General features: G+C 47.8%; 7 protein-coding genes across 17 annotated transcripts; 2 read left to right on the top strand and 5 right to left on the bottom strand.

Moving 5' to 3' along the window:
* Window positions 1-2,340: 2,340 nt before the first annotated feature.
* On the bottom strand, window positions 2,341-14,143 carry LOC310918518 (uncharacterized protein). The gene is made up of 7 exons (XM_083877398.1): window positions 13,995-14,143; window positions 12,081-12,182; window positions 11,258-11,343; window positions 9,333-11,059; window positions 6,353-6,502; window positions 5,034-5,214; window positions 2,341-3,446 (listed from the first exon to the last, which is right to left on the bottom strand). The coding sequence occupies exons 1-7, from the start codon at window positions 14,123-14,125 to the stop codon at window positions 3,193-3,195; spliced, it is 2,631 nt and encodes an 876-aa protein (XP_083733524.1). The 5' UTR covers window positions 14,126-14,143; the 3' UTR covers window positions 2,341-3,192.
* Window positions 14,144-28,924: 14,781 nt separating this feature from the next.
* Window positions 28,925-33,173, bottom strand: IBA57 (iron-sulfur cluster assembly factor IBA57). Of its 3 annotated transcripts, XM_083878872.1 has the most exons (4): window positions 33,137-33,150; window positions 32,892-32,980; window positions 31,723-32,066; window positions 28,925-30,625 (listed from the first exon to the last, which is right to left on the bottom strand). In XM_083878872.1, exons 1-4 carry the CDS (start codon window positions 33,140-33,142, stop codon window positions 30,234-30,236), a joined length of 831 nt encoding a protein of 276 aa, XP_083734998.1. In that variant the 5' UTR covers window positions 33,143-33,150; the 3' UTR covers window positions 28,925-30,233. The 3 variants fall into 3 exon arrangements, with proteins under 3 accessions (XP_083734998.1, XP_083735000.1, XP_083734999.1); XM_083878874.1 differs by having other exon boundaries at window positions 31,734-32,066; window positions 32,892-33,173; XM_083878873.1 differs by having other exon boundaries at window positions 32,892-33,165.
* Window positions 33,174-37,314: 4,141 nt separating this feature from the next.
* Window positions 37,315-70,261, bottom strand: GJC2 (gap junction protein gamma 2). Of its 2 annotated transcripts, none has more exons than XM_083872174.1 (2): window positions 69,684-70,261; window positions 37,315-43,344 (listed from the first exon to the last, which is right to left on the bottom strand). In XM_083872174.1, the coding sequence occupies exon 2, from the start codon at window positions 43,322-43,324 to the stop codon at window positions 42,077-42,079; it is 1,248 nt and encodes a 415-aa protein (XP_083728300.1). In that variant the 5' UTR covers window positions 43,325-43,344; window positions 69,684-70,261; the 3' UTR covers window positions 37,315-42,076. The 2 variants fall into 2 exon arrangements, with proteins under 2 accessions (XP_083728300.1, XP_083728301.1); XM_083872175.1 differs by lacking the exon at window positions 69,684-70,261 and adding an exon at window positions 47,015-47,501.
* An 8,869-nt stretch (window positions 70,262-79,130) lies between these two features.
* GUK1 (guanylate kinase 1) lies at window positions 79,131-90,054 on the bottom strand. The gene is made up of 8 exons (XM_083873028.1): window positions 89,988-90,054; window positions 84,755-84,868; window positions 83,947-83,988; window positions 83,122-83,218; window positions 81,875-82,013; window positions 80,098-80,182; window positions 79,720-79,805; window positions 79,131-79,298 (listed from the first exon to the last, which is right to left on the bottom strand). Exons 1-8 carry the CDS (start codon window positions 90,028-90,030, stop codon window positions 79,263-79,265), a joined length of 642 nt encoding a protein of 213 aa, XP_083729154.1. The 5' UTR covers window positions 90,031-90,054; the 3' UTR covers window positions 79,131-79,262.
* A 54-nt stretch (window positions 90,055-90,108) lies between these two features.
* Window positions 90,109-91,981, top strand: MRPL55 (mitochondrial ribosomal protein L55). Of its 8 annotated transcripts, none has more exons than XM_083875923.1 (4): window positions 90,109-90,141; window positions 90,984-91,068; window positions 91,161-91,344; window positions 91,806-91,981. In XM_083875923.1, exons 2-4 carry the CDS (start codon window positions 91,046-91,048, stop codon window positions 91,947-91,949), a joined length of 351 nt encoding a protein of 116 aa, XP_083732049.1. In that variant the 5' UTR covers window positions 90,109-90,141; window positions 90,984-91,045; the 3' UTR covers window positions 91,950-91,981. The 8 variants fall into 8 exon arrangements, with proteins under 8 accessions (XP_083732049.1, XP_083732045.1, XP_083732050.1 ...); XM_083875919.1 differs by having other exon boundaries at window positions 91,158-91,344; XM_083875924.1 differs by lacking the exon at window positions 90,109-90,141 and adding an exon at window positions 90,160-90,189 and having other exon boundaries at window positions 90,986-91,068.
* Window positions 91,982-92,114: 133 nt separating this feature from the next.
* Window positions 92,115-95,828, top strand: LOC310919622 (multiple myeloma tumor-associated protein 2 homolog). Its single transcript, XM_083879049.1, has 9 exons — window positions 92,115-92,140; window positions 93,032-93,166; window positions 93,272-93,425; window positions 93,510-93,555; window positions 93,642-93,724; window positions 93,815-93,887; window positions 94,213-94,292; window positions 94,558-94,716; window positions 94,848-95,828. Exons 2-9 carry the CDS (start codon window positions 93,073-93,075, stop codon window positions 95,116-95,118), a joined length of 960 nt encoding a protein of 319 aa, XP_083735175.1. The 5' UTR covers window positions 92,115-92,140; window positions 93,032-93,072; the 3' UTR covers window positions 95,119-95,828.
* Window positions 95,829-97,710: 1,882 nt separating this feature from the next.
* On the bottom strand, window positions 97,711-111,242 carry ARF1 (ARF GTPase 1). Its single transcript, XM_083866779.1, has 5 exons — window positions 111,110-111,242; window positions 101,695-101,874; window positions 101,004-101,114; window positions 100,311-100,435; window positions 97,711-99,333 (listed from the first exon to the last, which is right to left on the bottom strand). The coding sequence occupies exons 2-5, from the start codon at window positions 101,840-101,842 to the stop codon at window positions 99,172-99,174; spliced, it is 546 nt and encodes a 181-aa protein (XP_083722905.1). The 5' UTR covers window positions 101,843-101,874; window positions 111,110-111,242; the 3' UTR covers window positions 97,711-99,171.
* Between the last annotated feature and the right edge of the window lie 28,499 nt (window positions 111,243-139,741).

The following is a 139,741-nucleotide window of genomic DNA, read 5'->3' as shown; positions in this document are numbered from 1 at the left end:
CCAACTGAGTATTCCATTTATTTAAACTGTCACCAGGACTGGCTACAACTCTGCCACCTTCTTCATCTCACCCCCCCAAAATTTAAAAAGTAATAAAATCCAAACAGGGGAAAAAACTTCAAACAATTAAATCTCAAGAAAGCTGAGTGGAGGGGTGGAAGTGGAAAAAAAAAAGGAATAAACTGAATTTTACCTGATTGCTTCTCAAAATGTGGAGGGAAAGGGGGATTTTTTTTTTTCTCTCTCTCTCTAAAAGTCAAACCTAACTGCAAACCAAAACCACCTCTTTGGCTTAAGTGTGACCCAAAACCTCAATTGTGCATTCCCTGAAGTCAGTAAAATGTGAACACAATTAGTCCCTAAAGCCACAAGCATTATACTGGTGCTTATTCACACCAAAAAAATTCAGTGCAAGGCTTGCAGAATCTGTACCTTGGTGCCAAATTAAACACCAGGCAGCAAAAATTATGTTCTGACTGACAGGGCTGCTGCAACTCCAGGCGTTATTTTACAAAATAAAGTGGTTTTTTGGTTTTTTTTTTCCCCTTAAAAATGCAAAGGGATTTATAATAAAACAACAGAAGAGCATTCTGAAATTAAAAACTGAAGACAAAACTCATTCTAGGTCTGATGTTGTCCATAACCAACTCATTTGAAGAAAGGGGCAATAAAAAACAATAATAATTTTTTGTTTGAAGACCTGGAGTTTTTGTGAAGAAAAGCGAATGAGGCCAAGTGAAACAGGAGCGTTTTTAGGGCGTGACAAGGAGCACCTGACCCAGCACATGATCCAGGGGGACATTCCAGAGCCACTGAGCTCCTTAAAGGACCCAGACCTGGAGGATCCTGGGTGTGCAATTAACGTAATTAACACCAGGTGTTGATTGCAGTCACGTGCAGCCACGTGTTACCCTCTAAAATGCATTTTTTGAACTGAAATTGGAACCAGGAGGGAGCACACGGGATTTTTTAACACTCTGGAAAAAATGAGACTGTTAAAGGCACATTAACTATGAACTAATTAAGATCATTAATTAGCACACGATCGTTAATTAACACAATAAGAACCAATTATACCCTAAACATTCATCACTACAAAACAACCCTGGTTCTGTAAACAGAAAAAAACCAAAACAAAACAACAAGATCCAGACTTTTAAATTCTGATTTCCTGTCAACACAGCAATGGTAAATTAATTTTAATTTGGGTAATTAAACCCCCAAATCACCCACGGACTGAAATACTACAAACTCCACTTTTAAGCTGTGGAGCACAAGCAGCTTCACAAATGCAGATTGAACCTTCTTAAATTAAGTTTGTGCAAATAAATTGAATGTGCACATGGAGAAAACAGTCACAACTAAAATAACTCTGGTACCTGTTTTTAAGGCTAAAGCTGAAAAATCATCTTTTAGGGGGAATTCACTTTCTTTAAGGGAAAAAAACCCCAATAATTTTGCTATACTAAGAATCTGATTTCTATCTACTTTTGCTTTTAAACTTTACTCAGTGGATTACAACGAGGCCTGGGTAAATTTTAGCTACAAATTTCCACGCCTCAATGGAGTTAAGGATGGCACTACTGAGGCAAAAATCTGCTCTAGAAACATCCAGAACTACACAACTGCATTTGGAACAATTTTGCATGTAGAAATATATATGGGAACAGTTCTATAATTACCCACAAAAATGTCAAATTCGACACTGAACACCGTGTGACACAAAAAACTGCATTTTTGTCCTTCAAATTTTGCTTGTATCCCCAACTTAATTCACTTTTAACCCAAGAACTGCTCTCCAAAGCTGTTCATTAAATATCCTGATCCTCAAGAACTTTAATTATTAGTACATGTTAGGAGATTGTGTAAGACAGCTGTTAAAGCATTAAAATATTCCTAAGTGCCCTAAGATCACACCTTGAATTTATTATTCTTTACTAATTTTCACCCTGAACAACCACACTCTGATTGTCTAAGCCACACAATGGAGACTAATTAACAGCAATTAAATACATTAAACCTTCCACACCAAAAAAATGATCAGTGAAACAGCTTTGGTAACCTAGTACATAGTTAGCTCTGTGTAAATATTTTGCAAACATCCCTTTCCCAAAAAAAAATCCCTATATACCACGTGTATATTTATATAATAATATACAGAGTTCCTGAGTAAATCATTAAATCTGATTATTCGGAAGATTTGGCAAAATATTTAACTTCGTGTTACTAAAATAGATTTTTAAATAAACATTTAACAGAGACATTGAAATAAATATGGAATGTGTCTGAAAAATATTATAGTACCATGAACATATATTAATAACAAATAATAGTGTTGGTTTTTTTTAATTAAGTGCATACTATGTTATATTGTTACTGGTTTTAAACCCACTGAGGGATCAATAAATCTAATTTCTCATCCTGAGCGAGTTTTCTATCACCTGCTAATGTGCACTTCCATGCAGTTCACACTGCAAAGCTACAAAATCCACTTTTTCAGTGGACAATTGTATGGAAAAGCTCAGTTTACTCAGGTTTTGCTGGAAACAGAACTGGCAGCACAACTGCTGAAGCCTCTCCCACAACCAGCACTGAACACTGATTATTCCTGTCAAACTGAGAGAGAACCTGCCACAAAATAAACACCACCAACAGCAGCTCTTGACACAGTGATGGGGTGCAAACTATTCAGTGATCGCTTTGGCTCTGCAAAAAACTCGATATGGTACAGAAAATTAAAATAAAACAAACCCTGAACGATTCTTGAGTACCTTTAAATATGCTAAATTACCTCATTAACAAAAAAAAAAAAAAAAAAAAAAAAAAAAAAAAAAAAAAAAAAAAAAAAAAAGTTCTGCCACACTCTGTTTGCTCAGGTCCTGGCCTGACTCAGAGCTTTGGGTAAGCACAGGAGGAAATGCTCAGCTCCTGTTCAGCTCCTCTGAACATTAAAATTCTCAGCAGCATTCACCAGCAATATCAAAGCTGCATTAACACCACCACAAGCTGCATCTCTCCACACCAGAATCCCAGTACCAACAACTGCAGCACTGACCAGGTTAATTAATTAGCACCTTAATTAACCCTTTTTGGCTTCTCGGCATCCTATGAAAATCCACCTCTCACGGTGCTAGGCAGGACCTGAGCCCTTCCCTCCTCCTCCATCCTCAGCTTTCCTTTCATTATCCACAATTATTCTAAAATCTTTGTCGCTTCCTCAGCTTTTTCACTTCCTCTGCTTTCGTGCTCCACGCTGCGTTTCTCCTGGCTGCTTGTGCTTGAGGAACAAAGCTCTTGCAGTGCCCCTTGAAGGAGAAGTTGCTGATTTTGGGGTGCAGCAGGAGGGGATTTTGGCAGAGTCGCCTGCAGCGCGCACCAGAGCGCGGTGCGAGCCCTGCGTGTGGCACCAGCCAGGGCTCGCAGGGCAGCTGCCAGGGCCAGCACATCTGCAACAGGAAAAAAAAACACATCACTGGACAAGCCTGAAAACTTTATTTATTTTTTTCTTTTTAATTGCATTAATTTGTTTAACTCATGGCCTTGAGTGAACTGTGCTCAAGGAGCAGCTGAGCTGCAACGGTAACAACAGCGACAACAGTAACAACAGCGACAAGATCTCACATGAATTTGAGTGTAAAAAGAGTCCAAAATGCTTCAAAATGCTGCAGAAAGGGTCAAAAAATGCTGGGCAAACTGGTCTGCTGAGGCTGCAGGCAGTTTTTTAATTTTGCAGAAAGAAGGGAACACTGATTTTTGGGTGGGTGAGTAAAAGCGCAAAGATCTGGTCAAATACAGAGATGAAATCTTAAAGCAGCTCCACAGGGGATTTGTTTGCAGCTCTGACTCCTGACAGGCCAGGGATTGCAAACCTGCCCATTTCCAGCCAAAAGTGCAGATATTGCAACCTTTCAGACAGAGATTGTTGATGAAATCTGGGACTAAGGGGACCAAGCTGCTCCTACTTTTCTCTGGGAATTCAGGAATGGAGGGGGGGGTCTCACCAAAACCTGTGACTCAACAGGAAGGACCATAAGATGATGCCATAACTCATTTTAATAGATGATAGAGCTCTTATTTATAGTATTGGTATGATTTAAATGCTGTATTGGCATTAAATCTAATCATAATCATCGATTTAACCACTGTGTCCTACTTCTCCTGCCTGGCCAAGAACCTTCCTTCGACTACTTCCGACTCACATTTGGAGTTAAAACTCATATGAAAGTTTTAGGAGTAATTTTAAAAGCCACTTTGCACATAGGACTATTGCTTTAAGGGCATCAAATTTTATATTCATTTTATATTTTAATTTTTGACATCTGAACTGCAAAAGCAAAACATTTTGATTCTCTTTCCAGCTTATCTTTCCCTCTCATGAAGAACAGTTCCACACTCAAACCTCACTGTCCACTTCACTTCAGCAGTAAGGAGTGAATTCCTCTTTTGTTCTGAGACACAGTTATTTTCTGTAGAAAAATAATATGATTTTTTAACCTCAAACCATAAATTGCCACATTTACTGCAGCTCCAGGTTATTCTGGCTTTACTTCAACAGCATTTGGGAAACTGGAATGTCATTCCTGGTGGGTTTGTGATTTAGGTAAGATAGACAGAAAATTGATTTGCACAATACTGGCAATTTTTTTATTATTTTATGAGCTAAAGAGAAAAGAAAGTTCAGCCATAGCAGGAAATAATTCTACTTGCTTAAAAACAAACACATTTTTGCTTTTAGGACAACCACTTCTGGTTACATAATGTCACTGAGTTTCCAGTTGTCTTCCAGTCAAGAGGAAAAAAAAAAAATCACATTTTTTAAACTAGTAACAGGAAAACAACAAAAAACCCAATAGAACTCCAAGTAATTTAAACCCTTAAAAAGTAACAAGAGCATATTTTCAAACTTTCTTTTGCTGAGGTGACAAGAATTGCTGGGCATTGCAAATTTACATTTTCAAGTGGAACACTTTCACAATTAAATCCCTGGGAAAGCTCTGAGGGCTCCAGGAGGGCAGCTTTGAGAGCAGCATTACCTTTCTCGTTGTTATATCGTGGCACCCCATGACCCTGGGGGTTTGCAGCATTCCCAATCTCTTCCTTCCGACGTGCCTGGGTCACCTGAATGGCTTCCAGGTGGAGCTCCAAGGTCCTGGAGATATTCCTGTGCATGGGAGCACCACTGAGCCTCTCCATTCTTCCTATCAGTGCCAGAACCTGGCAGAAAATACCAAAATCACTGATTAGTTGTAGCAATGCACCCCCACAGTATTAGGTGTTCCCATATTAGGACAGAATTTGAGTTTCACCCTTTGTCTTATAAGGTAAAGAACCAGAAACTTTGATGCTCTTCTCATCATAATTGACCTGGTTCCAACATAAAGGCACTTGCTGGATGGTTTGAGCTGTACCTCAAGACCTGTAGCTATTTCTATTGGGCAGCATGCCAAAAATCCACCTTGATCATTACATATTTAAAGGAGAGCATGGGGATTTTCAGGGCATTTTCAAGGCAGTGTAGCAGGTGCAAAGATTCTCCTTGCACAGCTTATTTCTCTTTTGTTTTGTACAGTTTGTTATTTTCACTTTATTAAAACCTTTTGCTTTCCTGAACACCTCCCATCACGCCGTCAGGTTATTTTTTTAAAAGCCATTTCTGAGGCTGTGCACAGCCCTCCAAGGTGACCCTCTGTCCTGGGTTGTAGTGTAGGATGTACACAAAGTATTTATTCTATCACCATCTCCATGAGCTGTTGGAACCAGGTGGGGCAGTGTTTTCCCAGGCCCCTCCTTTGGGCTCTTCTGCTCATGGCCCATCAATGCCTTGCCCATGACTCACAGGTAACTCCCTCCAGGAGTTATCTCTGTTTAATGGGCCATCAAGGACCCACTTCACGACTCATCATCCCATTGGGAGATGCTCCGTCCAGGGGGAAGGAGCCAAGCATTCCCACCTGGATATAATCTGGGATTTGGGACAGTACAAGCAGCCTTTACCCACTGGATTCCCAGAGGACCAGAGCTCCCAGACCTTTCTATGGGATCGCTGCTTCAGGAAGAGCACCTCATCTGGACTGCTTCCACCACCCTGCTCAGGTTGTATTCTGACTCTGTCAGTGATTTTTCCTATTACTGCATTTATTTTATTTTACTTTTTTTTCCCCCCTTTCTTCTTATTAAATTGTATTTCTAACTTGGAGCCTCTCACTCGTTTTTCTTTCAAACCACGATACCCTCCACCTCCATGGAGCTAACAACACTCTGGCTCCACACAGACTCCATCAATTACCAAACAAACCAATCTCAAAAGAACTGCAGGAGCTGCAGCCTCAGCAGGACTTTTTCACTGCCCTACCCGGGCTCGTTCCCGCGCCTGGTCGACAATCAGACGATCCACACGGGATGGGTTGGAAGGGAGCCGGGACACGGGGCTGGGGCTGGAGCTGGAGATGTGCTGCTGCTGCTGCTGCTGCCCTGGGAAGTGTCTTGCAAGGTCAGCCTCGGCCTGAAAGAGAAATCATTTGTCAGTGGCAGTGTTTGATCGTTGTATAATCTCCAAAGAACTGGCCAATTCCATTCAGATGGCACCTTTTTTTCTGGAGATGGGAACAACCCTCCATTTCTGCCTTCTGTTTGTTTTGAAGGGAGGCACCATTCCTCCAAAACAGTCAGCTTCCAGCTGAATGCTGTACCACAGCAACCTGTCTTTGTGACAGGGACATTTGCTTACTTCTGGCTCTGTATCTTCAGCAAATTCTCAGGAGAATGGACCTACAGCCGTTTATCTCAGACTGATGTAAACTCCAAAGTCTAAAGCTGGAAATTTAGAACACTGGGAACACTACACTCCCTTGAGTATAAGAGGCCTGAAAACCAGTGTAATTTCTCAGTCCAGTGGGTGCAATTAGCTGTAATTAGTTCAGTGTCATCGATCCAGTTTTGGTGCTGGGTGGAATTTTCAGGTGGATCAACTTCTGAGTGTGCTGACAGAAAAATGTTCCCAATTGTCACAGAATCCCAGAATGGTCTGGGCTGGAAGAGACCTTAAAGCTCATTTTATTCCACCCTCTGCCATGGGCAGGGACACCTTCCACTATCCCAGGTTGCTCCAAGCCTCATCCAGCCTGGCCTTGGACACGTCCAGGGATCCAGGGGCAGCCACACCCTGTGCCAGAGCCTCACCACCCTCACAGCAAAACTTTCTTCCCAAATCTAATCTAACCCTGCCCTCTTTTGGTTCAAAGTCATTCCCCTTGACCTATCACTGCATGGCCTTGCCAAAAATCCCCCTCCAGCTTCCTTGCAGGAATATTTCTCTAATTCAGCTCTCTCTCAGAGTCCAATACCTCTCACTGCTTCTTTCAAATGTCACACATTATGATTGTTAAAAAACAGAACCAGGTGATAGCAGCAGCATAAATCACATCTCAAGTGCAGCAGAATGAAACCACATTTAACATAAACTGATACCAGCTCTTTAACTGAGAAAATCTTTTTCTTTGAGAGAGAAAACATTTTAACACAACAGCCAAACTTCCACTGAGAAACCATGGCTTAGCCAGTGTCTAACACAGACAGTGACTAAACATCACCAAACCTATTTTTGGATAGGAAATTCTTACACCTGGAGTAAAAAAGACACAGATTGCAGTAGATTCCTTATCTCATTCCTTCTCCAGGGTGGATGTAGGAGAGAGGGGTCAAGTGCTGCACTGCAGTTCAAGGCAAGGCTCAGTCCACATCCACACTGTGCATACTTGTACTGGAAGTATGGGAGGAAATCCTTCTCTTTTTTGCTTTACTTCCACATTATTTAGTCCCTGCCCTGGCCTAACATGGATTACAAGAGCTGACCCCACCTTTTCTCATCACCTGAGGAGCCTGAAACACATTGAGAAAAAAATAAAGGATGGAGAAAGGGTCATGGATTCATTATATGACACCAAGTAACTAAAAATTACAGCTAATGAGCAATTAACTAAACTACAAGCACATTTAACATTGCAGACAATTCCTAACTTGTGAAGGTGAGATCCCTGGAAAAGTGGGGTTTATGAAAGGAGACAGGCAAGCTGTGACCCCAAATCAGCTGCAATGAACAGGTTTCAGACAGCTGAAAGGGCTGAGTGATTAGACAAGGTAGAGAGAATGAAATCAAATCCCAGGGGGAGTTTCTCTCTCCTTGCAGTCATCCCCTCCTGAGGAATGTGGTTTGCCTGCAGGAACGGGAGCCAGGCTATGGCAGCTGGCTTGGAGGACTGAGAACAGTTTATATTCTGTAACCACAAAATGCCCTGAGAAACCCAGAGCAGCTCACTGGGATAAAACTGGATCACTTGGAATGGACCAGATCAAGGGGTCAATTAAGCCCCTTTGATTAATAAGCATGAGGAGGAACAACCCTCCTTTAAGGATGAAATAAAAAGCAGGAGACAAAAACTATGATTTGGTCTTTGCCAATCACTTAATTGTCCCAAATCCTGCCTGAGAACAGGAAACCAGCACAGGAGCAAGAATCATCCCTTTCTCACTTCCAGAGAATTCCTGGAAGGCCAGACTGGCAGAGAGGAGTCTTGTTTAAAAGCATCCACAAGAGAACAACACAGGCACTTCCATTCACAATTCCAAAAGTCCATTAGCAAGGCCCCAAGGCTGATGGTGGAAAGAAAAATATGTTTTCCAGGTCTGGTTTGCTCAGACACATTTATCCAAGGACCAGGAGGCTTCTCACACCACTCAGTGCACAATTAGAAACAGGGATTGTGGACAATTTATTTTCTGAGACCTGGCATGGAATTCAGGGATTTGACTCCTCTTGGGAAAGCTCCTCCTGCTCCTTCAGAGCACAGAGCTTTCATTCCCAAGTGCAATACCCTCATTATCAGTGTGCTCTTTCCCTGCCAACAGTTCTGGGAATGAGCCCGAGGCAGGAAAGTGACCGTAATGAGAAGAGCATAAACTGAAATTTCCTTTGGGAACAAGAAAAATACTGTAGGTTTTTTCTACAGACATAGAGAGGATGCCCAGGATTAGTTACTTCATGTTTTTGTTTTTACTAAAGCCAGAGATTTACCACAACAAGAAAAAAACAAAAGAAGAGAAAGCTGTATCACTGACAGTAAAAACCTAAAACAAACCAAAAAAACCCCTCAAAAAAACTCAATCAAAAAACCCAAAACAAAACAAAAAAACAAACAAAACAACCTGAAACATAAAGAAAAAAAAAAAAAAAAACACCAAAAAACCCCCAACAAACCAAAGAAGAAACACCACAAAACTTTCTCTCTTAAACCCAGTAAAATTTTCATCAGGAACCATCACCAACTGTGTTTTACCTTCTTCCTCTCCTTCTCCAAGGCTCTCCACTGCTCGTAGCACTCCTCCAGCCGGACGTGGAGCTCGCTAGCGGGGCCACTGCGGCTCCTGGGAGGTCTGCACTTGTTAAATGGGGTGGGAAAGGCAAAGCAGGGGCCAGGGATTTCCCCAGAGAAGAGATCACTGATGAAGGGACTCAAGGGGTTAAAGTCGTCGCAGTGAAAAAGATCAACAAGGTCCGAGAATGGAAACGGTGGCGGAGGGAAATTAAAATTGTTTGCTGATGAAAACAGTTGGTGATTAAATGGAAGGAAGTTTGGATTTGGCTTGAAATCGTTCATGAATGAGAAAGAAGGAAGCAGAGAAGGGTTGATGAAATCCGACAAGCCGCCACCGTTCCGCTCGCGCTTTTTGGGAAACGCGTTGAAGGGCTGGCGGTTTGGGGCTGTAGATCCCAAATGAGGGATCCAGTTCCTTCTGCCTCTTCTGTCATCTTTATTGCCACTTTCCTGGCTCTGCCTTTTTGGGAACCTGTGGAATTTCTCAGCAGGGTCTTCCCCTGTAGCTTTCTGCTGCACCAACCAGTCGGGTGAGAAACGAACAGGGAATTTGCGGCGTCGCCCCTCCTTGTTCACCCCAGTGTCCTCCTGGGATCTTCCAAACGGTCTCGCCTGCTTCTGGCTCTCTGAGAAGAAATGAGGAACCCCCAAATGACTGGAAACTCCATTTGATGTTTGTAACCTCCCATCTTTCCTGGGAGGGAGGGCTGGAAGGAGCTGGGAGTAGTAGGAGGGCTGTGTGAAAGGCTGGTGGGTGGGAGAGCCCCCAGACATGGTGGAAACCCCTGAAGACGACTGGGGGCTTGTTGCCATTTGTTTTCCATATGGGATTTCAGATGCAGCTGCCAGGCTTTTCCCATCCAGCCAGGCACACCTCTGGTATGAGGAATAATTCCCGTTTTGCACAGCATTTTTCACAGATAAATCGTATTCGGCTGCTTGAGGAGAGCTTTCCTTAGGGCCCATATTCACCTTACACTCATTATTATTATTATTATTATTAAAAGCATCTCCCAAAGTAAAGCCACAATGGCCATTTTGCTGATGGCTTTCCTGGGCTTTTCTGCCTGTTCCTCTAGAGAAATTATTTTCCTTAGGGGGCTGATTGAAAAAATGAAGTGATGGATGGACAGGTGACTGCAGTTTGTGAGCAGCTGTGAAGTTTTCATATCTTTTAGGGAAAAGCTGGTTGTCCTGGGGTACTTTATCCCAAGAGTTATCACCAGGCTGATTGGAAAAATCAGGGGAATACTTGGTTTGTCCTTGAGCATAATTTTTCAGAGCTTTTCCTCTTGCTCTTTCGCTTTTCCAGAACTCCTTCTGGATGCTGGAGCTTTCCTTCATCCTGCTCTGAGGTGAAAAAAGACTAAAACTGGACCCACATTTTTCGTAGCCTCCATTTAACCTCCCATGGTCATAAGTGCACAAATGCTGGTTCCAGCTCCCATTTGGGAAGGAAAACCCTTCCTGGGTTGCTGTGGTGCTGTTCTGCAAAGAGGAATTCTCAGGGTAGATGTTCTTCAGGGCATTGCCAGGGTGAGCACGAGGAGAGAGCCAAGACTCGAGGAGCTGAAGGTCTCCCAAACCTCTGTGCAGCATCTCCACGTCAGGAGGCTCCTGCAGGGGTTCCTGATGGCAGCTGGTGCCCAGCAAGTTGGGAAAATCCTTGTTTTGGACACAGTGCTGAGCTGGGAGCTCTGGGAACTCCCCGTTGCTTCCCAAGTCAGACGCCCACACAGGGGGAAATAATCTGGATAGAGAATTCCTGCAATGGAGTTGAACAAACCTCCCATCAGGATTTCAAACATTTCTTACTTTAAAACCATTCACACATAATGGTTATTCCCCCAGTGTTACATTATTGGCCAAATCCTTGGCTTGGACACAGTGCTGAGCTGGGAGCCCTGGGAACTCCCCGCTGCTTCCCAGGTCAGACGCCCACACAGGGGGAAATAATCTGGATAGAGAATTCCTGCAAAGGAGTTGAACAAACCTCCTATCAGGATTTCAAACATTTCTTACTTTAAAATAATTCACACATAATGGTTATTCCCCCAGTGTTACATTATTGGCCAAATCCTTGGCTTGGACACAGTGCTGAGCTGGGAGCCCTGAGAATTCCCCATTGCTGCCCAGGTCAGGCACCTACACAAGAAGAAATAAACTGGATAGAGAACTCCTGTAAAGGAGTTAAACAAACCTCCCATCAGGATTTCAAATGTTTCTTACTTTAAAATCATTCACACATCATGGTTATTCCCCCTGTGTTATATTACTGGGCCAACCACAGCTCTCCTCAAAAGGAGGAGGAATATTCTCACTGCAGCTGAGCAAATGCTCTGTGAAATCTCATTCACCCACACTGTTTATTCCTGCATGTTCAGAAATGCAGGGTTTATTTGGGTTTATTAAATATCTCAGATTCCACTGTATTCAGTCAACTCCCCACTGGTTAAAATTAATTATCAGCTTTTTTTTTTCCCTCCTCAAATGCTGTAAAGCTGATGGAAAAGTTAAAAAAAAAATTGCATTTTCCACAGTTTAGTTTTGTGGGGTTTTTTTTAACTGGCAAATGAAGTAACGACACTTCCACATTTTAAGAGGATTTAAAAGGTTGTCATTACTCTACTCTGAAATAATTAAAAATGTGTATCATATCTGTGTGACACACCAGCACAGAAATGAGAAGAACTCTCAGAACAAACTCACCAATCTGTAGCTGGTTCTGGCTTGTTTGGCTCCTCTAAAATGCTCGACACCATCCCAAACACATCAGGGCCATTGCCAGAGTAAGAAAGATTTATTGGTGCCCTGAAAAAAAAAAAAATCAAAACAAAACCAAAGTAAAAGTTACAAATAAGTATTTTTCTCCTGAACAAAACAGGCAAAAAAGAAGAGGATCTCCAACCTTTATTTTAGCAGCATTTTCTAGTTGTTCTGAATTCAGTGTATCCTCAGCAATCCCTCTACAGAAATGTCTTCCTGCATTTGTGAATTCTGTAGCCCAAGTGAAGTAGAATTATTTTCCTTTTTGTTTCACCAGAGACTTTCCAAGCAGCGAAAATTTTTCCTCTTTCCAAGAAACAAAACTGTTTCATGGACAAACCTTGACTGTCTTGTTTAGAACATAAATAAGATCAATATTCTCTAAGTCTGGAGCATTCTAATTTATCTATTGCCAAATAATTCAAAACCTATCATGTAAATCTCAAAAACTAGTTTATATTTAAGTTTTATATGCTTAAGTTGAATGACTTTTTAATCCTATTTTGGACATTTTGGTCAAAATTTCAGTAAATATTTCTGGTGAACACCCAAGATTATCAACAACTTTTAAACAAATCCAACTTTGACTTCAGGTGCAAGATGTGATTTTTATAGAGTTGTTTGTAATGACTCCTGATTCCTCCTCACAAGTTAATTAACACAGTGCTATTAAAGATCTCTTTCCATCCATCCTCATTGTTTTGCTCCAATAAAACTTCCCTCCCCACCTGGTTCTGAGTCCTTTCAGTGTCCCTGAAGGTCTCTGAGTTATCCCTCATGGTCTGGATAAGTTTTACCTCACCCAAACCACCTCAGCTGCCACATCATTTCTCACTGACTTTGCTGATGAGCAGAAACCATAAAATGTGGGACAAACTCTTATTAAAAAACCCATCTTTTTAATCTCTTGCCACCATGAAAATTACATCCTGCTGGCTTTTAAATTCATCAAAGTTTTACTTCTAACTCAGCCCCTGATTTACTCCACAACTGCTAATTTTCCTCTCTAAGGGATCTGGATTTAATTTAGGATGCACAGAAGTGCAAAGATTCTTGAAAATGTTTTGTGACTGCAGAGCTGATATTTGATAACCAGACCTTTTCTTTGTCTTGATCATTAGCAAAGTTTTTTGTTTTTCCTATTTTTTTAAGGAGACCTCAAGGAATTCTGAATATCTGCAGGCTCAGAATGGGTGTAGACATGGATTAACTCTTAATTCTATAATTTTTTTGTTTGTTTTTAAAGCTACTTTGCAATAATCTAAAGGCTGCTTTAAGAAAACACTGTATATTTTAATTAGCAGATTGCAACTCCTTGCTCAAAATTAAGCTGACACCAAAGCTGTGTGATCTTTTATTCAAAAATAAACATTACTCTGACACTTCCCACTGAAAACCAGCAAAATAAAAATTAAGGGGTTTTTTTGCAATCCATTTATCTTCCTTAACTGTTACCTTTCAGCACCTTGTGAGCCAGTGGACTCCACTTTCTCCCCACCACAGATTTTTTCTTTTTTATTAAGCAAATGATTTTTAAAAATGCAGTGAGGTATTAGAAATGTTCATTAAAAGAGCATCTTCTCCTCAAAAGCTGCTGTGTCAGTCTCCATCCTCCAATTTCCTCCAAAAAAAGGCAATATTCTGTCACTTGGCTTTAAGATGGAAAAAAGAAAATCCCACACAACTTTTTTTTCCACCACCTCAGTAACAATTAAAATTACAGAGCAAAGAAAATCCACCGAGTTCCCAGAGACGCCAGAAACTCTCCCCAAAAAACACCCAGAAACCCCATTTGTTCTTCACCATGAGAATTCCAGTGATGCAGAAGCCCTAAGGCCGCAGCAGGAATGTTGATACCTTTTTTTTGGGCACTCCTGGAAGGCATTTTGGGATCCAAAATCCTCAGCACATCCTGGCCAGTCGCGCTCTGGAGGCGTAGGGGGACTGCGGACTGCTCCCAGTAATGGGGAGAAAAACTGAGTGTCCATGGTTTGCTTCCTGCTATTTACCTGCATTGAACAGAGAAATGAATGTTTTTTAATATTAGTTGTTCATCTAGTGAGCAGTAAAGGCAGCAAAGCAAAACTTTGCTTTTATTTCCTGAATAAAATTAATTTTTTTCACATTTCAGGGATGTGTAACGTGGCCATGACAAAAGGATAAAGTCTAAATCATGTTCCCTCCCTCGCCTTAAATTAACCCAAATCTGTCTGCTAAAAATAAATATGCAAATAACAGAGTTGACTTACTGCACAGTAATAGGAATTCCTCCCCAGGTTTCACATTTTAGGTGCTGGTGTGGCACATTCACAGCTCAGAATCTCCTGCTCTGTGAGACTGGGAATGCACCTGTCCCAGGCAAGCACATCCCCTCTGGAAAACAAGAATCATCATGTTATAACCCCAAAAAACCACAAAATATTCCAGTGAAAAGCCCCTGGGAAGAAGGGAGGAGCATCTGGAAACTCCAAAGAGCAAAATGTGGGTAAGAAAAGTAATTCAAGTGCTGCAGAAAGGAATATTACAAATAAATTATTTATTCAGAGGTTATTTATGCCAAGGTAGACTGGAGCAGACAATATTTGAAGCCTCTTCCAACCTGGAATTCCCTGAATTTAATTTATCTTCCTTACTATTAATCCTTGGCCTAGTGGAAGTCACAGACTCAGATCTCCCTTCCTGGGCATTTTCTGAAAAAGGTGGGACAGAAATATTCTCTGGTCAGATGTGCTCCTACCAAGAGCAGGACAGAACAACCCTGCAGTGAATGTTTTTAAATTAATAATAATAATAAACGTTTATATGGAGAGTTTATCACTTGCTATAAACTGATTTTGCTCATCCAAACCAATCCCTATTAAATAACAGGTACCAGGATCCTGTAAAATTCCATGTAATTCTCTGTCAGTATTTATGTCATTAGATCAGGAGCAGCTCACACAGGTCCACCCTGACCCTGCAGAGGAGCACAGGAGGGTGTGACCCACATTTTCTGCTCCAAATGACTCCTGAGCAAACACAGGCATCACTCAGGACCCAGCAAAGCCAAAATTCCACAAGAATTCAGCAGCAAACCCTCAGCAGTGCCCAGCCCCTGGTCCTGTTTGAGCTCCCAGGAAGCAGCAGAGAGAGAGAGAAATTCCTCCTCCTGGGCCAGGGTATAAAATACTCGTGCACAGATTAAAAATAGGATCTGTAAAAAATGGATTTATGTTTTATTTTCAGAGGCATTAATCACTGCTGATGTGAGCTGTGCAGGACAATGTGTCTGAAGCCCAGGAGAAGAGGGACTTCATGTACCCTAGATAAGGCTCAGTGCTTCCAAAACACTGGAGCCTGTCCTTCCACCCAGGCAAACACAAATTCTCCTCTGGGGTTTACATAGGAACCACTGACAAATTGCAAGAAAGAAAAAAAAAAAAAAAAAAAAAAAGGAATGGAATCACTCAGAATCTCAAAGATAAAAGTCAATAAATTAAATGCTTCCTTTAAAAAAATATCGAATTATAACTCCTACAGTCTTCATAGAGCTTTTACTTTCATCTCCTGCAAATCCTGGGAAAGCCACTGGTCTTAATAAATTACCTTCAAAAACAACAATAAAAAACTACATCTAAAGCTCAGACAGATCATTTGGACTAATTTTTTTTGTCATTCAAAAAGTGAAGGAGCTATAAAAAAAATTACCAAAACCATTCACTATTTCCAAAAGCCTCAAGCAGTTCTTTTTACTTGCATTCTCTCCCAAAGTTTCTTTTAAGAAGAAATATATGAGCACAACTTCATCACTAAAATGTTAATATTTCATGTATAAATATGTATGAAATTAAATAGCATCAAAGCCATTAGACATTGATATTGTTGTGGTAGCTGTGACATGAAAGAAGGAGAGGTTTAGATCAGAAATTAAGAGAAAGGTGTTCTCTGTCAGGGTGATGAGGCCCTGGAAGAGATTCCAAGAGAAGCTGTGGCTGCCCCTGGATCTCTTGAAGTGTTCAAGGCCAGGCTGGAGCAGTCTGGGATAGTAGAAGTTGTCCCTGCCCATGGCAGGAGGTGGAATTAGATGATTTTTAAGGTCCTTTTCACACCAAACCTCTCTGGGCTTCTGTGATCTGCAGGATCAGTGAAAAAGAGACATTTTCCACACAGAGGCACGGCCTGAGATGGGAACAGAGAGCTGCATCTTGTGAAAATCCCCTCCCTGCCAGGATTCCACAGCACTGGGAACACACCAGGACACTCCCACATTATCCCTCTTTACTGGAAGGGTTTTGTTCTCAGTGTTGTCCAGCAAAGCTCTGGAAGCAGTTCAAGATTTGTGGCTGTTACTCCCAGGAGCTGCTGGCACAGCCCCAGAGGGCCCCTGGGGCAGCCTGGAAGGAGATTTAGGATTTTTCACAGAGAATCCTGAATTATGAACATCTGGGAGATTGAAACAGAATGATTTTGGGTTGGGAAAGGACCTGCAACTTCCACCAGACCAGCCCTGTCCAACCTGGCCTCAGACATTTCCAGGGATGGAGCAGCCACAGCTTCTCTGGGAATCTGTGCCAGGCTCTCAGCACTCTTTAAAAAAGATTTCTTCCTCTTTAGAGGTGAGAAGAGGTTCATGCTCATATCAGATTAAGAGCTCTCTGCAACGATATTTTATAAGCTGAAATATAACATAATCACAGCTAAATATTGCTTCATTGCACCATCAGAACGAAGTGCTTCCACTGATATTAAGTCCCACCTGACAAAAGTTCTTGATTTCCCAAAAAAACAAGCACTAAAATCAGCCAAAAGCCTTTTTTACAGCCAGTTATCCTAAAGCTGCAGGATCTCCCTGCTCCAGAGCACTGCCAGAACATCCCTGATAACAACAGCAAACAGCAGCACTGCAGAGTTATCACAGCCACACTGAGGGTATCCTGCTCTGATTTCCTGCCAGGATAAGTATTTCCTGTTTATTTCTTGGCAGGATAAAGCAAACACCAAAAAAAAAAAAAAAAAAAAAAAAAAAAAAAAAAAAAAAAAAAAAAAAAAAATCTAAATTGTTTTTTGGGTTTCCCAGGAAATGAACCAGCAGAAATAAACAGACAAGAGTAGGTAAAAATCCAAATTTAGGGGAGAAAATAAGTCAGTTATTCAGACCCCAGGGATAAAACCATTAAAAGGGCAGATTAATGAAGACTCTCTTCTAAAACATGAGCTGACATCACCAAAAAGATTTGTTGCAGCAGCAAAAGGAAAAGTTCCTTTTCAGCAGCCAAAGAATCAGGATATTATTTTTTTTTCTGGGGAAAAGGACCCAAGTATTCCAGACCCCTCTTAGCTGGGTCAAAAGCACTTTTAAAAAGCACCTTTTAAGGTGGGCTGTGTGTGGGAATAAATAAAAGAATAAAAAGAAATAATAATAATAATGTTGAAAATAGTAACAACAATAAAAAGAAAGAAAAATTTTAAAATATAATTAAAACTAATTTAAAAATTAAAAAGTAGAAAACAATTTAAAAATAAAATAAATAAAACTCAAAAATATATTAGATGATAAAATTTAAAATAATCGTTAATAAAGGTAAGAAGAAATAAAAATTAAAAATAAATAAAAATAAAAATAAATTTAAAATTAAAAATAAATATAAATTTAAAATAAAGAATTAATAAATTATAAGTAGAAAAATTAATAATTAAAAAATAAATAAACACATTTTTGAGGTGCTTGTTCACTATATGAGTTCTGCCCCCCAATTACAATTAAGATTATTCACAGGCTCACAGAGCCATTTGTTTATTTTTTTTAACACAAACATCCAAATACTCATTTCATACTAACAAAGATTTTTTGGGGGATTTTTTTGGGGTCCACAGTAACTTCCAGCAGTTGTTCTTCAAGACTCTGTGATGAGTCTCACAAAGACAAGAAGGGAATGGGATTTCCATGACCAGAGGATCTCTCCTGCCCTGACACAAACAGGGAAAGCTGCTCCATCTATAACATTCCCTCCAGGTGCTGAGCTTCTTTATTCACTATAAAACAAACACCTCACACAAGTTTTTATTTCTGCCTCCCCACAAAAACTCACTTTTGGACTCACCTGTGGCTGGCAATGCCCAGGGGTGGCACTGGGACCATGTCCCTGTTATCAGCACCCAGGTTCTGTCCTCTGGAGTGTGCAGCATCATGTGTAGGCAGGAATCAGACTCCTAAGGACCAACTTCTCCTGTTTAAAAGCAATTTAAAAAACAGTTACCAGGTTTGTCAGAGTTGTATTGATACATAAAACTCATTTCCAGGTCCCCCTCATTGCTGTTCCCACATTCAGCCCAAGGGCTCCTCCAGTCCAGCCATCCCTATCCCAAGGCAAGATGGGGAAGTCTGTCCTGAAAGGGAAGGGAACAGAGACGGGGAAAGGGCTGGAGAATTCCTGAGGGAGCTGAGAAAGGGGCTCAGCCTGGAGAAAAGGAGGCTCAGGGGGGACCTTGTGGCTCTGCACAACTCCCTGACAGGAGGGGACAGCCAGGGGGATTTGGGATCTGCTCCCAGGGAACAGGACAGGAGGAAAGGGAACAGCCTCAAGTTGTGCCAGGAGAGGTTTAGGTTGGGTATTAGTGAAAAATTCTCCCCTGAAAGGGGGTCAGGCATTGGAACAGCCTGCCCAGGACAGTGGTGGAACCCACCACCACCATCACTGGTGGAATCACCAGTGTTTAAAAGGCATCTGAGGGTGACACTTGGGGACATGGATGAACTTGACCACCTGAGAGGTCTTTTCCAACCTGAGCAACTCCATGTTCTCAAGAGCACTCCAGGTGGGATGTTCTGATTCCAAAATCCTTCCCTGTGCTACTTTGACCCGTTACAGCACAACCTCCCTGGTACAAGGAGTGTCCAGCTGTGCCTGTCCCCTGCCACACTGTGACACTTCTCAGGGCACAGCAGAACAACATCCCAGGTGAGCAAACCAATGCCCTGCACACACCTAAGGCTTCATCTTCACTGCCACAAAGCTTTGGCTGAGTGAAGTTCAGTGCAGCTTTTATGATTAAAATAAATGAAGATAAATTCTGCAGCAGTCATTTTATGATAAATTCTCCAAACCCAACAAAGCAGCTGCTCCTCTCCTAAAGGAAGGAGATGATGTCAGGCCATACCCACATCCCACTGTGGCTGATCTCCCCCAGCCTGCAGCACTCAGGATTTGGCTGATCTGATGTCCAGCCTGGGTTTTGCTCCCACAAATGGGATCCTGCCACACCAACCTTTTATCAGCTGTTTTTCTGTCAAGGCACCCCCTAACCATACACATTATTGATCTGGTTAATCATTACCTCTGTGACACAACCCATCTATCTGCAACTTTAAGAGTGGAATTCACCAAGGACTCCTGGATATCCTGAAGCCCAAACAACAATCTCTTGATCTCTCTAAACAGGAACTACCTGAAATCATGGGGAACTCCCAAACTCTTGCAGCTGCTGCATTTGGGCTTCACAACCCATGCAAGAGTCCAAGTGAAGCTTAACATTCATACACAGGTGCTCCAAACAGGTCTGAGCTCCAGCCCTCTTCAGAAAAGTGGATTTTCTGTGCTCACTTTCTGTGGTTGCTACAAACAGATGCTTCTTGCACTGCTGGTAAATAAAAAGGGGATTTCAAACATTACCTCAGGGTTTCAGGGAGATAACAGGGAAGGCCTGAAAATTTCCTCCTACATTGCAAGTTGCAGAATCAGGTGGCAAGTTTGAAGAGCCACATTTCTCTCTAACTTTATTTACTTATTTATTTTATATTTAGGCCTATTAGCTTTACAAAGCTATGTGGCAGAAAGTTTCTGGGGCTAAGAGATTCCAACCCACTGCTCAATTCCATCCTTGACACAAGGCAGTGTTACCTTTGTCCTGAGCCAAAAAAACTCCACCCAAACACACAGAACATTTCTGCAGCCTTTAGATTAAAGCTTCTAATTCATAACCTCTCCACTGACTGAAATTCTTGCTCTAAAAAAAAATAATAATTTGCCAGCAGATAGTTGAGAAGCAAAGCCCAGCTCTGCCATTCATTTAAACTATTTCAATAAACTACTAACAGTGTTTTTAATGACAGATTTTATAGCTCTACACGCTCCTCATTGTTGTCCAAAGCTACAAGTGCTCTGAATACTCCAGTCACACTATTCCTATATCCATAAATTAAGTATTTTGTGTGCAAAAATGTCTGAAGTTTTAGGTTTTATTTTTTTATCCAGGCTTCCATGAAACTCTAAGGGAATGTAATTCATCTTCTCTTACAATTCCTATCACATCCCACTCCATTATCTGCTGGTAGTCCCAGGAAACACAAGGGAATATTAAACAAACAGGTAACGAGTTTTTACTGGACTTTCACTCACTTTAAAGTCAAATAATCCAAAGGCACCTTAAGTGCCTGATTTGTAGATAATTCCCTGTGCTGGAAAACAGGATTACGGGTGCTAATACAAACCTTTTTTTTTCAGGAATATAAAATTCCAGCTGGAGTTACAAAATATTTCTCCCAATTCATTCTGACCCATCCAGTACAGTTTAAATTCCACCAAATCAAACTCTTTCCAAAATTATATACTTTATATGTACATACATACCTTATCTGTATATATAAAGTATATCTCTATATATACTCTTCCCAAATATATCTTAAAACACACAAAAATGTTGAAATTATCCACTGCTGAATGGGGAAAACCCACACTCACTGAAGGTACAAACTGATGTAAAAATATGGAGAAATAACAGAACTTTTTAAATCAGCTGCACAAGGATCAGGAGCCACTAAATATTATATAAAAGTCTGTGTCTTAATTTCATTAGACTACTCAGATTAGATATAAAGCCACTTTTCCCACTTGACTTCCTCCTCACTTTGTGAAATTAAAGTACTAATTAAGTGTCCTCAGGATTATAGATTCAAACAAAACACTGTCACAATGTCCTTTCAAACACCTAAACTGTTTCTAAAGAGAAACAGATGAGTTTTAATGTTTTGATTACCTGGTTGTGAAGTGACTACACTTCTCAGGGAAGAGATGACAGCAAACATCCCCAAATTTCCAATTCACTTTGAGAAAGACTTTTAAAGTCTCCTGCTTGGAGACTCTGATGCTCAGCACCACAAGATACTTGATTGGAGAAATACAGAAATTTTGTCAGGCCCTCAAATCAAAGAATCACTTAAAAGTGCTGAGAAACCACCAGGAAAGTAACTCAGCACAATTTGCTTTGAACTACAATAACCTTACAGCGCAGAAATCACTGTCCTGAGTGGTTTTCCAGCTGTTCAAATCACCAGCATCCCTCTGGACAACATCCAGAGTTATCCTTCGGGCATCCCGAGCATCTCCCTGGGCAGACCGAGTTATCCCACCGAGCATCCCTAAGGACACTCCAAGTTATTCTCCAGGGCACCCCGAGCATCCCTAGGGACAGACCGAGTTATCCCCCAGGGCAGACCAAGTTATCTCCCAGGGCATCCCTGAGGACACCCCGAGTTATCCCCCCGGGCACCCCGAGCATCCCTCCGGACAGACTGAGTTATCCCCCCGGGTATCCCTAAGGACACCCCGAGTTATCCCCCTGGGCATCCCGAGCATCCCTCTGGACAACATCCAGAGTTATCCCTCCGAGCATCCCTAAGGACACTCCGAGTTATCCCCCCGGGTATCCCTGAGGACACCCCGAGTCATCCCCCCGGGCACCCCGAGCATCCCTAGGGACAGACAGAGTTATCCCCCAGGGCAGACCAAGTTATCCCCCAGGGCATCCCTGAGGACACCCCGAGTTATCTCCCTGGGCACCCCGAGCATCCCTCCGGACAGACCGAGTTATTTCCCCCGAGCATCCCTGAGGACAACCCGAGTTATCCCCCCGGGCATCCCTAAGGACACCCCAAGTTACACCCCCGAGCATCCCTAAGGACATCCCGAGTTATCCCCCTGGGTATCCCTGAGGACACTCCGAGTTATCCCCCTGGGCATCCCTGAGGACACCCCGAGTTATCCCCCTGGGCATCCCGAGCATCCCCCCGAGCATCCCTGAGGACACCCCGAGTTATCCCCCGGGGCAGACCGAGCATCCCTAGGGACAGACCGAGTTATCCCCCATGGCATCCCTGAGGACACCCCGAGTTATCCCCCCGGGCACCCCGAGCATCCCTCCCGGAGGCTCAGAAACCTCATCCCGCAGCCAGAGCCGACTTCCACCGAGACCAACCTCTGCATTTATCGCTTTCCCACAGCCATTCATCCCCCGGCTGCTTTTCCAGCCCCCGGCAGAGCCCAGCGGGGAAGGAGAGGCTGGAGCAGCCGGAGCTGTCCCTGTCCCCGTCCCTGGGCGGGGGATCCCCGCTCACCCCCGGTTACTACACGCACTCTGTTGCCAGGCTATGGATAAAGCGTCTCCTCCACCCCTCCGGAACCGCGGGACAAAGGGAAAAACCAGCGGGAAACGCTCGGGAAAGCGGCGGATCGGGGGCTGCGGGCAGGGAACGGCCCCGCCAAGGGGAAGCGCAACCCGCGGGTCCCGAACCGGCCGGGAAAGGGCGGCGGTCCCTTGTCCCCGAGCTGTCACCTCCCGTCTGTGGGGCCACACGCCCTCCCAGAGCGCTGGGCGGTGCGGGAACGGTGTGCCCGGGATGCAGCGGGGATGGGGCTGCGGGAGGGAGGGAGGGAGAAAAGCCGAGCTCACATTTCGCTGCTGTCGCTGCCCAGCCGGTGCCGGCCATGGGATTCTGATGTCACCGCAGGGCCAGGATGCGCGAGGACTCTGGGAATTGCAGTCTTTTCCCTTTTTCCCCAGCTTTGGGATCCCCCTTCCCAGCGAGTCCTGCGGGCACCGCCGGGAAGAGCCGAGCCTTGAACCGGGAAACGCTGCCCGGGTGGGGAAACAGCGCCCGGAGTTCGGGAAAAGCGGCTTCTCCTCCTCAATTAGCAGAGGGAATTATCCAGTAATTGTGCTCAGGTGATCACTGTTCTATATTTATGTATAAATGTGTATTTGTACTAAAAATTATATATATTAAACTGTATATGTAAGTATGTATATGTATATGTATATGTATATGTATAGGTACAGGTATATGTGTATGTGTATGTGTATGTGTATGTGTATGTATATGTATATGTATATGTATATGTATATGTATATGTGAAAGTACATATATAAAAGTATGTAAGTATAAATATCTATATAAAAGTATGCCTGCGTATATATATTTAAAGTATATATATGTGTAAGAGTGCATATATAAATTTTTTTATAACTATGGAAGCAGAGGTATCAAAGTGTCCATATATCTCTATATATTTAAGCTAAAGTACATATATGTAAGTGGATATATTCGTGTATATATACACTATATTTATATGCTTATATATATTTAAATAATAAATAAATAAGTGCATATCATAAAAGTATATATAAGTGTGTATATGTGTATGTGTATGTATATGTGAAAGTACATCTATAAAAGTATAAGCATGCATATATTAAAAAGTATGTGTGTATACATATATTTAAAGTATATGTTTTAAAGTATATATATCTAATTATGTAACTATAAAAGTATATCTATCAAAGCATGTGTATATATATGTATATGTTTTTGTCTCTATATATGTGTGAAAGTGTGTATATATATAAATATCAGTATAAACCGCTATATATAAAGTACCTAAATAAAGTACATATATAAGTGGATATATTCATGTATATATACTATATATACTTACATATATATATATTTAAAATAAATAAATAAGTACATATCATAAAAGTATATATAAGTATGTCTAAGTATATGTGAAACTACACATATAAAATAATATAAGTATAAATATCTGTATAAAAGTGTGTGTGTATATATATTTAAAGTATATATATGTATAAAAGTGCATATATATAAAATTATATAACTGTGGAAGCACAGATATCAAAGTGTGTGCATATATGTGTATATATTTAAGCTAAAGTGCATATATGTAAGTGGATATATTTGTGTATATATACACTATATCTATATACTTACATATATATTTTTATAATAAACAAATAAGTGCATATCATAAAAGTATATATATGTGTATGTGTATGTATATGTGAAAGTACATATATAAAAGTATAAGCATAAATATATAAAAAAGTATGTGTGTATACATATATTTAAAGTATATATACCTAATTATATAACAATAAAAGTATATCTATCAAAGCCTGTGTATATATATGTATATGTTTTTAGCTCTGCATATGTGTGAAAGTGTGTATATATAAAAATATCAGTATGAAACAATATATATAAAGTAAATAAATAAATAAATAAAGTACATATATAAGTGGATATATTCATGTACTTACATATATATATATTTAAAAAATAAATAAGTACATATCATAAAAGTATATATAAGTATGTATATGTGAAAGTACACATATGAAAGTAAATAAGTATAAATATCTATATAAAAGTATGTGTGTATATGTGTATATATATTTAAAGTATATATGTGTGTAAAAGTGCATATATAAAAAATTTGTATAACTGTGGAAGCACAAATATCAAAGTGTGTGTATATATGTGTATATATTTAAGATAAAGTACATATATGTAAGTGGATATATTTGTGTATATATACACTATATTTGTATACTTACATATATATTTTAATAGTAAAAAATAAGTGCATATCATAAAAGTATATATATGTGCAAAAGTGCATATATAAAAGACTGTATAACTGTGGAAGCATAGTTATAGTATATATAGTATACTATATATACTATATATATACTATAGCATAGTATATATACATACATATCAGTGTGTATATATATGTATATATATTTAAGCTATATATGTGTGAAAGTGTATACATGTAAAACAAAGAATATCACTATAAAACTATATATAAAGTACATAAAGTATATATCTATAAATTGATATATTATTGTATATATACACTATATTTATATACTTGTATACATATATATTTAAATAATATAATAAATAAATATATACATATACACACATATATATGTGTATATGTATATGTGAAGGTACATATATAAAAGTATGTAAGTATAAATATATATAAAAGTATGTGTGTATATATGTTTAAAGTATATATATCTATAAAAGTACATAAAGTTATACAACTATAAAAGTATATATATCAAAGTGTGTGTATATATGTATATACTTAAACAATATATATGTGTGAAAGTGTATGTATATAAAATAGAATATCAGTTAAAAAGTATATATAGAAAGTATATAAACTAAAGTACATCTATATGAGTGGATATATTAATTTATAAATAGTATATCTATATATATAAGTATATATATTACTATTTATATTAGTATCCATTCATATATATACTATATAAATATTAAATAATTTAATATATATATAAATATAATAAAAGTATATGTATTAGTATATATATTAGTGTATATATATACTATACTTATACAGTAATAAACTATATCTTTTAATATTCCAAAATCATTTAAACTGTAATCAGGAAGCACAACCCAGTAAGGAAATTTTAATTGTTTTAATAGACATATAAATACCCAATTATATAGTTTTTCACACTAAAAGGATTGTACACCTCTTATATCTCTGAGGGTTTGGCACCTCAAATAATTCACTGGAATTAATGTTTTTTTGATTCTGTTCCTCTGTCCCCACTGAAAGTAGCCCTTGGCTCACCTCAGCTGTGTAACCATGAAGAAGAAACCAAGCCCTGTAAAGAGAATTAAAAATTAAGTTTATTTTAAGTAAAGACTCTCTTCCATGCTAAGCTGACTTGCCTTTTCCTCTTTTTCAGGTATCTCGATGACAGTCGCATTTTATCACCTTTTAAACTTTTTTTTTTCCTTAATAAAGTCATGATTTTCCCACATTTTTTTTGCCTGAGATTATAAATCTTGATCATCCCCACATCCACTCTATTTTTCGCCCTACAAAAAGAAAAAGAAGAGCAAATGTAATTTCAGTAAATAAATATGTCCAGAGCCAATGGAAATGGCAAATGGATCCATCTCCATCTTTCTGAAGAAAATGACACAAAACCCAGTTAAAATGAAGTTTAGTTGGGTTGCTGGGAAGTGGAGTCCATCATCACTCAGGAATTATTGATCTTGAGACTGGAAAAAAAGAGAAAGTGCTAATTCTCACTCAATTTAAAAACAAAAACCACAAAAAAAAATCAATAAAAATTACAAAAGCAACCTCCAATATACACTTATTTAAGTTAAACTCCAAAATATTAATGAAACATAATGTAAGTGGCACACAGCACACAACTTTCCCCAAATATTTTCGTTCCCTGCAGCTTTTCTGACACAGCAATAAGTAGGAAAAGAGGTCAGCTCTCCCTAAAACCCCAGACTTTGTTTGCTGTGCTGCTCTTCCCCCTCTGGTTTCTGTCCTAAAACCTCCAATGACATTCCCAGACACTCTCCAGCTCCCTGAAGCACAGCTGGAGAATAAAATAATAAATAATAAATAAAAAATAATAAAATAATAAATAAAACCAAAACAAGAACCTTTTATATTTATTTCCACTTTTTTTTTTTTTCCTTAAAACCCTGAAAGATCAAAAAAAACCTCAAGCAGAGATGAAGGAAAACAGAGTAAGTCCAGACATTTCCAGAGATTTTAATAGTAGGAGGAGGGAGCAGAATTTCACACTCATCTGGCCTGGATGGACAGAGGGAAAGAGAGGAAATCCAGACACAAATCCACAAAAACGGTTTAGGCAGAAATTATTTCCATTGGTTTAAGAACAGCAAGTTAGAGCAAAACAACCCCAAGACTTTTCCTTGAAGGGTTCACAGTCTAAAAAAGCAAAATACCACACAGGGAAAGGGTTGGAAAAAAAATAATAAAGGATTTAAAGCCAAAATGTAGCATTTGTCTTTGGTTCTATCCAGCAGAAACTGTGCTCCCAAAAATATTAATTAATTAGAAGTAGTAGGAGCTACACCCTCCTCTCAAAATAACACTCAACATGCCGCAATGCCCATGCAGAGAGTGTTTTCAGCAGGAATTGTTGGGAAAAGGGGATGAAAGCTGCCCAATTTTCCAGCCCTGAAAAACCTGAAGAAATTGAGTCTCTTGGAAAAGCACTAAGGCAGCCTGTGAGCAATAAATCCTATTTGTGGGCAGTATTTGGGCACTCCCTGAAGGGCTGAAAAGGTTCAGCACTGGCAGAGCAGCAAAAAAATCCACTCAAAATACTGATATTTAGCTAAAAATATTGGTGAGGGCTTTTTAAAGTGATCCAGAGTGAAGATGCTCACAAAAAACCTGGTCAAAGCAGTGTGAATCCCTATGAGGAATTGTGTATTTAATAGGGAATAGCAGTGATTTTAATAACCTGCAGTAGAATATATATATGTGTCATATTATATATGTAATATTATTTATATTTATATATTTATATATATATTTATGTAAAATAGAGTAGGCTGAAGTCTAAGCAGTCATTTTTCTGGACTCCTCACCACACCAAGGTAATTTTTTTTTTTTTGCATTTTACTATGACAGGGAAGGTAAAAAATGTAACAACGAAGACAGGCACTGCTCCTAGAAAATGAAAAAAATAATAAAATAAAAGAAAGTAAAATAAAATAAAAACAGGAAAAAAAAAAGAGAACTTCTTTTTCCTGAAAGCAACCATTTCAATTCCCCTCTGCCAGTGACTCCTGTCTTATCCCATTTGGATTTCAGGTTATTCCAAGTGTTTGCTCCACTCTTTTCCCCCAGAAAGCATCACTGAGGCAGAGGAAGGGGGAACACACAGAAAAAGGGGATCAGGGAGGGTCCCCACATTTTGCAGCTGTTTGGATTGAGTCTGGAATTTGAGCAGGTTCCCCTTGGGGACTGTGCTGGTGCTCAGGAAAGATTTCCTCAGTGGAAAAGTCAAGCCCTGAACAGGCTGCCAAGGGAAGTGGTGGAGTCACCATCCCTGGAAAGTCCAAAAATGGGTGGACGTGGCACCTGGGGACATGGATTAGGAAGTGCTGTTAAGGATTGCAGTTGATGATCCAAGAGGTCTTTTCCAGCCTTCATCATTCCATGGCTCTCAGAGAGGCAAAATCTCTGCAAAATCAGCTCTTGCAACCTCCAGCCCCAAATTCACCTGGCTAAAATCATTAATGGCTGGGAAGGAGAATAAAAACAATTAAGGATAACATGGATTTGGGCTGCTCCCCTCCATTTTTTTTTTGCCCAGGAGGCATCAAACACCTCTTCATTCCATCATCACCTTCTTCAGTCTAACCTGGTGTCACCTGCAGCTGCTGGCAGCAACAAAAGCCTTTCAAACACTGTGAAGAAGACAAAAGAAATGTGTGTCCAAGGAAGAAAAGATTCAGGGTTCTCCCCAAATAGAATTTATTCAGTGTTTGTTCGGGCTCTGCTCACCCCAGGACAATAAAACCATTCTGAGTAGGCTTTGCACAATGGGTGGCAGAGAGGAAAAGCTGCTTTAAGCGCAGCCTCGCCTTTGTGGCCTCTGGAGGATCTAATTTAATTTATTTTCCCAGCAGAAAGAATCTGTTAGCAATCCCACACCTGACCAACAGTCTAAGCCATGGCTCTTATCAACAACCCACCTGAAAACACATTTATTCTCTTGTATGTCTTCACTCTAATTAAAAAAAAAAAAAAAAAAAAAAAAAAAAAAAAAAAGCATCTTCTCTATCAGAGGAGTGACATTAAAATCAGAGGCAACAATTAATGAGGTTTTCCACAGAATCATTTTACAGCAACCATAGAGTTTTAATCAATATAAGCATTTTTTTACAGACAAATTCTTTTCACAGTAACACTGAAACAGAGGCAGAATGTGGATTTTGGACGGGTTTTGTTACAAATATTCATGCAAAGGATCTTTTTTTGGGCAAAATGTGATCTCACCTGGGCAGCTCTCTCATTGTGTAATGGATTTATTGCAATACAAAAATACATCACTGCAGGTCGACAGGGTCAGGAGGCACAGAGCTGGTTGGCTTTGGAAGAACAGAGGAATATGTTGCAGCAAGAAGAAAAAATTGGGGAAGCAGAGCAGTGTTGGCAGCCACAAAAAAAAAAAAAAAGGGAAGCAAAGAAATGCCAAAGCATTGGGCTGCTCTGAAAACCCTTGGGGTGGTGGATGGAGAAAACCTCAGCAGGGACAGGGTGTGAGAGGTACAGAGAGTGTGGAGGTGCAGAGCCAGAACAGCAGAACAGGGTGAAAATCCTCCCTTGGGAAGGCCAGGCTATTGAAAATATCCCTTTCCTCTCCCAAAAAATGGTTTGAGTGAAGGGAGCCAGAGGAACTGGCTGTGCCCCCTCCACTGGCACCAAAGCAGGAGACAGGATCAGGTTTGAGACCTTTCTTTCCCAGCTGGGATGAAGTTAAAATCAAGGTCTGACACATGAAGCATGAGGTGTTCTTCTTCCTGAACACAATTCCAGTGGTGGGAAGAAATGCCAGCCCCATCAGCAAAGTTTAAGAAGCTCAATGCAAGGAGAAATTTGCAGCAAAAAAAAAAAAAAACTTCAGCCTGAGAATACATCTTAATGAGAGCAGCATGATCTCCACTCAAAAAACAAACAAACAAACAAACAAAAAAATTAATAAAATTATAATACCTCAGAATGGTTATTCTGAACTGAAAAAAAAAAAATAAAATCAGTGCATGGAACAGGGAAACTCCTGCTCCCACTGCTTCAGCTGGAACACACAGGGAGGGAGCACAGACTGAGGGAGTGAGTGTCAGCCTGGAGATCCATCCAGAGTCCATCCCAAAAACACGGGACATCCCCTAAACACACAGGGACCAATCCAACAACTCACAGCACCCTTAAAAAAGCGGGGATTACTCTCAGGAAAAGCTGCAGTTCCCTGGATTTGTCTCTCCAGGGCGCTCAGTGAAGATCCAACCCAGCCACAGCTTTGGGTTCCTGCTGTTAACTCCAGATTTGAGGAATCCTGCAAGATCCCCCCTTCCCACCAAGCACATCCCCAAATTCCTCAACCAACCCAGTTTTTCCCTAAGGCAAACGGTGCTCCCTCCATCCTCTATTTAGCAGCAGCTTTGGGCCACCACTGGGGTGTGGTGGCTTTGAGCTTCACTCTGTCCTCTCCCAGGTTGATGCAGAGCGGCTCGTTGGCATGAGCCAACCTCAGCAGGGCTATGCCCAGCTCTCCTCCTCCAGCACGGAACTTGCCGGCCGGTTTTCCCGACTCGGTGAGGATGTCGGCTCCCTCGGGGATGCCGGCGGCGGGCAGAGGCTCCGGGAAGGCGACGGGTAGCAGCCGCTTGCGGATGACGCCCATGTGGTGTGTCCTGGCCGTCAGCTCCTGCCCGATGTAACAGCCTTTGGTGAAGCTGATGCCGTTCATGAAGGCCAGGTTGGATTCCAGAGGGAGGGCGATGCCAGGGGGTAGATCTTTGACCCCTTCGGGAATTCCTAGGGTGAGAATAAAGCCGGCAGGGAAAGGCTCCTCGTTAGGTTTGTGCTCTTGAGTTGTTTGACTCATTCTCAGTTTGATTTTTTTTTCCATCCCAGTTTCAGCACAGGACCATCACCTCTCCCTCTTAATTTAACTGATTCTAATATTTATTAATTAATTTAATTAAGTCATTAAAATCATTATTATTTAATATATATTTATATTTCTATATTTAATATATTATATATTAAATATATATTTTAATATATATAATTACATATATATTGGTCAACGATATATCATATATTACATATTATATTATATATTATTATATAATATATAATATATTATAATTATATATTATATTATATTATATATGCTATATACAATATAATATATAGTATATGTTATTATATATTATATAATATTATAATATAAAAATATATTTATTAATAAATTATATATAATATAATTACATATATGTACATAATTACATTATATATAATTTATATATAATATACATTATATATAATTAATTATATATGTATATAATATATACATATATATACACATATACATACATATATATACACACACACACACATATATATATATATATATATAAAAAAAATATTATTTATTATAATCCTTTATGAGCACAGACACACTAAAGTCAAAGGCACTGGGGCTCCCAGAATTGAGATCCCTGTTCAAGTCTCTTTGGCCTCGGAGTTAACTCAGCAAATCCAGCCACAAAATTTTTAGGAAACCAAGTCTGGGTGTTTCCTTTCCTCCCTCAGCAACAAGCAAAGCACCCGGGCTGTGCGTCATCCCAAAATAAGCAAAATTACTCAAAGCACAGAAGCTTCTCTCTAGGAAAATGGATAATCCTGGCTTTCTTTTAGCATTCCTGGCCAATCCCCATAATCTGAGTAATAGACAATTATAACCCCAGACAGAATTATAACCACCAGGTCACTTTAACACTCAAAACAGCAATTAATACATGTATTAATTAACAAATTAAATGCATTAAAACATAAGAATGAAGAGTTTATAACCTGTTCCTGCCTTATATCCCAAAATCCATAGTGAAAACAGGGCTTGGCTTTACCTTGTTTATACCTGTGCCTGTGGTAATCCTGGACATCTCCAACTTGACTCCCAGGGATAATCTCAGACAGGTTTGCTCCTTTCTTTGCAATCAGTCTCCAGCCCATGACTTCTGCCCTGGGGTCAGGGGTTAAGATCAGAGCCGGGTCTGCACATTTTGGGAGGGAACTGGAGTCCCCAGGCTGTTCCCCAGGGATGACAGCCCACAGGGAGAGCTCAGGGCAGGGGGCAATGGTGACTTTCCTGCGGATCTTGTAGAGTTTCAGGTGTTTCTGGATGGAATCCAGCACGCTGCTGTCGCACTCCAGCAGGAGGTGAGGCTCCTCTGCAGGGCTTCTGTGGAGTCTGAAAAGTCACACACACCGCCCAAGGTCAGCGTTATAAATGAAAATAAACAGTCATAGCAGCAGGAGCCAAAGTTGGGTTTTTATTTGGTGCAAATCCAGAAATCTGGGGAGTTTTTGTGGCACACAGGGAGCAGCACCCATGTCCCCACAGTGAAACACCTGAACTGTTTCAGATACACACCTGCTGTGCTCTGTCCTAGCAAACACTGCCCTCACTTCTCCCAGGGGCAGAAACAGGTCTGGATATATGGAATTCTCTATCCTAAACTGCAGTGAAGGGAATTTCAGCTTTGTTCAGCTGTGCCTTCCACTGTCACAGAATCCCAGAATGGATTTGGGTGGGAAGGGACCTTAAATCCCATCCAGTGTCACCCCCTGCCATGGGCAGAGACACCTTCCATGGGCAGGCTGCTCCAAGCCTTGTCCAGACTGGCCTTGGACACTTCCAGGGATGCAAAGGAAGCCACAGCCTCTCTGGGAGCCTGTGCCAGACCTTTTTCACGCTCACAGGAAAATATTTTCCCAATATCAGTCCCCTTGGAAGGGGCTCTGAGGTGTACCCTGGATCCTTCTCCAGGTGAGCAGCCCCAGCTCTCCCAGCCTGGCTCCAGAGCAGAGTCAATATCCACATCTGCTGCGATGACCCGCAGAGGCTGCACCAAGTGACGGCAAACACACACGGAGGAAGCGCTTTTTAAAGCACATTAATGTAGAAATTGAAGCCGGAAATGTCACACGGCGGTGACAGGAACCACCCCCCACCACCCCCTGCAATGGTTTCTCCCAGCTGCCCCCCCCGCCCAGCCGCGCCGCTTGGTCTCACCTGTACAGGATGACGTCATAGAGGCAGCGGCCCTGCACGTTCAGCGCGTGCGCGTAGAGCCCGGGGGGCGCGTCGCCCGGCGCCACCAGCTGCGTGACGTCATTGGTGAGCAGCCCTTGCAGGAACACGGCGGCGTCGGCGCCCCGCACTCCCAACAGCGCCCGGCCCAGCGGGAAACAGGCGGCGGCCGCGCCTCGCCGGCCCCGGCACCACCGGCGCAGCCCGGGCGCCGTTATTGCCCTCACCAACATGGCGGCGCCGTCAGAGACTCCCCCCGCCGCCGCCGCCGCCCGCCGCTGCCGCCGCCATCTTGTGTGTGTCCGCCAGGAGGGCGACACCTGCTGGCGGGGCCGGGGCGCCGCGGGGACCGCCCCCTTCTGGCAGGCCACGCCCCTGTGTAGTGATCACGCCCCCTCCGGTGACCAGTCAGCTCAATGGCCACGCCCCCTATGTTTGGCCACGCCCCTCGGAGCCGGGTGTTCCCCGCGATCCCGAAGGAGGAATTTGGGGCTTCTCCAGCCTTTCCCGGCCTTTCTCGGGTTTCCCGCCATGGAGCGAGCAAGGGGAATAGCCCAAAGCGCCGTCGGGGGCTGCCCAGCCCAGTTCTCGCTGTCCCGCCTGCTCCCCGTTTAATTAGAGAATCAGTCAGGCTGGAAAGGACCTCCGAGGTCATCGAGTCCAACCATGTCAACTAGACCTTTACATCCAGTCATTCCCTAAGCACCTCATTTCCTGCCCCTGCCGAGCCTAAAATCCACTGGACGCTGCAAACAGAGAGGGTACAGAGCCATTCTCCCCCTCCAGGTGCATTTTGATTATCAGGGTGGAAAAGAGACTCCAAAGGTTCCTGTTTTCCACTGGTTTGTTTCCACAGGACTCAGCAGCTGCCCTTCATTCTCTTCTGACACCCTTAGAGAAACTGTCAGCACTGCCGTATTGGAGTAAATGATAATGTTTGGCAGTGGGAATTTGTGCTGAGCATTGCATGGGAATAAAATCATGGAATTGTGGCATGGCTTTAAAGGTCATTTAGTCCAACACCGTGCAAGGAGCAGGGATGTGTTCAGTCCATCAGAGCTCAGAGCTTCAGCACAAACTGATCTTGAATATTTCCAGGGATGGGGAATCCCAGTTAAAATCCTGGAGCTGAAGTGCTCTTTCCCTCCCTGTGGAATGTTCACCGGCGCTCTGGGAAGTGGGATCTGAAGGAGCCGGACAGCCCCGGCTCTGGCTGCGGCTCGTTCCGCTGGAATTCATCCCACAGTCCGAGGAATGGCCGTGAGTCACCGCTGACATCTGCGATTCCCCTTCTCCAGTGGCTCTTATAGGGTTTGAGGCCATCCCGCCCCTTCCCGCTGCCAACCCCGGCACAGGAACATCCCTCTGGGCAGGGAGGACCCGCCTGGCCCCGAATGACCCCCCCAAAACCTCCAGGACAGGCACAAACCCACCGACCCCAAAACCCTGAGTGAAGGGAGATTCATTTTCCAGGAGCTGAAAATGAGCTGTGAGTTGATCCAGCTGGCCCAGGGCAGGGCTGGGCTCTCTCCCCTTGTGCCCCGGCAGTGATAACCTTATCACACATCCCCGTGTCCCAGCAGTGCTGAGAGATGTGGGGCTGTTCACCCTGGAGTTGGGGGCTGGTCCTGCAGGTGGAGAAATAAAGATGCGGACAGAGGTGACTCGAGGTGACCTTGGCTCTGCCCACACCCTGGCATGAGCTGTGCATCCTAAAAAACGGGGCTTGAGAGAACCTGCCTGGCTGTGGGGCAGCTGAAGGAGCAGAGAGATCATGCCCAGAGTGGTTCTTTTCTCTCCCTGGAAGTGGGAATGTGCCCAGAGCAGGAGCTGGGTTTGCTTTTTGAAGAAGGGGAGAAGTCACAAATCTGGGGTGGAACTCCAGAGTCCAACAGGCACCATGAACCCACATCTGGATCCAACTTTGTGGCTTCTTTTGCCTGTTCCACATCCCTCCTTCACCCTCTGAGCTGTGGGGATCATCAGTGGCCATCCCACAGGCTGCATTCCCAATTCCCTGCATTCCCAACCACCAGAGGGATTTGTTTGTTGTATCAACCTCCGCGGAGATATTTGAAAGGGCAGCAAGGGAAATAAAAGTGAAAATGGGAAACAATCAGGCAGCCAGTTTGAGCCTTTATTTGTTTTACCACTTCCTACTGCTTTTATTCCCTTTCCTCTGGGTTTGATTTTCTTTTCTCGTGGAGCTTTGCAGCCAGTAAAATCATATCAAAATATTCCAGTGTCAGAAACTACAACTCTGCCAGCTATAATGCATTAAATCAGCCCAGGGGATGGTTTGAGACAACCCATAGTGTGACACTGAGAGCCCTGGGAAGGTTTGTGCCAGCCCTCAGTGAGTGTGTGCCTGTCTTCACTAAAAAATGGGGGACCTGAAGCCTGGTGGGAGGGACAACACAATTCTCAGAGCTTCCATGACATTCATTTCTAGTGGAATTCTAGTGGGAGCTGTCCCTGCCTGTGGCAGAGGGTTGGAATGAGGTGATCTTTAAGGTCTCTTCCAACCCAAACCCTTCTGGGATCCTGATGTTGCCCCTGATGGATCATCCCCCACCAGCTTTGTAATTTCTGGAGGTGTTTTTGGAAGGAGAGGTGGTGGCAAAGAGTGACAAGACACAAATTCCCTCTCACTCAGTGAGGTGTGTGAGGGTGGCTCAGGATCTCTTCCCCCAGCTTCCTTTGGTGACAAAGGGCAGAGATTCCCTCCCTGTCCCTCAGCAGCCCCTGGGTGGTTGCACAAGCTGCCAGCAGCCTCCTGCTCCATCAGCTTTCCTCTCTCTGCTCTCCCACTGCCCAAAACCCTGGACAGCCCCAGGCTCCCACTTGTGAGGGCTCATCCTTGGCATTTATTTGTCAATAACTCATCCTCACCAGGGATAACCTCTGCAGCCAGCCCTGCAGGTTAATGCTGGCAGAATAAACTCCTTTTCTCCAGCTTTTTTTTTTTTTTTTTTTTTTTTTTTTTTTTTTTTTTTTTTTTTTTTTTTTGGTGTTTTAAGTACAAATCCTCATCCACAAATCCACTTGAGCTGCAATTATTCCTCCTTAACCCTCTGCATGAAATACTCCCTGAGCTGTGCCCTGGGAGGTCAGCCACAGGCAGCTGGGACACGAGGCTGTGGTAAAGCATAGCAGCACTTCTGGGACAATATCTCACAATTTTGGAGAGGAAAACAAGGATTGTGGCAGGCCTGGGCAATGCAAAATCAGTGGTGACAGAGGGAAATTGCCAGTACAACAGGCAGGATGCAGGGATAGAGCAAAGTGGAAGCTGAGCTTGGAGGGAGTGAGTTTGTGCATCAAAAAAAGCTGTTCTGAAAGGAAGGTGGGCATCAGTCTTTTCTGCCAGGGAACAAGTGACAGAGGAAACACCCTGAAGTCACACTGGATGAGGTTTAGCTTGGATATTGGGGAAAATTTCTTCACTGAAAGAGTGGTCAGACATTAGAACAGGCTGCCCAGGGAGTGGTGGGATCACCATCCCTGGAAATGGTTAAAAACCCTGTGGATGTGGCCCCTGGGGACAGGGTTTAGTGGTTGTGGAAGGAACCAAACCATGCCCTGAGCTGTTTTTGCATTTCCCTGGGAGGAGGGATTAGGAGCCAGTGGGATGCTGTGACTGGAATTCTGTGTGCAGAGAGGAGCAGACAGTGAAAACGATGGGTGTTGTGATCCCACAGAGAACTGGAGAGTCACTGGCAGTTTTAGTCTGGCTGTCCAAATAAATAGGAGGGGTTTCCATTGCTCTGCCTGTTCCCAAAATACTGCTGGATGGGGGCTTTTTTTGCCATTTTCCCTTCTGTGAGTCGGGATCAAGCCCCAGGGCAGGGACACCTCCCACCAGCCCCATCCAACCTGGCCTTGGCTCTTTTGTGTCTCATGGTGGGACCACATCCTGCCCTTGCCAGAGAAGTTGTCAACTTAGCTCAACTTCCAGAGAAACAGAAAAAAAAAAAAAAAAGCATGTTTGAGCTCAGATTTTTTTTTTTTTTTTTCCCCTGAGGACATTTGGAGAGGGATTATGAGTGAACCGTATCCATGGTTTAATGGGAGGAGCGGAGATTGAAGTTTTGGAAAGCCAGGCTCTCTCACAGAGTGCTTTCCCATCCTTTGCTCAGCCTGAATCATCAGTTTCTCCCAAAGTTTTCTGGCTTTTCAAAGCCCAGGCTTCCCTCAGTGGTTTGTGCCTAGGGATCTGCAGGCAGTGATTCATCAGGGAGACAACGCATCCCAAACAACGCGAAGGTCAAACGCTTCTTAAGGCAAAACTATTTTGTGATGATTTGTGGCCATATCAGGGAAAATGGAGCTCCTGCGTGGCTAAAACAGCCCAATCAGAGATGGAGAAGGATTTTTGCTTATTGCTCAGAGCCCTTCTCAAGCAAGCACCACACGCTTCACATACTGTAACAAAATGTAAGTTTTATTCCATATTATTAGTAATGGATGTGGAATAGCCACAGTCGAGTTGGGCTGATGTCCCTTTCCCTTTTAACCAGTGTTTAATATCCTAACTACAGCCCAGATGTGACATTTACACTGAAAAATACTTACAGATTCAACCTCAGACTCCAAAAATCTCTAGTACAAATACAGTTAGTACATTAAAAAAAAAATAACAACCCCCCAAAAAAACCCAAAAAACCCACCAACAAAATAAAACCCAAAAAAAACCCCCACCAATCCCAAATACTTTGTAACAGCACAGACTGGTTATGGCCTTGAGTTAAGTTCAAGTATTTCCCAGTGGAATGCAATGCAAGCGAGAAGGTAATCTGGCTTTTGTGGGACATTCCTGGCCCTGAATAGTAAGAAGAGAAATCTAAGTGTGGGCACTTTATCTGACCAAGTTTAGCGAGAGAGAGTCAACGCTTATGATTAGTTCAGCCACAAAGCTAAACCTGTCTTGTGTGTGGCCAAAACTGCTACCTGGAGAAAACACAAAAAAATAAAAGCAAAGCATTAATTATACCATTGGCATTTCTTCCGTGGCTGATGCTCCACCCTCTAAATGAATTTCCTCGAGCTGCTGGTTGAGTTAGGAACAATTGTGGTGAGGATTTTGCTTGTGGCTGTGAATATTTTGCTGCTCTATCCTTTTCCTGCCCCAGCTGGCAGGATAAAAAGAAGTGACTGTTGCTCCTGGCCCGAAAGGAGTCATTCCTGCAGAGTCATCATTGCATTTGGTCACCTTTGTGGCAGTGATTCAGTGGGAAAACCCAACTTCCTAAAGGGTTTCTATGTCACAGAGTGGAGGAGGAAGGGAGGAAGTGAGTAAATCAATGTATATATAGCAATAATAATAATAATTATAATAATACTGATCTTTTGTTCCTAGGGTTGTCTGACCAGTGCTGGCTCCTGTGTGTGGCCCAAATGGGATCTGGGAGAAGTGGAATCCCTCCTCCCCAGGCTCAGAGCATCAGCAGTGTCCTCCAGGCTGGCTGGGATCTCACAGGCAACTTTGCATCCCTCCCTGACACCAGAGTATTCCTGCTGGGAATGCACCCCTGTGCTTGAGTCCCTCTCAAAATTCTTGGAAAACATGGAAAAAGCAGGATCAGCTCCCATTGGGAAGGAATGTTACACAGGGAAATACTCCAGGCCTGAGGGGTGAGCAGGGCTGGGAGTGGTTACCCCTTGTCCCTGCTCAACGAGGGGGTTATTGATCCCCCAAGAGTCTGCCCTGGGTCTGGTACTCATCAATATTGCAGTTATTGACTCTCCCTGCGGAAAACAGCCTGTGCCCATGAGATGTGAGGGTGACACCAGCTGGGAGGAGGCTACAAAGCCTCTGCAAGACCCACGGGTCACTCAGAGGGACAATAAAAAAGGGGCTTTGCAGGAGGGCAGGAAGATCCTGACACATTTGGAGAGGGGAGCAATCCCCAGGCCTGCAGGAGAAGGGGTTTTGGGGAGGACCAGAGTGCAGGAAGAGGAGAAGGGAGGGGAGGTGGAACGAGGACCAGCAGTGAGGTGGCTGCTGTTGGTGCAAAGACACCAGGGGAAACCACGCTAGAAAAGCAGCCCTTGGAGAAAGGTTGATGAGACCAGATGTGTTCAGATTAAAGCAGATTTGGGGGTGAAAACAGTCTCCAAACAGCCAAAATGTGCAGAAGTTAAAGGCATGAAACTTCTCCACATCTCTATGGGGTTGCAGAGAGGGGGTTCATGTCACCCTTTAGGGAGTCATTTGATGGTGGCAGGTTGGCAAGAAGATCCGTGGTCTTTTCCCACCCTCCTGCCCTGAACCTGGACTCTCCTCCCATGGGCCCTGCTGGGGTATTGCTGGGGCAGCAGGTGCAGCCCTGCTGTACAGACTGGGTTTAATGAGTTGATCAGGTCTCTGTGACCAGGTTTGAGGAGTTTTGGCTTAAAATCTGTGCCCCACCTTCCTCATGTCAAGACATTTGCCAAGATTTTTTTTTTTCCCTGGAGTGATTGGAAGGGAGTCACATTCCTGTCCTGGTGTGGTGACTCACAGGGGGGGATCTGCAGGTCAGCAGGAGCTGAGGGGCAGCTCTGAGTCACCAGGAAGTGCTCAGGCCATGAATGGTGCTGAGGGAGGTGTCCCTGGTAGGGGCAGGAGAAATCCAAGATCCCAACTCCTGCACGGGGCGGTGCCTTCCAGTGTCCTGTGGGAAGCACAAGTTTATCTGGGGCTGTGCTATTGTTGCTCATGGAAAAGGAATCAGAAGAAGCCAGGCAGCATCCAGCCATGGTAACCCTCAGAGCTCCCACCCTTCCCTTGGGATCAAGACTTTAAACACACACAGTTTCCCATGGGACACAGGGCTGGGAATTAAAGAGAAGTCCCACTGATGTAAAGGACAAGCTCGTGTCCTGGACCAGAGAACAAATTTCTATCCAGGATCACCCCTCTCTCCTCCCAAGCAGCCGGGGCTGTGGCCCTGAAGGGATTTTTTCCCAGGTGACAGCAGCCCTGTGAGCACCCAGCCTGTCCTGCTCTGCCCAGCACATCCCCAGCCAGCAGAGAGCACATTCCCACACATGGGACAAGGACAAACAGAGCACTTGGATATGTTTGTCTCCCCACCACTGTGGTGTGACCTTTCTGAGCCCTTCCTGCACAATTCCCAGCAGAAGGAGATGGATGGGTGTCACTGCAGGCTGCTGCTGTGCTGATCCTCCTCCTGGATCCCATTTGTGAGGGGAAGATCTCAAGCTGCAAGAGCAAACAGCATTCCAGGCATTTCACCAATGCCTTCAGCAGGACTAGGAACAAGCCTGGAAGCATTCCCCAGACAGCAACAGAAAGCCACAAAGCTGAATATTTGCTGCTGGATACCTCGTAGGATGTTTCTCTGATTTCCTTTCAATTCTACTTTTTTTTGCTGCCAGGACTGTTCTCTAATGCATTGCACAGCTCAGCTGAAGTTCCTAGGAGATAAAAGGCATATCCAAATTCTCTGCCTCCTCCCAAGAATGGCCAGAGGGCTGGAGCCTTGGGGAACAGGCATCCTCAGGGCTTTTAGGGACTGATCTCAGGGACATGAGGGTGATGTCCAGGGAGAAGTCAGGGATATCCCATGGATAAAAAATCCTGGCACAGCCCGAGGGAACAGCTTAGAACAGGGACAGTGCACAGTGCAGTGTTCAGGGAGATTTCCCTTCTTTTGCACCAGGTTTGAAGGCTCTGCCTATCTGGGTTCCCTGTGGTGATGATGAAACCACCCTCTGACAAAGCACAGTAGGAGCCTTGGAGCTCAGCAGCTTGATTTTAACATGCACCCAAAGTACTGTAAGTGCATGAAAACCACCCTGAAGTCCAGCCCAGCTGAAAAAAAATTCCTCATAAACTCAGGAAAAACTTCCTCCTATTGTCCTGGTCCTGTCCCCACTGAAGCCAGACCTTCTGCAAAGCCCCCCCAGCAAATGTGAGAACCCTCCCAGTCCCCCATGAGGAGGCTAAAAGGCCCAGGATGAGATCAGCCTCAGTCCTGGAGCAGCTGGGTTTTCTCAGGGGAGGTGGAAGGCTGTAGAAGGAGCAGAGGGGTTGATATTACATTTACACCTATCTCTCTATGTCTACGTTCACACACACGTGTTCACACGTGTCTGTATCTACACATGGACACACACACACACACACCAGAGACACACTATGCATAGATCTGCCACCTGCCACTATTTATAAGGGTCTGATTAATCAGAAAAACAAATTTGCCAACGGTGCTTTTCCTCAGTTAATCAGAAAAAACAAATTTGCTGACACCGATCATCTAAAATTCAGCAAGTAAAGGAGCCTAAACCCTTTACTCTTTTGTTTTCCTGGTTGCATAAAGGCACTTTCTGATGATGTGAAGCAGCAGTTTGTTAAAAACTCTGTAACTGCAACAATTCCCATCACATCTGTAGCAAGTGCTACACAGGCACCAGTAGGATGCAATGTCACTGCTCGCTCCTGCTCCAGAGGGTTTGGAGCAGATTTGCTTTTTGCTTCGAGGAAGAGGAAGAAAAGATGAAACCTTCAGCCCTGTGCTGATTTTTAGGTCTCCCTGTGTGAGGCAGTCTCTGTTCCTGCCCCAGACCTGACATGGGTGCCAGCTCTGGCTCACAGCATCCAACGAGGCCTTCATTGGCATCTGCCAGCCCAGGCAGGCCATCAGCTGTGAGCCTGCCACAAAAGTCTGTGCAATATGTCAGTGGTTTTCTTACCAAAGGATCAGAAATTAATTTGATTAAGGGTATTTAGTAATTAAACACTGCCTGGCCTGCAGTACTCAAGCCTTGCCGTGCAGGAGGGTGGCTGATCCCTGTCAGCCTTACTTCCCTCCTGAGCCACCAGCAGCTCCTCTTCCCACCACAGCTCTTTGTCCAGTCTCTGCTGGGGGCTCCGGCGGTGACCCAGGGGCTGGGAGGTGTGGAGGGGTTTGCTGTTACTCACTGGAGGTTCCTGTCACTCACCGGAGGTTCCCAGCTGGAGAACACGTTGGAAACGGGGAAGAAATGTCTTTTGTTAACGCACTGGAAGACAGCACTAAATTGGTCCGAAACACCTTTCACTCTCTTGACTCCCACACAAAAACCATGCCCTGCGAAACAAAGGCGAGACAACACCGAAAACCAGAGACAAACCCAAATTAAAACCCCGCTCGCTCCACCCTCTCTCCTTCTTGACAGAGTTATATCCACACGGACGTCTTCCCATCTTTACTGCTGGAGCTGCCTTTCTCCAGGGAGGCCTTGGGTTTAGCACCTTGTTTCTCCTGGGCGGTGTTGGCCCTGTTCTGCTCCACCACGGTGCCCCCTGAGGCAGGGCTGCTGGTCCGAGAGGGCTGAGTGTTGGCCTGGGTGCTGCTGTAGCTCTGGAAGGCGATGTCCAGCTGCTCCTGGGCCACCCGCAGGTGCTTGTGCAGCGTGGACAGATCCGCCGGCAGGTTCTCATCTGGGCTGGTGCACTGCTGCTCCTGAGCCACGTTGGCCAAGTTCTGCTCGTGAGCCATCAGGCTGTTGGGGATCTTGGTGGACTTCTCGGATTTGACGACCAGGTTGTACTCGGGAGGGCAGGAGATGTTCTTGGGGTAGGCGTAGTTGTAGGGGGGCTGCCGGAAGCTGTTGATTTTCCGGTTGCGGATGGCGTCGCGGATGGTGCCGAAGCCCAGGTGGAACATCTCGCACATGTTCAGCAGCAGGCACAGGCAGCTCACCACATACATCACCAGCAGGAAGATGGTCTTCTCTGTGGGCCGGGACACGAAGCAGTCCACGGTGTGGGGACAGGGAACCCTGTTGCAGACGTAATAAGCTTCCACCTCGAAACCATAGAGCAGGTACTGCCCTATCAAAAAGCAAACCTCGAAGGAAGCGCGGGTGAGGAGCTGGAAGACGTAGATTTTCATCAGTCCCTCCTCCTGGATGCGCCTCCTCCCGTCGTGCTTCTGCTGCTCCTTGCACTTGGGCTTGGCCTTGGCCTTCTCGTGCTCGGCCGCGTCATCGGAGATCATGGGCTCCTCCTCGTCGGCCTCCATGGCGTCCTCCATGTTGCGCACGGCCTGCCAGTTCAGGGCGAACTGCTTCTTCTTCTTGAACCCCTTGAACTTCTTCTCCTCCTCGGCCGAGCGGGCGATCCTGTGGATGGCGTAGCCCAGGTACATGACGGAGGGCGTGGAGATCATGATGATCTGGAAGACCCAGAAGCGGACGTGCGAGAGCGGCGCGAAGGCGTCGTAGCAGACGTTGTCGCAGCCCGGCTGCTTGGTGTTGCAGGTGAACTTGCTCTGCTCATCCGAGTAGATGGACTCGCCCCCCACCGCCGTCAGGACGATGCGGAAGACGATGAGCACGGTGAGCCAGACCTTCCCCACGAAGGTGGAGTGATTGTGAATCTCTTCTAGCAGGCGGGTGAGGAAGCTCCAGCTCATGTTGGTCATAAGGGCTGCTCAGTTATAACCTGAGGGGAGAAAGGGGAAATAAAAATTACGGTTGTGAGGTCAGCTGGAGGAGCAGAGCAGTGACTGTCCCCTTGTGCTGGGCACTGGTGATGTCACATCTCCAATCCTGGTGTCAGTTTGGGGCTCCTCATGAGAAGAAGGACATTGAGGGGGTAGAGCATGTCCAAGGAAGGGAACGGAGCTGGGAAGGGTCTGGAGCACCAGGAGCAGCTGAGGGAGCTGGGAAAGGGGCTGGAGAATTCCTGAGAGAGCTGGGAAAGGGGCTCAGCCTGGAGAAAAGGAGGCTCAGGGGGGACCTTGTGGCTCTGCACAACTCCCTGACAGGAGGGGACACCCAGGGGGATCAGGCTCTGCTCCCAGGGACAGGAGAGGGAACAGCCTTAGTTGGCACCAGGTGAGGTTTAGGTTGGATATTAGGGAAAATTTCTCCCCTTAAAGAGTGGTCAGGCTGGAGCAGTGGAGGATGCTCCCACATCACAGAGCCTTGCTGTGCTGAAACATCTTTCATTAGCAAACACAGAAGAATGCAAAGAATCGGGGAAAGAATGAGAATATTTATGTTTACAGGCTGATGGCCCTTTTAAGTTCCTCTTGAAACAAAGCAAAACAAAACAAAACTTTAATCAAATACAGACTGTTTCAAAAATAAACCTTGAGAAGCTTTCAAGAGAAAACCGTGCATTTATTAGGAGACCTGGAACAGCTGGGGGGAGGAAGAGCTTGTAACAAGTATTTTGTGTTTAGCTTAACTTGCAGTGGGGCCTCAGCCCGAGCTCCTTGGGTGACCTCAGGCAGCACTAAAGACAGGAGGCAATTTCACTGCTTGGCTGGCACAGATACTGAGAGATGAGAGCAGTAGGGAAAGCACCTGCACCCAAAGAACAGTGGAGGAAGAGAAAAGAGAAGAGAAAGGAGCTGTTTTCCTGTGTGGAAGGAGTAGAGACATCAATCCTAACTCTCCATGCTGGGCAAGCAGGGCTCAGTGGGGGTGAAAGACCCAGGGGAAAAATTATCATAAAATCCCGGAATCCTATAATTTTTGGGGGGTTGGAGGGAAAGACCTTAAAGATCATTTTGTTCCATGGGCAGGGACACCTTCCACTAGACCAGGTTGCTCCAGATCCCATCCAACTTCATTTACAGACACGAACCTGGCCCTAACTTGGCTTTGCACCACTGGAGACACAAAATTGTGCTGTGGGATTTCCATGGTGGACACAGCCCCACACAGGAGCAGGAAGGGAAACGTGCCCCACTTTGTCCTCCCCATCCAGCTGTCCTGGAATGTGGTTTTGATCCCACTGCTTCCCAGGACAGGAGCCAAGCTGGGCTGGTTTGCTCGGCGCGGGTTTGCTCCGTGCTCTGCCCCTGTCGAGGGCTCTCGAGAGCAGGCAGATGGAATTTTCTAACCCTGCTATTTCCAGATCAAACAAATCCCCTGTGAACACAACCCCCTAAGTCTTCACACGCCGGGCTAAGCCTGTGGGAGCGCTCTGCAGATGGTGCTATTCTTGTCCTGGGGAAACTGAGGCAGGGAGGGGAGAAACAGCTGGATCAGGAACCCGGAGGAGAGGTGGGGAAATTCTCCTTTCTGCCCTCAACCATCAAAGCTGCTGGGAGCAGAATCCTCCTCTCCTGCCCCAAAAGTGATGCCTTGGTCAGTACAACTGTGCAGCTGGGACAGTTCAGGCACTGCAGGACATGGAAAGTGATGCCCACTCAGATATTCTCTATTTATTGAGGAAATTTGACTTATTCAAGAGTGAGATGGGCAGGTTCTCTCTTTGAGTGCCTTTTTTTGCTTCCTTACAATGGCTACACCCTAAGGACCCTTTATCTCTTCTTCCTCTGCTGTGTTCTCATTCAGATATGGGCAAACTGGGGTGTTAAATGATTTGCAAAATTAATCCAGGCACTCGGCCAAGCTCCAGCTGAGGGGAGGCTGGGAAGGGAAGACCCTGCTGGGTGTGGGGGCATGGTGCATCTGTCTGTGGAGCATCCGGGTCTGGATGAGGCAGGGCTGGATGCAGCCCCACCTTGGCTGGCCCCATGCAGTTGTCCAGCCCCCCAGCAGCTCCCATCTGCACCCCAAATTAGCTGCAAGCCCCAAATTGTTCTTAAAAATGCACTTTGAATCTGTCCTGTAGAGCAGTTCATCCAAAATTCAGTGCTCCTCTAAAGAGTTTCTGAAGCCTATACCAAGGATAATTAATCATTTTGCAAATGTTACTCATGGGCACAATTCCCGAGTCTTCCAGGAGCAGTTTGCTGTGGCAGGGAGGGTCTGACCAAGGTTGTGACAGCTTTTGGAGTAAACATTCAAGTTTTGAACTGGTGTTTGTCAGGGCTGTTAGCAAAGCACCCCCTGTCGCCTTCAGGAGACACATTTTAGAAAGGAGAACCCAATTAAGTGCTCCCAAATCTCTTGAGCCAAGGAAAAGGAAGGAATTTGTAAAACACCAGAAGTGACGAGTTGTTGCTTTAGAAGACCATCCCTGGCTACCAGCCACCACCCTGAGCTGCAGGTCCTGCCTCTGCCCCTGCAGCTCAGCCCTCTGTGCACATCTGGATCTGTAGGAACATCTGCAGGAAACAGCCCCAAGCTGTTCCTGTGCCCCTGTGTGGGGTCACACCTTGGGATTGCACCCCTGTGCATCCACCTGCCCTCCTGGCATCGTATTTGAGAGCAGGAGCTGAAGGAAATGAGGTAAAAACCCCTCCCTGCAAATCAGCTTGGTTAAACCTCTAGTGGGTTTTAAGACTCACTGGCTACAAAGACTGAACTGTAGGGTTTCAATGCTTTTAATTGCTTGGGTGAGGGTTTAGTGCACCATGGTGTTTTGGAATCAATTAAAAATACAACAAGCTTCCAAGGAAAGACTTGTTCACAATGCTGAGGAATAGATTTTGTGCTAGGAAAAGCTGTGTCTCTTCTCCTCACACAATCCCAACCATCAAAGTACAGAACGTGGATTTTTGCATCTTTCCACCTGCTACAGATTCCTCTATTCCAATTCCTCTGTGCAGTGTAAAGTTATGCAGTCTGGGTTAAAACAAAACAAAACAAAACAAACAAAAACCCCAAACAAACAAACAAAACCCACCAAAAAACCCCTAAACAAACATCTGGGTGGATCTGCAGTAGGTAGAAGGATCAGATGAGGTGGTTCATGCTGCTCAATTATCTCCCCAAGAAAGAACTCCCCATCCCTGTGGCTTTAAAATCCATTCATTCACTCATCCATCATCACACGCCACCTCCAGAGGTGACACAGGATGTATGAAACACACAGAGGGTACAAACTTCACTTCAAAACAGCTGCAAAGGAGGGGTTGGACTGCTCAAACCACCAGCAGCTCCTAAAGCAGTGAGAACCCTGTGCAGCCAGCACAGGAATGAGCTGTTGGCTCCAGGTTCTCAACACAGTGACTTCCCAAAACCCGCTGACCCTTCCACACAATCACAGGCACAGCTGTAGGGACTGGGAAAACTTTAAGAATTGAGTCTAAAATACCCAAAGAATGAAAAAAAGAGAAATATATATATATATAAATCAGTGCTAGCTGGATATCCTTCCCTTCTGCGCTCTTCTCGCTCCGCTGCCTGAACCGCAGGCAAAACAACGAGGTGAGTGGGGCATTAAAAAAAAAAAATAAAAATCTACTTACAGAGACATGATGCTCTCGGTGGCTTTCCCTCCTCCACCGACATTCCTGTGCCTCCAAGCCCTAGATAAAGCCCCGCCGGCTCGGTCCAGCCGCGCTCCAGCGCTTGGGAAGCGAAGCTCCAGGGGAGTATTTAAGGCTCTGCCAGACCCCGCCTTTGCCGGCAGCCCCTGCCCCGATCCCACCGCCCGTCCCGACCCTCCTGCCCCTCGGGAAAAGCCGGGAAGGTGCTCTACAAACACCAGGCAAAGAGAAGGGCATTTGGTTTTTAAATCCAAACAAGCCGCCGGGGCTGGTTTTTTAGGAACGCTGCCTGGAATTTTGCTTGCCGAGTAAATTAATAGCACCGGCTTGTGGCGCTGGTAAGAGATTTGGAAGGCTGGGAGTGTGACTAATAGGGAACATGTGGAAAACATATTCTGGCAAAAAAAAAGTTGCTTGGCTGTTGGGGGTGAAAAAATATTTTTTAAAAATAATAAAATAAAATAAAGGAGGGAAAGCTAGTGGGAAAAACTGCCCTGAAGCTCCTGTTTTGTAGCACTCCCAGGAAAAGCTGTCCCTGAAGGAGGTGGTTTCCCTCTCTCCAAGCTGGAGGAGGGAACAGAGAGCAGGTGAAGGATGGGAAAGGAGTTTTGAGTACCAACAGAGACTTCTCTGGCTTCTTTGCAGCTTCAGGAAGGGATAGCTGGGATGGGGATGCACAGGAAGCCCGAGGAAAGAAGAAAACTCCACCCTGGTGGTCCAAGGATCACCTGCTCCATCCATGAGGAGCTTTGGCATTGCCATTCCAGCAGCATTTCCATTCAGGGCTCGGGGTGTCTGCTGAGCTGGAAATGGAGAGTCAAGGGAGAAAATCCACCCAAAGGCCAGTGAGGAGGAGGAGGAGGAAGCAACAGCAGCCAGGTCATGGAAAGGATCAGATCTCTGAGGGCAGAAAGATTGTGAAGATCTGCACTGGGATGAAGGGAGGTGTTGGAAACCATATGGTTTATCAGGAGCTGGTGCTGACAAAGCAGGATATTCAGACCTCTGGTTTCCCAAAAAGCCTGAATGGACCTGGAAGGGCAATTCCTGCTCGTTGGAACTGGTTGTCTGTGTGCTCTGGCAAGGAGCAGCATCTGCACTGCATTTTATTGCAGTAACATTCCTCGAGGTCTTCTGTTATAAACTAATTACTCACTTATCATCACTGATAAGTTAATTCTCTGTTTGGAATTAGTCACCTGAGATGGGCAGGAAAAGCCCCATCAGCTGAGTGAGATGTAAGGATGGACACACCTTTGTGGGAATATGCCACACCAGGAAAACCAGGGTTTGGGAGGCATTTTGGGGGAATAAACCTCTAAAAAAGTTAAACTACCACAACCCTGGCTTCATGTTTCAACTTCAGCCCATGGCAGCTTGGACACAGGACTCTGGGAGGTTCCAGAGGAGAGCACCAGGGCTGGAGATCTCCAAACTCACCTCAGACTCCCTGGAGATCTCCCACTGAGAGAGTGAGAGCATCCAGCAGGCTGAGACCACATTATCCCTGCTCATTCCTGGGGCAGGGATTGGCCTCCAGCACCCTGGGGCAGTGACCTCCTTCCCCTCAAGGTCCTTCAGCTCTGGAGACACCAGTGGGTCACCTCGTGGTCACTCCACAGGAGGCACTGAATATTCTTTGGGTGCATCCCCCAAAGCAAGAAGGGTCCCTGCAGCACAAGCCACACCCTGTGACACCCCCCAGAGCTGAGGGATGGCCACCAAGAGCTCCTTCCCACCAAAGATCTGTGATGAAAGTCCCACCTGCTGCCCCTGGTGCAGGACAGAGCTGCAGGGAAGTGTTTTTTGCTTATTGCTTATTTAAAAATAACCAGCTGAGAGCAACTCCCAGGCTCTGCAGCAGCTCAGAGATAAAAGGCAGCTCAGTGTGGGCCCAGTCCCGTGGGTCAGGCAGATTTTCCAGGCTCTTTGCTTTCTAACCAGGAGGGTTATTTATACACACAGCACTCGTGCCTGGGTGAAGTTTTTTGGGGGCATCCGTGGTTCAGGCAGCCCAGGCAACATCTGCTCCTGCCCCAGCCATCACACTGGCAGAGACTGAGGGCTTCCCATCCCCAAACCATCACCCAGGGAAGGAGGCAGAGCCATAAATGAGTGTACAGGGAAAACCCACCCCTGCAGCATCCCATGTCCTCAGTTTGATGCCTGGCCGTGGAAAAATGGGAATAAAAGAGAGGAGACAGAGGAGGAAAGGATGTGATGGAGCTTTGCATAATTCTGGCTGCTGCTGGGAGTCACCTCTCCAAGCCACCTCTCCCTCAGGCACCATTTCAGAGTGGTGATCTATACATATTTATTTTAAATGTCCTATTGAAATAAATAAGTGCTGTCACCAATGATAATAAGACCTGGTGTAACATCTCCCTGCTACATCAGGGATGAGGACTGACCATAATTACCCACTCTGAGCACAAACCTACAAAGCTCTGTGCTGGATTGTGCTGACAGGTCATTTTCATCTCTAATTTTCCCTTTTTTGGATGTTCATTGGTTCAGTTTTTAAATTAAATGCAATGGAGGTATGCACTTTGTACATACCTTTGTGCATATTTTTGTGCAGATGAGAAGCCTGGTTTTAAAACAAGGCCCACTGTGTTGAAATAAATGTGACAAAATTGGGATAAAATAAAAACACCATCTTTTTGCCTTACTGATTATTGTTGGATTTGGGCTTTTGAGATGATGGAATTTCCCATCTGAGGAGCAAAAATGTTTGAACACCACAAGCGAGAGCAGAATTTGAAACAGCAGTTTTAGTTTTTTATCTTTTTCCTCTTGGATTAACTTCACTAAACCTTTTTCCCTGATTTTTGGACTCATCCTCACCTTTGGTGGCTGTGGGTGCCGTCCACTTTGAAAGGGATTTGTGATGGAAAGCATGGCAAAGGCACTGCTAAAAAGGAAAATTGGGACTTGGAAAATATTCTTTCCCCTTTTGCACAGACTAAAAACCCACAGAACTGTGTCATTATTCTTATCTGTCAGTAATTTGGTGCCAGTTATGGATAAAAAAGGGATCTGGAGTTTCCAGCTTGGTCAGTGAGTGACAGAGTGACAAGGGAGGCACACTGAGGTTTTATCCCCTTCAAGATGGGCTTCAGGGATTGACACCCCCTCCCTCCATGTGTCCTCCTTTCCTCCAGCCCCTCTTCTGCTTTCAGAGCTGCTGTCCCATGAGCACACAGCTGTGGGGGGGGAGGGGGGGGGTGTCTGTGGATTTGGAAGAAGATTTGGGTTCATTTTCAACCAGTTTGGTTCAAGGCAGAGCTGCAAATTTGACATTTCCAGTGGCACGTGCCTGGCTGGCAGGACGAGGTGAATGGAGACCTGTGGGGAATCCCAGAATGGTTTGGGTTGGGAGGGACCTTAAAGATCCCCCAGTTCCACTCCCTGGCCATGGGTGGGGACACCTTCCACTGGACCAGGTTCATTCCAGTGTGTCCCACTGGGACATCTCCATTTGCATTTCCTGGTGGGAAAAAGGCTTCCACCCCCTTCTTCATGCCTGGAGTGTCCAAAGCCACCTCCAGCTGATTCCTTCAGCAAGCCCAGGACCCAAGTTGTGTCCCCGAGGTGTGTCATTGCCTCGGTGACATGGCTGGGCTGGGCCACATCTCTCATGTCCTTTGGGACAGGCCAGCCCCTCTCAGCCAGGATGGAAGCACCACACTGGGATAGAACTTGGGTGGAAGGGCAGAACCAGCCCCTTTCCTCATGAAACACAAACCCAACCAACAGTTTCACGGGTGGTGGGATCAAGGACAAGCGTGGCTGTCCCAGGGAGCTGTTTGGGGTCTGGGAAAGCAGAGGCAGGAGGGAGCAGGTGGGAATGGCCCCTGCTTGACTCAGCCCTGCCAGCCCAAGGCCTCCAGGCTCCCTTTCAGTCCCACACACTCCCTGAATTAACACCAAAACCATCCCAGTTGTGCAAACTTCTTCCCTCCTTCACACAGAGCTTTGGGTGCTCTCCAAAGATTTGGGGCTAGTCAGGGCTCACATCCTAAGAATTCAACCAGAACCTTAAAAAACAAAATAACTATTTACAAGCAGCAGAAAAAGCTGTGCCAGGCTCTGTTGCTAAAATCTGCTTCATCACAAAACTCTGTGTGGACGTTTCAGGGCAGTGAAGGTGACGACAGCCCTGATGCAAATGTGTCATTTGAAGGACAGAAAGGCAAAACCTCTAATTATTCATCATCTGGTTGATTTTTATCCTGCACCCAGCTCTGCTTGTTGGATGAACCCGAGAAGGTTTTGATCTGGAAAAGAATTATGTGGTTGGTCTCTGGCTCTTTGCAAGGATGGAACAGAGGAAATCTGGTCTTACACATTTTTCCAAAGCCCTGTGGGGATTTTGGCTGAATAATGCAAGACTGTTTGAAAGCGAGGTGAGGGATGTTTTCCTTCATGCACTCTGAAAATGTAAATTCTGGCTCTGAGCTGCCATGACATTTGGACCATAGCTATGCCTCAGTTAGCACAAAGATAGGTCAGAAAATGGAATTTCTGTGAAGTTTGCATTGGTTTGTGCCTGGAGCCAAAAGCCAATGCTGTTAGCAGAATAAATAACATTTCTGCTGAAAAACAGGGGAAAGTTTCCTTCAGATATCATTGGCTGATTACTGTGGAAAGGTAAAAGCACTACACTTTGAGAATGACCTAAAAACTCATCTGATATGGTTAAATAACAATAAAATTTAAATTCTAAAGTGCAAAAGCCCAGAGGAAATGTTTAAACCCAGGCTGGAGAGCAGAAGCGATTTATTCCAGCCCTTCCCTGTTGAAAATTTCACTGCATTCTTGAGATAAATTTCAGTGTTGAGAAAAAAAACACATTAATTTTTCTGAGGGAAGCCTTTCTGCTGAGGTGTCTGAGGTGGTGAGATGACACAGGGGATGGATGTACTGGGAGGTGGCAAGAAGAGCTCAGGTGGAGCCCCAGGACGTGGCTCAGCAAAACCCTTTATAGCTTTTTTTTCCCTGAGCATCTATTCCTGCTCCAAAGAAAACATCTCCCTCGATAGCCAGAGGTCAAACCGAGCCATTATTCCCTCCTCTATTTGCTTCCCTTTCCTGAAGTAGCTGGAGGAGCAATGGGAATGATGAAAGACCATCCCCAACCCCACCCATCAGGGTCATCCCTGGATTTGGAGCTGCCCCTGTGCTCCTCCTGAAATCCCATCGTGGCTCCCTGAGCTCTCATAACAGGAAGCAATAAAATTTCCACTCGGTGTTGCCAGCCCTGTGAAGCCAAGCCAGGCTTGACTTGCTCTAGACCTTCCTGAACTTGTACAAAAGAGTGAAAAAAAAAAAAATTTAAAACAATTAAATTAAAATCAGAGGAAATCCATCCCCTGGGCCGTGCAGAAGTTCAGAGCTCATCTCCTCCTCCTCCTGCTGTTGTCCATGTGGAAGTTCCTCCATCCACAGTTCACCCCACAGCAGTGCCTTAATGCAGGTGGGGGCAGAGGAAAAGGGTCAGGGTGTATGGGAAAGGTGTGGGAATGCTGGAAAAAATAAAAAAAGGGAAACGGACACATTTTTGGCTGCTCCAGAAAGGGTTTGGTGCGTTTTTTTTTTTTTTCCCTAACACCTGTGAATGGGCAGAGATGGAGTGTTAGGAGGGGGCTTGGAAGAGCTCCAGGAAAAGGGGTCAGGAGAGGTTGGAAGCTCAGCCAAGCTCAGGCTTCTGAGCTGCATTCAAGAGCTGCTGGGTGAGGTCCTTGAGTGGTGCCAAGTGGATGAAAGGAACATTTTCCCTGATCTTTCAGTTGCACGAAAACCACATTCCCGGTGTCAGTGAGGGAGGAGGGAAAGGGATGGGAGCAGCAACACCTTCAGGACAGCTTGAGCATAAAGACAGCAACCCCCAGAGTGGAGGGGGAGCAGTTCTGTCCTTGGGACCCACACAAGAAAGCACAAGAAAGGCATGGAAGTGTTGTGGAGCTGTTGGAGCAACTCCAGAGGAGACCCCAGAGATGCTCCCAGGGCTGGAGCTCCTCTGCTCTGGAGCCAGGCTGGGAGAGCTGGGAATGTTCCCCTGGAGAGGAGAAGGCTCCAGGGAGAGCTCAGAGCCCCTGCTAGGGCCTGAAGGGGCTCCAGGAGAGCTGGAGAGGGACTGGGGACAAGGGATGGAGGGACAGGACACAGGGAATGGCTTCCCACTGCCAGAGGGCAGGAATGGATGGGAGATTGGGAAGGAATTCCTGGATGTGAGGATGGTGAGGCCCTGGCACAGGGTGCCCAGAGAAGCTGTAGCTGCCCCTGGATCCCTGGAAGTGCCCAAGGCCAGGTTGGACAGGGCTTGGAACACCCTGGGATAGTGGAAGGGGGTCCCTGCCCACGTCAGTGTTTGGAATTGGATGGGCTTTAAGGTCCCTTCCAACCCAAACCATTCCATGATCCCACAGTCCTTTGAAAGCAGGACATGCTCAACACCTCCCCCAGCTTTCCTCCCCATTCTCCTCTTTCAAACACCTGCAATAATCACAGGTCTGGGGTGCTTTCGTGTGTGGAAAATGCTTTGCAATGTCACAGTCAGGCTGCTGACCCTGAGAGTTTGACTCTTTATTTTTCCCCCAGAAGTTCCAGTGGAAAAGATGATGGTGTCATTTCTGTCATCACACACCTCATCCATGTCAGACACAGGGACAGCCACCACAGCAGATGGCACGAGCTGCTCACACCCAGCCAGGAAAAGCCATGAGAAATGGTTCAAAGTTATTTAATGTTCTTATCTTCTCTCAGATAACAATTGACAGGACTAGGATAAATGGCCTCAAGTTGTACCAGGGAAGGTTTAGATTGGATATTAAGGAAAAATTCTTCACAGAGAGAGTTGTGAAATACTAGAACAGATTGCCTAGGGCAGTGGTGGAGTCACCATCACTGGAAGTGTTCCAAAACTGTGGATGTGGTACCTGGGACATGGTTTAGGGGTGGTTATGATGGTGCTGGATTGACTGGTGGTGATCTTAAACAATTCTATGTTTATAATTTTCTACAAAAGCAAAAGTAACTGTAATTTGCCAACCAAAGTTGGTGTTAAAGAAACCTCTCAATTCTAACAGGGCCAGGAGCTTGCAGTGAGCAAGTGCTCCATAAATTTGTCCAGGAACAGGACCCACAGGAGCCAGCCCAGATATTTGCATCAGGTCCATGCTCTGCTTGGTTCTCAGGATGTTCCTTTGCACTGCCCTGGCCAGACCTGGGAGCACTGAGGACTGTCCTGTCCTGCACCATCCTTGGGGCAGAGCTCATGTCTTGCTGCTCTAAATGACCTTAAACAGCTCTAAGGTGGTTAAAGACCATCTGGGGGTCATTTGGAGCAGCTGCTGTGCTTGAGAGCAGCTTCAAGATCCTGCTGTGGTGTGTCACCTTCTCAGGGTGCTGAGCTACACTCTCAGTCTGCTCTGCCAGGAATGGAATCACAGAATACCAGCAGGGTTTGGGATGGAAGGGATCTTAAGGGACTTGTTCCAACCCCCTGCCATGGGCAGGGACAATTCCCACTATCCCAGGATGCTCCAAGCCCTGTCCAACCTGGCCTTGGACACTTCCAGGGATCCAGGGGCAGCCACAGCTTCTCTGGGAACCTTTGCCACGCCCTCCCCACCCTCACAGGGAAGAATTTATTCCCAATATCTCATCTAAAGCTACTCTCTGTCAATTTAAAGCCATTCCCCCTTGTCCTGTCCCTTCATCCCTTCCCCAAAATCCCCCTCCAGCTCTCTTGGAGCCCCTTTAGCCACAAGGGAGGGCTCCAAGGTCACCTTGAAGCCTTCTCTTCTCCAGAAGATAATCCCAATTCTCCCAGCCTTTCCCCACAGGAGAGGTTTTTTCTCATCCCTCTGGTCTCTCAAACCCATCACCCACCCCAAGGGTTCTGCTTGCAGGAGCTGAGGTGAAGCTCAGGCAGCAGGACTTGCGAGAAAAGACAAAATCTCACCCAAACCATAACATCTGAAATATCAAACCTTTCTGCAGATTCCAACAATCGTTCCTGGGATATCTATTTTATCTATTTCCCAATCTTTTGGCTTTGGAGAAGCCTCTGACTTGCCAGGTCAGACAGAGCTGTAACAGTCAGGCTGCTCCATGATCCAAGTGTTGTGCAAACAGGGAAAAGGGCTGGGAACAGCTGTCAAACCCTTCTCTCCAGCATATAAACCCATCCCTGTGCCCTCCCCAAATAAATCTGCTGCACACTTGCCACCCCAAATCATCAAAATGTCCTCCTGAGTTCAGCCTGGGACACCTGGACACCAGATTTTCTTTATGGTAAAGAATTTTTATGGTAAAGAAATTCAAAACCAACTTTAAAATTGTATTGAAGAAAACAAGAAGTTTCCCAGAGAGGCTGTGTCCTCCCCATCCATCCCTGGAGCTGTTCCAGACCAAGCTGGATGGGGCTTGGAGCAGCCTGGGGGAGTGGAAGGGGGTTGGAATGAGATGATCTTTAAGGTCTCTTCCAACCCAGACCATTCTGGGATTCTATGGAGACAAGAAGGAAAATGCCAAAGCAATAGTCCAAGACACTCAGGTGTAACTTTGTGGCCCATTTTCCCATTACTAATTAAGACCAAACAGAGTTAAAAGGGAAGACAGAGAATCAAGGATGAAAAATAAAGCAGCAAATGGGTTGGACGTGCTCTTGCCAACTGTTCTAAGATAACGGACAAAACAGAAAATTAGAGGGAAAAAAAAGGAAATATTATTTCCACAAGTGCTTTCCTACCCTTCAGGGCAGGTTTCCTTCCCAGCACGACCAGGGCAGGTTCCTACTCTGCTCACCCAGATACCTCATTACACCAATATCACCAGCAAATATTTAATTACTCCTTAGGTAATTATCCATAGACTCAATTATACAGCCAGGTTTACATGCAGAGAGGAAGATGAGAGAGAAAAGCCCAGAGGAGAGCCCAGGGCTGGGCCAGCAGCACAGTACCTTCCCAGGCTCCAGGATGGAGCATCAGCAAGGGCTGCAGGTCCTGATCTGATGAGGGTCTGATCCAGAGGAGAGCAGGGGGTGGAACAGGGACAGGGACATTCCTGGATGTGTTTACATAGGTGGTCCCCACCCGCTGACGCTGCCGAGGTCAGTGGCTCCTGCCTCACATCTGGACAGCCCCGGGTGCCCCGTGCCAAGAAGGGACACCACGTGTCTGTCCATCCCCAGAGCTCCGTCCCCGTGGAGGGGTGTTGGATCAGGGTCCCTCTGTCCCCTCAGGAGTGGGACAGTGGCCTGGGGAAGGTGCCTCCAGGCTGGCAGCCAGGTGGGAATGGAGCCAGTGCCAGCTGGCCCTGGGCCACACTGCTGCTCAGAGCAAAGGCTGACCCTGAGATCTGCAGGGCTGGAGGCTTTTGGGCATCCAGAGGGGCTCCAGCAGCACCTTCTCCACCCCTTCCACCACAATGGGCATGAGCCCACACCTGGCTGCTGGCCAAACCCCACAGCACAGCACTAAACCCTGCACCAGCAGCACCCAACCCTATAGCACAGCACCAAACCTACACTGGTGCCCCCAGACCCTACACCACAGCACCAAACCTACACTGGCACCCCCAAACCCTGCAGCAGCAGCACCAAGCCCTATACCACAACATCAAACCTACACTGGCACCCCCAAACCCTACACCACAGCACCAAACCTACACCAGCACCACAGAAATGTACACCACACCACCAAACCTATACCAAACTGGTACCACTAAACCTATACCAGCACCACCAACCCTACACCAGCATCACAAAAATCTACCCTATACCACCAAACCTATAGCACTGCCCCCAAACCCTGCACCAAACTCTATACCACAGCATCAAACCCTACACCAGCACCACAAAAACCTACACCACACCACCAAACCCACACTGGCACCCCCAAACCTACACCAGGAGCACCAAACCTACATCAGCACCACAAAAATCTACACCACACCACCAAACCTACATTAGCACCACTAAACCTATACTAGCACCACCAACCCTACACCAGCAGCACCAAACCCACACCACACCACCAAACCTATACCAACACCCCCAAATTCTACAACAGCACCACCAAGCCCACACCAGCACCATCAAAAAGTACCCAACACCCCCAAACCTACACCAACACCACCAAACCCTACACCATACCATCCATGCCCCACCTTCACCAAACCGTAGAGCATTCCCCAAACTTGTGGTGCCCAGGTTGGGTCCATGATCCCAAGGGTTTGAAGTGATCCCATCACTTCCAGGCCAAGGCAGATGTTCCCAACCTTGATCCCTGCCCTGTCCTACCAAAGGATGGACCAAGCTGGTTTCTGTTGCCCAGTTGCCTTCACCCCACACTATGTCAGGATAAAAGGAGCCAGGAGATCAGGGCTGCAGCCAGGTGTCCTCAGGGGACCATTATGGGATGGCACCTTCCTCCCTCCCCAAAAAGGATCCATTGCATGGCCCCACTGCAGGAGCACATAATCCCTTCCAGCTTCAATCCTTAATGAACACATGGGGTTGTACAGGTCATGGAATCACAGAATCTCAGAATCGTTGTGGTTGGAAGGGACCTGTGAAGATCCTCCAGTCCAACACCCCTGCCAAGGCAGGGTCACCTGGAGCTCAGGAGGACACAGGAACCCATCCAGGTGGGTTTGGGATGTCTCCAGAGAAGGGAGACTCCACATCCTCCCTGGGCAGCTGCTCCAGAGCTCTACCACCCTCTATGGGAAGAAGTTTTTCCTCATGTTGAGGTGGAACTCGTGTTTTTGGCTCCTCATCCTGTCCTGGGCACTCCTGGGGGGTCACCAGTCCTGGTGGGGACAGCATCACTCGCCACCCCTCGGGCAGCCACAGCAGGTTGTGCTCCACAGGAGCACAGACACTCTGCTTTCCAACAGGTTGCTCCAGGGAATGAGCAGCAAATAAAAGGCTGGAGAGAGGAAAGGATAACATGGAACCCAGCTGCAAAAACAAAGATTAAATCCCTCTGAGCCCTCGACCTCCCTTGGCCAGCACACGGGATGAAACGCGCCAACATCAATTCCTCTCCCCACGTCCATCCAACTGGGAATTTTTTATGAATGAGCATGGTGAGGAGGAAGGGGAAGGCAGGAAGATGGAGGAGGAGGTGAACAGCCCTCCCATGCCTGTTACACAGGGGAAACTGCAGTTTGTAGCTGAGGGCCTGAGCCAGCAACACTCCTGTGCTCAGGGCTGATTTAGGAAGGATGTTGAGATGCTTGAGGACATCCAGAGGAGGCCACGAGGCTGGTGAAAGGCTTGGAGCACAAACCCTGTGAGGAATGACTGAGGGAGCTGAGGTTGTTTATCCTGGAGAAAAGGAGACTCAGGGGTGACCTTATCACTCTCTACAACTCCCTGAAAGGTGACTGTGCTCAGGTGGGGGTTGGTCTCTTTCTCCAGGCAGCAACTGACAGAAGGAGAGGACACAGGCTCAAGCTGCACCAAGGGAAATACAGGTTGGATATCAGGAAAAAGTTTTTTTACAGAAAGAGTGATACAATACTGGAATTGTCTGCCCAGGGAGGTGGTGGATTCACCATCCCTGGATGTGTTTAAGCAAAGACTGGATGTGGCACTGGGTGCCAGGGTTTAGTTGAGGTGTCAGGGCTGGGTTGGACCCGATGATCTTGAAGATGTCTTCCAACTTGGTCATTCTGTGATTCTGTGATCCACAGCCTGAGACAAGGGTGAGATGAGGGTTCTGTCTTTGTTTTCAGGTTGGTCCTGAATGCAAAGATCTTCCCAAGTGAGCACCAGGCCCGTGGGTGCAGGTTTTGCCAGAGAAATGAACAGCTCAGGTGAGCCCTGCCCTGCTCACACCAAACCCTCCATCACCCCTGGGTGGAATGGGAGCTCCTGCTGCCAGAGCAGGTATCCCTGGTGAATTTGTCTGGTTCCCAGGCATGGATGCCTGAAGCTCCACTGTGAGGCTGGGGATGGGCCACAGAAGATGTTGCAGTCATGGTTTAATTCACAATAATACCAAAATCCCTCCATGACGTGCAGTGAGCCCCCTCCCAGGCTCCCAGGCTGGTGCTCACATTTCTTCCACACTTTCTTCCAGCCCAGGGCAAGCTCAGCCTCCTCTGCTAAGTTTAAAGAGGCAAACAGCACAAAAAATTCTGTGAAAGAGGGTATTTAAGGAAAAAAACCCTAATTCTCCTTCACTTAGTGATAAATAGACCTTAAAAATGCCAAGCCAGAGTCTCTGACCTCCAGGCAGCTTTTGGGACATGTCTCAGTTTGTTGCTGCTCAGCTCAGGTCCATCCTCTTTGCTGTGGTGGTCACCCAGCCCATCACATTTCAATATTCCAGGAAACCACCTGAGAATTTTCTGGAGTGAAAAGTTGCAATCACTGACCCTGGTCTTTACCAGAAGCTGAGGAAAGAAGATGAAGTGGTGGGAGGCTCTCCTTGAAAATTCACTCTTTCCATCTCTGGTTCTTTCCCTCCCTTCCTCTCCGAGTCATCCTCCCTTCAGCCTCCAGACAGAAATAATTAAGAAACCACACCACCATCTGTGTTTCTGAGAAACTTGAAGAAACAACATGAACCAAACCCCCAAATCATGTCCTGCTGGGGGGCCCTGGAGGCAGAGGAGCAGTCCCACACCTCACTGGTGCCACCTGACTCACTGAGCTGTGATAAATACAGAGCCTCTGAGCATCCCTGTGTCATTTAAAAGCAGATCTGCATCCATTGTCATCTTTTTTCCTGGCTGTTTTTTGGTCCCTACTGACCTCAAAGCCTTGGAGCCTCCACTGGAACCTTTTGGAGCTCATGTCAGTGCTGCTTGGGCTGCTCTGTGCTGCCTCGAGGGTGACTCCAGGCAGAAATGAGCAGGAGATCCCTATTTCATCCCCTTTATTCCCTATCCCACCCCTGTGTCACACAGGGGATTAGCTCTGGTGATGGAGTGCTCACTCAGCCTGTGCCCAGTAATGGGATTGGTGTCTGCATTCTCCTTTTGGGAACCAGATGATCTTTAATGTCCCTTCCAGCCCACACCATGGGATTCTGTGATTTCCCCCTCTCCCAAAGAGAACAAGGGAAATATTGTTTTTGTCTTCTCTTGAGCTGTGAGTGTCCTGCAAAGGGGGATTGTCAGCACCAGACACAGCCCTGGGCTGAGATATGATGAGGGAAGGGACTTGCCTGGTGGGGGACAATATCCAAACCAAGCCCAGGATGTCCCACAGAAGGTTTCTCACCCTGTCCCATGTGGGACCTGATCCCAACCAGCTGGATCATTACCCCCTGCATGGATGTGCCTGTTCTGCCCTGACAGAATTCCACATCACCACCCCAGACCTCTCTTTGTGTCCATCCCCACTGTTTTTTCCTTGTGCTGCTGGCCACAAAAGCGAGCAGGAGCACCTGGCACCACATCCCAGCAACCTCAGCAGAGCATACCCAGCCCTTGTCCTGCTGCTGCCCACTCAGAGCTCCTCATCCCACCCTTCCCAAAAATCCCGCTGACCAAGTGGGATTCCTCCTTTGGCCGGAGCCCTTTTCTTTTCTCTGCTCTCCATTCCATTGCCAAGAATTTCCAAAATCCTGGCTGGAAATGAGAGAACCAGCAAAACCCTGCCCTGCCTTGGAGCTCGTTTCCTGCCAGCCATCCTCTGTCAGGCACTGGGAGCAAAATATTTCGGGCCTCTGCAGGCACTAAATCACCCTGTTGGACTCGTAATGGGGGCAGCTGAACTACACCTAGTTCCACCTATTGAAATGAGGGCAGCAGCCTCCATCCCACAGGAACTGACCCCTCTGCTGCTGCTGGAAGTGCTGCTGACATCCATTTCCAGAGGTGTTTGTGAAGCCAGGGGTGGGAGGGCTGCAAGCTCAAGGCACTGGAGATGGGATTTGGGATGTTCAACCCAAGGGACAAGCTAAAAGCTTCATGTGAAGGGGTGGCATTGCTGAATTAGCCTTGCCAGACTGATCATTAAGGGTTGTTAAGGTTGGGAAATGAGCTCTAAGGTCATCAAGTTCAAGCATTAACCCAGCACTGCTGTGTTCACCTCAAACCATGTCCCCAGGTGTCACATCAACCTGTGTTTGAACACTTCCAGGGATGGTGGCTCCACCACTGCTCTGGGCCACCCCTTCCAGTGCCTGACCAGCCTTTCAGGGGAGAATTTTTCCCTAATATCCAATCTACACCTCACCTGGTACAGCTTGAGCTCTTTTCCTCTCCTCCTGTCCCTGTTCCCTGGGAGCAGAGCGTGACCCCCCTGGCTGTCCCCTCCTGTCAGGGAGTTCTGCAGAGCCACAAGGCCCCCCCGTGAACCTCCTTTTCTCCAGGCTGAGCCCCTTTACCAGCTCCATCAGGAATTCTCCAGCCCCTTTCCCAGCTCCCTCAGCTTCTTCTGAGGCTCCAGACTCTCAATGGTTTTCTTGTCATGAGGAGCCCAAACAAGGACACAGAATTCAAGGTGTCCCAGCAGTGCCAGCACAGGGGGACAGTCCCTGCTCTGGATCCTGCCAGGTGTCAGCAGGTTGGTCAGAATGATTTACACATCAGCATCTGTTCCAGCCACAATTAGAACCAGAGAACATCCAGATTGGAAAGGATCTACAAGGACCATCAAGCCAAACACTCTCCTGTCACCACTGAAGTTCTACATTCCAAAACACCTGATGTGTGGTCACTGGGCTTCATTGGACTGAGAAATGGGGTCACCATGAAGGTCACCATGGAGGTCACCATGGAGGTCACCACGGAGGTCACCATGGGCTCCTCCTGCAGCTCTCAGCAAAGTCTGCCCAGCCCAGAGGTCCCCCCACACCCCCAGCCCATCACCTGCCCCATCCTGGCCAGCCCCAAAAAGTCATTGCTGCCCCACCAGCTCTCCCTTCCCAGATTTCTGTCCAGCTCCCACTTCTGGAATTTTGAGTTCTTTCACTGGCAGTTTGGGGGATGACCAGTTTTATCCAGCCTGTCCATACAATGTCCCTGTTAAGCTGGGACAAGAAGGGGATTTCGGAACATTCAGCCTTTCTGCCGTGCAATGGAAGGGGCTGGGTGAAATCTGCTTCCCTGGGCAGGTCTGTTTTTGAAAAGCAATTACCGGCAGGGAAGACCAAATCCTGCATTCCTTAGTGAAGGAATCTGGATGATGTCACCTCCTGCCCGGTGGCAGGAGCATTCCTGCCTGAGTCCTCCCTCCAGGCAGCCCCTGCCTTTCCTCCAAATATTTGTTTTGGCTGGGTTTTTTATCCCATTACAAGGAATAACAGCAGGATGGACTCTCCTACTGTAAGGTTTGTCCCTGAGCAGCACGTTCACAGGGCCATGGGTTAATAGAGGCTCATATGTGTCAGCCAAAATTTTACTGCCAGTAGCAGAACTGGGGGATTTGTTGGTTTTGTGTCTTTTTTTTTTTTTTTTTTTCTCTTTTAGAATCTGTGTGGTTCAGTGCAGGCTGAGAGATATCAGAAATCTCTTAAAATAGAAGGTTCTCTGCTTCACTAAAACACTTTGGACCAAATTCCTTAAATTTTCTTGTCTGTGTGACTTAGGCCAGAGGCATGTAGATGTGCTTGTAATGCTGTTTTTCTTGTCCTCTCTTCTTATTAGGATCCATCCAGCAGGACACATCTACTGAGGTGCCTCCTGCCAGCCAGGACCTTCCCTAAGCAACTGGCCTGGAGTAAAGTGCCCTTTTGCCTGGCAGGGGAGTCCCAGTAGATGTTTCTGGGAAAAGGGTTGCAGGGGTATGGAGCAACTGTGGGGTGATGTGGAGGCAGGACCATGTGCCCTGGTCTCCTCAAGAGGATAAAATCCCTGTGGCATCCTCCCAGACTGGTTTTAGGGCACTTGAGTGGGATTTCATTGTCTAAACTTGGGTGGTCACCTCTCCTTGGAGCTGAGCACAGGGTGCCCAGAGGAGCTGTGGCTGCTCCATCCCTGGAAGTGTCCAGGGCCAGGTTGGACAGGGCTTGGAGCAGCCTGGGATAGTGGAAAGTGTCCCTGTCCATGGCAGAGGGTTGGAACAACAAGGGCCCTTCCAACCCAAACCATTCTGGGATTCCTGACATCCAAGGGCTGGTCTGGAACTCATCTCAGTTTCCAGCTCTTCTCTCCACTCCTCTAGGTTTCACCACCTGCCCTCAGGAACCAGGAGACCCAAAGCACATCCTGCCCAAGATGTGACATCCCCCTGTGACTCTTTCCTGCTATTCTTCATTTTAAACTGCCCTAAAGGGTTCCTCATCCCACACCAAGGTGCTGCTCACACCCCATGGGGATCACCCACTTCTCCTCAGCACCTGTGATGCTGGGGAAGGGAGGGTTGACACAACTGGAGGGATCAGGAGTTGATCTTAAAGTAGGTTTCTTAAGGCAGGTGGATAAATTTCTTCCCTATGCTCCAAGGTGACCCATTGCTGGCACCTGAAAAAGTTTCCTCCTCTCAGATTAATTCTGCAGGACTAATTGGGAGAGGGATAATCCAGTGGAAAATGAAGAGCAGGAGGTTGTTCCTTGTGAGGGGCTCATGAGGTTCAATCACTCCAAACCCCACAGGTGATGATGGGATCTCACCAAGACACTGATTTCACCAAAACCTGAGCTGGGACACTGGGATCCTACAAAGAGATGGTGAGAGGAGCAATGGGATGGAAACGAGCTGCATTTCCAACACCAGCACAAGGTGCTGCCCCACATCTGAGTGTGCTCTGGGTTGTAAAAAAAACCCCCACATTTAACCAACTGGTTTTTGGTTGGTTGTTTTTTTTGTTTGTTTGTTTTTGTTTGTTTTTTGGGTTGTTTGGTTTTGTGTGGTTTTTTTTTTTTTTTTTTTTTTTTTTTTTGTTTTTGTTTTTGTTTTTTTTTTTTTTTTTTTCCCCTAAGCTGAAGCCTCTTACATCTGCTCATCACCTTGTTCTGTCTGTGAGCAGGGACAGGAGCCCGAGGCACCACGTTCTGTCCCTCTCAGTGCCAGATGTGACCTCCACTGGCAAAACGGCTCAACCTGGAGGGATCCCACCCCGCTGATGGATGAAATCCTCTCTCCTCCCCTACAGGGACTGCAGGCAGCAGCAGCAGCCCCCCCTGGGAGCCAAGCAGGAGCCGGGCTTTTTGCATCCCCAGCCCTAAATCAGCCCCTCTCCAATTAGCACCGGGTTTTTCATCAGCGCTCTGTTGTTTTTCAGCCCCGGCGATAAAAGGCTGCAGCGAACATTTCAAACCGAACATAAACTCCGGCCTGCCAACATAAACACCATAAAAACACTCCCTATAAATCAGAGCTCGCCCTCGCTGGGGCTGTTCAAATTCTCTGGAATGGCTAAAAAAAAAAAAAAAAAAATAATAAAAGTGCCGTGGGGCTGCCAGGAGGCTCTGGAACAACGAGATCCGGGAGACAAGAAGGGTGAAAGCTTTGCAAGAAAGCAGCTCCCTGGAGCTGAGCTTCCTCCTCATCCTCCCAACCTCTGCAGCTCCGCTGATGGAGGAATAAATAAAGGAGCTCCACGCCCACACTTGTCCCGGCCAGCGCACAGAAACTCGCATGTGTTTGCCCTTGTAAACAGAATTTCTTGCTGCTCCTCTGAGCTGGCCACATCCCTCTCTGTTTTCCAGGGTGTCCCTGTGTGCTGTAACAACCAGGAGTTGAGGTTATCCTTCAGCTCACCCTGACCTTGAGGATGGGCACAGGAGCTCAAACCCTGCATTTGCCACCAGTTTTCCCTGATCCTTGGCCAAACCCTGTGGCAGCCCCAGGAGCCGAGAAGGGGCAGGTTTGGAGCTGGGACCAGCCCCAGCCCTGCTCATTTTGCCCTGTGGGTCCCACTCACAGAAAGCTCAGCCCCAGCTCATCCCCCAGGTTGGGACCGAAGGAGAGGGCACAGAAATCCTCCTTTCTCCCAAAATCCCGGTCCATCCCCCGGGCCCGGGGATTCCCGGCAGAGCTTTGCTCCCTCTCCTCACCTCTCCATCCACCCCGGGGTGCCGGGCAGGTCTCCATGCCCTGGGCAGGGATGTCTCATCCTCCACCAGGCCGGCGCTGCCCAACCTCCATCCTCCGCTCCAAACTCCGGCTCCATCCAGGCAGGCGCTGAAGCTCCGCCTGATCTCACCCGCTCTCCCTGCGGCCCCGCGGCTCGGAAAATGCTTTGTCCGGGCATTCTGCGAGCCCGAGAAGCGACCACCTCCCACCAAGCCAAGCCGAGCATGCAACAAAGCCCTGAGAGGGAGAGGCGGCTTTACTCTGGATGCCCTCGGAGGAGCTCCGGCAGCTGGAGCATCCTGGAGAATCCCTGCAGAACTAACGGCTTGTGGCATCTGGGATGACCCTAAACACCTCCCCAAAGCAGCTCAGAGTGTCCCCATCACACCCCGTGGGCTCTGAGGTCAGCACAGGCTCCTGGCCCTGGTGCTCTCCCCTTTCCTGGGGGATCCAACCACAATTCCCAGGAGAAGCCGCGCTGTCAACCCATGTTGTGTCTACGGGAGGGATTGCTTTGCTATGCCTGTGGCATCATCTTTTCCCTCTCTCTATCCTCTTCTCCAGCCCCGCTTTTTTTTTCCTTTTTTTTTTTTTTTTTTTTTTTTTTTTTTTTTTTTTTTTTAAATTATTATTATCAGCTTGATGTGTTTTGACTGGGAGCCGCAGAGCCGGCGCTGCCTCCCACATCTCCCCCATCTCCCCCATCTCCCCCATCTCCCCCCGGAGCCGCGAGGTGCTGCCAGCACCGATCGCAAAGCGCTGCACAAAAAGCCCCCGGGGCACCTTGGCAGGGCTGGCACAGGCCACCAGGTCATAGTGACATCGTCTGGCCTCGCATCAGAGCCCCAGAGAGCTCCGAGGGGAGATACGGGGCAAGGGGGAGCCGCCTGGCCGGGAAAAGGAAACGAGGACATTCATATTTCTTTAGCGGACCTGGTTAACTATTTCTGTCTGGCAGAGCAGAGGAAAAGGGCTGGGCAGAGCCCTGAGCAGATCCATTGTCACCGGCAGGAAAAAAAAAAAAAAAAAAAAAAAAGAACCACACACAGAGACAAAAGAAAAGAAAAAAAAAAAAAAAAAAAAAAAAAGGATGATAAAAACGTGCCTGGAGGAATTTGGCTCGGGTTCAGGTTTGAAATGGCTTCAGGTTTCCGAAGCAGAGGCTGCCGGATGCGCGGCGGGTGTTCTGTGGGGCTGCCGGGGATAGGGAACAGTATTTGGGGTCCTGGGGTGGATTAACTCTGCCTTGATCCAGAGGGGGACACGGAGAAGGGATGGAAGTACCCAGAGATGCTCGGGGCTGGACTGGGAGCGATGCCTCGCCCCATTTCTGGGCCGTTTTCCCCTGATTTTGCCCATTTCCATCCCTGGTGGTGCCATCAGGGGCTCACTGGCCCCTGCCCTGTGTTTAAAAGGCTCTTCACACCAAGCAGACACTTGCACAGCTCCGGGGCAGTTGATGAGGGTGTTAAAAAGGGTCAGAAATAACAAAGCCAAGCAGAAACAGCCTCGGGAGGTGCTGAGCTCCCTCAATCCTCACGAAACAGACCTGACCTCTGGGGAAAGGGGGATGCTGGGTGTGAACCCCTCAGAAAACAGAGCCTGGTGACCTCACCAGTGTCCTGGCCCCTGTGGAGCAGCTGGTGCCACCCTGTCACCTGCCTGGTGCCACCCTGTCACCCCCCCCGGTGTCACCCTGTCACCCCCCTGGCGCTGACAGGTCCCAGCTGCTGGCGGCATCTCCCAGGGATGACGAGTGGGGACGAGGCTGTGGAATGTCATTAATGATCAGGGTGATGGGATCTGACAGGTTTTTTTGGAGGGAGCAGTGCTGCTCTGTCAGAGGTCCTCACAGACACCCCAAAAATGCACCATGGAAGGATAAGATGCAGCCAGAAGGATTTCAGCTGGAGAGGAAATAAAAGTCTCCCTGACAAACACTGGCATGAGGAGCTGGTGGCATCAGCACCTTCTGAGAGACCTTCAGCCTCTGCTGTCCTGGGATTGCATCACTCACCCTCAGATCCCCACCTTGTTCAGCATTTCCCACACCTCCACACCCACTGGGAGCCAGGAAGAGTTGGCATCTTCCCCAGAGGATGGAGAAGGAGCAAGAAGTCAAACTGCAGAAGAAGAGTGAGCAGCTCTTAGAGGAGCAATTCTGACCTGCTCAAGGGCTTGGCTTGTCTTTAAAAAGGTCACTTCATTCCTTGGGGACAGCTCAGGACACCTGAGGGTGGGATATGGGATCCTCACCTTCTGAGGATGCAGCCAGAGGAACAGTGGGACAACCCACAGCCCCAAAAAATGGGGGAGGAAGGGAGATAAATTGCTCCAGCAAAGTTTATTTTTACGTACCTTAATTAATTTATAGGATGGGGCTCCTCCTTTTGTAACAATTTCCCTGCCTTCTGCTGCTACAGCCCCAGGTTGTGACAGTGACATGCAAAAATCCCACAAAACCTCCTTTATTTTCCCCTCTGCTGGCAGCGAGCAGCAAAAACCACGTGGATTTTCATGGCTGGTCACCACAATCTCCAAGGGACAGAGCAGGTCAAAGGGAGCTGTGCAGCCTTAAAACAGAGCCTTGGGATTGCTGGGATGAATATTGGATGGAAGAACTCCAACCAGGCCATGAATTACAGGAGAAGAGGCTTCTCCCTAGCACTGGGATCATTCAGGAATATGGTGCACACCATCTCAGATTGCTGGGGAAGGACAGCAATAACTGTCTTTATGACACAAACACACACAAAAAAAACCCTCCTGGTGTTTTGGTCTTGGACAAAACCCAAGGATTGTCTCGGAAATGGCTCTCACAGCTTGCAGGAGGAGCACGAGGTGCAGATTCCTCATGGCCCTTCTTCCGTTCCCATTGTCTGGAGCTGGGTTATGTTGGGATTTCCTCCCTCTGACTTTCTAAGGAAGCTTTGGGCACATTGCAAAGGGCCCTCCTGTGGCATTCCAAGGAAATTTGGGTGAGAGGAGAAGGTGCCTGTGGCTTCCCAGGATTTAAGGGACTCTGTTTCTCTTTGGGGGGGATGGGAATGTTTGCTCAGCTCCTATCAGGAGAGGACACAGCTCTCTGCCATCAAGCAGAGCTTAATTAAATTCATTAAACCAAGCTGCTGTGCTTGGGATAGATGGGAAAGGCTTTTTGGGATGGAGAGAGGAATTCCCTCCCAGGCCACCTCATGAACAAGGAGGGGTCAGGAGCTCCTTCCAGCCCCTCTCCAGGAAATCCTTTGGACAAACACTGGTTCCAACTAAATCTGCAGATCTGGAGGTAAAAGGGACATAACTCACAGTCACCCATCAGCTATGGGGAAGATCTTTAGGATTTTAAAGAATGGGACAATTAAAAGCCGTGGAAATGCAGCAGCATCTCCACCTGAGGCTCATCTGAGGACCCCAAGGTGGGGATGAGGGATCCAAGTTGGAGATCCCACCCCAGAGCAGAACCCTGGGTGTTTGGTAGCCAAAGGAGAGTTTCTCTCAAGGAAGGTTGGCCAAGAAGATGAGGCCACCAAGGAGCAGTTTCAGCTCCCAGTGCTGGTGGTGCTGCCAAGCCAGGGACTCCCCCTGCCTCAGTTTCCCCAGCTGCACAGGAGGGAACACAACCTTTGCAAGGTGTTTGGGATGCAAAGATGAAAAGTGTGCCAAGAGCCTTGGATCTTATTTTAAAATCAAGCCAAAACAAGCCAAAAACAGGCCAAGAGTAGCTTCTCTTCTTACAGAGAAGATAAACTTCTCATGGATCAGAGGCACCAGCTGCAAATCCACACCTGCTGCTGCTGCTGGGATGAGCCCCAGTGGGTGCTGCTCTCCAGCTGTGCCCAGTTCAGGATGCAGCAGCAGCAGGGGGATCTAAGCTGATGATCCCAAAGGCAGGAGGATGCAGATCCCCAAATTTGCAGAAACCTCAGGGATGTAACACAGGCTCAGCAGGAAAATCAGAATCTGGTGTTCCTCCCCCCAGCTCTGAGGGTGGTCTGAGGTAAGAGGAGGTTTGGGATAGGGACTGGCCAGGAGGTCCCAGAGCACGGAGGGGTTTCAGAGAATCCCAGAATGATTTGGGTTGGAAGAGACTTAAGGATCATCCCATCCCACCCCTGCCATGGGCAGGGACACTTTCCACTATCCCAGGCTGCTCCAAGCCCTGTCCAACCTTTGGACACTCCAGGGATCCAGGGGCAGCCACAGCTTCTCTGGGCACCCTGTGCCAGGGCTTCCCCACCTTCCCAGGGAAGAATTCCTTCCTTTTTCCATGAGGAAAAAGCTAAACCACCGCTGGTTTAATCCCCAAACTCCCTGGACACAGATTTGCAGTGCCCCAGGCGCTGGGGGATGATTCACGCCAGCCAAGTGTGCACAAATTGATGCCAAATAGGGATGTCGTGTCTCTCACCCCACCACAAGAACGTTCAGCCTCAGAAAAAAACGCATTTCCCACCCAAATAATTGAGAAAGGATAGAAAACGAGGAGCAGGGAAGAGCAGGATGGGAGCAGAGGGGGGATTGCAGCACAGGCAGGGGATCTGTGAAGTGCTGGGAGTCAGCCAAGCTAAAAATCACCGGCAAAAACATTGACACGAGGAGGAGGGAGAACAAAAAAAATAAAAAACAAAACCCAAAACAAACACAAAAGTAACATACGGAGAAGCGCTGGGCTCAGTCCTTCCCAAAAACTGTCCCATCCTGGCCAGCTGTGGATCCCTGGATTCCTGGATCTGTGTCCGGCCGCTCCCAACTCCCTCCCACCCCGCCAAAAAAAAACCCAGGCTCTGACGTGGAGACGGGAAAGCTCCTCTGAATCTGCAGCCCTGGTGTTGCCTGGGACTGCAAGGATTCCTTTTGGCTTCCTTTTTTTTTTTTTTTTTTTTTTTTTTTTTTTTTTTTTTTTTTTTTTTTTTTTTTTTTTTGGATTTTCCTTCTCAGCACGCATAAGAATTGCCGTAAAAAAGAGAGTGAAATTAGTAACTCCGGAACCAAGAGTGGTGCTTATAGGAACAAAAAAAAAAAAATCGAATTATTCAAATAGTCAAAGGGTTAAGGGCTAAAAATAGCAAAAAGAGCTCCTTGGAGCAGGAGAGGGAGGCAGGAAGCGGAGGTGCTGCAGCAGGATAAGAAATGTTTCCTTTTTGTTTGGGATTTCTTTTCGTTTCTGCTCCAAACCTGGTGGAAACTTGGCTACAAATGGTCTCTGTCCTTACACCTACAGTGAAACACTGCAGCACCGCCAAAAAACTTCATTTCCCCCCCAGTTTTTGTTCCCAAAGCAGTGCCTGTTGCCTAAATGTTGTATTTTAATGTTTTATATTGACCAGATGCTCCTATCCAGTCCTTCTTCATCCCCGTTTTCCCTTCCCAACCCCGTTTTGCAGGGCAGGGGGAACAGCTGGAAGCATCTCCCTGCTCTGTGCAGAACAGCTGGAAGGGAAAACAGCTGGAAGGGGACAGAGGGACATTTTCCTCCTCCCCCAGCCCCTCCTGCTCTCTGCCAGAGGGATTTTTCCCCCCTGCTGCAGAGGAAGGGGGGGGATGTTGCCCCTGACTCAAACCCACAAACAGAGATTCAATAATTGCCCCACGCAGAGGCCACAACCTTTGGCACGTCCTCATCTGTTCCTTCCCATTGCCAGCTCGCATGATTGTATGGCTGACCTCACAAAAATTGATGTTTTCCTTAAAGGCCCCGTGTTGTGAGGGGAGATTTGGCTTCCAGGAGTCCAAATCAGTGAGGTTTTACTTGCTGAAATTAAAAAAAAAATCCCCAAACTGAACAAATATGGCATGAAGAAGGCCCTAAACCTTTAAAATCTCGTGGCTCTTCATCTCTTAAGACATACATGACCCTCAGCATGTGTTAAGCAGCTCCCACCATGTGAAACTCCTCAAAATAATTTGCTTTCCCTGGTTTGAAGGAAATTTTAAGTGCTGTCCTTGCTCCTCCGAACAGCTGGGATGGGGGAGCCAAGTTTTCATCCTCTTAATTTAATTTCTCAAGTGTGTTTCTGCTCTCCAGCTGCTTTAGGGGGAGGAACAAGCTGGGAACAGCCTGGCTGACTGTGCAGGGGGTAATGTGTTCCCAGAAGGAGTTTTCCAGAGGAAATCAGCTCCTGGGATGCTCCAGGGATGGAGGAGGAGAGACAAGTGAAGCACGGCACTTGCTCCTGCAGCTGCTGCTGCCCTTGACACAGTCACGAGCCCACGGTTCAGCCCAAATCCAAGGATTTCAAGGAATTTTGGGCAAGGAAAGCACCTTCATGTGTAGGGAAATCCTTTTTGCAATCACATAAACAACCTTAGGTGTGCTCCTAAAAAAATCTCTGTATCAGTCTCAGAGCAAACTCTCATTCAGCCTTGTAGAAAACAGTTCTGAGCAAAATCCTGCATCCAAATTTTAAGGAATTGCCCAGACCCCAGGTGGAGTTGGATTTCTGTATCTTATGCAACTATTTAATGCAAAACATTTTGCAGGCATAGGAAGAAATTATAATTTTCATGGCTCTCAGCACTGCCTTTATATTTGTAATATATAAAATATGATAAGTATACAATATTTAACAAGGGTTAATGAAATAGTGACACGATCTCCTGGGGTGAGGAACATCCTTTTTTTGCTCCCAAACCCACAATCCCTCCCCTCCCCATACAAAGAACCCCCATCTTGTACCTTTCACAGCCAGGAAAAAAAAAGGTGCCCGTGGAGCTGCGGATCTTCACCGCATAACCGGAGCCCTGGGTGGGGAGAAGTCCTGCAGCAACCCCAGCACAGCCCTGCAACAAAGCCAAGGAGGAGCTGATTATTCCCGGGCATCTCTCTGCCAGGCACAATACGGCAGCGTGTCACTGTCCCCTCTCAATGGCCCCATTGTCCCCTCCCGAGGCACGGCTCCTGCGGGTGGTGGCACGGGGAGAAGCTTCTGCTCCTCAGAGTCTAGGGAGTCCAGGGCATCCCCTTGGATGAGTTGGGACCTGAGGAAGGGAGTTTGAGCCCTGGACAGGGGGTTGTGGAGCTGGTCCAGGGGGTTTGGAGACCTTGGCACAGAGCCCAGGAAGACACTGGGTTTGATTTTAGACCATGGGAGAGGCTTCTAACGCTGAGAGAGGAATTACAAACCACCAAGATGTGAAAACAGTAGTTTAGCACAGCACAAGATGAAAAATTTAGTAGTTTTGGGGTTCATAGAATAGAAGTAAGTGGGGGGACGAAATGGGGGAATTAGGGTGGTGCCTTGAGTTCCTTTCCTTCTTCCATCTCCTGAGGTGGTGATGACACAAGGTAGTTTGAGTGGATTGGGTTAAAGTAGAAATGACCCTTTTAGTGTGGGCACCAGGCATTGGTATGAAATTTTAAATAACAGACACATAGTTATCTGTATAAAAGTAAGACAACACCCCATCAGTGGGCAGTCTCCTCCTGTCCCAGCTGCTGTTCAGACCTCGGCTGGGAGAGGAGAAAATTCTAAAATATCAAATAATAAACAACACAAGAAACCTGAAAACAGAACCTTGAAGACTCCACCTTTTTCTTCTGACACAACTCGGGGCTTTTAGAGGACCAAGGACTTGTAACAACCTGAATCTCAGGTGAGAAACCCAACCCAAAAAGAGAGCTCCTAAAAGGTTTGGTGCCAGCACCTGGAGAAGAGCAGGAGGCTTTGGTTTGGATGCCAGTTTTGCCTTGGCAGCAGCACTTGGGGTGAAGTTTCTCCAGGAGAGGAAGGGAATGGGTGGCAATCCAGGATCTTGGGTGAAATAAATCAGGGGATGGGAGGATGGGGTTGAGAATGGGAGGTCACAGATCACTGATGAAACAGAGGGATGGTACTAGGGGAATTTTGGTGGGATCCTTGCAGGAGTTTGTATCTGGATGGTGCTTCCAGGGGAAGAGCACACTGAGGAGCTGGAGAAATCTTAGAATCTCAGGATGGTCTGGCTTGGAAGTGACCTTAAAGCTCATCCAGCTGCACCCCCTGCCACAGGCAGGGACAGCTTCCACCATCCCAGGGTGCTCCAAGCCCCATCCAGCCTGGCCTTGGGCACTTCCAGGGATCCAGGGGCAGCCACAGCTTCTCTGGGAAATGCAGGGAGCAGGGTCAGGGCTGGAGGATGGAGTGCTCAGCAGGGAGACTTCACTGATAAATACAACTCTGAAATGGGAAAGTGGTGAGAAAACAGACACAAGAAATTCTCAGAGCACCCAAGGCCCAGAGAGGCAGCACAGCTGTGGCAGCCACAGTGGTGAGAATGCACAAGGGATGATCCTGCCTGCTTTTGGAAACACCAGGAGCTGCTGCAAGAATACCAGTGAAATGTCTTCCCCATAGAACAAAGAGGATCAGACTGGATTTCAGAAAATAAAAAACCAGTAAAGATCCCACAGATGCCACCACAGCAGCCCTGAGGGGTGAAGCTGCAGTGGGATGACCCCAAAGAGCAGCAGCATCTATGCTTGGGGAAGGCAGATGGGGTGAATAAAATTTTATGTATTAAAAATATATATATGAAAAGGCAAATTAAATGTAGAAACGCTGTTGTGATGGAGCCAGGCTGCTCCTGGGGATGCTGGCAGGGGCAGGGAGTGCAGCAGCCCTTGGAGGAGGGAGCAGAGGGATGTTCCCAGCTCAGAGGAGGGATAGCCATGGGCTGCAGTGGGAAGGAGCAGTGGGAGCCAACATGGATGGAATATTTGAGATCCCCCTCCCTGCTCAGGGAACAGCCTGACAGATACTCACCCCATGCCAGGGAGGGAGATTATCCCTCTGCTGTGGGCTGTGGCACCAGTTTCCCCTCTCCACCCAAAGTGGGGTGCTGTTTTCTCCCTCCAGCCCTCGCTCCCACATCCAGGAGGCATCACAGGATTTCAACCATGTTCAAAGCAAGGGATGCAGCTCACGTATCCTGCACTTCCAACTGGGAAAAATAATAAATCTCCTCTATTTTCTCATGCTATATCAAGGTCAGCACATTGGTGGTGACTGGAGCATTGCTCTTGGCTTTTTGAGTTTTTTCCATCACCCCCATGCTGACTCCACATTAGTGAGCCAGGCCATCCCTGAAGTTCAGTACCCACCACACAGACACTTTGTTTTCCATCAAGACTTGATGCAAACAGGAGCAGCAACCCCTGATCCTACAGGGAATATCTGCAACTTAATGCTGGGCTGATGACTTGGGTCTCTGTGCCCATTGGACCCAGCTCCCAGGGGTCTTATTCCCATATGACTTCAATAAAATAAACCCCTCTATGTGGAAACTGAGGAATATATATGGAATTTTAGCCTGCTTAGCAGCTGCTAACATTTTTTAAAGAAAAGTTTCTCAAGAAAGCTTTTTCTTAAAACAATCTTGGTAAACAACTATTAAAAAAAAAAAAAAGCAAAACCAATTTTTGTTCAGCTGATGTTTTCTGCTTTTGTAGTTTAACTAATGGTATTTACGAAGTGTCATTCCTATTCACCAACCATGTTAAGTCTGTATAGGAACACCTTATCAAAGGGTAGTAAGAATTACTATAAATTAATAATAAACAATAAAGACAATAAAGAGCCTTCTTTTTCTATACCTTTTGCCTTCTGGATTACTTGGAGTCTTTTGTGTCCAACAGCAAAATATATATAGATTTTTTTTCCCCAGCAGCTTCACCTGGACACTGGAATTTTGCCTTTTCTGCCTCCTTCTTTTTATCCCCTCCTCGCATCTCCGGAGATGGGGAAAAAACAAAATCCAGAGAAAAACATCCTGTTCTCCCTCCTTTTCATGGCAGGACAGAGAGGAATCAGGATCAGGAGGGGGGATGCATCCCTGATTCCACAAGCATCCGGTTGTTCCGGTGGCCGTACCAGCAGCCACGGCACAATGGGAATTGCAGATGCCTTCTGGTTATTTCCAGGGCTGGAGTCATGTCAGGGACAAGCAGAGTCACAGCTGCTGCTGTTGGAAAAAGTGGAGGCTGTGCTGGATTGGTGAGTTTTGGGCTGAGCAGGGTGAGGATGCCGGGGCTGTTCGTGCCATCCCGGCCGGAGCCGGCCGCGCTTATGGATCGGCGTCCCGCGCTCTCCAGGGATGACACAGTTGCACGTCCAAGTCGATGTGGCTGACCCAAATAACAGCTCCCAGCAAGGCAGGCACAGCCCGAGCCCTGAGCCAGCTGCCAGGGCCACTCTCAGCATCGTGGAGCTGATGGGCATGGCAGGACTCCTACGAGCATCCCTGGAGAAAATTCCATCCTCCCACTCAACTTCCTTTCCAGCAGCAGCACAGGCAGAGAAAAGCCCTGGAGGAGCAATGCTTTGGCCAAGGGATGCTGGCATTTGAGTCCCACCTGGATGAGTTATCCCAGGGAGGGTTATTGGCTGGTGTGGGAGAATGGGACCTACCTGCGGTCAGTGTTGGTGGTGCTGGTCGGAGCCTCAGCGTGAGGTGGCAGCAGCTGGAGCGTGGTGGTCACCTCCCTGCCCTGTGGGACAGCACAAGGGACATCAGGATACCCTGGCATGGATCACACCACCCAGCCCAGCTGCAACTCCCTGAAAAAAAGCCCAGGACCCACATGGCTGGGGAAATCCATCCCAAACCCAGTTCCCTCTGTCCCACTTTGTCCATTTTGGAGCAGCTGGGAGCTGCCAGAGGTTTTTGCGCCCTCTGGCAGGTGGCTCCACTCTGGAGGGATGAGGATGAGACCCCCAATTTCCTGCTCTCCTGTTTGCAGCCATGCAGGCTGCTGGAGGATTTCCTAGAAGATATTTCCATCATGGATAGAGCAGGAAAGCTGTCTTTGCCAAATAAAAAGGTGGGAATTAGCGGCCTCCCCTCTCCAGAAGATCCCAGGAGTTTTCCCTCCCAGGATAACTTCTGACAGCACTCAGGACACCCATGACACACCCTCCCCAAGCCTCGATTACCAGCAAATCCCCTCCCACTTCCATACCTGAGATGCTCAATCCCAGCGCCGCCGAGGGAGACGCGAGCCGGACCCTGACGGACAAGCGGGAAAATCAGGGTTATTCCTGCTCCTTCTTCCCCTCGTTGCTCATTTTCTACGCCGGCTGCCCAATTATTTCCCAGGCCAGCTCTGCCCCGCGGTGCCTTTCTGCAGTGGCATGGAAGGAAGCCTGAAAATCAGAGCTGCCTCCAAAGGCACTGAGATGCCAAGGAAAAGCACGGCAAGGACGAGTCTCTGGACCGTGGACTCATCAGGATGGAGGAAAATGAGCTTTGGGGTAATGTTGGCTGCTTTGAGGTGTCCTGGAGTGTGGCTCCAGCTTTTCTTGGATGATTTGGGCTTTGGGGACTGCACAACATCCTTCCCAGGCAGGGTCTGGGTGCTGCTGGGTCAGAGCAGAGGTGACCTCAGAGTCCAAACCCCATATTCACTCCTTGAAGGAGTATTTTATTGCTTTGGGCAGGCAAGAAAATGGAAAAATGGGGGAAAAATAATCAGCTCCTGCCCCAAAAGCAGCGTGTCAGTCTGGATTCAGCAAAAAAAACAATGCAATGACTGCAAAGCAACAGCTTTGAAGCAAAAGTGCTACAGGGGGTTGTTTTTTTTTGGTTTTTTTTGTTTTTTTTGGCACTGGCTCCAGAATATCCTCAGCCTCAGACAAGAGAGCTCCCAGGGCAGGTTTTATCCCAGCTTTTACTATCCCCTGCACTCCTCTTCCTCCCTCAGCATCCTCCTCCTGCAGGGATGTAGGTGCTGCCACGTTTCCCAAAGCATCTCAGCTGAATAAAGCTGAAGTCTGTCCAAATTTATCTCAGTCTGACGGAACAGGGAATATATAGTTATATAAAATCCCTAATTCTGACATTTCTGGAAGGAACCCCAGAGCAGGCCTGTTCTTTACCTGGGTGTACCCTGAGATGGGAACACCACCTTCCTGCCTGGAAGACTGAGGTGGGAAAATGGTCCTTCAGGAGGAACATCTTTAATCACAGATGACCCCTGGGCTGGAATCCTCCTGTACCTCACTTTCCCAGTCTGATCCCTCAATCCCAGCCCCACATGGAGCACTGGGAACAGATGTTTGCAGCTGTGAAAAACCCAACATTTGACACCTGCCATGCTCAGCGTGGTCCTTGCCTTCCCCAGGGATGTGGGAATGGGATACCCCAATGAGCCAGTACTAAACCCACGGATCCAGAAAGGGATTTATGGCTGCAAACACAATTAACAAAACAGACATCCCATTTTTGAGGGTGCAGGAATTAAACTTCAACAAGTGCCTCCACCCACCCAGTTTTGGGATTCGATGCACGGCATTGCCCCTCTAAAATACAAACCTGGAGAGGGGCACTGCTGACAACACCCAAAATGACACCCTAGAGATGCTCAAGAGCCTGGGGACCAGCCTGGCTCCAGCACCCACTCCTGCTCCCTGTGCTTCCCATCCCCATCCCGATGGCAAATCTGTCACCTCAAGTCAGTGTTCCAGGCATTCCCCATCTGCTCTGTCACACCCGGCAGCTCCAGCAGAGCATCCCACCATCCTGGGACATTTGGGATTCCCCTCTCCCTCCCCTTCACCAGGGAAAAGGGGATACGAACGATCCAAAGGATTTGTTTTTTCCCCCCGTTTTCCAAGAGCTGCCGTTCCCCGGGGCACTCACCTGTCCCGCAGGGCTGAGCCGAGGCCGGGCCGGTGGCAGGAGGGATCCGCAGGGAGCAGCGGGGCATTTCCATCTGGTGCCAGCCCCGCAGGTGCCACGCGGTGGCCGCAGAGCCGCGGGCCGAGGCGAGCGCCGTGTCCTGCACCTCCCGCTCCGCCGCTGCTCCTCCGGCGCCTTCCCGCTGCCGTTCCTGCCATCTAGAGGAGACCTTTCCCCATTGCAAACGCGTCTGTCAGATTGTAACAAAATCCCACGATTCGGAAGAAAAAAACTATCAGAGCCCATCACTTGATGGCGCAGGAAGAGCCTGGACACAGTGGTTCACACCACGAATCCACACAGAATTTTTTTCTGCTTGTTTAGCCAATTCCAGAACCAAGCAATGGACAGGAAGCAATATTTTCTAGGAAATCTGGGAAAGATGCATCAAACCAGTCCAAGAAAGATCAAAATAATCATCAAATCGTGGCTGTGAATGCAAGGTACTAAAAAGGCAGCTCAAAGGGAGGGTTTCTGCTTGTTGTCTCCATAAAGTGGAGTATGGAAATTTGGAGATGACCTGGACCAAGAGGTACTGCAGAGCAGCTGGATGAACTGCAGGGATGGGATGTGAAGAGGATGAAACGCAAAAATGGGAGTTGTTTAGGTACAAACTTGCTCTGGTAAGATGTGGTTTGGGTGAGGAAATATCCTAGCCTGGCTCAGGGGCTGTGTGGTTTGGAGGGAAAGCAGCTGGAGTCATCACCTGTAGGATGGGAGCTCAGACAGATGGGACATTCCATGGAATGGAATCCCAGAGGAGTTTGGGTTGGAAGGGATCTTAAAGCCCATTTGTTCCAATTCCCTGCCATGAGCAGGGACATTTCCCACTGTCCCAGGCTGCTCCAAGATCTGTCCAACCTGGCCTTGGACACTTCCAGGGATCCAGAGGCAGCCACAGCTTCTCTGGGGCCTCACCACCCTCACAGCCAGGAATTCCTTCCCACTATCCCATCCAGCCCTGCCCTCTGGCAGTGGGAAGCCATTCCCTGTGTCCTGTCCCTCCAGGCCTTGTCCCCAGTCCCTCTCCAGCTCTCCTGGAGCCCCTTCAGGAGCTCTGAGCTCTCCCTGGAGCCTTCTCCTCTCCAGGTGAACATTCCCAGCTCTCCCAGCTCATTCCCACAGTTTTCACAGTGTGAGAAACCAGCCCAAGGACACTCAGGACACGTCCTGCTGGAGGGACCAAAGGGCTTGGAAGTTTCATGGAAACATCAATGCTAAGGCTAAAGAAAACTTGGGAAATGAAGTGCAAAGCTCTCCAGCTCTCAGAACAGAGACCTGAACAAGCAACCAGTTCCTGGCTGCAGTGGATTCCCCCTAGAAAAAGGGGAAAAGGGATTTATTGATGCCTTCAAAGAAGCTCCCGAAGAATCCAAAAGTACAAACCTGGGGGAGCACCTGCTGAGTGTGCAGCGAACAGAAACACAAGCATGACCAGGTTTCCTTTTCTTTCCTTTTAATATAAACGTTCTAGAGTAAGTTGGGGGTAGGAGCAGCCTACAGGGAATGTCTTGTGGAATAAAACAGTATGACGTGCTTCGGGAATGATGTGCAAAATTGAAACGCCCAAGCAGGGTCAGCTCAGGACTTCCTGGATTCTTCGGTCTTCTTGATTTCCTGCAAGGAGATCAGGGAAGAGACTGAGAATCTACCACTCCTATTGGGAAATAACTCTTGGTTTCACAGATTAGGAGAGCAGCAGTGACCAACAGCTCAGACCAGTTCCACGACATCACAGGACGAAGCCCTGAGTTCACCTTTAGGGACCAAGGCAAGGTTTGACTTGGAAGCTCCAGAAATAGGAATCCCCTTTTCTGCTATCCAGAGATCAAAGTTTATTTTGCCCCAACTCAGGATTGTGTTGGATTCATTTCCCATTCTTAGGCCACTGATCCATCATCACTTGCACTCCATCTGTCCCTCAGCAGCTCAAAGCAGACCAAGTGTGAGATGAGGTGACATTTCTGTGGCTGCCTGAGAACAGACCCTCACCTGGCCTGGCCCAGGAATGAGGCAGAAAAAATCCCCAAGGACTCACCTCCAGCAGCACCTCCTTCAATTCGGAATAGGCCTTTTCTAAATCATCATTAATGATGACCAGATCAAACAGCCCAGGCTCTTTACCTGAGGAAGGAGATGAGGACAGAGTTAGAGGAGAATTTTTCTTTCCTGTGTCAGCTCTCGTGCACAAAGTCCTGTGGCATTTTAACATTATTTTTTAGCATTATTATTATTTCAGCTGCTGCTAATGAACTGCTCTGCCAACCACCCCCCAAGGATCTGCAGTGGGAAATGCAGCAGTGATCCAACTCAGCTCATGGCAAGCCCTGCCAGCACTGCTGGAGAGCACAAATCAGATGTTCCCATAAAAAGCAGCTCCCAAATCCCCCAGGCATCCCCTGTCCCAGGCACTCACTGAGCTCCAGGTCCACACGGGCTGCAGTCAGACGCTTCTGTAAACTCTCCTCTGTCTCAGTCTTTCGGTCCCGTAGTCGTTTCTCCTAAACCCAGGGACAAAGATATGAAATAAATGAGTGTTCCGGAAGCTGCAGGCAGAATCCACCCCCACCCTCAGGCTGGTGTTGTCTGTAACCACGGGCAGGTGAGAACACTCTGCAAAGAGTGAGTGGCCTCACTCACAGCCCAGTGCAAACCAGTGGCCAAACTGGGCTTGGGATCTCCTACCTAGAGTTCAGGGTCCCAGGTTTCTTTCACCTCCCTCTCATTTATTTATTTTTCCAGGTACTGCTGGAAATGAGATCTCTCTGCTGGGCTCTGGCATCTGGTGCTGCTGGCTTCCTCCTCCACAAACTCAACGAGAAACAGAGCCTGCCTGATGTACTGAGAGCAAGAGGGGAGAGTCAGGAGTTGTCCTCATGTGTCCTCATCCCTCTCTGAACCATGACACTGATTCCACTTTTGCAAGAGTCTCACTGCAATCACTTCGGGTAAGACCAGAGGGGCATGGAATTTAAGCTGCTGCACAGAACCAGCCTCCCTGGGTTTAATTCTAACTGTGGAGGCAAATCTCAGCACAGCATGAAGCACAATTAATGCATTTAAAGACTGGCCATGCTGCAGTGGAGTCCATAACCAAGGTGTGGGAAACAACAAAACACAGGAAGATTTATCCCTGAGAGCCAGAGGCTGGGGAGCTGGGCTGGGCAGAGATCCACACACAGAATGACCAGGTTGGAAGAGACCTTCAAGATCATTGAGTCCAACCCAGCCCTAACACCTCAACTAAACCTCAAATGGCACTGAGTGCCACATCTAGTCTTTGTTTAAACACATTCAGAGATGGCGAATCCATCACCTTCCCAGGTAGACCATTTCAGTACTTTATTATCTTTCTGTAAAAAACCTTTTCCTTACCAAAAAGTGGTGAATGTCTAACTCCCAACAGAACAGGGTCATTTAATCTCATTTTGTGTCTCTGTGAGCAACCCCCTGACAAGTTCATTCCCTATGAATCATCACCAACCATGTTAAGTCTGTATCGGAACACCTTATAAAAGGTAGTAAGAATTAGCCAAAAAAGTCCTTTTTCTATGTTCTTTGCCTTCTGAAATATTTGGAGTCTCTCATCTTTCTTTCATGCCGTACAGCAAAAGGCTGCCAGTGGATTACAGAACTCACAGAATTCATGGAATACAGAATCACCAGGTTGGAAGAGACGTCCAAGATCATCGAGTCCAACCCAGCCCGGACACCTCAACTAAACCCTGGCACCGAGTGCCACATCCAGTCTTTGTTTAAACACATCCAGGGATGGTGACTCCACCACCTCCCTGGGTAGACAATTCCAGTACTTTATTACCCTTTCTGTAAAAAATCCTTTTTCCTAATATCCAACCTATATTTCCCTTGGTGTAGCTTGAGACTGTGTCCTCTTCTTCTGCCAGTTGCTGCCTGGAGAAAGAGACCAACCCCACCTGAGCACAGTCACCTTTCAGGGAGTTGTAAAGAGTGATAAGGTCACCCCTGAGTCTCCTTTTCTCCAGGCTGAACAACCCCAGCTCCCTCTTCCTCACAGGGCTTGTGTTCCAAGCCTCTCACCATCCTTGTGAGACATGGTTTTGTCCTTCCCCAGCCAGTGCAGGGCCCTGAGGAACCCCGAGGGAAGGGGGAGCCCCGTGGCTGCAGAGCTGATTACCTCTAAGTGCTACGGGCAAAGCAAGGCGGGCGCTCACCAGGATCTCAATGGACGGCGGCTGCACCGAGATGTAGATGGGGTTCAGCTCCGTCTTCTTGATGTTCTTCACGCCCTGGATGTCGATGTCGAGGACACAGATCTGGTTCTGGGCCTGCACAGCCTGCACAGCTCCTTTACTGGGGACACAGCACACAGGGAAGGGGTCAGAGAGGCCCAGGGGGGTTTGGGGGGTCCCCCTCTGTCGCGAGAGGACACGAAAAGAAACACTCACTTGTCAAGTTGAGAGTGAGAAAAAAAAATCATCACTTTCCATCAGTTTATTTTTAGATTCAGGGTTTAAATAATTTGGACTTTGACCAGAGATTGGGGGGAATGAGGTTGACATCCCTCACACCCCACTGGCCAAACCAGCAGTCCATCAATTTGTCCTTCCCCCTGGAAGGAATGTATTTACAAAAGATCAGTCTTTGTTTTTGTTACAAGGCATGAGAACTCTCCAGTCCAAGAATGAAAACATCAGAAGGCTGAAAAATAAGGGTGACACCCCTCCAGCAGTGAGGGAACCTCACAGGGCTGCCCTGTGCCCAGACTGTGGCAGGAGTGGACAGAGCCTGCTCTGCTTGTGATAAAAAGTTTCTCCAAGTGTCACTGCTCTGGGTAGAGCAAGGAGCTGCTGTCTGCTCCTAGAGAGGCTGCAAAAGCCATGCTGGAAAGGTGTGGGAATGGATCATGTGTGACTATCCCACTTCACCACCTAGAGAGAGTTCCCTGCTCATGGCAGGAGGTTGAACTCGATGATCTTTTTGACCCTTCCAACCCAAACCATCCTGGGATTCTGTGACAAACATGGAAACAACCTCCACCAAAGAGGAAAACCACTGAGAACTGCATTTGTCCAGAGATCCACTGACTCCACACGTTTTCCTGAAGGATGCTGGATGGTCATGGATGCTCCATCTGGGTCACTTAATCCTCCACTTAATTTTTCAAGTGGTGGCTTTTATATGCTGTAAAAACAATTTCTCTTCCCCAACATGGGGAACTGCCTCAAACTTTTTAATCATTTATTATTATTCACTGAAGAGATTAAGGGAGCAGAAAGGATTGGTGAGAACTCCATCTCTTCTGCTAAACATGAGGGACTCTCCATTTTATCCCACATCTCAGGGGCTTGCAGACATTCTGTATTTATTTTTTAGAATCCCAGAACAGTTTGGATTGGAAAGGATCTTCAAGACCATCTAATTCCAGCCCCTGTGGCACAGGCAGGGACACCTGACCTACCTTGTCCCGTACATGTTCCCGGAGAACTCCGCGTGCTCAATAAATTCACCAGCATCAATTTCCTTCTGCATTTCCTCTCTGGTCACAAAGTGATAATCTGGAGAAGGGAAAATGGACAGAAATTTAACATTTTGAAGGTAAAGTTCATGGTGAAAATGATACCTGTGGGTTTTTGGGGGAGAAGACACTTAAAATCTGCTTTAGACAATGCTGGCAGAATGCAGAGATTTATTTCCTACTTCCACACCAGTTGTCCAAACACCTGCTCAAAACATTTTGGAGTTTTCTGTGTGGTCAAAAATGCTGCTCTACCTCATTTTTCACATCCTTTCCCATTACTGATGCAATGAGAACTTCTCCTCTCTTGCTCACAGGTGTGGGAGACATTATTTCATTTGAAAGGGTTTCTAATTAAAGACCAGAATGGGATGAGAGAGAGGGAGATAAAAGGGAACATCAAAACCAAACCAACTAAAAAGGAATATTTCTCTATCATCTGTTGAAATTCCTTCCTTTCACTTCAGAGGGAAAACTGCCATTGGAAATTAGAAACAAACCTCATTTGATTGTTTCTTAAATATGCAAATACATGAGAAAACAGCTGGGCACAAGCTATTAATACAGCTAAAACCATTTCATTAAGCAGCTGCACTTCCCAAAGCAGGGGCCATTGGAGATATCTCCCCAGAACTACCTGGAATTCTGGAAAATCAAATCACTCAACACCCAAACTCAGAGCACAGTACCCTAAAATGAGAGCCCAGCTTTGAAAACCTGAATTATTTGGAGAGTCCAGTGAGACAGACCCGACTGCAACAGGCTCACCTTTGCCATTCACTTCTCCAGGTCTTGGCTGCCTTGTGGTATCTGCAGGGGAAAAAGAAAAAAGAAAATAAAAAAGAAAAGAAAAGAAAAAGCAGCCTTTTAAATTCTGTACATCACCCACAGGTGTTACAGGATCAAAGAAATGCCAAGGTCTAACTGGCACATGGATCTCTAGGAAAAAAATCTCTACCAAGAGGCAGTTTTGGAAAAATAAAGTTTAGTTTAGAATAAGATGAGAGATTCAGTTGAATCAAGAGCATAGGATGATGCACACTCACACAATAGATAATTTTAAGGTTTTTTTCTCCTCTCATAGCATTAAATTTTTAAACATCCAGTATTTGTTCTTTCATGGTGGAGTGAATCCAGATCTCAAAGCACAGATTTTACTTGCAGTATGCAAAGTAAAGTCCCAAAGTTGGGACATTAAAACATATTTTGGTAACAGACCTAAAAACACCTTACAAAGCTCCAAGGAAAAATCAATTGGCTTTTGAAGCAGAAATGTGTGTGGGGGGGTGGATTTTGTTACTTTCAGAGTCAAGAATCACTCAGAAGGTTCTTGTTTCCTCTCTGAGTTGTGTTTAGAGATGTGGGGAGTCACCAGACCTGGAAAGGTGCTACTCCAGACCAATCCTAGACTTGCCACTCAATACCAGGAGTAAAAGATGTCCTGAACAATTTAAACATCCCCAAGACAGAGTGGGAAACAGACAAAGCATGAAAAAACACAGTTTGGGGTATAAATAGAGGTGAGCTCTGAGCTGGCAGCCCTGAGCTCCTCCCCAGCCCAGCCCTGGATACTCACGGGAGACGCTGAAGCCGAAGACATTTTCATAATCTTTGAACAGTTTCTTTAACAAGGTGCTTTTCCCTGCACCTGAGGGGCCACTCAGAACCACTGGCCTTGGTCCCTGCATGACTGGGGAGAGACAGGAAAATGGGTCTGTTCAGAAACACCCATGGAAATTCTCAGGAGTCCTCAGCCCCTCCAAACAGCATCAATCCTTTACCCTCAAGCGCAAATTTCTGCAGGAAAATCTGAAATTATGCAAAATTCCAAGTCTAGAGCTGATAAAAAATACTGGGAGTGCAGAAATACTTCTCAATAGACTGAGGTGAAACTCACAGGATGTACCCCAAAGGAGGAGGAAACTGGGATTTAGCTGCCACTAAACTGGGATGAGTCAAGGCAGCTGTTTTCCATCACAGCTGGGTCTCACTGGGGCCAAAATCCTAAAGAAAACTCTCTCTAAAAGGAACAAAATCCTGGTGGCATTTGGGATCATGGGACAGAGGTACAGTCCCAGCCCGCTCCCTCTCACAGGGACAAAGGAGCTTCAAGGAGAGTTTGCAGATCTGATTTTGCATCACCAGCCCCCAAACCCTTGCAAGAGCGTCTGAACTCAGGTGCAGTCACTGCCATGAACGTGCTCAGGGGTTTATTGCTCTATTTCCTGAAGCACCAACTCCATCTGCAGGTGTTTCATGGCAAGAAAGAAAGAGATCCCAGAGATCAGTTCATGCCACAGTTGGAAAAAAGGCAGCCTGGGGCCACACAGAAATTGCTGCAGATGTTTCTTCAGCCAGAAAGAAAGAAAAAAAAAAATGTTTTCATGTTCTTGTGTCTCTGGAGAGGAAGAAAGGTTAATTATCCTCATGGGGAAAAGAAGAAATGCTCTGTGAAGGTTCAGGGGGTACCACTGAGGACCCTCATCCATCAGCAGCGTCCAAACCAGAAGTGACGGTGAGAGTGGGACAAATCAAACAAATTCTTCCAATTTAAGAACAGGCACTTTCACAGCAAGCAGTAAAACCCACGGAAAAGCATTTTTTATCCTCCTGGGCTGGGTGTGACCTGGGGATCCACCAGCCGGGAGGCAGATAACGCCTTTCCATTTTAAATTAGCTCATAGCAATGTCACCCTGACCTCAGACATCACTTTTCAAACAGCCTTAAGCCAAATGCTGTCTCACCAGAGCGGCCGCGGGCTAATCCCGCCGGGCTCCCTCTCCCTGACCCCGCCTCAGCCCTAAATCCCTCCTCCCTCCTTCCCTCGGGCCGCACGGCAGCCGGGAATTAATTACACAACTTTTCCCTCTGCTCCCTGAGGATCTCACTTGTCTGTCTGACCGCGGTTCATCCCAGGGATGTTAAAACACAAAAGGATAAAGGAGGTGCCAAGTGAAGACACCCATGGTCAATAATCGTCCGTAAGGAAATTCTTTTATTCCTTCTTTTTTCCTGCTTAGTGCCCTCAGATGAAATCTTAGGGGGACCAAGCTCATCATCACCTTGGTGGATTAGGCTCCATCATCCCAAAAACAGAAAGCTGAACAAATTCTAGGCAGTCCTTTGGGGACCTTCCCAGCATTCCCTTAGTCCTTAACTTCTGTAATTTCCGAAAAACACAGGTTTTGCCTAAATGTTCAATACTGGAAGGAAGTACCAGGGAAATGCTGCTCGGTGTTTGCAGCAAGGGAGCAGAGCAGTCCCTGAGGAGTTATCCAAAGCATTTCCCTCAGTTCTTTTTTCCCACGTAATTCCATCAGGCGAGCCCTAAACGTTCATTGGAAAACTCTCCACACAAACTCATCCCCTTCAGCCATCCCGATGTGCTTCACAACACGTCTGCCCCCCAAACATCTCCTCCATCACACACCAGCTCCCACAGGCACCCCAAAACCCCCACAAGTGACACTGGGATGCCAGCAGGGACTTCCAGACGTTCCAGATTCCATTCCTGGAACTGTGTTGGATGTACAAATCCCAGTCCCACATCCCGGCCAGAAGGAAAAGAACTCCCTGAAAATTTCACCTGCCCCTCAGTAGAAATTTAAAGCTGCCCAAATCCCTTCCAATGGTTTCATTCAAGCCCAGACAAACTGGGGAGGGGGGCAGAGCAGGGTTGGGAGCAGGCTCCAACACATCCTTACCTTCTCCCTGTGCTCCCTCCCAGCCAAGGAAAGCAGAGCAGCCCCCGGCAGCAGCGCGGGCTCCCGGGGACAGAGCCGGGCTATTTGTGAGCTCCTAAAGCCTTAATTAATGAGCCGCCAATGAGAACAATCCCGCTGAGCTTTAATCTCCCCTCCAGGTTCCTCCTCCGCTCCCTGGATGCTGCCAAAGCTGCATCCAAACACCCCCAAAAAGGGTGAGGGGCTCCAGCCCCTGCTGGTCTGGGATATGGGAAACAGCAAAGCTGTCCCTGTGTCTGCAGTCACCAAAGGGACAAGGATTTTGTCCGTGTAGAATCCTGGAGTGGTTTGTGTTGGGAGGGACCTCCCAGACCATCTAATTCTAAACCCCTGCCATAAGCAAGGACAATTTCCACTAGATCAGGGTGCTCCAAGCTCCATCCAAGCTGGAACACTTCCAGGCACTTTCCTTCTGCAGGAACATTCCTCTTCCTTTGCACCAAACCCACACAGCTTCACCTCAGGTCCACGACCACAAACAAGAAAACTCCTTCTTCCTGCTCCAAGACCCAAACCACTTCCACAGCAGGACCCTCTCCTGCACTTTACTCCCTTTCCTTTCCCCAGAATAATCATAACTGAGAGAAAAGACACCTGGGCTGTGATCACGTCTCACTTCTTTCAAAAGGGCTAAAAATAAACCTGAAGACTTGCAGGTGTTTCCTCTTGCCTCCCTCGTGAGTCCCTTCTCTTCTGCAGGGGAAAACTGACAGGGAACAAAAGCCATTTCCACTCCCAGATCATGGGGCTGGGCCCTCACAGAGGGAATCTCTGGAAATAAACTGGGAATTTCACAGAATTCCAGAAAGGTTTGGTTGGAAGTGACCTTAAAGCTCATCTTGCTGCACCCCTGCCATGGCAGGGACACCTCCCACTGTCCCAGGCTGCTCCAAGCCCCAATGTCAAATTTGCCTTTGGACATTTCCAGGGATGGAGCATCCCAAACTTCCCAGGGCAATCCCTGCCCTCATTCCCTGCTCCCCCATCCCTGCCAAACAGCTCCTCCCCCCACATCCCTCAAAACCCACAGGTAAAGCAAGAAACAAACCCCCCAAACCCCAGATCTGGTGGATATGGGGCTTTTTTTTTCCTCTTTCCTCTTTGGTTCCAGGAATACATGACATTTCCAAACTGGCTGCAGCAGCAATGTCACAAAGATGGATTTATTTTAGGCAGAAGCTCAAATTTTTTTCTTCCCCCCTTTTTGTCAATTTTTGGCATTTTCAGAGCAGCCAATCTGCAAATAGCCAGCACAGAAAGTTTCCTAAAAATGGGTTGAGATCCAGCCTAACCCACCAAAACCACTGCAAAGTTCATCAGCAAGAGAACAGCCCAACTAATTGACAATATTAATTATCTCCCACACCTGGGATTGAGGACAAACAGCCACATAAACCCCCCTGGGCTGCAAAAAGACAAGGTGGTCACAGGAGGATGCAAGGAATGGTTCCTAGTCTGCTCCTGCTGCTAAATTCACCCTGGATTTTACCTCGTAGGTGGCAACATAACCAGGGAAGCAAAGGACAGACATCACCAGAGTTAAACAAATTAAAACTGATTAGCAGAGAGGCTTTACAGGGAAGGCAAAGCCCCTTTATGAAGGAGGAAAGAAGATTAAAGCAGTTTCCCTGGAGCCTTGAGAAAGGTCTCCTGGATTAGGATTATAATCCCAGCCCCTATTTTTAGCAGGTTTGTTATAAAGGTGCCACCCCCACCTTTCTAAGATTTGGGACAGGTTCCAAAGAGAGAGAGAGAGAGAGAGCTCCTGCTGTGACAGGCAGGGAATTATCTGCAGCACAGGGAAGTTCCAACCTTCCAACTTCACCCATCCTGTGATTCTGTGAGGAGCAGAGCATCCCACAGCAGCACAGAGCTGGAACTCAGCCACTTTTTTCCTGGAAATAATTACCTAAAAAGCACTAATTACCCTCCCCACTGGCTCCACTCCTGGCTGGCAGGGAGCAGTGATGCTGCAGACAGAACACAAACCACTTGCTCAAGGTCACTGCAGAAATTAAGGAGCTCCAAACCAGTCATTCCCAGACCATGTCCTCCTGTCAACCAGACCAGTTTAACCCACCAGTAGGATGAAACCAGTTTACCCACCTGGGAAAACCTCTGCAGAGGTGAAGCTCACTCACACAGGTGTGGTTTTGCCACCCACTTCCCCACAGGTGTTTGTTTTAGGATACCTGAGGGATGCTTATCCCTAAAACCCTTCTTACCTCACCACACCCCACAAACCCCAGCTGATTCCACAAGCACATCCCTGTCTGGCTTATCTAACCAGGGAGCCACCCTGGAGCAGCTCAGTGATGGGGACACGGTGTGGATGTTGGGAAGGGCACAAAGCCAGCCCAGGGACAGCCCTGTGGGGCTGTGACCTGTCCCACCCCCCTCAGCCATCCCACAGGGATAACACAGGACACGGAGAATGCAGCAGAGCCAGGGGGAGCTCAGCCTTCCCGGGGCTGGGATCAGCACCCTCAGGTCAGTACCTCAGTGACCTGGGACCCCCCATCCGAGGGACAGAGGACTCTGCCCCAGACTCAGCAGCCTGGGACCAGCTCAGGGCTCCCATGAGGGGCTCAGGGCCCTCAGTCCAGGGCCCTGTGACCAGCTGAGCATCCTGGGGCCTGCTGGACCCCCCAGCCCAAGGCCTTTGTGAGGGGCTGAGCACCCCAAGGCCAGCCAGGACTCCTCAGCCCAGGGCCCTCAGGAGGGGCTGAGCACCCCAAGGCCAGTCCAGGACCCTCAAGAGGGGCTGAGCACCCCGGGACCTCTCAGCAGAGGAACCCCATGAGGAGCTCGGCACTCCAGGGCAGGTTGGACCCCTTCAGCCAAGAGCCCTTGTGAGGGGCTCAGAACCCCGGAGCCGGCCAGGACCCCTCATTCCAGGCCTCCCCATGAGGGGCTGAACGTGCCGAGGCCACTCAGCCAAGGACCCCTATGAGTCACCGAGCTGCTCGGGCTGGTTGCACCCCCTCCGTCCACGGCCTTTGAGAGGGTCTCGGCACCCCGTGGCCGGCTGTGCCCCTCACTCCGCGGGCCCCATCCCCGCTCACCCGCCCGGGCGATGCCCGCCCCGCGCATCCGCCCGAGGATCATCAGGGGACGGGGGGGACGGGGCGGTCCCGGCAGCCCCCGCGAGCGCCCGCCGCCACCGCCGCGCGCCCTGACGTCACTGAGGGGGCGGGGCCTTGGGGAGAGGGCGGTGACGTGAGTGCGGGGCGGAGGGACGGACCACGCGCCGCGCCGGGCGGGGGGGGTGAGCGTGGCTGGGGGACGTGTGGGGATGAACCATTATTGTGGGGGGGGGAAAGCACCGGTAGAGTTGTGATTGAGGGAGGGGATTTGGGGGAGAGCGGAGGGAGGGCGGTTTTGGGGCCGAACCACGCTGGAACGACGGGAGCCATAGTGGGGTTGAATCATGGTTGGAGAGAGGTGGGAGGGCTGAACCAAGGTGGGTGTGAGGGGAGGCATTATGGGAACTGAACCGTGGCGGGGCGGTGGTGGGCTGAACCATGACGGGGAGAGGGGGGAGCTATCATGGAAGTGACACATGGCTGGCGGACACATGGCATTGCGGGAATGGGGGGATCCATTAGTGGGGCTGAACCATTGTGGGAATGGGGGAATCCATTAGTGGGGCTGAACCGTTGTGGGAATGGGGGAAACCATTCTTGAGGCTGAACCATTGCGGGAATGGGGAAAACCACCAGTGGGGCTGAACCATTGCGGGAATGGGGGAAACCACTAGTGAGGCTGAACCATTGCGGGAATGGTGAGAACCATTGCAGGAATGGGGGAAACCATTAGTGAGGCTGAACCATTGCGGGAATGGGGGAAACCATTAGTGGGGCTGAACCATTGCGGGAATGGGGGAAACCACTAGTGGGCCTGAACCATTGCGGTAATGGGGGGAGCCATCATGGAGCCAACCCATTGCAGGAGCTGTGGTGGGGCTGCTCCGTCCTGCTGAGGGGCTGTGGAAGCTCCACAGTGATGGGGACACAGTGGGGTCACCCTACAGCCACACCAGGACCTTTCCTTGCCCTCAGGGTGTCCCCAGGCCGTGTCGTCCGCTCCATTTGCTGGACCCGTCTGTGCCAGCTGGGCTGAGATGGCGGCGAGCCGGGCGCTGAGGTGAGCACAGCGGGACAGCACCGGGAGTGACCTGGCGGAGCTCCTGTCACCCCCAGGGTGACACTGCCCCTCTCCCTGCCTTGTCCCAGCAGTGCCCTGCGCCTCCAGGCCGTGTCCCAGCCGCCGCTCGTGGCCTGTGTCCGCGGCAACTCCAACCGCGCCGCCATCTCCCACCTGCACCGGCAGCTCTACGGCCGCCTGTACCCCATGCTGCTGGTCAGCACCGACGGCTCCACCATCCGCCTGCGCTACAGCGAGCCCAAGAGGATCCTCATGGTATGGGGATGACTAGAGGACTGGGGGCCTCACGCCCCTGTGTCCCCTGGGGTCTCACAGCCTGTCCTGGGGTGTGATGATGTGTGTTGGAGGGCTCACACCATGTCCTAGGGCTTCATCTTGTGTCCTGGGAGCTCGTACCTGTCCCTGGGGGTCTTACACCATGTCCCAGGGGTCTCCTGCTGTGCCCTGGGAGCTCATGCCTGTCCCTGGGGGTCTCACACCTTGTCCCAGGGCTTCATGCTGTGTCCTGGGAGCTCATACCTGTCCCTATGGGTCTCACACCATGTTCCAGAGGTCTCACACCATGTCCTAGGGCTTCACCTTGTGTCCTGGGAGCTTGTACCTGTCCCTGGGGGTCTCACACCATGTCCCAGGGCTTCATGTCATGTCCTGGGAGCTGATGCCGTGTCCTAGGGTAGTCACGCTGTGTCCCCGCGGTGTCACCCCCGTGTCCCCAGATGCCCTTGGACAGCAGCACGCTGCCCGAAGCCGAGCGCAAGGCTCGTCTGCGCCGCCACTTCCCCAGCAAGCCCAAGGCCAAGGCGGAGGAAACCTTCGAAGGCATCGACCTGGACACCTACAAGAAGTTCTGGAAGAAGTGAAGCGCTGAAACCAGAAATGTATAATTCTATAAATAAATATATATCTATAGAAATAAAGCGGTGTGTCGGCGGTGCGGCTCTGCGGGGCTCCCCCCGCGCTGGGCGGCGCGATGGTACCGCCCGTCTCGTCCCCCCCTCCGGCGCTGCCCGCGGTGGTAGCGGCGGGGCGGGCGCGCGCTCGGCGGCCGGAGGTGCGTGAGGGGCGCGGGGGCGGGTTTGGGATTTGGGATTTGGGGGGCTCTGGGTGTGATTCCCGCGGATTAGACCCGCCCGGTCCTTGCACACCTCAGCCTGGAGGGCCCCGGGGTGCAGGGAGCAGCCCCGAGCTGCTTTTACACGCTTTGGGGACGGGCAAACTCAGACCTCAGGCCTTGCAGCGTCCCGGTGCTGCAGCGTCTCCCGGCCCTGACCCCCTTCCCAGAGCCTAAACTCTGCCTCAGGTAATGTCCCATCCCCGGCCGTGCAGCCTCTTCTTGGGCTATATAACCTCCTCTCCAGGCCGTGTAATGCCCTCCCTACCCAGCCCGCCCCCAGGGCCCACTCCTTCCTCCAGCTCTCATCCCATCCAGGCTGTGATCCCTCTCCTAGACCCTGAAACCCCAGACCATGAACCCTTCCCCTTGAAACCCAGAGCCGCCATGCAGGCATTAAACCTGTAATCTCCTCCCAGACCCAGAACTTTCCCACTTCTAGTCCTGAATTCTTCCCCCCACAGGCTGTGAATCCCCCTTTGCTCTACAACCCCTTCCCAGGCCCTAAAACCCCCAAGCTGTGACAGCCCCACTGCTGGCCACAAACCCTGCCTGAGGCTCTGAACTCCCCAAGGCCATAAACCCCCTCTAGGCTGCCCTAAGTCCCCCTCCTCACCCAGCAACCTCCCCCCAGGCTGGGACCCTCCCCAAGCCATGCACCCCCTCCAACCTCTGGGTTATAAACCCCCCCTTCCAGCCTGTAACACCCCCACAAAAGCCTTTAGTTACTCCTCTGACCCCTGGGTGGGAGGGGCAAATTTGCTTTCAGGAGCCCCTCAGAGCTGTATGGAGGATCTGAAGTGGGTAAAGCCAGGGCTGATCTCTTTGCAGGTCACCAGAATCCCCCCAAATCTGCTGCAGGGTGGGGCACCATGTTCGGCTCCTCCCGGGGCGGGGTCCGGGGGGGCCAGGACCAGTTCAGCTGGGAGGATGTCAAGACAGACAAACAGCGTGAGAATTACCTGGGTAAGGGCTGATCCTGCTCAAATCCCCTCTGTCCCACCCTCCCTTGTCCCCTCTCCCACGGTTTTGGGGTGAAGTGATGTTGAGGAGGGGTCGTTGTTCCTACAGGGAACTCCCTGATGGCGCCAGTGGGGCGGTGGCAGAAGGGAAAGGACCTGACCTGGTATGCCAAGGGCAAGAAGGACACAGGTCCCCCGTTATCCAGGGAGGAAGAGCTGGCTGCTGTTCGCCTGGCTGAGCAGGAGGCCATGATGGCAGCACTGTGAGTCCACACCCCACAAAAAACCCCAAAAAATGGGGGAGATGTGTGTGTCCCCGCACTTATCACCTGCTCTTGTTTTTATAGGGGCTACAAGAACTTGAAGAGGCAGCCCACGGGTCTCAGCAAAGAGGTAACAAGGGCACCACATGTCCCCCCAGTGTCCCCATGGCTCTGATTTTGGGGACACACACAGGACACTGTCCCCTCTCCCCACAGGACCTGGCTGAGGTGTGCAAGAGGGACGGCGCCGAGCGGGACGAGAAGGACGTGGATCGGGTGGTGGGTTTGGGCAGCTCCAGGTGAGGAGAGGGGAAGGATCTTGTACCAATTTCAGAACCATTTGTTTGATTTTAGTGTTTTTATGCTGTTCTGTGTGGTCTCTCTCGCAGTGGCAGCGCTGGCAGGGTGATGCTCTCCAAGGAGGACAAAGAGGCAGCCAAGATGGGGCTCTCGGTCTTCACGGTATGGTGAAGTCACATTGTCCTTGGAAGGTTCAAAAATAAATAGAAAAAAGGCAAAAAGCAGTGCCCCACACTTGGAATATTTTATTTAAAAACCCATCTGGGTATTGTAGCACTGAGACCTGGAGGAGTTTCCTGTGTCCTGTTAGCACTGAGTTAATTTGTGGAGCTTTAATTTGGAAGCAGCTCTTAAGGGTATTCTAATTTTTCCCCAAATGTAATTTAATTTTTTTTTTTAAGTTTAATGTTTAAAGGGAGAAAAACCCTTTTTCTTGTCATTACAAGCTGTGGGTTCACTCTGTATTTTTCCCCCTCTCCAACTCTAGCACCAGAAAGTCTCCAGCAGCCCAGAGATACCTGTCTCCAAGAAGAAGCAGGAAAAGGAGGAGAAGGTGGAGGAGAAACGGTGAGGATTTTTCCCACTTCGGTGGGAAACCACCAGAAATACCCTGGCTTTTGTGGGAAATATTTTACAAAATGTTTCCACAGCTCTTCTTGGCACTGGGCTTGTTTTGCATGTCTCTGAATCATCCCCAAAAGCTTCTGTGGGCTTCTCTTTGGCAAAGGAGGGATGTGGTGGGATGTGCCTGGAAAAAGGGATGGGGATGAATTCTTGGAGCCAGAGGGATGCACAATGCAGGGATTCTCATTGCTTGACCTCTTCCCTGCAGACCTGAGAGCAGTAAAAAATCCAAAAAGGAGAAAAAGAAGGACAAAAAGAACAAGAAAAAGAAGAAGCACAAGAAGGAGAAGAAGAAGGACAAGGACAAGCATTCCAAGAAAGATGCAGCCCCATCATCCTCCGATTCTTCCCCAGATCGGGATAAGAGGTAGCTGGCTTGGGATGAGACATCATCAGTGGAAAACAGGAGGAAGGATTCAGGAGAGCCACGACTGGCATCTCCTGGCTTTCCAAACCCCGCTTTTCACCTCCAGAATCTCCTCGTTGTCTTCCCTGCAGGCACCACCGCAGGAAAACGCAGCAGCAGCAGCACTCGGAGGCATCGCGGCACAGCAGCCGCCGGCGGCACGACACGGAATCCTCGGGCAGCAGCAGCAGCAGCAGCGGCGGCGACTCCCGCCCCAGCCCCGCCCGCCGCCGCAGGAGCCGGAGCAGGGACGGCCGCGGCCGCCACCCCTCCCCGCGGAGAAAGGGCAGGAAAAGGAGCAGGTCCCGCTCCCCGCCGGCCCGCGGGGTCCGGCAGCGCCACGACACCGACTCGGAGGACTGAGAAAGGAGCCTGGGGGGTTGTTTCAGGGAGATCTTCCAAGAGATTTATATTTTTTAAGGTGGTTAAATTAAAGACGTCGGAGCCCCGCGGGTGCCGGGGCGGAGTCTGGCGAAGGGCGTTGAGGTTGTGGTGACGGGCAGAGCCCCTTCCCTGCCTGCCCAGGGGCAGCAGCAGCGGGTGTGGGGGGCAGCAGGGCCTGGGCACCCTTCTCCTCCCTCCCTAAAATCCATCCAGGCAGGATTGAGCACGGAGGATGCTGTGGGTGGGGGCTGGTGCTGAGGCGGTTCTGGCTGTGGTGCTGAAAATGCTGTGGATACCTCGTGTTTATGTATAGAGACTTTGGAAGAGATTATTATTATTATTATTGTTATTGTTATTATTACGGGGTTTTGTCTTCTTTCCCTGCCCTTGAGAGCTCGCCAGTACAAGAAGAGTTTATTTCTTTAAAAATTCCTTAAGTTCATCAGCTGCAGGGATAGAAGCTTAAAGCTCATCTAGTTCCAATGGGCAGGGACACCTTTCTCTGGGCCAGGTTGCTCCTGGCCTTGGACACCTAAATAATTCTTCAATTTACGGAGAGAAAGTGGATAGGACCAGGTGTCTTCCATGGGCTTTTGCCCTGGCCACATACACCACCCCAGGGAGCAGCAAACCCCATTCCCCTCCAGAATTTAAACCCTCAGCACATGATTATTTACGTTCTTGGCATACTGAAAGAGGGGAATTTTACAGCAATAAATAGAAATATTGATCCGGATGGAAAGGGGGTGTCCCGAGCAGCTCCGGAGCGTAGCCGGCCGTGCCAAGCACAAGGGCCTCATTTGTGTAATTAATGATGCAGCTGAGGACAGGGAGGGTTTGTGTGTCCCTGGTGGACAAAAGCCCAGTGGGGCCGTGCTCAGGAGCTGACAAAGCCCTTCTGTCCCAAGGTGCTCGGCCCCAGCAGTGGGAGAGGCTGTGGAGCCTTGGGTGATCCCCACCCCAGGAGGGGTTTTGGGGCTGGCAGCCTCTTGGCACCGGCGCTGCTCCTCGTGCTCTGAGCAGCTGCAGCTCCAGATCCAGCCAGGGATCCCCAGCTGGAGGGCCCTGAGCCCTGCAGTCTTTGGCCAGGGGCTCTGCCCCTGCTGGTGCTCACCAGGCTGAGCTCAGGGTCACCTCCAGGGGATTTTGGGATCTAAATTATGGCTGGAGCCTGCTGGGAACATCCCAGAGCAGGACTGTGCCTAATGGGAACTGGGCAACAGGTTGAAAAGGGAGCCTTGAGAGAGTGCAAAGAGCACAGCAAGCAGAGAAAAAATACCACAAATCCCAGTGTCCTGCTCCCTCCGTGGGCTCCCCATCTCCCATGTTCAGCTCCCAGGCTTTGGGATGGATGCTGTGGCAGGGCTGGGCTCTGCCAGGATGATCTGCACCCACAGCTCCTCAGCAAAGGGAGGGTGTTGATTTGCCCAGCACTGTGCCAGGGGGGCCAGGGCACTGCTGGCCCAGCTCAGTTCAGCCCTGCAGGGCTTTCTCCTGCTCTCCCCCTTTCCTGTTTCACTCTCAAAACTAAGATCTGAGGAAATTGTTCTGAGAAATGTGGGAAGGCAAAACTGAGGGGGGTAAAGGAGCCCAGCCCCATCCCTGTCCCAGGGCTGCTCACCCCCAAACCTCCCTGTCCAGCTGCTGCAGTTCCTTTGTCCTGGGCTTGAGCCACCTCCTGCCCAGCTGCTGGATGGCCAAAACTCCAGGCTGAGAGCCTGGAACAGAGCAAAGCCTGTGCTGCCCAGAGCAGAGGGCACAGCTCCTCCAGCTCTGATAACATCACCACATTCCCTGTTTTCCACAGCCAATTCTGTATGCAGAGGAGCAGCATCCTAACCCAGCTGGCCCTCCAATTCCCTCCCAGAACAGGAATAAAGAGCTGTCCTGCTCTATTAGAGAGGCAAAGATCCTGATGCAGAGCTTGACGTTCCAAGGTGGATTTCTGACTGGCAGGAGGTTTGTGATCCCAATTTCCCCAGTGCTATTTACCCTTTGCTACAGTTCCTGTTACCCACCCAGAGTCCCAGGTTTCCCCACAGGGAATTTGCTCTCTAACCTGCAGGACAGATCTTTTATCCTGCAGCTTTCCAGCCTGTCTAAGGGGGAATCTGCTGCAGCTCCAGCCAGGAATGTGAGCACTGGGGAGGAAAAAGCTGCACCTGACAGGGAAAGGCAGGAGGATCATCCAGAAGAGAAGCTCTGTCCCAGATCCAGAGGGGACTGCAGAAAGGAAACATGCAAAACAAAGCGCTGAGGAAGGAGGAATTCCTATTTTTTTTCCCCATAAAACTGGTAATTCACAGATCCTGTAATTAACTGGGATCAGCAGGAGGAACAACCTGTTGGGGCTACTCAAGAAGCTCAAGCTATGTTGTTGCCCCAGAGGCAACCCAGTGACACCAGTAGAATCTACAAACATCAACCACCATTTCACCTGCAGGAATGACACATTTCTTGGAAAATACAGGAGATATCCTCAAATTTTTGTACAAATTGTGATGTGGCAAAACGTTGCCTTGGATTTGGATCCCCTGCACAAAGATGATACAAACCAACACGATACCAGTGCAAGTTTCATGAAACTTTTTATTCAACAAGTATTTAATTATGATTCTGCCAAGATGATCGAATGAACAGCAAGGCATAAAAAACATGAAATAGTTAAGAGATTTTTATTCTAATAGCTTTAATTACAGTGCTTGTTTGTCGAAATGAAAACTGAAAACAAGTATACAAAACAGTTGATTACTAGTTGTGTATTGAAAGCAATAAAGGTTTCCACAACACTAAATAAACCAGTTCTGATAGTTCCTCGAGTTAAAGTTTAACAGCTCCAGCTTCTTCAGTGTTTATCAAAATACAAAAGAAAAGTAAAGAGGTCTTTTTTTTGTTTTTCTGATGGCAAATCTGAACCTTGCAGTATGAGGGATGCCAAGGGTTTTCACACATATACAGATATGGGATTGTTCCAAAATGGGATTGAATACTTGTAGAGTGGAATGACTCTCCAAACTCTCATGCTTTTTGTTTTTTGTATTTTTTTTTTCCTAGACACTATACATAGATGTTTGGTGTTTTTCATGGCAATTCTTACGTTAAGTACAGTACTTTCTGCCTATAGAGCTCAGGACTAGGACAGGCTGTGCTTCCTGTGGAAAGGTTTTGCCTTCTGGAGTGGTTTACACACAAGAAAAGTACAAAACACTTTTTTGACAAATATGACAGGCTAAAAATGTCGACTTCTGGAAATGATTCAAGTCCAATGGAAACAAGAAATCTCACCTGAACCAAAAGTCAGATGTTTAGCATGAGTCTGCAGAGCTCATCTAAACCAGGCCCAGCAAATCTTTTAACGGTTGTGAACGGAGATGAGCACAGACTACGAGCTACAGAAAGAGCCAGAGATCTACTACTTATGATCTGTTCGTTAAGCAGATGAAGCTAATTGGGTGTCAGTCATTGCTTCATCCTTTCAAAAGAATCAAGAGTCACCACACGTTTGAGCTGGAGCAGCAGAAGCGATGTCAAACGTTTGTGTGTTTTTTAAGTGTTTTTACTTTTCCTTGTCTATTTAAAAAAATACAGAATTCAGGTTAAAAACCAACCACCAAAAATGGATCTCACAGATCTCACAACCCAACCAAGATCGAATCCAGCTCTACTGCACAAGGACCACTGGCAACCCTTACGTTATTAACCCACTTAATTCCCTTCCAGGTACTAAACAGTGACTCGATTCTTTACAATAAAAAAGCTGAGTAATATTGCATAGGAGTACCAGAAACTGCCTCATTGGAAACAAAAACTATTTACATTAAATAAGAAACCTAACTGTTTTCAGGCTTGTATTTGCCACATTTACAGCATGATGCAATATATACTGTGACAAAAAAGAAATGAAAACAGCTTCCGGCACTCAATACCACAAAGTAGCACAGTTTGCCACATTAGAGTAAAGCGAAGGGCGAATAGGAGGAGGAAATAAGAGGGAGGGGTGGAAAAAGAGGGAAGAGGAAGGTTTTTATGGTTTCATTTCTGGTTTCGGAGCTGATTGGACAACCAGTCCAGTCCTTCATAGAGACCGTCTCCACTAGTGGCACAGGTTGCCTGGATGTACCAGTTCCTGTGACGAAGAGAATGCAGTCCAAGTTTGTCTGTGATTTCTGCTGCATTCATGGCGTTCGGCAGGTCCTGAGGGAAGCAACAACAGTCATTCCCCACTCTTTGCATCACCAGCTTGAAAAGCATTACAAGAAACTTAGAGCCCTCAAAACTTCTCTTTCAGAAAACCCCAGTGATATTCAACCCCTTTGATATTCAAGCTATTTCCCCAACACTAACCAAAGTCTCAAAGGTTTAACAGCCCAATCTAAATCAACATTATGGAATGTTTCATAGGGAAGCTGATGCCTGGATCCAGTCATTCCCCCAGTGCTGATACTGCTCACAATTCCCAGCCTGTTTCCACTCAGGAGTATCCTTTCTGTAACTGCAGTTATGATTTAAGATCAACTTTGATCACCCAGTACTACTCTGCTGAGCAGAGCTTCTTTAGAGCCCACCTTTCCTACTCCTGGACATGACTTATGGAATGCTCACCCCTCCCAGCTGAGGCTGTGCTATCAGTGGAGCAGGATGTTATTCCCTCTTTACATTTCCTGGTCACATTTCAGGCCCTTGACATTTGGGGTTAAGCTGCCAAGACCTTTACAAGCAATAAAAGGCAGAACTCTCAGCTGACTCTGAGGCCTGGGAGAGCCCAGCTCACAGCTCAACACAAGCACATTGAAACTCCAGTGCTTCCACCAGCACCAGCAGAGCCCTCAAACACCCTAAATGAGGAATTCAGGGAGGTTCTGGCATTCCAGCATTCCTCTCTGGATGAAGTTTGGGCAGGTGCTGTAATTGAGCCATGTCAACCTTAAAAATCAAACTGCTTTTCACTAAAACTGAAAAATCTCTCTGCCAAAACTGTTTAGAATGATGCTCCCTTCAGATGAGAGTTTAATCCATAATTTTCTCCCTTCAACATACCTGAATGGCCATTTACTCTGAGTTTACTTATCATTACACTGAAAATATGAAAATCAAGGTCAAGATCTGGCACTCATAAAGGATGTTGGAAGTTTTCAAGGGTTCAGACAGAGAGACACCTTTCTTGGGCATACCTGTTTGTTAGCAAACACTAATAAAACAGCATCTCTGAGCTCATCTTCTGCCAACATTCTCATAAGCTCTTCTCTGGCCTCATTCACACGTTCTCTGTCATTGCTGTCAACCACAAAAATCAGACCTAGAAATAAACAAACAAGAATAAACATAAACTTGAAGTCTCACATCTGAGAGAAAGTCTGTTCTTGCTGAGAGTTGGTGAAAACTGGTTTTGGTTCACATTTGCTTTTGCAGTTTGGGTACTCTTTCTTCACAACCACCTGGCATTTTCCAGGGAGCAGCAGCTCCTGAAATGCTGTGACAGGACTCAAAGACACTCACATGAAAAAGGCCCAGCAGTGACACAAGTGACAAACTCTCAGTCCATGGGGCTGCCGAGCTTTCAGAGAAGACTCTGCTTTGAAGTGAGGGCAGAGCTGTGATGCTGACAGAAGAAAAACAAACTCCTGAACTCGCTCTGAGTCAGAAGGACAAGGAAGACTGGTTTCTGGAATTCTTCCCATCCCTCTTTGAACCCGCAGTGGCTTAAGAGAAAAGCCAGAGCAGCACACAAACACACCCTTCTATAACAATAAATATTTCCACTCCCCTCCAAGAAACTTGCAAAATTAGCTTAGTGAAGGGAGTAAAAAAAAAACTCTCTTAGATTCTGGAAAGGTGGGGATCAGGTGTGTGGAGAACACACTCACCTTGTGTGTTCTGGAAGTAGTGGCGCCAGAGGGGTCTGATCTTGTCCTGACCGCCCACGTCCCACACTGTGAAGCTGATGTTCTTGTATTCTACTGTTTCCACATTGAAACCTAAAAAAAGAGATTGTGGCACAAATCTCACTCAAATATAACTGGCCTGTTGTATTTAGCGAGTCACACTCAGATTGGCATCATTTAAAAAGTTCAGTTAAAATTGCAACTGCTTTAAACCAGCAGAATCCTGTGCTGGAGCTCTTGAAGGAGACAAACAGGGGTTGTCCTGCTCCCATCATCACCCCAATGAAAAAAAATCTAATTGCTACCTGAAAAGCTACAAAAACAAACTATGTTGCCTAAAAAAAACCCCTCAAAAAACCACCAACCTCCCTTGGGTTTTAAAAACTGCAAATCTTAACCCTTTCCAATAAAAAAAGGAAAAAAAGATGAACCCTCTGCTATTCAGTCTGATTGACAAATTGCCCTTCTGTGGCCCACAGAGGCTCATCCCACAAATGACTGATGAGAGGGAGTGGAGTGAGAAAAGTCACAATTCCCTCCCATGGCAGAACATTTGGCTGTTCCACCTTCACACCGTGGCTTTAGCAAGTGTTTGTTCTGACAGACAAGTCACTTAAATCAGCTGAGACCCAAATCTCAAAGCCACCAGTTAGAGAAACAGAAAAACTCTTACCTATAGTAGGAATAGTAGTTACTATTTCACCAAGTTTAAGTTTGTACAAAATAGTTGTCTTTCCTGCAGCATCCAGGCCAACCATTAGAATACGCATTTCTTTTTTGCCAAAAAGGCCTTTGAAGAGGTTAGCAAAAATATTTCCCATGGTTGAGATATGTTCTCACTGGCCAGTAAAGTCTGGAGGGAAAAAAAAAGATCAGAGTATCACTCATGAGTTACTGACAGTTAATGTCCCGACCATGACACAAAAACCACGAAAAACAAACCAAAGTGAGAGATAATGTGATTCATTTATAGACACCCCAGACAGCACTGAACGTTTTCCCCTCACTGAAGCAACACAAAGATGAACAGATGTGCCAAAACTCGGTGCTCATGAAATAACTTTAATAGCTTGAAGTGCTTGAAATGCTTCAAATATTCTTTGAGAGATTTTAGCATTAATTGCTGTTGTCAAACTTTTGCTATAAAATTCATGCAGCTGACCACTTCAGGTACTTTACTCCCCACTGATACAGGATAATTTATCTACAGAAAAGTTTCACCATTTTACAAACTTTTCCCAATTGACCCGCAGATAACGAGTTTTTGCTCAGCACAGCAATAGCTGCTCCTTCTTTAGGGAAGGAAACTCTGAATACAGCTGGGATTTTCTCCTCCTCATAAGAGTTTCCTTCCTCTCCATCCCCGAGGAAATGGGCTGTGAACAGCACATAAACACAGAGCAGTTACTTTCATTAACAGCGGAGGGAGACCTTCTGTAGGAAACAAACCCACATTTAATCAAACTTAACTATGGAGAATTAAAAGAGCAGGTTCAGAGATGAGCACTTCCTTCACAGCCAAGGCTCCTGCCTGGGTGATTAAAGTGATTAACAATGTCAGCAGGAGCTTCCTGTTTAGGAACTGCAGAAGCTGCTTTTGCACTCCAGCCTCAGACACTTCCCTGTGCCCTTGGGACCTGACCCATCCCATCACAAATTCCCCCCACTCTCCAAACTGAGTCCTGCACAGTTTACAGCAGGATTGAAACCCCCATGAGAACTATGGCTGTGCTAATACAAGGCAGGAGAAAACAGCCTGGAAGCCTCACAGACGCCTCACAGGCTGATAGGGACAATTCACACCCTCCCTGCTGCTGCCTCTAGAAGCTCTCAGATGTCACGTTAAGAAGAGATAAAACCCAACTGAAAATTCACGTTTCTGACGAGATGCACAAACAGCCAATAGATTCAAAGCACGAGTTTCCTGTAAATCAAATTTAAAGCATAACATGAAGTTTGAATCATGTCTGGAAATATTCTGTATTTCAGCATAAATTGTACTCAAAGCAAAACTCTCCCTAGAAAGAGACTTCACAGAACATCTATTTAAGAACAATAAAGCAAGATTTGGATAGAAAAACACACCACAGCACAAAAGCCTTTTCCCATTCTGTTTAGTCATGTCTGAAGTCTGACTTCCCCACTCTGCACTAGGAAGGGGCCGAGCAGTTCTGTCCTCTCCGGGAAGTTTTGCTGGATCCCATTTTTAACCCAAAAGTTAAAAGGGTGTAACATTAACCCAGTCACGTGTCCGAGCACACACAGCTCACGGGGAAGGTCAGAGTCCACTCCACAGCTCCTCCCACTCGATGAAGCAACTCCAGTCAAAGATTCATTCATTTGATATTCATTTCATATGGCTGAAGTTTTAAAACTGATCTCCTCTACAAACCAGCTTGGGGATTAAAACCAAAGGGGAGGTTTTAAAAGTTCTATTATTCCACCATTTCCTTTTGTGTTTCTGCAGCACGACCATGGACATTCCCCCTCCCACTGGAATATATGAAGGCTGTATAAACAGGAAGGTTAATTAGGAAGCAGAGAAAACAGTTTTGCTGCAGTGTCCATTTCTCCACAGCAGGAAATCTCCCATCCCAGCCCGCAGCACAGCTCTCCCCGGGCTGTAAAGCTCTCCTTTGTCTGGCTGCTCATGCCACCTCTATCTCCTGCTTCATCTGGAAAGCAGCAGCCAGGGCTGAACTGTGACCTTTTACCAGAGCTCACTGAAAGGGGCTGCAGGAACTTTTGCAGCAGGAGAACCTCAGAAGCCTGAACAAAGGATGCCTTTCTTTGGTTTGCACAAGTTTAAAAGTGTAATAGGTTATCAAATGCTTGGACTGATCACAGTCATTAGGTAAAAGAGGAAAATCCTATCGTTTACATCCACAACATCTTTCCACACACCAGGAAAGTCCCAGGCTGCTGAACGAGTTGCTGCACTTGGCACTAACAGCAGTGAATCCCGTTAGATCCTTGTTTTCCTGGCAGCTATTTCCAGGTCAAGCCTGCCCTTCACCACTGAAGCTGTTTTTATGGCAGGCAACCCAGCCTCCTTATTTTTATTTTTTGTGAAGAATAAGAGGTTAAGATCCATTTAAGCACTTGGCTTCCATTTTCCTCTTGTTCTCTTCCACATCCCTCCTATCCAAAGCGACTCTGTAACTTTATTTGGTACTTCAGGGTAGGTGGCATTACGAAAAGTCACATTTATTTTTATAGGCAGCACAGTATAGTTTACAGCCCACTCCTGCAAGAAGAAGAGTGTGTTTACAAGTTAACTGAAAAGTAGCTGAATCCTTGCTGTCCAAAAGAAAAAAGAGGAATTAATCTGCAGAACTCCCCCAAACTGCTTTGGTTCCCATCAGGGTTTTGTTGGATGAGGCTGGGGCAGTGTCCCTGCCTTCCCCATGGGTGGGACAGTCCCCTGAGCAGAAGTTCCTCACCCTCAGTGTGGTTTGTCCTCCACTGCCACAGGAACTGCCCGGATGGGCCCGAGCTGTTTCCCAGCCTTGGCTGCCTCAGTTAATGCAGCTCAGCTGAGAGATCACGGGGCTGCTCCCTCTGCACTCCAGGACTGAGCTTTAATTCCCATCCGTGCACACTTTGAAAAGTCTGCAATTTCCTCATATATTAAGTTAAGCAAAAATCCCTGTTACTTTTCACCCCTTGCAATGTGTATCCTGACTCACCAATATCTGATCTGAATTCCTCACTGAAGTTTAACTTCCTCCTTCCCTCCACCCGAATGTTGGCAGTAATTGCTACACTGATCGTTTTAGGAGCACAAGGTGTGGATAAAATCCCTGAAAACATAAAAGACTTCGGCTTGTGAGCTGCTTGTAGTGCTTGAGCACATCTTCAAAAGAGGGATCCATCAGGCTAAGTGGGAAGATTTGAGTATGAAAGGGAACGATTTGAATAAACAGCACCGACTATTTTCACAGAGTGTGTATTTTCCATCAGCACAACTCCAGCTTCTGGAAAAGGCAACTCAGCGCCCCTGAGCAGACCCAGCTCGGCCCAGCACTGAAGTGTCTGTCTGTCTGTCTGTCCCTGCCCGGGGAAGCCCTAGAGCACTTTTAACACTGAGCAGCGCTGAGAACCCGTCAGGCAGGTTCGGCTGAGGTACAATGTGCCATTGGTAAACAGCAGCGCTGACGTTCAATGGGGAAGTTGCAGTTTCGTTTCGTGAAACAAAAGCATTTTCAGCCTCCTGTTTTCTAGTAAGTGATACACTGAGATAAGCCATTAGGAGAACAGGCGGCCCCTTTTGCAGAGAGGCTCCGAGTGAGGAGTTAAAAATGAATGAGTGTCTGCAATAGCAGCGGCCTCGGCGGTTGTTAAAGTGATACGGCCCATGAGGAAGAAGCAGAATCTCCTTTTATTAATTGTAGGTGGTTAGAAAAAGAGCTCTGAGGAATATCTCAAGGCCAAAGAGCATTAAACACTTAATCATCGTGCAGCGTTTCATATTCAAAGGTGCATTAATGCATTTGAACGTCATTTCATTCAGGCTGCTTATCGTGAGGAGTCCAATCTGCTGCTTGACCCCAAACTCCTCGGGTGAGTTTGGGTAACAACCCCACGGATCTATGACCAGAAGGATGTGCAGGCCCATCAAATATACCTTGAAATTCCCACAGAACCTCAGCTTTACACCTCTGGAAAAGTTCTTTTTGATCACGTAGAGATTAAACTTCCCTGAGACAGGAATTGTGTTCCATTTAGGTTCACACCATTTATTTAAACATACCAGGGACAAAACGAGAGGCCAAGGCAGAGGATGACACATGCATTATTTAATCAGACTACACTGCACTACAGAAATACATTTAATTCACTTCTGTGGACCAGCACTAACCACATAAGGCTCAAAATAAGGTTCCAAGTGTTAAAATCAAGCTGGCTGGGCCCGACAATTTGACAATCTGAAAATCCCAGCGGCCATAATGTGGCAGGGGTTTGGAAGCAGAGGAGCTTTAAGGTCCCTTCCACCCCAAACCATTCTAGGATTTTATGGTTCTGTGATAAGATCAGGCAAGGAAAGTTCAAGCCTCTGTTCCTCCCCCTGCAGAGCCGGCTGGGATGGAGGTACAGAGGGCATTTGTTGTTTCCCTGGGATGTTCCTATCCTGGTTTAAAAGCCCGTTTCAAGGACAGATAAACATGGCACCACCACCAGTGACACACGGAGCTACACAGCCACAATCACACAGAATATTAAAGCACAGGTAAAACCCCCAAGAGCTGCAGGTTTATCAAAAAGCTGCTTCCTGGGAGTTTCCTGCACCTTGTTCCATTTGCTTGGGCACCTTGGCAAGTAAAAGTGGCCTGTTTACAAAGGCAGTGGATTCACCACCGAAATTCCATCCCCATTTAAAGGAAAATCTACTTGATATTGGCCTAAGCTTTAACTCCATGTCTAAAACAATTTAGAAAACCCCCAAAATCCATAATTCATAACCTGGTTTTAACATACCAGTTCTGTCAGCCACAAGGGAATAAAAATGGATCAATTTGTTATTTACCAGAAATATTGATTTGAAATTCAGCCAGTTATCACTAGTTGGCCTGGACCATTCTTTCTCATTTACAGCATTCTAGGATGTTTAAAATTGAATTATCAAGAAAAGCAAAATATTCACATGAGAGATCACCAAACCAATGTGCAAATAAGAGGTGAGAAAGCATTTTTTAAAAAACCCATTCAACTCCAGCAGCTGTTACTGGTGTAACATGCAAGAACAACTGGCAAATAATTTAAAATGCAAGTCTAACCCGACAGCTCGTTCTTAACAATATAAAGTGCGATTTAAAGGAGAATGTGAGAAGAGATCCAACGAGAATAGAACGCCGCTAAAATTCAGGATTAATCCACAGCCCCAGTGTTTCACACCCCCACCCAGCAGGGAACAGTGCTGATGTGTTCCCTTGAACTTGAAATAATTTCTTTACAGATTAAAGTGTTCTGTTACAGCAAATTTTGGAAACACCTCTTTATATATAGCCAGGGTGGCCCAATACACTATTCCAGTGCAGTTACAGTCAACTATTTTTAGAAACTGTTTACTGGCCTTCCACATGTGCTGACCTGAGAGATGACAATTTATCAGCTCAAATCCTTTCACTTTGGGGCTTTAACACTGAAAATTTAGCTCGGGTAATTTTGATTTGAGCTCCTTTAGAGAATATCAGTATCAGTGGGTGTGGATTACGTGTGAAATGTAAGAGCAGCCAACAGGCAGGCCCAGGCCTTTGTTCACCAGGTGATTCATTATCCTGCACACACAGCACTGTAAAAAAGGCCATGGCAACATCGTCATCTTCCCTGAGCTCTTCATTAATATTAAGTCCTATCTCCTTTATAGTTTTAACCATCAGAACCAGGAGTGTGGAGCTCAACACTGACCAGTGCAAACATTTCCCCCCAGTTCACACTGGGAGTGTTTCTGCCAAGCTCGGGATGGAAAAGGTGTCCTGAAGGATCATGACCTGGTTATTTGAGGGGGAAAAAGTGGGAGCATTGGAATCGAAGTTAAAGGTTCATCACTGTGCTGCCATCTAAACTGGAACTGCTGGATTTGGCCACCAAAGGCATCCAGGGTTTAACTAAAAAGGGTCCAAAAGCACTGAGCATGTCCAAGGCAGGTGGAAGACAGGCCAAGCACAGGTGAGACACCAGGTGAAGGAATTCTCCTTGTCCAGCACCTTTGTTTAACCCCCTGCTGTCTGCACACCTCACCCAGACAGGACATTTCCCACATGCTGGAACGTTCTCCTCAGAGTGCTGGGCTTGGAATGGCAGAAAACAGAAAATAGTTTCACTTACAAGATCAAAACAAGGACAAAAGAGGGAAAATTTCCTTTGGGGTCATGCCTATCTCTCAGACACAAGAACATCTCACTCCTAAAATAACAGCCAGAATAAAAAGAGTCAGTATCAAAGGCAGTGGGTTGTTTGACTTGATACTCAAATACCAAACCAGAATTATTCCCTTATTCTCACCTTCAAGCAGAGAAAGCAAACTGCTGCTGTTTCACAACAAAACCTCCAACAATTTTAAAGATTTATACACTACCACAACTGGAGAGCACACAAACCACCCCTGAGGAGAAACAGGTACCTGATCTGAAAAATATCTTATTTTAAGCACAGGTTGAGAGGTAAAAAGCACAGAGGGAGGTGCATCCATGATACTGCATCCCTCCTCAGGAAATACTGTGGTGCCAACAATGCAGTTGTGAACTCTGTGACTTTCTGCTCACCAGTTCAGCACTGGCTACACTGGTGTGAGAACTGGCGGGTATAAAGAATTTCTTTTCAGATAAGAGGTGCACAGTTGGGGTGGTTTTCTTTTTGGTTTTGAGGCTGAATTGTTCCCCAGTTCAAAATCTTCAATTTTAAGCCAAATATCCTGTTATTCATTCCCAGGAACTGGGCACTAAGTCAACATTTACACTCCTAGTAGAAATGGCAAGAACTCACACGAGAGCTCCATCCAGCAATGAAATTGGCTTTTGGTTTGGAGGAAATGTCAAGGCAGAGCCTCTGAGTTGTGAGGTACCAACAGCAGTGGCTGAACAGGAGCTGTGTTAGACACCAGAGGTTTATCAGAACTGAAACATCAGCAGAAGCTCCTCCACAGCCCCTCAGACGTTCATGTGTGTTAAAAATAAGGAATAAAATCGGATACTTGCAAGCAGAAAGGAAAAAAAAATGCTGAATTACACAGAAAAAACAGCTGCTGTAGTAGGAAGCTGATTCTGAACTTCTTTACTCATCAGCTAAAGAAAAGGAATGGCTGAGGACGGTGCCAGCTCTAACACAAGCTCTGTAGCATTCCAGGAGCAGAACTTCCAAGAGATTTCTATAAAAAGAACCAGAAGTATTCCTTTTCAGATAAAGTTAGCTCACGTTCACCAGATTTATCCACTGTAAAGCAAGCTGGATGCTTGGGAAGGCTGTTGAAATCCATAAGAATCCTTGCTTGAAAGCCCATGTTCGAAAAGAAGAGGTTGTTTTAGAAATAAAAGCCTCTGGGAGGTGTAGAGGTGGTTCTTTAAACTTCCATTTCAGCTGGAACCCTGGGTTTGAGCTTCTCCTCCTTCCACCAACCCATGTCACCAGTGGCTCAGCTGATAATTATCAGTACAAACGCTCCTGCTTGGAGCAGCTGGAGCACAGCACACTCTGCTGAATTCCCAGGAGTAGAATCCAGCCCCTAAACTCCCACACACTCTCAGTTTGCCTTGAAAAGCTGTGCCTGGTCCTCCCCCCACTTGGTCAGGGTGACTAACACTCACAGGGAACTCTGTGCAGGCTCCTGCCAGGCCCTTCCACATTCCAGCTATTTCACAACCCCAGGAAACGTTCAGAGAAACCGATCTGAGCTCCTCGGACCATTCACACCGAGGGGGTTTGACTCTGAACGGGACTTACATCACAAAAGCTCTTCTAGAGGGGAGGTTTCAAATCATCATTTTAATTCCTTGACGATCCACCACAGGAAGCACCGACAGACTTGGCAAAGCTGTGGAGTTTTGAGCTGTGGAGGTTCAATCGAGGTGAGTTTCCTCACCCTTTCACCCAATGCAATTATTCCAGCAGGGAAAGCAGCCCAACAGGGCTCTCCTGCACTGCAGACGTGTTTTGTGGCAGAGAAAAATCAGTGGCATCAAACCAACTCCAAAACCTTTCCTTTCAGAGATCTCCTTTATCTATAACACTGTACTCCTATTTTTTTCCATTATATGAATAAAAGCAAAATAACAATCCTCCACTTCAGCCACACTTCCTTTTTTTTTTTTTTTTCCCTCAGAAGCGCTCCAAATCAGCAGCAAAAAATAGCAATAAAGATATTGCTGAATGACCTTGGAAAAATCCACTTTGCCTCGGTTTCTCTGCCTAGAAAATAAGGTTAATAGAATACCCTGCAAAGGGGTGTTGCTGCGAGCCTCACAAGACAAAGCTCGAAGCATTAAACAAACACCTGGAATTTTATTTATTGACAAAGCCGCAATTTCAACACCAGACCTCTGGTCCCGAGTCTAATCAACCTGTGGAATTTGCTTTGGCAGGAGCAAGAGCGGCAAAGCCACAAGGTCAATGTCAAACACACGACAACATTTGGGGCAGTTTTATGGCCCCGGCAGAGTTTTTGGTCTCGCTCTGCTGGGGCAGAGCCGGGCTATCGCTTCATCACACCGAGGGTTTATCAGCCCCTAAAGTATCGCGTTCACCTCTCACAGAGACAGGACGGAGTATTTTCAGAGAGAATATAAAATATCCTCCCACAGGGAGCTGCTCCGCCAAGGAAAGCTGATCTCCCACACCGCCAAACCCAAGCCGATGGACGGCAAACAAGAGTTGTTTGCTCCTGGATAAAGATCAACTCTTCAGCCAAGAAAAAAAAAAAAGAAAAAAAATACCAACTCAGCAGCCCAAGGGCTTACGGAGAAACAACCTCTGCCCCAGGAGCTTCACCCTGGCCTCGTTTTCCCCCACCAGAGGAGGGTTTTGGGGGGGGGAGAGGAGAAGGAGAGAAGGAGGAAATGCCTCTCCTTCCCTCGGAGCGGCCACGGGCGGGGCAGAGGCCGGAATGAGCGAGTTTGGGGAAGGGAGGACGAGCCCATCCCGTCTAATCCCATCGCTAGAGGGAGCGGAGCTGGGCCTTGTGCAGCTGCTGGCGGAGCTGGAGCGATTCCCCTTTCTCAGCTCTGCCTATCCCACCCCTTTTTCCCACCCCATCCCACCCACGGGCCGGGAAGGGAAAGGCCCGACCCCCCCCCCCCCGCCTTCAAATCCGCCCCACAAACGCGGAGAGGGGGGAAAAAGATGGGGCAACGCCGCTCTCGGAGGCCTCTGGTTCTGCGAGGGGAAAAGGAATGAGTGGGGATAAGATGGAGTGAGAAGGAATTATAAGGAATGTGAAGGAAATCACAGCCCGGCCCCGCTTCCTCAGCGCCCGCCGCCGCCTCCCCTCAGCGCCAAGGCCGCGGGATGCGGGCGGGCGCGCGGCGCGGCGGGCCGGGTGGGAAAAAAAAAAAAAGGCTCGAAAGGAGAGAAGAAGAAGCTGTCAACAAACCCACCGGCGTCGTCGGGAGCCGCGGGCCGTGGGTCTGGCTGCGCTCGGAGGGTCCCGCTCGGAGCCCGCTCGCCCCGGCCGCGATCCGCCCTGGAGCACAAGATGGCGGCGCGATGCGGCCACGTCAGTGCCCGCCCCACGCGAGGCACCACGGGGAGGCGAGGAGGGAGCGGGGGGCGCGGCCTGAGCGCAAAGGAGGCGTGGCCAAGGCGGGCTGCCGCAGGGCTGCGATGTGCGGAGGGCGGGGCGTAGAGGCGCAGTGAGCGTGGCCACAGCGGGAGCGACAGTTTTGTTGGCTCCGGGGCGTGGCCTGGAGGGAGTGGGCGTGGCCAAGGTGGGAGCAGCGGTGCGGGGACGGCTCGGGGGCGTGGCCTAATGGTTAGCCGCGCCCACTGGGAGCGCGCGGGGCCGGGATCCCCCGGGATTGCGGGAATGGAATGGGATGGAACGGGAATGGAATGGGATGGGAATGGGAATGGAGCTCGTGGGGACCGTGTCTGCCCTTCCTGCACGGCTCCCCCTTCACTGCGCCCTGCCCTCCCCTTCCCTGCATTCCTTCCCTTTCCTTGCACTATTCCTCTCTCTCCCCTGCTCCAGTCCCTTTTCCTGCAGCGTTCCTTCACCTTCTCTGCACCAATCCTTCGCTCTTCCCTGCGCTGTTCTCCCTTTCCCTGCATCATTCCCCCTTTCCCTGCATCATTCTCCTTCCTCTACATCATTCCCCTTTCCCTGCACCGTTCCCTCTGCACCAATCCTTCCTCTTTTCCTGCACCATTCCCCCTTTTCCTGCACCATTCCCAAAGCAGCCAGCGATCCATTCTGAGATCCATTCTGAGCTCTCACATCCTGAGTTGCACCTCCAGCCTCTCTGTGCCTCAGTTTCCCCATATTTCCCCATACAGGGCAAATTCCTTTTTTTTTTTTTTTTTTTTTTTTTTTTTTTTTTTTTTTTTTTTTACCTAAGCAAATAATTTTCATTATTTAAAATTATATTAATTCATTTTACGTGACACATGACAGAGGGAACAGGTCAGCACAGCAATATCTCCACGTGGAAAGGGAATAACTCACATGGTTCCAAAGCTCAAGAGGTCAGCGTAGAAACAACTGTGTGTAATAAATTTGGGCTTATCTCCTTTCTTGGTTTGGCTTAACTTGGAGATAAATTGAGATCGTGTGCTGTCCCAGGCTAAACACTAAATACTTCCTTTGTTAAAGGCAGGACAGGGAAGTTTTGAAACACAGCAGGAAGCCACCAAAACTGCTTATTTCCCCATTTCCCCCTGATGCTCGTAGGAAATGAGCACCTCGAAGAGCTCCATCCCCTGTGGAATGGAGCTGAAATCACCCAGCGTTACTCAGAGACGGCAGATGGGCGTGAGCCCAAAAGCTTATTTTCCTAAAAAAAAAAATAAAATTGGGTCACAGGCAAGAGAGATGGCAGCAAACAGGGCTGAGAAAGTGCCAGGAGGGAGCCTGGGCAGGAGGCAACATCATCATCCCTGTGCTTCTTCCAGGGAGGCACCACCCCCATGCAGAGCAGGTATAAATTAATATTATTATTATTATTTTGCTTAAGAAAGTTCCTAAATTGCATTAAACCTCCCCACACGGTCACTCAGCAGCAGCAGCACCGATGGGGTGAGAAAATGACAGCAAAGACACGCTGGGAAATCAAATTAATCCCGTTTTCCTGCCCTGTGGAAGCTGGCCTGGCTGAAATGGGGAGTTTTGGGAAGAGGAAAACTGTTCCAGGGGACAGGAGGCAACATCATCATCCCTGTGCTTCTTCCAGGGAGGCACCACCCCCATGCAGAGCAGGTATAAATTATTATTATTATTATTATTATTATTATTTTGCTTAATATAGTGCCTAAATTGCATTAAACCTCCCCAGACGGTCATTCAGCAGCAGCAGCACCGGTGGGGTGAGACAGTGACAGCAAAGACACGCTGAGAAATCAAATTAATCCCGTTTTCCTGCCCTGTGGAAGCTGGCCTGGCTGAAATGGGGAGTTTTGGGGAGAGGAAAACCATTCCAGAGGACAGATTGTTGCCCACCTCGAGGGACAGCCACCACTGGGATCACAGATGTCCCTGTCCCTTCAGTGCAGCCCTGCCTTTGTCACCTGTGTGGGGCACAGCAGCCTCCAGGAGCTGCTTTAAGAGAGGCTTGAGCTGAACCAAAAACACCAAGTGAGATTTGAGGAGAATTAAGGAGACTTTGCTCAGGGCTTCTGGGGGGGATCTGCCTCTGTCCTTGCTGGATATTTTGGGTGAGCCTTGGGGGGCTCTGTGTGTCTGTGATAGGAGGAATCTGCTTCCAAATCAACAGCAAAACCTTGGAAATTAAGGGAATTCTCCCCATCCCCAAATCCCCTGGTGGCCTGAGCTGAGCTGAGCAGCCCTTGTTTCACAGCCCTGTCTCCATGCCCGGGCGGTGAACCAGATCAGGGCTGCTCTGAGTTAAAAATAACCCTTCTCTCCTTTTTTCTTTTTTTTTTTTTTTTTTTTTTTTTTTTTTTTTTTTTTCTTTCTTTATTTTTAAACCCAGAGCAACTCCTCATTTTAGCTGGCTCAGGGCAGAAGCAGCTCAACCCCGCCACCCCATCAGGGTGAAAATCCAGAGCAAGTCAGAGGAGGTGATTTCATTATTATGGCCCTTGACACGTCGCCAGTGAGGTCTGATCTCATCATTGTCACCCTGGAGAGACCAGAGTGGACACTGAGCTCGAGGTCCATCCCTGATTCATCCCTGAGGCTGCTGTGATGCAGCTGGAACCCTTTGCCCTGTGACTCACAGCATTCGTGGAAAAGAGAAAACGAGGCATCAGTTTCTGTGTCAGCTGAGAGAACAGAAGCGCAGAAGTGCCCTTTGCTTTCTCCATCCTGAGAAAAACCTGTGTGAGAAAAGCAAAATACAAGAAGGGATCTCTCAAGGCAGCTCAGCTCATTTTCTGGGTGCTCCCAGAAAACCCTTTGGCTTTTCCTGGATGTCCCCTTTGGAGGTGGAGAGTTTTCCTCCCCTCTGGGAGCCTCTGACGACAAATCTGCAGCTGAACTACACCCTGTTCTCGCTGCCCTTTTGGAGGAAAAAAAAAAAAGTGTTTGTGCAAGGCGATTTCTGAGGTTATAAAAATATCACCCAGAGCCTCAAAGCTCTTCTTAAGTCGTGCTTTTCCCTCTCCATCTGCCCTGAGGGAAAAAAAAACCACAGGTTGGATTTGCTCTTGCTTCAGGGTCCCCCAAAATAATCCCAAAAATAATCTTTTTATGTAGGCAAGTTGTCTTTATTGAGAAGATCCTCGATGGGAATAACGGGGTGGTGGAGACCTCTGAGCAGGTGGCAGTGATGTCCAACCATTAAATCCCTCCTGGTGGTGATGGAAATGTAATTTTTGGGGATGTTTTGGGGTGGACACCCTCCCTAAAAAAGGGTGCAAAGGGCTGAAGGACACCAGGGCTCCATCACTGCTCTGTTTTCTGCTGCCCTGGAGCTCCTGGTTTCTGTCAGGTTGAGGATTTCTCACCTCTGAGTCTCTCACCTTGAGGTGAGAATTGCAATTATTCACAGGAGCTGAGAAATTACACCATCCTCCACCCCTCCAGCGATTTGTGATGTCGCCTACCAAAAATAGCCACAATTCCTGGGATTTGTGGTCCCGGGGTCACCTCTAAGATGGGCTTGGGCTGTTGAAAAGATGACAGATCTAATGGTGCTGCTCATATTTCACCATCTTGGAAGAAAAAGGAAGGTGGAAAGAGGAGAAAAGTGAGAAAAACTCTGCCTGGAGAGGCAGAAAAAATCAGAATATTTGCAGCCAGAGCTTTTATTTTGCTGTGGTTTCTCCCCTTCAGAGCTGATTTAGGTGGCAGAAAGATCCACTCAGCTGGAGGACCTTTGAGAGCCCCTCAGCTGTGGCACTGAGGGCTGGAGAGCAAAGGGAGAGGATCAGCTTTGTGCTCCCAAAACTGACTCCCCAGGGATGTTGGGAAAATTCCCTCAGCTCTCTCTGCCTCATTTTTATTTTTTTTTTTTTCTTCCTTCATTTGGAAGCAGCTGCACTTCGTGACTCAGTGGAGTCTGCTCAGAGGAGGCTGCAGCAGCAGTGGGGTGATGCCTTCTTTGGGCAGCCTTGGTGATGCCTTTGGGTACCCAGGAGAGACGGTTTGGGCAGGAAAAGTTGATTTTTTTTTTTTTTTTTTTTTTTTTTTTTTTTTTTTTTTGTGAGAAAGACAGAATGGGCTGGGTTGGAAGGGACTTGAAATATCCCCAATTCCAGCCTCTGCCATGGGCAGGGACAACTCCCACCATCCCAGGTGGCTCCAAACCCTGTCCAGCCTGGCCTTGAACAATTCCAGGAATCCAGGGGCAGTCACAGATCCTCTGGAAAACCTGTGCCAGAGCCTCCCCACCCTCACAGGAGAGAATCTCTGCTGTATCTAACTTAAATTCCTCCTCCTTGAGTATGAAGACATTTCCCATTCACTACAGTTCCTGATGAAGAGTCCTTCTCCAGATTTCATGCAACTGCTTCAGATCCTGGGAGGTGCTGTGAGGTCTCCACAGAACCTTCTCCTCTCCAGGCTGAACAGCCCCAAATTTCTCAGCCTTTTATCTCAGCACTGACTGAGCTGCTCCTCAGCAAACCATGGCCAGCTTCACACCTTTGGCAGCACTTCATCCCCTCTCCTGATGCTTTCCTTGCACAGCTCTGCACAAACACTGCCTCAAACCAGCCTGGGATGTGCCAGACCCACAGGAACCCTGCAAATTGTCCTGTGCCCGAGTCCTTTTGCCCCAGTCTGGTGGGAACCATCCACCCTTGATGTGAGCAAGGCACCCAAAGCCTCCATGAGCTCACAGCCTTGGCACACAGGCTGCAGGGACTGTGAGGAGTGGGGTTGAGCTCAGGGTGAGCTCAGCAGTGAAGGTGCCCAGAGAACCATAGACAGGACACAGACAGAACCACAGAGAGGGCACAGACAGAACTACAGACGGGGCACAAACAGAACCACAGACAGGGCACAAACAGAACCACAGACAGGATGCAAAGACAAAACCACAGACAGGGCACAAACAGAACAACAGACAGGGCACAAACACAGAACCACAGACAGGGCACAGACAGAACCACAGATGGGGCACAGGGATGCCCTTTCCAGCTTCTCTGGGAAGTCTCTTCCACACCCTTCAGGTGTCAATGGAGATGGAGATGAGGGATTCACCCATCCTGCTGCAGACATCACCCACAGCAGGCTCCATCACCTGAGGAAATGACCCCACTCAGCTGGTGGGATTCCCCCTGGCAGGAATTGGCCATGGATTGGCCGTGTCTCCCACATCATTTTGATCCTAAGCACTTAATTTACTCAGTGTTTAGGTTGGAAAATGCACTCTGGCTGGATGTTTCGACTGAAAAACCCCCTGTGACCTGTTCAGCCTGTCCTGTAAGTCAAACATCTGTGGTCAAGAAGAACTCACTGGCTTCATCTCCCCAGAGCACTTCAGGTGCAGAGGGGTCACCATCAGCCAAAAGCACAGCTGGCAGCATTTGGGGCACCTGCAGCTGCAGAAACACAGCCCTGAGCACCCATCTCCTTTTTGGACAGCCAGAGCTCACCTCAAAGAGGGTGATGAACTGAACTCACCCATGTGGGGAGGTGCTGAGGCAAATTGCAGCAGGTCCTGAATGTTCCAAGCTTCTGTTTTAGGAGTAGATGCCTTTGGAAGGCTGAGCTGGAACAGAGACTGGACAGAGCTGGAGAATAAAGTAGGTAATTATTAAAAGGCCTTTAAGGTACACCTTGGACAGGACAAGAGCCTGACCAGGGCTACACCCAAGGTGGACAAAAAATGGTCACAAAATGGACTCAAAATGGACCCAAAATGGTCACAAAATGGACATAAAATGGACACAAAATGAACAAACGGTCCCAAGGTCTCACACTTTGATAAGTTTGGGTCCATTTGCACCTTGGGGTTGAATTGTCCAATCCCAGCTGCAGGTGATGCAGTCCCATCCTTCTTGTTTTCTCCCTTCAGCCACCGTTGTTTGTGCTTTTGGACCTGAACACTTGTGCCAGTTGTCCTTGGTGTGCAGCAGGACAAGGATTTGTTTTGTGTCCCTGTTGTGTGCAGAGAGCTGAGTGACACTGACTGTGAGCTCAGAGCTGCACCCCTGGACAACACAGACACATGAAATACATGGAAATAAAACTTAAGGCATCAGAATGAGGAATAATGTCAGTGTTTGAGCCCAGGTGGGGCCGTGCAGCTCAAGGCTGATGATTCGTTGGTGCCTCAAATGGTTGGTGCCTCCCTCCACCTTCTCCAGTTTTGGGTTTTTTAGTGTTTTAATGTTGGAGGCAACATGGCAGTGCAGCTCCATCAGGTGTCTTGATCCATGGGGCTCAGGGTGGGGGGATGGACAGCCACCACTCTCCCTGACTTTGGGCATCCCCAAAGGACACCAGGCACTCCTCAAGGCCATCATGGCAGGGCCATGGGATTACCCATTGAAGTATTTGATGGGATCAGGTCCTTAGGGATATCCTGAGATCCCCAAAGCTCATGCACAAGGATGTTTGCTGGAATCCTGGAGCTGCTGTGGGGATTAGAAATGCCCTCAGTTGGGGATCCACCTGAATGTCCCACAGCCTCTCCCATTTGGTGGCTGGAGGCAGCTGATTACTTGATTTATGATCCTGTAGGGTGTGCTGAGTTTGTCTGGTCTCTGGGACCAGTCTGGTCTCTGGGGTGGGCAGTGCAGCAATTCCAGAATGAATTCCCTGGTCTGATCCTACCCCCAGCCCATCAGACACTGCTGGAGCTGTTTTCCAGAGGGAAGATTCTCTCTGAGAGTAAAGACAAAAGGTGGAAGCATTAAAACAAAAGGTGGGAGCATTAAAACAAAAGGTGGGAGCATTAAAACATCCCATTTGGAGAGCTGTGTGCAGATTCACAGGGCTCCATCAGGGAAAGCTGTCTGACCACCACCAGGTCACCAGGCTGCTGTATGGGATTTCTTGTGGCATGAGTCCTCCTGCTTTTAATGACCACTGACAGAAACCCTGGATTTTTAAAGCTCAGCTGAAATATTTCCCCTCCATCAGCAGAGTGCTCTGCAACCCCAAAGCAAAGCTGCCACCTCAGAAACTCTTAATATTGTGTCCTGTCACTCAGGAAACTTTCCCAGCCAGCATTCCTTGTAAAAACAAAAAAGAGAAAGGCTGTAGGAATGCACCCCACACCTGGGCAGGTGTTTCCATACAGGGGAAGGTTTAAGACTCATCCCTTTCTGTTCTTATAAGGTAAAGGACCCAGAAACTTCAATGCTCTTTTCCCAGTAATCATCCAGGTGACAAGCCCAGATACTGTTGTACACTTGGACCTGCACCTCAAAACATGTTGCCAATTTCATTGGAGAAAAAAAAAAAAAAAAAAAAAAAAAAAAGCCCACCAAGACCATTAAGTATTTAAAAGACTGCACAGAACTCCCCAGGGCTTTTTTGGACTGCCTTAGCCAGTGTAAGAGTTGTCTCTACACTGTGTTCAGCTTACATTTCTTTTGTTTAATGCTATTTATCATTTTTGTCATTATTAAAACCTTTTCTTTTACAAAGCATCTCCGAGAAGTCACTTTGCTATTATTTTAAGCCATTTCTCTGTGCGGGAGGTGAGTGACTCAGAGGTGACAGACCTTCATGAGGTTTATCACATCTGACCCCACGTAAGATTCCATCAAAAGGCTCCTCCTTTCCCTTTGAAGCCTCTTGGCTGTGGAGCTCTGGAAGAAAAAATCACACCAGAGGGAGCAAAGTTATTGCCACAGTGTTTGCCTGGGTGGGAACGAGATCTCACCTGCCCTCCGTCATCAAAACCTCATTAAGCTGTGCAGTCACTAATTGATAAGCTCAAAAGCTGACAAGGAAGGAGAAGTTGGCTGCCCTGGGACCTGCCAATCAATGTCACAGCCATGCCAGGCCCCGGGTGAACTCTGACCGCCAGCAAGAATGACGGTGATTGTTCCGTCCGGGAGGGGAGAGATGGGAACCAGCCTGATTAGAACATCAATGTCAGGTCACAGCCCCTCACTGGACACCTGTCTGATGGAGAGAGAGAAAAAAATCCAACCAAACAAACCCCAGACAGTGGTGATTGGGGTCCAGCTTCTGTTTCCAGGCTGGAAAAATGTCACCTTGAAGGGCTTTGTTCAGCCGGGAGTTGTTTTTGGCTGGAAGTCTGGGGATGCAGGAGGGAGGAATGGCAGCATGGGAGGGTTGGAGTGCAAGGCAGAAGGGGTTGGGATGGGGAGGCTGCTGGGGAAAGGGCCATGGAAAAGGGTTTGGGGGTAGGAGAAAGGTGTGGTGCAGACAGAATCAGAATCATTAGATTGGAAGAGACCTCTAGGATCATCAAGTCCAACCCAGCCCTAACACCTCAACTAAACCCTGGCACTGAGTGCCACATCCAGTCTTTTCTTAAACACACCCAGAGATGTGAATCCGCCACTTCCCCAGGATGACCATTCTAATACTTTATTGCCCTTTCTGTAAAAAGACTTTTTCCTGACCAGGAGGTCAAAAAGTGGTGAATGTCTCCCAACAGGACGGGGTCATTTAATCTCATTTTGTGTCTCTGTGAGCAACCCCCTGACAAGTTCATTCCCTATGAATTGTAGAAAAATGGAATAGTTTGGGTCAGAAGGGACCTTTAAAGAACTGCAGTGGGCAGGGGCTCCTTCAACCACATCAGGCTGTTCAGAGCCCTCCATCAGCATGATCCTGAATGTTCCCAGGGCTGGGGCATGTCCATCCTCCTTTTACAGCTCTCTGTGCCAGGAGAAGAAAGAGAATGTCCAGAGGGATGGGAGAGGCCCTGGGCTCACTCCCTCCTTGCCGTTATGCAGAGCTCAGGTGAGATCTGAGGGGTCTCAGGGCTGCCCTCAGGAGCAGAGATCCCTCTCTCTGTTCTAAAGTTCCTGCACCTTCCCACCAACACGAAGCTGAGGACATTTTTCCCTTCTTTCCCTGGGCATGGGGCAAAGGACCTGCCTGTGTGGCAGGGGTGTGATGGGATCACTCAGCAGATTTTGCTCCTGGGCTCCCGATCGCTGGATCAGGAGGTTTTTTTCTCTGACCAAAGGTAAATCTGCTGAAGTCAAAAGGCAAATTCAGGTGTGAAATAACCAAGGCTTGTACGGTGCAGGAGTGTCTGAGTGCCCTCCCATTTCTTGCAGGTGAGGGTGGAATCTGCCACTGCTGAAAGTTCACAGAGATCCATCAGAATTCCCAGGAGGAAAAAGCCCTCAAGGACTCTGACTCTGAGCAGCCCTGGGTGGGATCTGCCATGGGCTGGCTATGACATTTATCAATAACTCCATGTGACACCTACAGACATCACAAATGAGAACCTTCAGAGGTCTCTGTAGTTCAGGAATCACCTGCCAGGTCATCTCCTTGCCCAAAACCACAGGGCAGAGGGGAAGGACTTGATCTATCAGCAAGGACTGGCCAAGGGAAAACCCTGTGGTTATGATCCTGGAGTGTCTTTCTTTTCCCACCTCAGGGAAACAGGGTAAAAACTAAAATCCATCCCTTGGGTTTCTGCCATCCTTTGGAAAAAACCCCCACATTTTCTTTACATTTTCAGGGCTTGTGCCTCACTCATCTCTAGGGAAACAGCTGGGATTTATCCTTGAGGAATAGATCACAATTAACATTTAAGCCTGTGCCCATGATGCAGCTACCAAGGCAATATAATGAATCAGGTTTTTAATATGACCTCACCCTGGTGAGAGCTGGGCACACAACAGAAAATGCTGTCACTGATTCCAGAGCTGCTAAAACAGCTCCACCTTGCCCTGATTCCACCGGCCAGGCTCTGAGGAGAGTGTGCTGGTCACTAATTGAAATGGACGTGACAATAAACTTGTCTCTGCAGCTAAAATAGAGGTTGGTTCCCTCTTTTATTCTGTGGGTGTTGGAGTATGAATCCCCCTGGGCTAAATCCACACAGTCCTAGGAATGCCCAGAAATGTAAGGACTGAATTAGAACCTTCAGAAAAACTAAAATACATAAATCCACACAGATATGAGGTAGAAATGCAAGCTTAGTTTTAAATAAATAGAGGATTTTTAAGTGCCTTAAACAAATAAGAGCCTGTATTAGTAAGAGAAGCCCTAAAGCCTGGTTTAAAGTTCAAGTGGCATCGCCTTTTGCCAAGTTGGTTAAATTCTAGTCATAACAAAAATAATGTAGCCCTGCTAAAACATTCCTAGATGGAACAGATAGAGCTACATGCAGAGAATTTGGGTAAGAAATTACAAATATTGCCGTACATCGATCTTAACTTAGGATTGGTCCAGCAAAGCTGTAGAAAATTCATGTAAGTACCTGATTGGCTAAAAATAGAATAAAAATGCACTACTTTGAGAGTGCTACACACAGAGAGCCATGAAAAACATTGATGCTGCTGTTGTTGATGTTGCTGTGGCTGCTGTTGATGAGACGTTCATGGGACACAGATTAAGAGTCCTGTGGCTGCTGCTTCTGCTTGGGACTTAGAAATTTTGTGTTAAAAAGCTTCTGCATGATGCAGACTCTGATAACTCTGCCTTCATGGAATTGATTAGCCCTGCAATAAAGGACTCTGCTTTTACAACCACCCAGCTTCTGGGATTCAGTGAGTGTAGGAGCATCCGTGGGCAGCAGAGAGAAGGAACTCTGCAGACCTGAGATACTCTAGAAGAATGTGGTTTTATTGCAAGGGTCGTGGGTAAAAAGGGCTTTGCCTTCAGCCACCAGCCTGGGCTGGAGGGAAGCTCCAAAGAGAGAGGGAGAGAGATGGTGTGAGGTGAGGGAGGTAAAAGAGCTAAGAGGGGTAAGAGAGGTAAGAAGAGTGCAGGGGTCAGAGAGCGAGGACCTTGTTACAATACATTATATCTCCTTTTGTGTTGAATATTGTAATTTACAGTGACCAACCGGCGCAAGATACAAATCCTACAAACTTTGCATGCAGCCCATGAGAACTGCTATATCACCATATCATCCTATATTCTAAACTCTAAAGATTACTTTTCTTATCTACTTTTTCCCTGATGCCTTGGCAGGGTGGTGAGGGGCTACACCCTTGGGTCTTTTTGTTTTCTGTCCCTCAACCTCTCTCCATCTAATCACCATCTTCCTGCCTGCCATGATCACATCTCAAAGCTCAGCCTTCATTTCTATTTCACTCACAGGTTTTACATCTCCAGTATTTCTTACCAGGCAATCATATCCTCAAGCCCTTCCTGCCCCATCTTTCCCAACATATGGGGATGCACCAAAATCTTGACGATGCGCGGGGATGGATGTGAGCTCACCACGGGGGTTGGGTGCTGCTTATGGGTTTTACCCCACACCTCTGAGGGTCCAGCCTGGCTGAGAAGTGGCAAAAATCAATTAACGAGACGACGCGATCGAATGTGTCTTGAAAAATCAAAAAGGTTTTAATAAAGAAGGAAAATAATACAAAAAACAAAGGCAAAGTTGAGCACAGCACAGAGACAAGTCTCTTACTTGCTACAACACCTCAAAAAGTGTGGAGTTTCTTTGTTCTCTCTCTTTAGTACTCAACAGTTCAGGTGGGCTTTTTGGCCCTTGGCCCAATGAGATGAACAACAGACTTTGAGTTACATTCCCAGAGTCCAATCCACATTTCTGTGCTGGTTCCGAGCCAATTACAATGAGAAACTCACAGAACTTTCCAGCTAAACTCCCTAAAATGTCTAAAGGTAAACTGAGACTCTTTCCCTATTTGGAAGCACCTGCTGGGAGTGTGGGGTGCATTACCCCAGGTGCTGGTGAAGTGGGATGGAGACACTGGAGGAGACCAACCCCCCCTTCCCATCAGTGTGTGAGAGGCAGACACAGGAAAATGGGGGGGGAAATGGAAATTTGAGGCCATGAACTGGAGGGCAGCTCTCCCCAGGGAGCTGGAGGTGTTTAACGTGGAGAAAAGGAGACTCAGAGGTGACCTTATCACTCTCTACAACTCCCTGAAAGGTGGCTGTGCTCAGGTGGGGTTGGTCTCTTTCTCCAGGCACCAACTGACAGGAGAGGACACAGGCTCGAGCTGCACCAAGGGAAATACAGGTTGGATATCAGGAAAAAGTTTTTTTACAGAAAGATCAAAAAAATACTGGAATCGTCTGCCCAGGGAGGTGGTGGAGTCACCATCCCTGGATGTGTTTAAACAAAGACTGGATGTGGCACTCAGTGTCAGGGTTTAGTTGAGGTGTGAGGGCTGGGTTGGACTCAATGATCTTGGAGGTCTCTTCCAACCTGGTGATTCCATGAATTCTGTGAATTCTGTGAGTTCTGTAATCCACTGGCAGCCTGTCACTGTAGGACACGAAAGAAAGATGAGAGGCTCTAAATATTTCAGAAGGCAAAGAACATAGAAAAGAGGCTTTATTGTCTAATTCTCACTGCCTTTTATAAGGTGTTCCCGTACAGACTTAACATGGTTGGTGAATAGGAACAACACCTCTCTAATCCATTGGTTAAACCAGAGAAACAGCAAAACATCACCCGGAGAAAGATTGTTTTAAGAAAGAAGAGTTGTTTGCCAGGATTGTTTTGAGAAGAAGCTTTCTTGAGAAATTTTTCCTTAGGAAAAATTAGCAGCTGCCAGCAGGCTAAAATCTCTCAGACCCAGAAATATCAGGCCCATCCAGGACCTGAACCCACGGAGGTGTGAAATTACAACCAGGTAAAGCAAACACAATTTCCAGGTGAGTTCTGTGCACCCTGGGCTTGGTCCTTGGGCTTGGAAGTGGCTTTGGGATGGGGCCCTTGGATGGAGGTGAAGCTCAGCTGGGGACAGGCTTTCTCGTGGGGATGTTTTCCTCCTGGTTTGGTGCTTCAGCAGAGGGGAAGAGATGGGTTTGGGATGTGCCACCTGGAATTTCTTTAGCTGTAAAATGCTCAATCCCAGCCTCTAGTCCCCTGAAAAGCCTTTCTCCTCGAGTGCAGGCTTTTGGTCTCCTCTGCCCATCACAGGAGCAGCTGTTGATCCATGAACTCCTGAGTCTGAGTCACCCTGGAAGCTCCTCCACCCCTCTGGCTCCTGCTCCAGCTCACATTGACTCCAGTTCATCACCTCCCGGGAGGACTCTGGGCCCAAATCCTCATTTTCCAAGGAACAAACTACAGCAGTGAGTTTCCTTGGCTTGAAATCCCTCCAGCAGCTGCTCCAAGAGGTTCTGGATTAAAGAACTTTCCAGAACATCTCCTAAACCAGGAATCATCATCCTGATTTTTCTGCTGGTACCCCAAAAAGATCCCAAATCCAGCTCTGAGCTCTCAGCAGATCAAATCCAGGGAACTGAAGGCTGTGCTGGGATGATTTTGGCTGTTCCCCTCATTTTAAGGAGATCACAAATGGTTTTTTGTTAAGTCCTTGGTCCAGCCACAGCTGATCTTTGCATTTGAGCAGGACGAGAGAAGGGCTTGCTCTTCTCTGAGAAGCTTTTTGTGGTTCCATTTCTTTTTTTCTTTTTTTCTTTTTTTTTTTCTTTTTTTTTTTTTTTTTCTTTTGTATTTTTTCTTTTTTTTTCTTCTTTTTTTTATTTTTTTATTTTTTCTTTTTTCTTTTTTTCCCCCTTTTTTCCTTTTTTTCTTCTTTTTCTTTTTTTTTTTTTTTTTTTTTTTTTTTTTTTTTTTTTTTTTGTTTGGTTTGTTTTGGTTTGTTTTGGTTGTTTTTTTGTTTGTTTTGGGTTTTGGGGCTTTTCTTGTGTTTGGGGTTTTTTGTTTTGTTTTGTTTTGTTCTGTTGTTGTTTTGTTGTTTTTTGTTTCTTTCTTTTATTCCCTCTCCAACTGAAACGAAAGCAAATCTTTGGGTAAAACTTAAATTTGGGGCCAAATAATAATGACTGGCAGCTCTTTGCAATGCCAGAGGGCTCATTCTGGTCCCAGCTGCCTTGACATCAAGTAGGAAACCATGGAAATTAGAAAGGAAAAAAGAAAGGGAAAAGTAAAACAAATGGTCAGTAAAAAAAGAAAGGAAAAAAAATAGCCAGGTTGAAATGTTTTGACCACTCTTCTCCAGGGAGAAACAGCATCAAACGTGGCCTTTTTCTGCTCTTTTTCCTTTCCATGAGTTAAAACCTCCCAGGGAAGGATTTGTCCCGTTGGAAAGTCTCTGTATTTCCTCCTGGAGGGGAAATGGATGATATTTGAATGCATCAAAAAGAATAAACGTGCGATGCTCTGGCTGTGATAACCAAATGAATGATTTCATTCACAAATGAAATCAGCTCCGTGGATCTGCAGGTTTTATCGGGATAGTCGCTCCCTGCAGGTAAACTGAGGCACAGGCCCCTGCCCAGCTGTGACAGCGACAAGTTTGGCTCGGGGAAGGTTTTTTTCCAGCCCCATTTTTGGCTCCCAGGGAGGTGTCTTGCAGCAGATGGCAGCAGCGGGTTGGAGAAGCCACATCCCGCATCCAAACCCGGGATTCCGGCAGGGATTTCAGGAGGGAAATTCCTCATCTATAGTCCAACAAACACAGCAAAACATCAAACTCCGGCTGATCGTGTGTGTGGATTCCTCAGTGTCCGATAGAGGGGTTGGGCAGCTCCTCCTCTCCTGAAATTCCCGGTGCTGGGGTTGGATGTGGGGGATGCTGAGCAGAAATTCCCCCAGATGCTGAATTTTCATTCCAGTGATCCCAGGAAACTCCCTGTGTTCGATATTGAGGACAAATCCCCTCCTGCAGTGGGTTTGGAGCTGGAGTGGACAGGAGCACAGCCAGAAACTGAGCACTTTATCCTTGTTTCTCTGCAGTGGAGATTCCTCTGGGAATCTCAGTCTCTTCATAATCTCTGCTTCCTAATGAGCATGTTTTCCTCCCCTCCTTTTTCTGATTCTTTTTTTAGCCAACTTTCTGAAATCGAGGAGGGATCTGATGTCATTGCTGTGTCCTCTCCACAGGATTCCACAGGATCATTTCTGGCCAGTTCAGGAAAATGCTCATCCCAAATACTGAATGAAATCCCTGTGGGAACAGCCACCCAGCCCATGCCTGGTGTAAATAGGGGAGGGTGACAGGAACAAGTGATGTGCCCCAGGGCCACACACAGCAATGGCAGAGGTGGCTCTGGTCCACAAGATGGAGAAAATTAAGATTTTTCTCCCTATTAAGAGGTGGGAATGCTGGTGTGCTCCTGTAGGGCATTCCTTGGGGATTGGGAGCAACACAGCCAGCCTGGTGTGGCAGGGATGTGGCTCTGGGATGTGACTCAGGGATGTGGCTCTGGGATGAGGCTCTGGGATGAGGCTCTGGGATGTGGCTCAGGGATGTGGCTCTGGGATGTGACTCAGGGATGTGGCTCTGGGATGTGGCTCAGGGATGTGGCTCAGGGATGTGGCTCTGGGATGTGACTCAGGGATGTGGCTCTGGGATGTGGCTCTGGGATGAGGCTCTGGGATGTGGCTCTGGGATGTGGCTCTGGGATGAGGCTCTGGGATGTGGCTCAGGAATGTGGTTCCAGGGATGTGGCTCAGGGACATGGCTCAGGGATGTGGCTCAGGGATGTAGTTCAGGGACATGGCTCAGGGACATGCATGAGGGATGTGGCTCAGGGATGTTATTCCAGGGACGTGGCTCTGGGATGTAGTTCAGGGGATGAGGCTCAGGGATGAGGCTCAGGGATGTCACTCAGGGATGTGGCTCAAGGATGGGGCTCAGGAATGGGGCTCAGGGATGTTATTCCAGGAATGTGGCTGAGGGATGTGGCTGAGGGATGTGGCTGAGGGATGTGGCTCTGGGATTTGGCTGAGGGATGTGGCTCTGGGATGGGGCTCAGGGATGGGGCTCAGGGACGTGGCTCAGGGATGAGGCTCAGGGATGTGGCTCTGGGATGTGGCTCTGGGATGTGGCTCTGGGATGTGGATCTGGGGATGTGGCTCAGGGATGTGGCTCAGGGGACATGGCTGAGGGATGTGGCTCTAGGATGTAGCTCAATGATGAGGCTCAGGGACGTGGCTCAGGGATGTGTCTCAGGGATGTGTCTCTGCGATGTGGCTCAGGGATGTGGCTCAAGGATGCGGCTCTGGGATGTGGCTCAGGGATGTGGCTCTGGGATGTGGCTCAAGGATGTGGCTCTGGGATGTGGCTCTGGGATGTGGCTCAAGGATGTGGCTCAGGGATGTGGCTCTGGGATGTGGCTCTGGGATGTGGCTCTGGGATGTGGCTCAGGGATGAGGCTCAGGGATGTGGCTCTGGGACGTGGATCTGGGATGTGGCTCTGGGATGTGGCTCAGGGATGAGGCTCAGGGATGTGGCTCTGGGATGTGGCTCAGGGTTATGTGGCTCTGCCCTTCTCCAGGTTCGTTTTTGCTGGATTTTTTTCAGATTTCTGGACAGCTGCTATTTGTGGGATCAGGGAGCTGATGTCTGAGCACGACCCACTCCAGGGCACAAGAGGAGGAGAGAAGGGAAGACTGTCCAGTCCCATTCCTCACAAGTAGAAACCAGATAACGGCTGTAAAAAAAGGGTTGATTTTTTTTTTTCCTCTTAACATACATTTCTATGGATTTCTATGCACAGATTTACATTCCTGAGCTGGCAAACGCCTCTGCAGCTGATCCACCAGCACAGCAGTGGGGAAGAGCTGGCAAAGAGGAGGCGGCCACCCTAAAAAAAACAAATCCCAGAGAATTCCAGCCAGCCCCACATCCCTTTCCACACCTGCAGGGACTCCGACCTGCATCCCTGCCCCAAACCTTGGGGGAGGAGGGGGACCAGAACCAGGAGCATCCCTCCCCACGGCCCCAGGTCTGCTCTGCCCCTCTCAGCGGGCTCCGGCCTGGCTTTGTCCTGCCGGCTCCTGGGTGGTCCCCCCCCGGCACCGGAGAGTGAAAAGGACTCTCTGAATCGCCTGCGTTTGCTTTATGGCAATAACTGCGGGGAGTTATTCTCCCCGGAATTAAGTCCATGACTGGTGGAAGAGCGTTAAGGTAGCGCTTCGCGGCTCCAATTATCTCGGCCCCCCTGGGAACAAAAAAGCAGATTGTGCTGGCGGACAAAAGGCGTTCTCTGTGTAACTTCTCGTCTCGGAGCATTCAGAGTGTGTAAAATGCCGAGAGAAATAGCCGAGGGCTGGGCGAGCTCATGTCCTGGGCAAACCTCCCATTCAAAATAACCATTTGCTGGGGGATTGTATTCAAAGGTGGGGGGAGAAGCCAAAAGCGCATTCGGCTCCTCCTGGAAGGTCCCTGGATTTAAGGTATGAGCTGATTAAACTCCTTGGTGGCGCTGGGGCAGCTGTGGCAGGAGGTGTGTGAGGCTGGGCAGGGATATGGGATGCACAGAGGGGTTTGTGCCTCCCTGGCAGCTCCTGTCTCTCCCTTTCTCCTAATTTCTGGAGTGAGAAGTGATGAGGCAACTCTGACAAACACCTGCACCCCAAAATCCCTCCCCACTCCTGCTCCTGGGATATGGATGGTCACCATCTGCTGAGTGAGAGCGATTCCTTCACCCACATCCCCTTCTCTGGCATCAGGGATAGAGCAGAGGGCAGGGTGAGTCTTCAAGGTAGGTCTGGGTGATGTCCTGCACCTCCTGGTCTGCTCCAGCCCTTGTGCTTTGACCTCCTGAGGTTTCCTTCCCACCTACAGCCCTGAGAGGTGAGGGATTTCTGCTCCTGTCCTGTCTGCCTGTGGGTTTGGAGGTTTTCTTGCTCCTGTGGTAACTACAGAGGCTCATCAAAGCCAAGAGCTGCCACTCCTGGGTCTGTCCTGGCAGCTGGGACACCACCAGAGGTTCTGAAGGAGAATCCCAGAATGGTATGGGCTGGAATGGACATCAAAGGTCATTCAGTGCCACCCCCTGCCACGGGCAGGGACACTTTCCACCATCCCAGGTTGCTCCAAACCCCATCCAACCTGGCCTTGGACACTTCCAGGGATCCAGGGGCAGCCACAGCTTCTCAAGACACCCTGTGCCAGTCCTGCATCACCCTCATATTCAGGAATTTCTTCCTAAGAACTAATTAAAAAGCTCCTCTGTCACTTTAACCATCATCCCTGGGGATGACACTTGCACTGGTCTCATTTTGCAGAGGAAACTGAGGCACAAAAGGGACAAGGTGACATCCATTCTCTGCACGAGTGGCTGGGGCTGGAATTGCCTGTGGTGATGCTTCAGCTTCCCTGGGAGAAATTTCTTTGCCTTCACTCCTCAAGCTGGAGGAGGAATTCAGAAGGGTCTGATGTGAAAAGCCCCGTTGGGATCCAGCCCTGAGAGCTGAGATTTGGGGCTCTTTGTTTCCTGATCCCAAGAGAAATCAGGGTAACACAAGGACTCAGAAACATCAGAACTACAAGCCAATGACTTCTGTTTGCTCTGTGCCTCAGTTTCCCCACCTCCCATGGGATGAGCTCTGCTTTGATCCCCCATCCCAGCAGAAATGCAAGGGGAGAGCTGTGATTTCACCCAGAACTAGGACTGGCTGCAGCAGCCTGGCTGTTCCTCAGCACTTCAGCCTCACTCTGCCCCAGGCTCAGCTCTGAGCACAGCCCGAGGTGCTGGGATTATCAGCCCAAACCTGATGCTTTGGGTTGTTCTGCCATGGCCCCGAAATTCCAAACTCACCTCTTTTAGTTTAAAACTATTCCCCCTTGTGCTGCCTGTTTAAAAAGTCTCTGTCCCTCTTTTTTATGAGCCTTCTTTCAGTGCTGGAAAACTCTGTTGAGGTCTCAAAGTTTCTATTCTGGCATCACCCCAAATCCAGGTATGTGGTGCTTCCTAAACAACTAAAATTTCTCTCCCACTCCAGCATTTTTTAAATTTCCCTTTGCTGTCACAGATATTTTACCAAAACAATTTGGAAACAACCAGTGTTATTTGCAAGCTAGAAAAAAAATCCATTTTTTGGGGGGAGCATGACTGTTTCAGATAATTTGGGTGGAGGGGTGGGGGGGATTGGGTTTTTTAATTTTTTTTTTTTTTTTTTTTAGCATCATGTTTCTCCAGGGATTTCAAACCAGAGCTGTGGCCAGAGTTGCCCCAGCAGAGCCCATCTCACTCTTCTGACTGAGAAAAGCACTTTTTGGTTCCTGACATCAACACTGTAATTTGGGTTCCCCGTGGTGTGAGCTGATCCTTCATCCCCTGGAGCAGGATCCAAACCCTCCAGGTCTCTCAAAATGCTGGATAAGGGTCTCTTTTCCCCCTTTCCCACAGCCTGTGGGGTTTTGCAGGGAGGGTATCCCAGGGAGGGCAGACCCGGCTGAGGCACAAATGGTTATTTGGGGCTATTTTTGAAAAAGGAGCCAATTTCCTCTGTTTCACCCCCCAAAACTTGGGAACCTCTTGATGCCAGGCTGGTCTGAGATGGGTGCAAGGTTTACAGAGAGGCTGCAAATCATCCTTCTTGCTCAAACTCCTTGGAGAGAGGCAGGGCTGCCTTCCCAAAATGAGAAAGTTTTTACTCTGCTGATGGTATTTTTTTGTGTGTCACCATGAATTCTTCCCCTTGGTTGTGGCAGCCTTTGCCAGAGGGTTTTCCTGATTTCCCCTGAGCCTGAAGCTTCATTTGGGGGTTGAGATGTCACATTTGAGATCTGGGAATGAAGTGACCACTCACACTCGAGGGCTTGGAGTTGATCTGATTCTCTCTGGCTCCTTCCACAGCATTGTTGGAGTTCACTGGCAAAGTTTTTGGGATGTGTAAGGGAAAAGATACAGGTGGTCCTGGCAAAAAGAAACAACCCCCCCCCCCAAAAAAAAACCCAAAAAACCCCAAAAATCCAAAAACTAAAAAAAAACCCCACAAAAATCCCCGCCAAGCAAACAAAAAGCCCAAACCAAAAAAACACAAAAAAGCCCAAACAAACAAACAAAAAACCCCAAACCCCCCTCAAAAAAAAAAAAAACAAAAAAACAAAAAAACAAAAAAACAAACTATCCAAAAAACCCCAAAAACCCCAAAAACACAAACTATAAAAAACTCCAAAAAACCAACCAAAAAAAAATCCACAAAAACCCCACAAAAAAAAACCACAAAAGAAAAAAAGCCCCTCCCATACAATAACAACAACAACAACAACAAAAAAAAAAACCAAAAAAAAACCCCCCAAAAAACCAAAAACCAAACCAACCAACAAAAAAAACCCACCCCAAAACCCCCCCAAAAAGCCATAAAAAACCCCCCAAAACCCCCAACCCCCCAAAAAAAACCCACCCAAACGAACAAAACAAAACAAAACAAAACAAAACAAAAACAAAAACAAAAAAAAAAAAAAAAACCAAACAAAAAAACCCCAACAACAAAACAAACCCAAACAAACAAACAAACAAAAAAACCCCCAAAAAACCACAAACCCACCAGAAAACCAAACACAATTAAGCAACCAGGACTTTGTGCTCCTCCAAAAAGTTTTCAGTGTGTCCTTTTCCAGGCTGCCGATGTGTCTCTTCCCGGCTGCTGGAGGGACATTTCCAGCACTAGATGGAGCAGTGACCCTAAACATGAAGGAACAAAACCATCTTGCTCGTATTTCATCCTCTCCATCCCCTGCCCTCCACCTCGGCCCCGGAGGGAATTTGGGGCAGAAAAGCTCTTTTCCAGCATTCGGACAGGTGGGCACCCCTTGGTGGATGCTCGGGGTCCTGTGCTGGGTGGGGACTGTCCCTTGGTGGGATGAGGGTCACAGAATCACAGAATTCACCGAATTCACAGAATTCACAGAATCACAAAATGTGTAGGTTGGAAGAGACCTCCAAGATCATCGAGTCCAACCCAGCCCTGAGACCTCAACTACACCCTGGCACCAAGTCCCATATCCAGTGTTTGTTTAAACACATCCAGGGATGGTGACTCCACCACCTCCCTGGGCAGAACATTCCTGTACTTTATCACCTTTTTTGTAAAAAACATTTTCCTGATATCCAACCTATATTTCCCTTGGTGCAGCTCAAGGCTGTGTCTTCTTCTGTCAGTTGGTGCCTGGAGAGAGAGACCAACCCCACCTGAGCACAGCCACCTTTCAGGGAGTTGTAGAGAGTGATCAGGTCACCCCTGAGTCTCCTTTTCTCCAGGATAAACAACCCCAGCTCCCTCAGTTGTTCCTCACAGGGTTTGTGTTCCAATCCCCTCACCAGCCTCGTTGCCTCCTCTGGATGTGCTCAAGTGTCTCAATTGCCTTCCTAAACTGAGATACCCAGAACTGGACACAGCACTCAGTGTCCATCCTAAACTGAGACACCCAGAACTGGACACAGCCCTCGAGGTGTGGCCTCACCAGTGCTGAGTCCAGGGGCAGAATGACCTCCCCGCTCCTGCTGGCCACACCATTCCTGATCCAGGCCAGGAGCCTTTGGCCTTCTTGGCCACCTGGGCTCATGTCCAGCTGCTGTCACCAGTGTCCCCAGGTCCCTTTCTGCCTGGGCATTGTCCAGCCACACCATCCCCTTATGGCATTTCAGGGGATTATTGTGGCCAAAGTGCAGGACTTAGCACTTGGACTGATTAAACTTCTGGCTGCCAGGGGCCACAGCCCATCCTGGGAGGAGGATCAGGGATCAGGGGGATCACACTCGGGTCATTTCCTTGTTGCCTTAACACGGGTGTTTTCCCCAGGCAGCACAAAGGAGGGAGGTCAGAGGTTGGGGATTAAAAGGTGACGGACAGAACACGGAGCGGTCAGCCCGGGCTGCTGTCCTGCTCTGGGGATGAACTGGCTGCAGGGAAGTGTTTTGGGGTTTCTCCAGGGATGAGGGGAATCCTTTGGAGCTCTCATCCAAGCCCAGTGTGGTGGCACAGGGCTGTTCTGACTTGTCTCCATCAGAACATGCAGAGCAAAGCATGTTTTGTGCCTCAGTTTCCTCTGCAAATTGACATCAATCAAAGAAAACACCTTTGCATGTTTCCCCTTCCCTGGCAGATTCCCCATCCCTCTCCACCTGGGATATCTGTGTTTGGACTTAATGGGGTAGATTTAGGCACCAAAGTGGTTTTTTCCCAGTGATTCAAGGGGATATTTATGCTGTGGTCCCTCAGCCCTGGTTGTGTTTGTAGGAAATGCTTTCTGTGGCAGGAGCAGGAGCCTCCAGGATGGAGCTTTCCACAAGCTGGTGCCTCAGTTTACCTCACAATAGAGTGGTTTGGGTTGGAAGGGACCTTAAGGCTCTTCTCATTCCACACCTGTGCCATGGTAGAGACACCTTCCACTATTCCCAGGTTGCTCCAAGCCCTGTCCAACCTGGCCTTGGACACTTCCAGGGATCCAGGGGCAGCCACAGCTTCTCTGGGCACCTGTGCCAGGGTCTCTCAGGGCTGCTGTGCCACATGTGGGCTGTCCCTTACCTGGGTGGTATCTCTGTGCTGCTGTGAATTAGAGGGGAACCTTCACATCAGGCTCAGTTCCCAGATTTCAGGCCCTTGGCAGCTCCTGTTTGTGGCATTCCATGGAATTCTGCAGCCCAGATGGACTGTTTGGAGTCTGGAGGTGCCTGGGCTCCAGAAAAAGTCCAATTCCCAACTGAGGCAGCTCAGGCAAACTCTTTTTCTTTGCTGGTGCATCTGGGCATTGGTGTAGCTTTGAATTATTTCACAGGGGTAACTGTGGGAGCACACAGAGTTCAGTGCAGGACCTTGTGCCCATGTCCCACACCATCCCCATGCCAGGACAAACCCACACTGACCCCAAGATCTCCTGCCTTCCACCCCCAGCCTCAGACTGGCCCAAAAAGAGATGTCACTTCTGTCACTTCTACTTTTTCAAGTTGGACCTGGAAGATGTGGGTCTGTCCTGGCCCCAACACCAAAAAACCCCTCTGGTGTCAAGGCACATATTGGGGTCATCCCTTGCAGGATTCTCCATCACTCCAGGATGCCTGGGACAGGGGAAACCATGCCCTGGCCAGGGCTGGTGGGAATTTGGGTGCTCCCAAAGTCCCTCCCAGTGCTGGGAAGGTGACTTAGCTCAGGAATGACCAAATTCTCAAATACCTGAGGCCTGAGTCACAGCTCAGGGAGGAAATGTGTGTGAACAAGCTGCAAGCCAGGAAACCCCACGGCTGGGATGGACAGAGGTGATGATCAGGGGGTTGGAATTTTGGGGCCATGGCAGCACAACCCAAAGCATCAGGTTTGGGCTGATAATCCCAAACCTCGGGCTGTGCTCAGAGCTGAGTCCAGGGCAGATTGAGGCTGAAGTGCTGAGGAACAGCCAGGCTGCTGCAGCCAGTCCTGGTTCTGGGTGAAATCACAGCTCTCCCCTTGCATTTCTGCTGGATGGGGGGATCAAAGCAGAGCTCATCCCATGGGAGGTGGGGAAACTGAGGCAGAGAGCAAACAGGAGTTGGCAACTTGTGTTTCTGGTGTTTCTGAGTCCTTGTATTACCCTGATTTCTCTTGGGATCAGGAAACAAAGTGTCCCAAATCTCAGCTCTCAGGGCTGGATCCCAACGGGGCTTTTCACATCAGACCCTTCTGAATTCCCCCTCCAGCTTGAGGAGTGAAGGCAAAGAAATTTCTCCCAGAGAAGCTGAAGCATCACCACAGACAATTCCAGCCCCGGCCACTCGTGCAGAGAATGGATGTCACCCTGTCCCTTTTGTGCCTCAGTTTCCTCTGCAAAATGAGACCAGTGCAAGTGTCATCCCCAGGGATGATGGTTAAAGTGACAGAGGAGCTTCTTAATTAGTTCTTAAGAAGAAATTCTTGAATATGAGGGTGATGAAGGACTGGCACAGGGTGTCTTGAGAAGCTGTGGCTGCCCCTGGATCCCTGGAAGTGTCCAAGGCCAGGTTGGATGGGATTTGGAGCAACCTGGGATGATGCTCATGGCAGGGATGGAATTAATGATCTTCAAAGTTCCTTCCATCCCAAACCATTCTGAGGTGTGTGCTGAACATAATTACAGCATCCTGAAATTTTCTTTGCTAAGTATTGAGTAAAAAAGGAGGGAAAACCAGTTTGTTGTTGGGAGGTGTTTGGAGGAGACTGGGGATGGTAGAGAGCTGTGAAAGTCCATCTTTATTGGTGCCCATGGGCTGTGGGGTGAACAGATACAACCTCATGGTGTGGGGTGAAGCTGAGCTGCTTCCCCCCTCATTATTATCGAGTTCTTTCTGTGCCTGTAAGCCCTGAGCCAGCAGGATCCCTCCATCCAGGTGCCCAGGTGGCTGATAAAGAGCCGAGGAGTGACGGACACGCTCCGAGTTTGCCTTCCTGGCTGGAGCGGCGCTTATCTCTCCCCTGGCATTTCCCAATTTTTTCACAGCACTTCACACACAGCAGAGACATTGTCCCTGTTCCACGGGGGGGTGGGAGAACAGCCCTCCCTCCTCGGGCTGGCTCTGCCTGTGCCTCTCTGCTCCATAAATCAAGTGGGTTTGTGCAGCTCCTCGGTCAAGTATGGGCATTAGAGCTGCGACAACAACGCGGAGTCATTCCAGCAACGTGCGCCCAGGAATGTGCCTTATCTGATTCCCCTCCTGGATTTTCTCTTTTTCTCTTCCCCAGCCCTCCAAACCAAGGTTCAGCCTCCCCTCTGGGCTCTCCCAGACCGAGACATCCCCAAAGGAGCATCAGTAAGGTGGAATCTTCCCAGATAAAGTGGATCCAGGAATGTTCCCCAATGGAGAGTGCGGCCTCTGTGTTTTGGACCCTAAAAAGTTCCCCAGCCTGGACAGGAGCCATCCCATGTCATTCAGGGAAATGGCTGAGATGATGGCAGCCCTCCCAAGGGGAAAATTCAACCCTTTCCCTTCGTATTTCAAAACAAGGATGCAAAAATTACCCCATGAGCTCAAATATAACCAGGTCACCACACAAATCGGTCCCCCTCAGGATTTTTTTTTTTTTTTTTGGTGGATGGGCAGCTTTCCATGCTGGATTTCTTTTGAAAAAGCCTTTTTTTTTTTCCTTCATGGGAGCAGGAGGGGGCCCCGGCGGCCGGGGGAAACACGCCTGGAATGTGACAAGCCCGTTCTCCTGCTTGTTTGTGTAAACGAGTTGGGTCTATTCCCTTCCTCTTCAAGTGCACGTTTTTCAGCCTCCTTGCAAAGCAAATTTACTTTTGGAGCCCACGGGTGCCAGCATGGGGGCGAGGCGTGGTGGCTGGTGACGATAATAATTAATTAATAATATTAATTGTGGAGAATAATAAAGTGAAGGGCGAATATTAAAGTGATGGGGAGGTGAGCGAGGGCTCCATCCATCAACCACCACCTTCATGCCTGTATCACTTCTCACCTGTCTCCTGTGAGAGCAGCTGGTCACCCCCAGCTGGGAATTTCTTGAGGAGTTGCTTTTCCAGCAGGAGAAGCTCAGGTGGCTACATCTGACCTGGTTTTGGACATCCAGGTGGCAACAAAGAGCTCCTCATCTCCCCAGTCCCAGCTGCAGCCAAGAACTGCAGAGCAGAGCACAGAGAAACTGATAATTCACTGTGAATTTTCACCTCAAGGGCCGGTGGGTGGCAACACCTCTGGTGGGTGAGGGAATTGCTCAGGTCCAGGAGGACACTCAGCACGGCCTTGCTGCTTCACCAGGGTGAGCATCTTTGATTTTTCCCACTGGTGTAAAGCTTTGAGATGTCCCTGCCAGGCAGATCAGGGGGCAAAACCTCACTGGTTTTGTCTTGAGAAAGTTCCTGTCCACCTCCTCCACTGCCACCTTCAGTAATAACTTAGAGCAGTTACTGGTTGCAATATTTTAATAATAATTATTATTATTAATAAAAAAAAAATATGATGGTGGTTATCTGTGCTCAGCTCCAACATCCCTACAAAACCACTCACCCAGGAGATGTCAGTGAGTGCTTGGGTACTGAGTGATGTGCAAAACCCCAAAATGTCCCCTCTCACTCACCACCCCGGTCACCAGCAGGGACAAGCAAGTTTTGAGAGTTTTATCCACTAAAACAATCCCTGGGGCAGGGAATTTGGTTTTGCAGGGTGATGCTGGGTGTGATAAGGATCTGTGGACCTCCCCTGCTCCTCATTCACCTCCCACAGGTAACTGGACGTTTCAGATAAAATCCATGGACATCCCTGTTGGTTTCCCTGCTCCCAGGGCAGCCAGCCAGCCACATTTCTCTTCTTTCCCTGTCATTCCTGGCTGTCAAAGCAGCTCCTTGCTGCTGGGCAGGCTGGCAAACAGCCTCGACATCACCTCATCACGTCCTCCAGAGCAGCGTTTCAGCTGAAGCTGTGCAGGTGAGGACAGACACGTGAAAAAACTCCAAACAGTGTGAGGAGGGGGAAACTGAGAATGCCACAGGCAGCTTGGATGTGGCAGTTTGGAATAGAAGCCTCATCCCTTGTGTCACAGAATCACAGAATGTGTAGGTTGGAAGAGACCTTCAAGATCATCGAGTCCAACCCAGCCCTGACACCTCAACTAGGTCATGGCATCAAGTGCCACATCCAGTCTTTCCTTAAACACATCCAGGGATGGTGATTCCACCACCTCCCTGGGCAGAGTATTCCAGTATTTAATCACTCTTTCAGTGAAAAACTTCTTCCTGATATCCAACCTGTATTTCCCTTGGTGCAGCTTGAGGCTGTGTCCTCTCCTTCTGTCAGTTGCTGTCTGGAGAAAAAGACCAACCCCCAGCTGTCTACAACTACCCTTCAGGCAACCTGTTCCACCAAATCTGAGATATCCCTGTTTGAGCAACCGTCACGACCAACCAGAGGCACCTTCTCAGGGCCACCCATCCCTCCAAATCTCCCTGCTGGGAGAGATCTGCTCCCTCCCTGTTCCCATCTCAGGCAGCAATGCTCCAACACGGCCCCTCTGAGCCCTTGAATGATGTTGGGTTGGGTAATCCTGGGCTGGGCCCTCTTCTCACGCAACATTTGGTTTCTCCACTGCCATTCCCCAGGTCTGAACGGGCTCCTGTCCACTCCAGGCCTCTCCATCTCCCAGGCAGGTCCATGGAGCGTGTCAGGTGTGGAGTTCTGTGTCGGGACACGTCCCAAGCGAGGAGCTCCCAATGCCACGTGAGGATTGGGAACATTTCTGTGGCAAGCTGCCATCCTCCCCCGGATCATTTTCCTCTTGAGTGACAAAGCTGGCTCTGAAATGATTTCTAATGCTTTGCACTGCTGTGGCTTCTCTCGTGGTTATCTAATTACGGCCCTCCCTGTGTTGGAGTCCAGGGCATCCCTCTGGGCACCCTGGGAAAGTCACAGACCTTGGTAGAGAGGCCTGAGACCTGAGAAAGAGGGTCTGGGGTCTGTGCCAGGGGAGTTTGCCTGGCACAGAGCCCAGGAAGACACAGGCTTTGATTTTCGTCCATGTGAAAGTCATCCAACACAGAGAAGAATTACAAGTCACAAATGTGTGACAGACAGTAGTGTAGTTATCACCAGGTAGAAGATTTTGTAGTTTTAGGATTTTTAGAAAGTAGATGCAAGGGGACAAGATGGAGATTTTAGGGCGGTGCCCTGAGTTCTTCTTGTTCTCCCTTGGCATCCAAATTCTGCAGTGACGTGAGCACAAAGTAGTTGAGTGGATTGGGTCAAAGTAGAAATGACCCTTCTTGTAGAGGTGTTAGTCATTGGCACAGAATTGTAAACAGTAGCCACGTAGTTATCTGAATAAAAGCAGAGTGACCTCCCATCATGGGGAGAGTCATATCGTGTCTGAGCTGCTGTGAACACCTTGGCCGGGCACAGAGAATTGTAAGATAAGAATTAATAAACAATACGAGAAACCAAGAAAACCAAGACCTTGAGACTCCACGTCATTCTTGCACAGAGACACGGAGTCAGACTCAAATCCTTCAGAGGTCAGAGAGGGAAAAACACTCCCACAGACCCACACGAACCATCAGCCTTGAAATCTCGGGTGAGAGAAAGAACCATTAAAAAATCCGAGATCCCTGAAGCAAAATGGGGCAATTCCTGGCATTTCCAGTGTGCTCGTGTTCATGACACATGGAGACAATCCAAGCAGATGGATAATCCCAAAGGCTGGTGATGCTTCAGTCTGGCTCTTTGCAGGCTGCTGCCTCCCTAGGTGAGAATCAGGAAGGAAATTTGAGGGTGGAGTGGGGGTCTTCAACAGGTCTGTGCTCAGGAGCTCAGGTCCTTGTGGAAAATCATCTTTCAGATTGAATTCTTGGAGGTTTAAGTACCTGGACAAAGCCCAGGATCTTCACTCTTTCCCCTGGGAGCTCAAACACAAGGTGCCTAAGAAGATATTTTCTATGAACACCTCAATTTTGGGAGTCCTAATTCATCTGCTGACTTTCATCCCTATCCTTAGATGGGATGAATCCCACCTCAGCTGCAATTAGAAGTGGTGGGACCACACTCCAATTCCTCACTAGAACTTCTGTCCTCGTTTTCTTCTCACACAAACCCAGCCTGGCCACGTGGGCTCCACATGGGGTAGGAAATATCACACCAGCTCTGTGGTCTGGGGTTATTTCCATTCATCTCCCACTCAGGATTTCAACCTGCAGCTGTCACCCAGCACAGTTATTTAGACTTTAAACCAGCTGTTGATTTTTATTTTTTTCTCCTCTTTCATTTTGCTTCCCCACCCCTTTTGGCCAATACACTTGGATGATTTTCTGGTGCGGATCTGCCGGATTAAGTCATGGATTCAACGCCTCTTGAG

The sequence above is a fragment of the Zosterops lateralis genome, assembly GCF_965231275.1.
Source record: "Zosterops lateralis genome assembly, chromosome: 1".
In the NCBI taxonomy this organism is placed as follows: domain Eukaryota; kingdom Metazoa; phylum Chordata; class Aves; order Passeriformes; family Zosteropidae; genus Zosterops; species Zosterops lateralis.
Note: the sequence above shows the minus strand (reverse complement) of the source record. Positions and strands in the feature narration are given on the sequence as shown.

What these genes read in the sequence shown, in the direction of transcription:
- LOC310918518 (XM_083877398.1), bottom strand. Translation starts at nt 14,125, where the DNA reads ATGGACACTCAGTTTTTCTCCCCATTACTGGGAGCAGTCCGCAGTCCC. An exon ending in CAGGAGTGCCCAAAAAAAAG is followed by an intron (nt 12,183 to 13,994) that starts GTATCAACATTC and finishes TTTTTTTTTCAG; the next exon opens with GGCACCAATAAATCTTTCTT. An exon ending in AGGCGCGGGAACGAGCCCGG is followed by an intron (nt 5,215 to 6,352) that starts GTAGGGCAGTGA and finishes ATTTTCTGCCAG; the next exon opens with GTTCTGGCACTGATAGGAAG.
- IBA57 (XM_083878873.1), bottom strand. Translation starts at nt 33,142, where the DNA reads ATGTTGGTGAGGGCAATAACGGCGCCCGGGCTGCGCCGGTGGTGCCGG. An exon ending in TATGACGTCATCCTGTACAG is followed by an intron (nt 32,067 to 32,891) that starts GTGAGACCAAGC and finishes GTGACTTTTCAG; the next exon opens with ACTCCACAGAAGCCCTGCAG. An exon ending in CAGGCACAGGTATAAACAAG is followed by an intron (nt 30,626 to 31,722) that starts GTAAAGCCAAGC and finishes TTCTCACCCTAG; the next exon opens with GAATTCCCGAAGGGGTCAAA.
- GJC2 (XM_083872174.1), bottom strand. Translation starts at nt 43,324, where the DNA reads ATGACCAACATGAGCTGGAGCTTCCTCACCCGCCTGCTAGAAGAGATT.
- GUK1 (XM_083873028.1), bottom strand. Translation starts at nt 90,030, where the DNA reads ATGATCCTCGGGCGGATGCGCGGGGCGGGCATCGCCCGGGCGG. An exon ending in TGGAGAAGTGAATGGCAAAG is followed by an intron (nt 83,219 to 83,946) that starts GTGAGCCTGTTG and finishes TCCCTTCTCCAG; the next exon opens with ATTATCACTTTGTGACCAGA. An exon ending in CGCCGTCCATTGAGATCCTG is followed by an intron (nt 80,183 to 81,874) that starts GTGAGCGCCCGC and finishes CCCTGGGTTTAG; the next exon opens with GAGAAACGACTACGGGACCG.
- MRPL55 (XM_083875919.1), top strand. Translation starts at nt 91,046, where the DNA reads ATGGCGGCGAGCCGGGCGCTGAG. An exon ending in GCGGCGAGCCGGGCGCTGAG is followed by an intron (nt 91,069 to 91,157) that starts GTGAGCACAGCG and finishes GCCTTGTCCCAG; the next exon opens with CAGTGCCCTGCGCCTCCAGG. An exon ending in AGCCCAAGAGGATCCTCATG is followed by an intron (nt 91,345 to 91,805) that starts GTATGGGGATGA and finishes CCGTGTCCCCAG; the next exon opens with ATGCCCTTGGACAGCAGCAC.
- LOC310919622 (XM_083879049.1), top strand. Translation starts at nt 93,073, where the DNA reads ATGTTCGGCTCCTCCCGGGGCGGGGTCCGGGGGGGCCAGGACCAGTTC. An exon ending in CCACGGGTCTCAGCAAAGAG is followed by an intron (nt 93,556 to 93,641) that starts GTAACAAGGGCA and finishes CTCTCCCCACAG; the next exon opens with GACCTGGCTGAGGTGTGCAA. An exon ending in TGGGGCTCTCGGTCTTCACG is followed by an intron (nt 93,888 to 94,212) that starts GTATGGTGAAGT and finishes CTCCAACTCTAG; the next exon opens with CACCAGAAAGTCTCCAGCAG.
- ARF1 (XM_083866779.1), bottom strand. Translation starts at nt 101,842, where the DNA reads ATGGGAAATATTTTTGCTAACCTCTTCAAAGGCCTTTTTGGCAAAAAA. An exon ending in AACTACTATTCCTACTATAG is followed by an intron (nt 101,115 to 101,694) that starts GTAAGAGTTTTT and finishes CTCTTTTTTTAG; the next exon opens with GTTTCAATGTGGAAACAGTA. An exon ending in TAGTGTTTGCTAACAAACAG is followed by an intron (nt 99,334 to 100,310) that starts GTATGCCCAAGA and finishes TGCTTCCCTCAG; the next exon opens with GACCTGCCGAACGCCATGAA.